Consider the following 121,896-nt stretch of genomic DNA (forward strand, 5'->3'; position numbering starts at 1 on the left):
ATGACTGGCGGGGAAGCTGAGCCAGGCAGGGCTTTCCACGGCAGTCTTGGCTCTCCTTGTCCTAGAGCACCTCCTCCCCAAGAGCCCGAAGCTCACCTTGTTTATTCCTATACCTGGAAGACGACCGGACACATCACAGTCGCCGCTTGGATTTGTGAAAATCCCCGTGGAGTGATCAGTGAGGAGCGGATGTGAACAGAACACGTGCCCTGCCCTGAAGAGGCCCCAGGGTGCACACACACCACCCATTACTACACTGGGCGGGGTGCTCTGCCCTAGCGAGGGGCTACTGGAGGCGACGGGAGGGGGCCGGGGAGGAATCAGGAGAGGATGGATGGAGGGGGTTGCAGAAAGCAGCAAGAAGGAAGGGCCTTCTGGATAAAGGGAACAGCAGGTGTAAAGGCTCCGAGGTGAAAGGTTTGGTGTGAGGGAGGGGAGGCCTAGGGAGGCTGAGGGATGGCTCCTGGCCCAGGCCATCGGGAGGCCTGAAGGACAAAAGCCCGCGGGATGCCTTTAAGGAGAGGAGTGACCCTTAGACCTTTATCCAGGAAGATGGCACTGTGCAAGGTGGATAGTGGTCGGGGACCGGGGGGAGGGAGAGTGGCAGTGACCCCAAGGGAAGCTGGGGAAGCCCCGCGTTACGTCTCTGGAGAGCAGCCCAGGGACCCAGCTGGGCAGTGGTGGTCAGATGGGGACAGAGTGCACATGGGAGAGACAGAAGGAGTCAACCATAGGCTCTGTGTCTGGCTGGGGGAGGGGGGGAAAGCTAATCCTGCGTCAGATTTTCCTGAAAAAAGCCACCAGCAGGAGTGAATGTTGCCACCTGGGCCCTGCCTGGCTGGCCCACCCGGCAGACTGAGAGGGGCCTCGGGGGACACGCTTGGGTTCTGGCACGCCACGGACCCACAGCCACTCAACAGTGGCTTATGGAGATCCCACCAGTGCCTCCTAGCGGCAGGGATACGGGGACTTCCGTTCTGGTGGAGGGTGACGGGCGATACACCGATGAACATATATACGTGAAAGAGAGAGTGAAAAGTGCTCCATGGAATAATGACCTTGAGTAGGGGTCACACAGTGACAGGGTTGGGTGGCCAGGGAGGCGCCTCTGAGGATATTTGGGAGCCAGAAAGCAGGGATGGGGGGTGCATTCCAGGAAGAAGCCACAGCCCAAAGCAGGGGGCGCTGAGGAGGGAGCCGCCCTGTGTTTCAGGAATGTCCAGAGCCTAAATCCAGGTAAAAGACACACACACAGAAGGAGTGAACTGAGTGTCCCAAGAAAGCATGACTGTGTGTGTGTGTGTGTGCGCCCTGTGGTCAGAAATGGGGGAAGAAATGGGACGAATCAGGAAGAAATGGGAGGAATCAGGGCCTGACCCTGCCATTTTCCCACGGCATTCCCATACCCCTCATGGTCTACACCAGACTCTTCCCTTCCCTCATCAAAATCTATCTCCCCGTCCACCAGATAGTGACAACTTCCCCTCTGACACACCGGAGATCAAACATTAAAACCCATGCTCCTCCCTCCATCTGGAGCTCTATCTCCCTCCTCCCTTAATAAACTACCTTCTGTTCATCCTTGGGATTGCCGCTCAAGTATCACCTCCTCGCAGAAGCCCTCCTTGATTCCCAGGACTGGATCAGGCTGCTTTGCATACCTAGTCTTCACCACCTCTCACTCTGACCACAGTGCACTGACAATTAATCGTCTGATCAGCTACGTGATTTCTGTCCCCGACAGAGTATGAGCGCCAAGAGCACAAGGACTGCGTTTGTCTGGTCCACGACGGTATCTCCAGGGTCCCAAACAGTGACTGATACTCAGTTGATGCTCCGTGGATACCTGAGGGTCTGGTTCAGGAGCAGCGCTCAAAGAGCTGGCTGCACCCATAAGGAGGAGAGCCCCAGGGCCTTTGCAGGAGCTGGAAGTGGCTTCAAGGATCTTCTGATCCTCGTGGAGCCTGCATGGGGCCGAGAAGTGACTGGAGGGCAGTGAACAGCCACAGAAGAGCTGGGTCTGGGCTCCGGACTTGGGCTCAGGACATAAGCAGCCACCAAAGGGGGCCGTGCAATGTTAAGTCACCAGGCCCCACCTTGGGAAATGTGGGCCAGGGGGGATGACGTTGCTGGCACCACCAAGGACCCGGAAGGATGCCAGGGCCATGTCTGGCCCCTAGGCCTTCCTGCCAACAAGATTCACATCGTGGGACTTTCTCATTTCTCCACATGGTAAGGCATTCGCTGCTGGGCAGCCTAACGTGTTCATCCCAGGAGGAGGTTCTGTCTTTCCCTTTGGACAAATTTATTTTATTAAGCAACTTCCTGCTTTCAGGGAGTATAGAATACCCACACCTGGTATTCACAGAAGGCCTTCAACGTATGCTTTTGGCATTATTCGTTTTGATTTTGAGACTGAGCGAGGACTCTGGAGCCAGGCTGCCTGGGTTTGGATCCTACCTCGGCCACATGACCTTGGCCGAAGTACCTGACCTCCGTGTATTTCAGGTTCCTCATCGGTAAAACGGGAACAATAGTTTATGTCAGTCACAGAAAGCCACATATTGTATGATTCCATTTTAAAAAGTTGATTTATTTTGAGAGAGAGTGAGCACACACGGCAGAGGGGCAGAGAGAGACAGAAGAAGAGAGAAAATCCCAAGCAGGCTCCGTGCTGCCAGTGCAGAGCCTGATGTGGAGCTTGATCCCATGAGCCATGAGATCACGACCCGAGCAGAAACCAAGAGTTGGACGCTTAACCCACGGAGCCACCCAGGCGCCCCTGGATGATTCCATTCAAAGGAAATATCCAGATTAGGTAAATCCATAGAGACAAAAAGGAGATTAGTGGTTACCAGGGGCTGGAGGAGGGGAGAAATGGGAAGTGACTGCTAATGGGTACAGAGTTCAGGGATGGTAAAATCTTCTAAAATTTGATAAAGTTTAAAGAGTTATTACTTATAAAGTGTTTAGAGCAGTGCCTGACACATAGAGAATGATTTTTTTTTTTAATTTAACTCACTGTTAAAGAAAACTCACTTCCAAACAAAGGCATAAATACTGATGAGCTTGGAAAAATGTTTGTAATGTGATTTTAAAGTGGTATCATGTTCCTGAATCTCCCTGTCAGTTGTGTGCTTTTTATAAATGTCGTCACGATCTAGTGGATGGCATTGTTATCTCGTATTACAAATTTTGTATATGAAAAGGGTTAATTTGTTAGACTTAAACTATAGCATATGTTTGAGCTCTTCCTCAGCATTTCTTATTTCGATCGATCGATCGATCAATCAATTCATTTTTACAATATTGGGTGCAGCTCCTAAAATGGGAGGTGGCTTGGGACGCCGAAAGGCAAACACAGGTGTGAGCTGTCTTTGACTCACCCAACTTTGGACAGAGGATCTAGAAGGCAATGCAAGGTGAGGACTTCACACAGTCAGGGATGAGGTATGCGGGCTGTGTTGAAGGCAGAGAACTAGGGAGAGCCCCACCTATAATCTGCATGGTCTCCTTATTTGCCTAAGGCTGGATGAAAGCAGGTCAATCACATAAAGGATTCAAGCCAGCAAGGGGGTAATCATAAAGACTCTGTAGAGAGGACCCTATGGCAAGACCATTAGCATGCGTGACAAGTGGCCCTCCAGGAGGAAAACAGCCCTGATTAGTATCATTTGCCCATTTCCGTGGTGTAAATACTTACGCCATGGTTTATTTCAAGCTACAGACGTGATACCCTTGAAATTGGAGTTGGGAAGAAGTGTTCAACACTGCACTGCCATATAGTGTTTCCATTCTACAGCTACAACATATGGAACCAAGCTCAAAGCATAGACAACAGTAAAAGGTAGTAAAATAACGAGAATTGACCGTAGCCATTCCCCATTTCTTCCTGCCACTCCCTGGCCCTAGGCAATCACGAACCTACTTTCTGTTTCTATGGATTTGCTTATTCTGGATATTTGATGAAAATGGGAATATGCAATGTATGATCTTTTATGACTGGCTTCTTTCACTTAGCACTAGGTTTTCAAGGTTCATCCACGTTGTGGCTATATCAGTACCTCACTCCTTTATTGCTGAATAATATTCCATTACAAGGATATACCATATTCTGTTAATCCACCCGTCAGTTGATGGGCATTTGGGTTGTTTCCACTGTTTAGCTGTTGTGAATAGTGCTGCTGTGAACATTGATTAATGAGGATGTTTGTGGACACGTGTCTTCAATTATATTAGATCTCTATCCAGGAGTGTAATTACTGGATCAGATGATAACTCCATGTTTAACATTTTGAGGAACTGTCAGAGTATTTTCCAGAGCAGCTGCACCATTTTATATTCCCATCAGCGATGCAGGGCTTTCCAATTTCTATACATTCTCACCAACACTTAGGGTTATCCGTCTTTTTGATTAGAGCCATCTAATGAGTGAAGTGGTGTTAATTTGCATTTCCCTGATGCCAGATGATTTTGAGCATCTTCCCATTTGTTTATTGTACACCCTGTATATCTTGGGAGCAATGTCTCATATCCTTTGCCTGCTTTTTTTTTTCTTTAATTTTTTTTTTTAACGTTTATTTATTTTTGAGACAGAGAGAGACAGAGCATGAATGGGGGAGGGTCACAGAGAGAGGGAGACACAGAATCTGAAACGGGCTCCAGGCTCTGAGCGGTCAGCACAGAGCCCGACACGGGGCTTGAACTCACAGACCGCGAGATCATGACCTGAGCTGAAGTCGGACGCTTAACCAACCGAGCCACCCAGGCGCCCCTGCCTGCTTTTTTTTTTAAATGTTTATTTATTTTTGAGAGAGAGAGACAGAGCATGAGCAGGCGAGGGACAGACAGAGAGGGAGACACAGAATGCGAAGCAGGTTCCAGGCTCTGAGCTGTCAGTACAGAGCCCAACGCAGGGTTTGAACCCACAAGCAGCGAGATTATGACCTGAGCCGAAGTCGGTTGCTCAACCGACTGAGCCACCCAGGCACCCTGCCTTTATCCACTTCTAACTGGATTTATTTCTCTTCTTATCATTGAATTGTAAGGGTTCTTTATATATTCCAAAGACAAGTACTTTATCAGATACATGCTTCACAAATATTTTCTCCTATTCTATGAGTTGTCTTTTCACTTTCTCAGTGGTGTTCTTTGAAGCACAAAAGTTTTTAATTTTGATGAAGCCCAGCTTATCATTTTGGTGTTACTGTTACTTGTGCTTTTGGTGTCCGTGGGTACAAAACCATCGCCAAGATCATGAAGATATATGCCTATATTTTCTTCTGAGAGTTTTATAGTTTTACCTCTTAGAAGCAGGTCTTCTATTTGCTTCGAGCTAATTTCTGTATATGGCACAAGGAAGGGGCTCATACTTTTGCTTTCCACGTGGAATGTTTCAGCACTGCCTGGTGAGAAACCAGTATTCCCCACTGAGTTGTATTGGCGTCCTTCCTGAGTAGCAATCGACTACAAATATTTAGGTTTACTTACAGACTCTCAGTTCTATTATTTGCTCTGTATGTCTGTTCTTATGCCAACATCACATTACTTTGATTACTCGACCTTTGTAATCAGGAAGGATGAGTCCTCCAACTTTGCTGTTTTTTTTCAAGATTGTTTTAACTATTCTGGGTCCCTTGAATTTCAATATGAATATTAGGATAAGCTTTTCAATTTCTGCAAAGAAGCCAGCTGGAACTGGAGGGGGATTGCACTGAATCTGTAGATCAACTGGGGAGTGTTGCCTTCTTAACAAATATTTTTTTAAAGATTTTATTTTTTATTTTGAGAGAGAGAGAGAGAGAGAGAGAGAGAGGAAGAGAGCATGAGTGGAGGAGAGGGGCAGAGGGAGAGAAAGAATCCCAAGCAGGCTCCATACTCAGCATGGAGCCTGATGCAGGGCTCAATCCCACAACCCTGGGATCATGGCCTGAGCTGAAATCAAGAGTCGAACACCGAACAGGCTGTACCACCCAGGTGTCCCGCCTTCTTAACAATATTAAATCTGGGGCACCTGGGTGGTACAGTCATTTAAGCGTGCAACTCTTTAATTTTTTTTAATGTTTCTTAACATTTTTATTCACTTTTTGAGAGACAGAGAGAGACAGAGCACAAGCGGAGGAGGGGCAGAGAGAGGGAGACAGAATCCAAAGCAGGCTCCAGCCTCTGAGCTGTCAGCACAGAGCCGGATGCGGGGCTCAAACTCACGAGCTGTGAGATCATGACCTGAGCTGAGGTCGGCCATTTAACCGACTGAGCCACCCAGGCGTCCCTAAGTGTGTGACTTTTGATTTCGAATCAGGTCATGATCTCACGGTTGGTGGGTTTGAGCCCGCATTGGGCTCCATTCTGTGTGTGGAGCCTGCTTGGGATTCTGTCTCCCTCTCTCTCTGCCCCTTCCCTGTTCACGCTCTGTCTCTCTCAAAATAAATAAATAAACATTAAAAAAAAATTAAATCTTCTGATCCATGAACATGGAATATCTTCTATTTAGTCAGGTCTTCTTTAACGTCTTTCAATCAACTTTTAATTACTTAGACACGGCTTCCTTTAGTTCCTTGAACATATTTGTGATAGCTGATTTATTTCAAAATTGATTTTAATAGGTTTTTCTTGTTTTATATGTTTTGCCTGTTAAGTCCACCTTTTCAGCCTCCTCATGGGAAGTTTTTACTTATTGTTTTTTCATCTTGGGTATGGAGCATACTTTCCTGTCCCCTTCTGTGTCTTGCCATTGTTCCTTTCTCTCTTTCTTTCTTTTTAACTGGACCTTTAAAATCACGTAGTATGGCGACTCTGGAAACCCGTTTTTCCTAATACCTCCCTTCCCCAGAATTTGTTTTGTTGTTGCTGTTTGTTTTTGTTTCAACAACTGCTGCTGCCACCATCTGTTTGTTTAGTGACTTTCCTGGACTAATTCTGTAGTCTGTATTTTTTGTGTGTGGCCACTGAAGTCTCTGTTCAGCTAGCTTCATGGTCAGCTAATGATTACCCGAAGATTTCCTTAGATGCCTTGAATGAATATGTCTCCTCAATTATGCTAAGAGTCTCTGTGTGTGTATTAAGCCATGACTTCAATGCTCTCCAGCTTGAAATTCCACCCCAGCCTCCACTTCCTGCTTGCACAGAGCCTCAAGATCAGCCAGGGAGAGATTCAGGCCTTCTCATGTCTTTCCTGGGTGTGTCCATAGCCTTTGCATATGCATATAGCTTTCTAGATTTCCAGGAATATATCAGAGCTTTTAGAAGCCCCCAGTGATACCTAGTTCTCTAAATTTTCTTTTCAAGTTTTTGATCAGCCAACAGGTATCATCGGCTCAGGAAGCTCGATGCTCAACAGTTACTATTGATTATTTTCAACAAACTGGGGAAAGGGGTGTTTGCACTAAGGGAGCCCTGAGTCATAGCAAATAAAGACCATTCTTGAGAATGGTGCCTTTCTAGGGAGCTGTCTGATGGGTCCGACATTGTCAGTTCTCTGGAGATGCAGTTTTTGGGGGACCTTCACACCTGTTCCCTCCTGCAGCTTTTAGGCTGCTCATTTTCATAGCTACTCTGGTTGTGAGGCCACTGGTTTTTAAGGCTCTCATGGAGGTTGGGGAACGGGTAGAGAAGAATGGGAATACAGCAAGTGAAAAATGCCACAAAGCTCAAAGTTTTTACTGAGATTCGGCTGTTTTTCTTTAATAACTACTCCTTGTGTCGTTGCAAGCCTTCGGCTAATTTCTAGAGTTCTGCAGAAGTCAATTTTGACCATTTTTGTCAGTGTTCTCATTGCTTTTCATTCTGGAATGCTTCTCCTCATCACCTTTGTTTTATTTATTTATTTTGTGAGAGAGATAACGTGTGTGCATGCACCTGAGTGAGGGGCAGAGAAAGAGAGAGAGAGAGAGAGAGAGAGAGAGAGAGAGAAAGAATCCCAAGCAGGCTCTGTGCTGTCAGCATGGAGCCCAATGCAGGGTTCGATCCCCTGAACCGTGAGATCATGACCTGAGCCAAAATTGAGAGTCGAATGCTTAACCGACCGAGCCATCCAGGCGCCACTATAATTTAATTTGTAACAATGGCTGTGTCTAACAACTGGCATGCAAAATTCCTGAAGAGTTCACAATACCACTGGCAGAACCCTCATGGATGCACCCATGTGATCCAGCTCAGCCCTGCAAACACCTAGGGTATCTGCTGGATGCCAGACCCTCAGGGATGTGTGCTCATTTAGTACTAAACTAACTCCGTATCTCTCAGCACCTAGCCCTCAGTCACTGCTGGCAGGACAACAATGCCAGTAGGGTTGTCCAATTGATGTCTTGGCATGGAAGAAAAACTGGAAAAGGCTGAGCACAGGTGAGAACAGCTATAGGAACACACCCCAAGATATTGCTTCTAAACTTTAGGGATCTAATCCCAAATTGCGCCAAAGGCTCTTTTCTGATTGCCAGGTGAAACGAAACAAAGCAAACCGGTCGGTGTTCAATTGTTTTATAAGTTCTCGACCGAATCTTCAAGAGAAGCACTGGGCAAAGGTATGAGTGGTGAGGTGGGTGGTAAAGGTTTCCATTAGACACACTCTGAGGAATGTGTACCTTAACTCCTGCTCTGTGAAGTGAGAAAAAGAAGTCTTTAAAAAATTTCGGGGCTTGGGGCGCCTGGGTGGCTCAGTCGGTTAAGCATCGGACTTAGGCTCAGGTCACGATCTCGCAGTTCGTGAATTTGAGCCCCACGTCTGAGCTGTCAGCACAGAGCCGGGCGCCTGCTTTGGATTCTGTGTCTCCCTCTCTCTCTGCCCCTCCTCTGCTCGTGCTCTCGCTCACTTTCTTTCAAAGAATAAATAAACATTAATTTTTTTTTTTTTTAAGATTTGGGGGGCTTGCTCAAATAATAATGAAACCCGCTTTGGGATTGTGGTCTGACATGTTGCTGTTGGGGTGCACTTTAATTAAAGATTGACAACCACAAGGTTTATGAGGCAGGGCCTCGCTTGGGCCAGCCCTGCTGCCGATAAGCATGGTGACTCCCCTCCATACAGAGCATGAGCATTCCCTGGCTTCCTCAAACTCAAAGTCTGGAGCTTCCTGAGGGAAGTAGAAAGACCACAGAGTGATTGCATCCCTTTCCCAGACAGAGACCTGTCTGCCTCCCCTTTCCCAAACAGAGATCAGCAGACAGGCAGGGACGCTTAACTCAGTATTTCACATTCCAGCTCTGTGTTTACTTAGGTGTTTATTGGCTTGCTTTAATCATTGAACAAACATTCCCTGGGGCATCGCCTGTAGGTCCAATGCTGGGCTAGCACCGCAAGAGCTGACATTTAGGATGGACATTTGAGGAGTTTGGAGAACTGGGCTCCCCTGCTGGCAGTCCACAGAGCTCCATCTGATAAGATTCAAATAAGTCCCTCTCATGCACAAACTGGTGCGAGTGCCAGAAAGGCCTGGCCTTTTCCCAACCTTTAGGTCTCTCACTACTATGTTACTTCTGCCTGGAAGGTGCTTTCTTTACCCTTTCTGCAGGACTATGGTCTCTCCTCCCCTGTTGGCTGGACCTTGTCTCTTGGTGGGAAGAGGCCGGCACCTGGGAGTGCCCAGCACCAGGACAGGGCGCCGTTCCACAGGAAACAACTACTCAGGGCCAGGCCCTGTGCCAGCCCCTGGGGGGACTCCCATTGACACAGGCGCAGTGCCTGTCCTCAGGGAGCTTACAGTCACAGGAACAATAAAATATGGCAGCTGGGATAGCAGTCTGTCCAGGGCCAGGGCGAGGCACTAGGAGATGCTAGTCATTTCTCCCGGGGCTGGGAGGGGTTTTCTTAGATGACGTCATCCTTTAGGTGACTCTTGATAGATGACAGAGAGTGTGCCAGGTGGCCCAGAGAGGACAGGAAGGGCAGTCTTGGTAAAGGGAACATCTTGAGCTCAGGAGCTGAGTCAGTGAGTGTGAGGGGAGAGCCATCCTATTCTTGTTGGACTGAAATAAAAGCCCAAGTATTCTTGATGGCTGCTAAGATGTATAGGTCAACCTAAGGAGAGAAGAGCCTAAAACGGCTATGCCAAGTAAAAAAGGCAGAAGACAAAACAGGCCTAGTTTTGCTCGTTTTAAAATACTGAAAAAAAATCAGATGGATTCTGAATGCTTTTTATTGTCTTCTTTATACTTCCCTGTATTTTAGAATTTAAAATAATTGTCGGCATTACCTGCTGCCCACGCACTCCTCGGTCTGCAGGGGGCGCACCGGCGGCCACCCTCCCTCTTTCAGGGTGGTGGGCGGGGCCTCTGGGGCCGGTGTGGAACGGACGATTGGCTGGCTGGGCTGTTTGTCACGGCATCCCGCCCCCACCCTACGTCACATGACGCAGCCCATCATGGCGGCAGGAGCGCGGCTGCCCTGGCCCGCGGCTCCGCAGGGCTGCTGCCGTTGCTGCTGTTGAGAGGCGGCGGCGGCGGCGGCACAGACGGGCGGGCGGGAAGGATGGTGTTTCTGTGGCCGGGGCGGCGGGTGCGGACTAGGAGCCGGGCTGAGGTTTGGCCGAAGCGACGTGTGCTCAGGAGCAGCTGGCGCGGGTGCCGCTGAGGCAGGCAGGACCGACTGACGGACGGACCGACGGAAGGAGACCCGAGAGCCGGCCCCGGGGGTCGTGCAGTGGGCGAGATGCCGGGGCCGCCGGCGTTGCTGCTACTGCCGCTGCTCCTGGCCGCCGGCAGTGCCGGGGCCGCGCCACTTCCGCAAACAGGTGCAGGTGAGCGGGGCCGCTGCGGGGACGCGGCTGCGGGAACCCAGGCTGCGGGGCCGCTGCGACGGCGGTGGCAGGGGAGGAGGCGGCGGGCCCCGTCCGGCGACGCCGAGGAATCGGAGGGCCTGCCAGGGCGGGAGGCCCCGGGGAAGCAAGCGATTAGGGAGGTTTCTGCCGCAGGGGCGTGGGGTGGGGGAGCGGGCAGCCTCTCCAGGGCCGAAGCGGGGGCGAAGCGATGCGGTTGGGCCCGGGGAGGGCGGCGAGCCGGGCGGCAGCGATCGACCCCTCCCGGCGTAGGCTGCGGTACCTGCTCTGAACCTGTTGCCCGGAGGTCCTCAGCCTACATCCCTTTCTGGCAGTTCTGCTTCCCTTTCAGATGTCACCTGCCTTCTGTGCGTTTCTCACATCTTATATTAAGAACCGTTTCTTAGCCCTAATTTTACTTGAATGCAAATGGCTTAATGAACTGTGCGGAGTTTCATTCGCTCCCTGCAACTTGTTCTGAAGTTGTAAATTGATTTTAGACGCTGTGCTTTTTTTCGGATTGAATCTCAAGGAATGGAAAGGAAACAACTCTGTAAATATTTCTATTTTAGGAAGCCAGTGATTAGAGTAGCAGTCTTTGAATAACTATTGACAGAATGGCCCAAGGGTGATTGAAGTTTCTATTTTAGCTACGTCAGTGTGTGGTTTTCTTTTCTTTTTCTTTTTTTCCTCCCCATTTTCTCGACATCCTCTTCAGTTGTGGTTTATTTTCCCAGATAAAACTTTACCCGAGGAAAGCATCCCAAGTTGAGTCATTTTTTTTTTTTAAAGAAAAAAAAAAAAATCTGGGTTAAGATCTAGTGCTTGTCTTTGAAGTAAGGAGAGACTGAAATTTCATAGATTCATGAAATTTTGGAATTGAAAGAGTCCTTAAAGAAAATTTAACCTGATATCTTTGTTTCGCAGTTGAAGATACTGAGGCCCTGGGGGGGTCAAATGACCTACCCAAGGTGACACAGCTAAATTGTAGGCGGAGCCACATCTGAAACCCATGTCTGAGATTTCCCTAGTTATGTGATTTTTCCACTTCCCCACCTTAGGTCTTGTAAGTGTTTCGGAATACTCTTGAGGTTAAGAGTTATTTTAATACGATGTTAACCGGCTACACAATGTGGAAGTTCCCTTGCCCAGTAAAGACAAACGCATCCACTATGCAAGTTATAAATAATGTTTCCAGAGCTACACCAAGTTCTGTCATTGAGTGCCCTTTAGTTGGGTATTAACTGTTATCACTGTACCACGTAATGTATCGCTAAATTTTTGCCACTGCCTTAGATCAAATATTTGTTAGGTGAATTCTGTTTTCTGATCTGATAGACAAGAAAAGTGGATGTTATGAGAAGTGTATGCAGCCCAGGTATGAGTCACAGAAAGTGACAAAGTTGTAAAAGACAATACAGAAGAACGTGGATGGTGATATTGAAACTGATGGTGAAATTGAAAATTAGCACCAGAGTAGGATAGTGTGTAAAGAGTATTTATGTGAAAGGGATTCAAGAAGTTTCCAGATGACTTTGCACTTAAGTTTTTATATATTTTGAAAAACAGACTCTATGTGGGAACCTATAGGAATGTATCTCCTTATAAACCTCTTTAAAAAAAAATTTTTTTTTAAGTTTATTTATTGAGAGAGAAAGACAGAGCATAAGCATGGGAGGGGCAAAGAGAGAGGGAGACACAGAATCCGAAGCAAGCTCCAGGCTCCGAGCTGTCAGCACAGAGCCCGATGCAGGACTCAAACCCACAAACCACCAGATCATGACCTGAGCTGATGTCGATGCTTAACCAACTGAGCCACCCAGGTGCCCCTCCTTATAAACCTCTTAACATGATTTTTATTCCGTTCTTTCACTTTCACCTCCATTTTTACGGAGGTACAGATCAGAATATTGGAGGTTTTGGGGGGAGCATTGTAAAACAAGACAATCAGGAAAAGTAATCCATAAATAGAAATACCAAATTTTGGCATGAATAAAGCATAAAGAAATATGTGGTGACTTATAGCAGCTTTTGCAGATTTCCCCTTCGTATTCTGTTGCTCAGAAGGAATACAATTAGACATGTGGCATATGAGTGACAGGTCCCTGGGGTTAAATTCTGTGGAAGAGGTGCTCAGTCACACATAGATTTGTGGGTTTGTGTTTCCATCCAAAAGAGATTATTAATCCTGGTAATGGAGATGGATTCTTGATGAAGATGTATGTGACCAAGAAGAATAAAGAAACCTTTGAGCTGATCCTGATAAGTGAGCTCACTGGTTAAGAGAGAGGAACCCGTCTTGAACATATATGTGAGCTGAAAGGGCAGTTAAATGTTGGAAGCGTTGTAACCCTCAAGCCTCTGATTCTGTGGGGACTGCGCTCCACACAGAAGTAGGGCTGGCCCTTTTCAAATTCAGGATACATGCCTCGCATGTAGTCTTTTGCCTCCTCGGCTTTGTTCTTTCCACTTAAATTCCAAACTGCTTGATAGTGCCTTGGAGAAAGCGTGGCTTATCAAAAATAGGTTGGAAAAAATACTTGAATGTTTTCCTTTGCCAGCCCATTTGCATGGGGGGAAAGAAATGAGGCAGTTAACTAAAATTCAGCCAGAATTCATCCAAAATTCATTTCTAGGTTTCGGAAGTTGAAAAGGGTATTTACCCATTCAGTCATAATTAAGCTTTGTAAATACGTGGATTGCCTTTGCCTATCAGGCAAGAAGACTCGCTCTTTCTTTTTTTAAATATATTTAAAAACATTTTTTAATTATTTTTTTTTATTTTTGAGAGGCAGAGAGAGAGAGAGACAGAGCACAGGTGGGGGAGGGGCAGAGAGAGAGGGAGACACAGAATCTGAAGCAGGCTCCAGGCTCTGAGCCGTCCACACAGAGCCCAACGCGGGACCCGAACTCACGAACCATGTGATCATGACCTGAGCCGAAGTTGGACACTCAACCGACTGAGCCACCCAGGCACCCCTCTTTCTTTCTTTCTTTCTTTCTTTCTTTCTTTCTTTCTTTCTCTCTCTCTCTCTCTTTCTTTAAGTTGGTTAATGTACAGTGTTATATTAGTTTCAGGTGTACAAGGAAAGCATTTCTTGGTTGAACTTTATTTTGGGCCTGTCTTTATTGCTCTGGGAGTCGCTCCTGCCCTCTTTGGGAGCCTTTTCCTGAGAATGTGTATTTCTGCAAGGGCCCTTGCTGGCTGTGTAGACGGAGATCGTGTCTGTCCTCACTGGAAAGCTTACATAAAGGGAGAAAGTCCACTGTTTTCACACACCGTTGAACGACCAGACTAAGGTTACAGTTGAGAAATTCTTTTCTCCATTCCTAGTGATGAGGTCATTCTTGTCTTAGAAAACACTTATGTACCTTTTGTGAGATTCTCAGTCACATCATAGAAAGAGATAGTGTATTTGTATACATTCCCCTAAGTCCCCTGTTTGTTATTAATACCAGGATAGTGGTTACACCAGGAAGCCCACTTCTGTTGTCCTGTGGCATATTAGGTCACAGAGTACAGAGGAAGCTGTTAGCAGTTCCAGATAAAGGAGCTCACACAAGTCTGTGAAGCCAGTGGGACTCAGCTACTTATTAAACAGCAGCTAGTGAAACCGGGGCTCTCATTTTAGATTAAACAAACAGCCTTGGATCTTGAGAAAGATTCTGCAGTAAAGGAAGTGCTTTCTAAAGTGAATTCTAAGTGTGAGTTTTTGTGTTTATTTCGATGGCATCTGAGAAATAAAAATTATTTTCAACAGGCTTTTCGTGCTGATCATCTCAGGATTTATGGCTGTGAGGCTCAAGATTTCATTTAGGTTGGGAGTGTTGGTATTTGCTCTCAGTTGGTGGTATTTTTGGGGTAACTAAGTATGTTCATTTGCACAGTAATAGGAAGTCTGTCCAACAGTTTTGTAGCTGATGAGCATTGAAGTTATCAAATCTCTACAGTTTTGCTGATATCAATGTGCTGACTGTTCATGCAATTGTCTTGAAATTTAGAGAGTCCTTGGGTCTGCTGTGTCAGATAACAGCTGTACGTGTAATAAAAAAGATTTGTAACATAAATGAAATGTAATGTAAGGGGTGGCCAGGGTTCTGAAGCAAACAAGTGAGTCCTCAAAAAAGTCCTTATAGATGGACGTATAAAAAGAATCCAACCTTTCAGTCCTGTTGAGAGTGTAAGTCGTGAACCAGTCCGGAGGAGCGGGTGTTGTGGACAGAACTTGGACTTTGGAGGTAGTCTGGGTGGGAGGCCTTCCTTTGCCGCTTCAATAGCTTTGAGACCTTGGGCCAGTTACTTGACCTCTCCGAGCTTCTCAAAACTCAACTCAAAAAAAAATGCTGAGGGGCACCTGGGTGCCTCAGTTGGTTGAGCGTCCGACTCTTGATTTTGGCTCAGGTCATGATTGATCCCAGAGTCATGGGATTGAGCCCTGCATCAGGCTTTGCACTGAGTGTGGAGCCTGCTTGAGATTTTTTTCTCTCTCTTTCCATTTCCCTCTGCCCCTTTCCCCAACTCACGCGTGCGCGGTCTCTCTAAAATAAAATTAAGGGGTGCCTGGGCGGCTCAGTTGGTTAAGCACCTGACTCCTGATTTCGGCTCAGGTCATGGTCTCATGGTTTGTGAGATTGAGCCCTGCGTTGGGCTCTGTGCTGACAGTGCGGAGCCTGCTTGGGATTCTCTCTCTCTCTCTCTCTCTCTCTCTCTCTCTCTCTCCCTCTCTCCCTACCCCCCCCCCCCAAATAAATAAATGAACATTTTTTAAAAATTAAAAAATAAAGGGATGATGATATTTACCTAAAGGGTTTGGGGAGGGTGAGGTCGCATCATGCTGGTGTGCCATGTCGGCCACGTTAGGCGTCTTCATTGCTTCAGATTTCCTTGTAAGATTGGTGGGTTACCGTGGCATCAGCTAATGGTGAGTGGTATGGTTCCAAGAAGGAACTCACCGTGGTAGCTGCTTATGGCATGCCTAGAGTTTACTGAATTTAAAAACCTTTGTTACTTAAAATAATTTGCTGTGTGGTGGGTGAGGAAGAGATCCTTTACAGAGAAGTCTGACTTATTTAAGATGATCTGGATTAGCCCACTTTTATGTAATAAACCCGTTTTTAAATGTCAAGATAATTAAAGCTCTTGCACGTGAACAGTTTCTGGTTTTAATGTACTTAAAGGAACTGCAGGCAGTGGAGGTTGAGTTGATCCCAAACAAAATGTATACTCCCACAAAGCGTCCCTGAAGACAGCCCGTTAAGCTGGGCTGTGGTAGAACCACCACAGGGCTGAGACCTTCCCTTAGAAAATGTCATTTGGAGAGATGAGTGTGACTGAGTTGCTTCCTCTCTGTCTTTTAAAATCATGTATTTTTGTAGTCTTTTTTTTTTTTTAAGCTTATTTATTTCAAGAGAGAGAGAAAACAAGGAAGAGAGAGAGAGAGAGAGAGAGAATCCCAAGCAGGCTCTGCACAGTCAGCATGATTCGAGGCTTGAACACACAAACCGGGAGGTCACGACCTGAGCTGAAGTCAGGTGCTTACCTGACTGAGCCATCCAGGCACCCTGTATTTTTGTAGCCTTCTAGCTGTGTTTTACTCTTCTTAAAAAAGTTTATTTTATTTCTTTAAAGTTTATTAAAGGAATCCGCACCTAACATGGGGCTCAAGCCCATGACCCTGAGACTCAGAGCTTCACACTCCCTCAACTGAGCCAGCCAAGGTGCCCCTTAAAAGGTTTATTTATTACTCAGGGACGAGGAAGGAAAGATTAGAGGAAAAGTTGTACAATCACTCCTGGTCTAAAACAGATTGCTACATCTAGGGTCTTTTTTAGATTAGATTCTCAACTTTTCTGTAAATCTTCATATGAAGACGCTGTAAGAGAAAGCTGAGGAAATATGGTAAAATCAGTGTGTCACAGCAAAATATTGGAGTGAAGTATTTTTAAATTGTTAGCAAGTGACTAATTTGGAACCATGCCTCGGCATTACAGTTATTTGCCACAAAGAACAGGCCTATCAGAAAAATAACCTCAGTATTTTTTTAAAAAGGTGTTTTTTCCCCCAATGGTTAGTATAAGGCAGAGATTCCAAATTTCATTTGACTTTATTGTGATTCAAATGGGCGAAATTAGAATTGTTAACACCAAATACGCCAGGTGCCCAAAACCACAACATGGGGAGTGCCTCACCTCTCAAGGTCTTCCTGGGCTCATCCTCATCCAGACCAGTGCTCTGCAGCCCCCCCCCCCCCCCCCCCCCCCCGACTGCAAAAGAGTGACTTTGTACACTTCCACCCTCCTGGGGCTTGGGGCATGGTGTTGACACCTTTTGCTTTTGACAATTTGGCGGATTTTGCATTTTACTGTGTAGTATATGTTTGTGGAAAAGGCTTAAATTACCATCGATTTCAGGTACGCTGAAACCCTGTGCTGTGGTGTGGCTAGGGTAGCCCCTGGCCTGCAGCATCTGACCCCAGTTTGGGAAGCATCGGTCAGCAAAGGTCATGCGCCTGGCGGGGCATCGGCGGTCCCTGCCTGCCCCCACGCTCTGGCTTTCATGGCACTTTAAGAGCTAAGTTAGTCTGCTTTCGTTTGCAGGTTATTCTGTGCGAATTCCTCTCTCCCAGCTCACCATATATATTCTGTCTGCGGTAGTCTGGCTCTTCCTAGCACCTCTGTGTGCTGTCGTCTTTTTCTTTCAGTTCTTCTCACCTCTTTGCAGCCCCAGTGCCCTACCAAGACCTCGCCCAGACCCCAGAGCTTTCTTCCACCAGTGACCTCCCACTAGAAGTGTTTACTTGTGGGACATGATGTTCCATGGGGTGCGGGACGGAAACTTTGGAGCTTCAGCCTTTAGTTTTCGTTTCATCCTTTAAAAATGTTGGCATACGTGACTTTTAAAGGTACAGAATATATTGGCACACTAACACGTTTTATGGTTTGTGAATCAATGCACATGAAGTGGAAGGAATGTGAAGAAACTTCACCGACGGGCTCTGTGACCGGAAGAGGTTTGGGTTGCCTGTCCCAGTCTCCCGTTTGCATTTAGCAGCTGCCACCTGTTTCTTCAAGTCCCGTCTCTTTACCAGGACTGCGAGGACTGTGTCCTGCATCCTCGGTGTTTCCAGTATCTGCATGATCACAGGCTGTGGACGCTCAAAGGTTGCGTGTGAGGTTGGTGAAGACGGTGCTGGGGAACGAAGCTTGCAGCCCAGTACTCCAGAGAGTGTGGCAGCCAGAAGGAGAGGATGTCAGCCTAGAGCCTCTCACGCTCCCGCAAACTTTGCTTTTCATCCAGCCACAGCCCACAGCCCGTTGCCTGCAACAAGGCCATTTATAGTGGCCTTATTTTTAATAATAAACCTTATCTTTTAGAACAATTTTATTTTTTTAGTATATTTTAAGACGTTTTTTATTTATTTTTGAGAGAGCGCAAGTGGGGGAGGCACAGAGAGAGAGGGACAAAGGGTCCCAGGGGGCTCTGTGCTGACAGCAGCAAGCCTGATGTGGGGCTCGAACTCCCGAGCCACGGGATCACGATCTCAGCCGAAGTTGGATGCTCAACACACTGAGCCACCCAGGCACCCCTAGAACAATTTTAGAGTTACAGAAAAGTTGCAAAGATAGTACAAAGAGTTCCCGCATAGGCAGGGTTTTCCCTCTTGGTCACGTCTTACATCAGTGTGATACACTTGTCACAGCTAAGGAGCCACTACTAATAATTCATTAGTATCAACTGAAGTCCATACTTTGTTCATGTTTCTGTAGTGTTTCCCTGATGTCCCTTTTCGGTGCGGGATACCACATTCCATTTAATGTCCTGTCTCCTCGGGCTTCATTGGTATGTTCTCCTGTTTCAGTGATCTTGACAGTTCTTGAGGAGTTTGATGTTTTTCTCGTTGGTTAGACCGGGGTCAGCTGTTTTTGGGAGGAAGACCACAGAGATAAAGTGCCATTCTAATCATGTCCTGTCAAGGGTACATGCTTTCAACATGACCGGTCACTTCACCACCTGGCTGTGATCACCTGTTGTCAACTTTCTCCACTTTGAAGTTCCTTTTTCTTCCAGTCTCCACGTGAGCAGGGGAGGGGCGGGGGCGGGGGGAGAGAGAATCCCAAATAGGCTCCGCGCTATCAGCATAGAGCCTGATGTGGGGCTCAGTCCCATGAACCTCGAGATCACAACCCGAGCCAAAATCAAGAGTTGGACGCTCAACCCGCCGAGCCAATCACTTATTTGATAGAAATCTGTTGGCTTGGGTGACTAGTGAGACTCAAGGAAGGAAGAACAATTTAAATTTTAAAAATTAATGTCAACACCTGAATTCTAAAGAGACTTCTGCTCCTGACCACAGCACATGAATATTGTTCTGAAGAAGCTTCCTGTGAAAAGTAGGTATGCGATAACCACAAAGGAATTTAAACACTGCAGGGCAGAACACAGTCACAGCTCTAAATGGCTTTTTTTTTTTTTTTTTTAATTTCAGTCCCTCTCTGGAAGTCAGTATAAATAATAGCCTCTTTACGTTTTATAAATATCTCGTATAAATAACGAGTAAAAACTGCGAGCTGGAAGCCTGACAGTCAGATGCCAGTGTTGTGAGCCGAGAGCCTCGTGGTGTAGACATGCCAGCCCTGGACTGCCCAGGGTTCTTCCCGCCCGAGCTCAGATTAGCAAGGAAATGAAGCGAGAGCAGGCGTAACGCAGGGACATTCCTGATTCCCCAGGTGAGACGTGCGCACGGCAGTGTGAGAGCCCCGGATTCATGACCTATTCAGTAACTCACAGGGCCGTTTCTTTCCAGGATAATATCATGTCATTAACGTCTTGCTTTCAAAAAGTTTATTTTTCTGAGCTGGCTTATTTTAGAATAGCCTGGGATTTGTAGCCTATTTCATATCTTCCCACAAGTACTTTTTTTTAAGCCCGTTGATATATTTTTGTATATTTGCTGTGGATGTATTGGCATGTACAGAATAGTCTTATGATGAGCTAAAGAAAGTACACTGTTTAATCTCTGAAACTGCTACATTGTAATGATTGTATAATGGGTGCAGTTTGATTAAGAACATCCTAGGCTCACATACTAGTACAGATAATTCAGGACTTGTTTTTGGCACGTGTGTGCCTTGGATGGGAGAAGAGAATTTAGTTACAGACATCTACGACAGTGATTTTTTTTTTTAAGTTTATTTATTTTGAGAGAGAGCAGGGTAGGGGCAGAGGGAGAGAGAGAATCCCAAGCAGGCTCCACGCTCAGCCTGGAGCCCAACATGGGGCTCGATCTCATGAACTGTGAGATAGTGACCTGAGCTGAAATCAAGAGCCGGATGCTTAACCGACTGAGCCGCCCAGGTGCCCCCGCCGTAGTGAGTTTTGGGAGGGAAGCTGCTGGTATCCCATAGTGAAAACACTATTATTTAATTTTTTAAAGGCTCATGGTTTTTTTTTCCTTTCTGAGGCCCATGTTTAAAGTCCATCCCGAAAACGGCCTTTTCTCTTGCTTGCTCTAGTGCATGGGAGACTTGGGTTTGACATGATATCATTGCAACCTTTAATTATAGGAAGTAAATCTCTAAGGCATCTTGGACTTAGAAGGTAGAGGAGGATGAGTTGTGCAATCATTTTGCACATTTACAATTGCTACTTTAACCAGTGAGCAATTGTAAAATTTTGTAATTTCAGCTTTTTATTGCAAAACCAGTCTTGTGGTCTATTGGTTGCCTCTCAGATAAGCCACTAAGTTTGAAGTATTTTTCATGTTGCAGTTTCTTCCCCAAATCCCCGGTAAATTCAGCCTGTGTTCCTTTCACAAGGAAAAAAAAAAATGCCTCTTCCTGGTTCCACCTGGCAGTGTGCCTGTGTAGGATGGTTCTGTGTCAGCAGCAACGGTTACTTTCCAAGGATGCAGCCTGCCCGTCACAGCGCAGAACCCCACTTGACTCTGACTTCAGACTATTATTAAAACGCAACACCAGGACACTGATTGCTGGTGAGACACTGAAAAACAACAAACTTAACCAAAATAGTCCCCCGGGACTGCTGCATCAGAAGCCTGCTGCCTGGGTACGGTCCCGAAACCTGTAATTGAACTTCATTTTCTTTAAGAAAAGTACAGTTAACTTTAATAAAAGATCTGATTTCCAGTATTATCCATACAGGCACTTGGTAGACTCATACAATTTTAGAATGATGAATCCTTGTACAGAGAGTTTTAAAGCTGACCGGCCACTTTACAGGTGAAGGCGCTGAGGCTCAGGGCCATTCCGTGTGGTGAGTTCAGTCCCAGCAGTCACTCAGTGGCAGACCTATCCTGATGAGGGACCCTACCCGCCAGACCACCCTGTTCACCAAGTGCTCTGCTTTGTACCCTTGGAACACTGCTTTGTGTGGTGTGCACGCAGAGACTATTTCCGATCGTTTCTCCTCTGGATATCCGTTTCTGTTCGCTGTCTGAAAATGCGGAGATGAAACTTAACCATAGTTGTCATATAGAAGATCCTTGAACTACTAAAGATAATTCCTTATTGAAAATTAGGAAACTGAAGTTCTGACTTGTATATAATGAGGCTCAGTGTCCACATTCATATTTAACTTTTTAAAAAACAATTTGTAAGAATAACAATTTAGTTTCCACCTATGAAATGAAGTTGTACTGTTTAATTAAAGGTGATAAAAATATTTTTGGCTTAAAAAGATTTTTGTTTTAAAAAAATTTTTTAACGTTTATTTATTTTTGAGACAGAGAATGAATGGGGAGGGTCAGAGAGAGCGGGAGACACAGAATCCAAACCAGGCTCCAGGCTCTGAGCTGTCAGCACAGACCCCGATGTGGGGCTCGAACTCACGGACCATGAGATCATGACCTGAGCCAAAGTCGGACGCTTAACCGACTGAGCCACTCGGGTGCCCCTAAGTTTATTTAAATTCATTCTCCCTCTGTCCCTCTCTCCCACTTGTGGTCTCTAAATACATACATACATACATACATACAGAAGGAAAAAGAGAAAGTAAGAGAAAGAAAGACACATTGCCTAAGTAAGAATACATTTCAATCATATTAGCAAGAATTTCAGTGAGACTGTAGGAAGCTAGAAAGTTTCTGAGACCATAGACTCTATATCAAAGTCCTATAGGAAAACTTAAAGAAGAAGGTAGATGTGTTTTTCTAGGGTATTTAGGGCCTGCCCTACCTGGGAAGTGAGGAACACACATTGAGGTTCTCTCCCGTCCGTGGATCCTATCGTGCAGAAATTGTATTGGCTGAGTGCCGTGAATCCAGTACTGCCATTGACTACCTGTGCGTTTCTACAGATTTCAGAGGGAAGGCCTATGGAAAGACACAATGTTCTTTCCCCTGGATATTAGTGGTACACTGAAGTGACCACTTATGGGGGAAGAAGCCCTGGGAGGCTGGCCTTGAGTTTCTACTTGTGGAACCAGATGCTGCCTGTTCCTGGGCTGCCTTCCTGGACTGCAGAAAGATCCTGATTCAGTGCTGTTACAGACATCTGAGCACTGTGGATTGCTCCACGACCAAACTGTGCCATCAACTTAATTAAGATTGTAGTTCATAAAATATCATCCCTGCCATTTTTTCCCTGGGCATAGGAGCACTGTAGTCTGACAGAGTTCTGTAAACCTGACATTGCTTTGGCCGGGCTGTTACCATGTCAGATTAGCTCTTCTGTGGTAGTCTCCGTCCTAGTTAGTGTTTTTAAAATTGGAATGGAATTGGGGCGCCTGGGTGGCTCAGTCGGTTGGGCGACCGACTTCGGCTCAGGTCACGATCTCGCAGTCCATGAGTTCGAGCCCCGCGTCGGGCTCTTTGCTGACAGCTCAGAGCCTGAAGCCTGTTTCAGATTCTGTGTCTCCCTCTCTCTCTGACCTTCCCCCATTCATGCTCTGTCTCTCTCTGTCTCTAAAATGAATAAACGTTAAAAAAAAAATTAAAAAAAATTGGAATGGAATGAATCTTTGATAACCATCTGATGGAATAGGCAAAGAGAAACAGCAACGTCACATAAAATGATCGTGTTCACAGGTATTCAGTCAGCACTCAAATTATGTAACCTTTCTGCAAGTACGAGAGAACGGTTGGGTTGGCTGACCTTGAAAATCATCTTCGAACAAAAAGAACACTTCACTGTCTGTGATTAGGACACAGCACGATATGTTTTTCTAGGCTGTTGATATTCTGGCTTCGGGGTCTTTGTGGAATCTCTGATTCATCAACTAGATCAATGCACTCTTTACTGTTGTGTGTGGTTGAGTGTATTTAGCGCTATGCTTTGTGTTCTCCTAATATTAGATTACATTAGGGAGGTTCTAGATTATTTAATGTTATTATAAAGAGATGTAGTGTTATACTAGGAGGCAAGGAAAACATTTAGTGACTCAAGATTCTGTGCAAGGAAACCTTTATGATAGATGGGTTTGTCATTTTGAGTTGTTAAGTAGAAATACGTGATCTGCGGTGATCGTCTGAATTTCTTCCCCCAAGTAGTATGATGATGGTTCATTTTCCTAAGTCTCCAGGATGTGAAGCTACTTGTCAGAATACTGGAAAAGGTCCAATTATTGGTCCTACCCTTACAGAAAAAAGGGGAAAAAAAAAAAAAGCCAAAACTATGTGTTTAGAAGTGGACTTTGTGTCAGGACCAGTTTGGAAGATGGCTGGTCCTTAGCTTCCCTGAGTTGTACTGAGCTCCCTTTGTCTAGTCAGCCCAGTGGCCAGCGAGCGGTTTTACTTGTTAAGTAGCCGCTAAAATCTCTCATGTGAATTTCCAGAGGCCAGAGGGTAGAGAAAAGAGAAAACGACAGAGTGACACACACGTGCGGTGCTTGCTTCCCCGGTCCTGGGACCCAGGGAGGAAGGCAGCATGTGCTGCCCAAGATGGGTCCCCTGCCAGTGGGGATGCTGTTCCTAAATTAGTAAACGTACAGCGTTATGGGCCACGTTGAGTCCTGGTTCCAACCCAGCCCACCTCCAGTCCCTCGGAAGGTGATGGTGTTTGGAGGTAAAGTCTTTAAACAAGTGAATAGGTTAAAACGAGGCCATTAGCTCCTTAGTTGCTAATCCAGGACAACTGGTGTCCTCATAAGAGGAGGAAATTCGAACACAGGCAGAGGTACCGAGGGTGCACAAACAGAAAGACCACGTGAAGGCACAGAGAAGACAGCTGTCATCTGCAGGCCAAGGAGAAGGGCCTCAGAAGAGACCAACCCTGCCACATCTTGATCTTGGACTTGCAGCCTCCAGAGCCGTGAGACCGTGGATTTCTGTTTAAACCGCCGGGTGTGCAGTGGCTTGTAATGGTGGCCTGGGCACATTAATACACAGTGTTGAGACTAAAGCAAATTTTTTTAAAATTTTTTAAAAATGTTTTTATTTATTTTTGAAGGGGGGAGGGAGAGAGAGAGAGAGAGAGAGAGAGAGCGAGCGAGCATGAGCGGGGGAGGGGCAGAGAGAGAGGGAGACACAGAATCCAAAGCAGGCTCCAGGCTCCGAGCTGTCAGCACAGAGCCCAACACGGGGCTCGAACTCAGGGACTGTGAGATCGTGACCTGAGCCAAAGTCCGACGCTCAACCGACTGAGCCACCCAGGCGCCCCCAAAGCAAATTTAGTGTCCTATCTTAGAAGGCATCTGTCAGGATTCCTTTTTTTTTTTTTTTTTTTTTTTTTTCCTTTTCCTCCTTCTCTCACCAGTTTGGGAGTGGAGCCCTGCTCATGTGCTGGTCTCCCCCCACCCCCACCCCCCGCCCAGGCCAGCACCTCCTGGTGGGGGCTCCTGTGGAGGGAGGAGAGGGCACCTTTCAAGTCCTGTCTTGCTGGCAGAGTGACTCTGCTCGGACAGCTTCCAGCAAAATGAAGTGTGTGGAGGGCACAGGTGTGAATAAATACTCGTTATCACAGGAGAACATAAGTAGGGGGAGATCCACTTTTTGAGAAAACTTACTCCTTAAAGAAAATAGTGATACTCCTAAACATGAGTTGCAAAACGGGTAAATAAAGCATGTGGGAGTTGTCTGTGACCTGGGCAGTAAGTGGTAAACTATTAATAGTGGGAAGGGTCAGAACCACCCCGACACGGTGCCGGTGTCGGTTGGACTGTGACTGGTAATGGGAGGAAAATCTTTGCCAGATAAGAGCATAAAATTGTCGAAGGAATGCTGCTTTTATAATCTTCCTTGTTTGACCCTGAAAGCATGTTTCTTCTGGTAACCAGTAGACGAATTGTGGATTTCTCTCTCCGTCTTCCCTCCTTTTCTCCGGCCCCTCAGTTGCCATCTTTCTGACTCCACCCCCTCCCCCTTCTGAGTGAGTGCCAGGCTCTCTGTCCTGGGCCCTGGAGTCATTGCCGGAGTGTCCAGTCCTGGTCACTGACCCCGTTGAGCTTGCAGTCTCGCGGGGAGGACGTTTGGGCATTTAAAATACACGGTGTGATAAACCCTGCGGTGGACCGAACAGCGTGCTGGGGGCTCCAGAGGCGGGCACTCTAACCTGTGGGGCCTTGGGGCGGTTTCCAAGTTGAGAGCTGAGTGGTGACGATGAACCAGTGGAGGGAGGCCGTCCGTGCTGTCAGTGCGGGAGCTTCCCGGTCCGGGAGGATGTGAATTTGCAGACTCCAAAGGGGCAGAGGGCCTGCCTGGAAGGACTGTGAGAGGCTCATGGCAGATGAAACGAGATGCAGGGAGGGAGTTCGAGGTGATGAGAGCCCGGTGTGGAGGGCAGGTGGTCGCCGACCATGAGTGATATTGGGGCCTCTTAAGGAGTTTGGACGGCAGGCTAAAGAAAACTGGGAAAACCCAGTACAAAATTCAAGAATGTAAAGGGATGTAAGGGCGCCTCCTCATCCCCCAGCCACCCGGTTTCCTTCCCTGTTGGTGACCACTGTTCCCCCGGGGTAGCATTGTGTACACGCTGTTCTGAGCTGTTGGTTTTTGTTTTTTTCTTGTTTTCATTCAAACGTGCATCATAGAATTGGTTTTGAATTGTATTCCCCCCTCCCCACCCCGACTCAAATTCATATGTTGACATCCTAACCCCCCGTTACCTCAGTGTGACCCTGTTTGGGGATCGGGCTTTTACAGAGGTAATCGAGTTAAAATTAGGTTATTAGGCCCTAATCCCACACGACCGCGTCTTTATAAAGAAGGGAAATTTGGACACGGGGACGGATCCAGAGGGAAGACCATGGGAGGAGATGCAGGGGGAAGACGGCCGTCTCCCAGAAGGCAGGAGAGTGGCCGGAGCGCATCCTTCCACACAGCCCACAGGAGGGACCAGACCTGCTGGCACCTTGATGTTGCACTTGTAGCCTCCAGGATTGGTTAAGCCCCCTAGTTTTGATACTTTGTTACAGCAGCTCTAGCAAGCTGATACACGGGAGTACAGATTGCAAGCTGTTGTATCTAGTTCGCCCCTCTGCTTAAACTTCATATTTTAGTGGATGTGAAGAAATTGCTTAACAAATGGAAGACTTCAGACATACAGATCTGTGCAAGACTAGACAGACATTGCCATACTGACTTCCCCAGGGCTTTCACTCAGGCTCCTGGCTGTCTTTTCCATGCTAGCCCCATTGCTTTCAGTCCCCTCGTACTGTTCCTGTTTGGAAGCAAGCTCCGGACATCTTTAACTAGGTCACTATCTGTAAAAGGTAAGGACTCCTTTTAAAAACATAATCACATTATTATTATCACTCCTAGGAGAAATGAGTCATACTTCCTTAATATGGTCAATTACCAGTGTTCACATTTCCAGTTGTCTCAAGTGTCATGATTTTTTTGAGTGTGAATCATGATTCAGATGACACCCATACAGTGCAGTTGGTTGCTACGTCTTTTCAAATCTCTTTCGGTCTCTTCGCCGTCTCCCTCAACACAGTTCTTCCTCTTTAGCGTTTCTTGTACCCTTGCTTCGCTGATTAAATTCTGGTGGTGGTATTGTGTGTATGTTCCATGATTCTCTTTATTTCCTATAAATTGGTATTTAGGTCTAGAGGGTTGGTCGGATATAGGCTGGTATTTTCCCATCAGAAGGCACATAATATCTGGTTGTTGTCTCTCTTTGCATTTAGCTATTGGTCTAAAATGTCACATTCATGAAATATTCTTTTTTTTTTTTTTCTTTAACAACTATTTAAAAATGTAAACACCATTCTTACATAGCTTCAGAATGGGGAGTGGTGGTGGCCAAAGGAACCAGTCCTGGGATTAGAGGGTTTGAATTTACCTCTGGATAAGCAAACTAGTAAATAACGAGGAAATTTCTCTGTAAAAGTGTGTCAGCTAGTGCCTGAAGAAGGAATAACAAAATTAAAATATCAGCATTTTCAGTCCCTAATGGATTTGCACATATCATCACTTGTTTTTATCTGTGGACCTTAAACATTTTTTTATTTAATCCAAAAATGGATTCACAAGTAACTCTTCCATTAATTACATGTGTGTTCAAGTTCTGATCGAGGTTCTGGGCAGGGATTTATAATAGTTGAATTAATAATCAGGTAGTCCTCCTGACTTACCTCGGAGTCATTGCCGAGAAATTGCATTCTCCAAATTACCTGTCTATAAAACAGATAATGTGTACCCACTTCTTAGAGTTTCTCAGGTTTTCTGCTTTATTAAATCAAGTACCAGATATCTATTAAAATGGTCTAAAAACTGTACAAGGATAACTCACAGAACGTGCTTTAGAGATGCCAATTATTTTTTTAATCAGTGTCTTGGGGAAGCATACTACTCCAAACCTCTAATTATCCTTGTTCTCGGTTCGTGATTGGGAAAGCAGCCTAAAAGTGGGGAGACGCTCCTGTGGTTATCGATTTGCTGTAGTAGGATATTGGTTTGCTTTATGCATTTCTGAACGCTGCAGGCCCAGACTGTTGAAGGAAAGCCATCTCTCTTCGTAGTTTCCTACTACAGCAGTTGCAATCAGGAACCTTCCGGGGCTCAGTTTGTAGTTTGAACCGCTGGGGCTCGGGGATTTTAGTTGTAGTTCCCCACAAGCAGAATTTACTTCCTCTCCGTGGTTTGTGCAAACCCACCTCACCTTCCAGCCTGTCACAGGTTGGTTTGATTTCTTCATTTTATGGAAGTGTTTCCTTCGTTGGTATGTAGAGGTGTTTTGTTTTGTTTTGTTTTTTGTTTTTCTTTTCTTTTTTTTTTTTTTTAGCACGATTCTTTGGACTAATTAAAAATTCAGTAAATAAAGTACTTTTTAAAAGTGGTACAGCTGCAAACATTTCCTCTTGAGCATTAGTTTGTAGAGGCCTTTCCGTGGCTCTGGTGGACACTGTGGTTGAATAAACCTCATGTAAATGGAAGAAATCTGAGTACTGGGGAGCAGACACCCCTGCAGTGTCTTAGCAGAAATAAGTACGTTATCGTTATCGAGGTAGGGCAAAACTCATACCTATTTATTTTTAGCAGGAGTCTGGCTTTTCATGCCTACCTGGTGACTCACAGAAGACAGTTTTGTGAATCAGATAATTGAGCTGGCCTTCAGGCAGTTCTGATCAAATTGTACAATAAATAGATAGTATGTGATCATAAAAAATTGTGGGTGAAAAAAGAGGAAAAAACTAATATCCACTTGGGGAGTTTGGAGGAGAGTCCCAGAAGTATGAACTTTTAATCAGCAACGATGGACTTTGGTTCACAGTACTTAGGTTAGGCTGTTTTCAAGAATTAAAAGTCAGCCTCCTTGAGGCAAAACAATGTGGTAGCCAGGGAAGCAAGGGGGACTTATTCTCACCACCCCTGAACCCAGAGTCTGGCCCTGCCGCTTTCCCACTTAGTGTTTTGGCCTTGTCATTGTCCTCATGTACGATGTGGAACAGATCGAATTCCCTCAGAGATGTTGTGACGATTGAGTGGAATTGTGTTATATTTCATCAAATCTCAGATAACGTTGGATTATGACACACCCTTATTTTTATGCCATTAAGAAACAAATGCCAGTGTAAACCAGCTTGCTTTCCTGTGCAAGATGCCCCATGTTAAGATGTGGTTGGACAAAAACTGCATGTTAAAAAAAATCAATAAGATGCAGTGTATATGAAAGTGCTTTGCTGTATAAGCCTCAGGAGTCATATTTAATCGTTATTATATGAGTCAGGGGAGTGCAACAAGGTTGTAAGAATGAATACCAGTGGGAAGCCGAGGCCCGGCGGGATGAGAGAGCAGGTAGCTGCCAGGAGAGAGAGAGAGAGGAAGTCCCCTCCTTCCAGGTCGCCGTTCACAGAGAGCTGGCTCTCGGGGTCCACCCCGCACTTGGCTGTCCACACGCGCACAGGTGTCTGGTTAGGGAGTTCTTGCCCTCTGTGACACTGGACTTCGAGAGGAATCTCCGAGTTACTTTCTGTGTCTGAAGTGTGGATTTTCCTCTTTTAGATTTTTATTGGTTTAGAACTTGCAGATCCTTAGCAACCTTTGGTTAACTGTTATTTTTAAGTGCAGACTTGAGCAAGGCTTCAGCCAGCCTGAGCCCCACGTGGAACAATGTGGGTTTCAGCCTTGTCCCTTCACAGAGGGACCTCTTGTTATTGGCAAGGCATTGGGTTCTGTGTGCAGTTGATTTCAGACTCCTCTGCTCTTCGCCGAGGTCATTTTTATATTCAAGAACGTGTTTTGCTCACATAGGAGTTTGGGTTAGTTTTTGTTTTCTTCAGGTGCTCTAGGTTCACTTCAGGAAAATGGTGACATTGTTCCTTAACTTGTGTCCCTGCTTTCCCCTCGGTGCACTGGGACATTGAACTTATGTGTCGTATGTCAGTTATATCTCCAAAAAGTAGGCGGAGCGGGGGTAGTTTATTTCTTATTCAAACGCCACTGGGCAAAAGAAGAGCTTCAGAATAGCTCTGGTTGAATAGGATGTTTTCCAGATAATTCTTGGCTGAAAGTAAAGTTGCATTTTGTTTTGTTTTGAAAAACACTCCTTTAAACACGTAAAAGTCATTCTACGCTGGAATTCCCCCCCCCCCCCATGCAAAAAACAGGCCCCAGGCTGTAGTTTGCAGACCTCTGCTCTAGTAGAAAGCTCTTATTATGACCAAGGCTCCTTGGAGAAGTGGCTGATTCTAAAGCTGGAGAGTAGGGAAAATAGAAGAAAAGCCTGGAGCTTTCCATGAGGAGGTGTTGGAGAAAAGATGGGGCATGTCCAAAAGACCCAGTATTCAACTTGAAAAAGCTGCCAGGGGCCAAAGCTGCAATGTTTCAAGCCATAAAATAATGTTAATGATGGATTATAACCCAAAGAATAGAAAATAAATATCTGTGAGTCCGTAACTAAATAAAGGACCAGACAAATAATTAAGGGAGAAGAGACAGATCTTCCTTATGGAAGAATCCCACGTAGTAAATGTAGAAGGAATGAGGGCCATAGACAATCACCCATTAGAACATTGTAGCGGTGATTGCTGCAGGTTAAGACGCAATGGCAAATGTGAAAATGAGTGTGTAAAACTTCAGGGAGACACAGGATATTTGCACGGCCTCAAAGTGTCTCCCAAATATTAATTACCTTGGTAGTGGTGACATATGTCTGTAGATTCTATAGTGTTCCTCCCTTCAAGGAGCACAGCTTAAATCCTCTTCTCTGTGAGTGCGCCGTGGACTTTGTGGCCCACTTTTAAGGAATATGTAAAGGGGGAAAGTGGTAACTTCTCAGTGGTGACACCTGGCAGAAGCCACCTGGGCCAAGTGGCTTGATGAGGGTTCATGTCACTGGGAGGAAGTTGTGCCAGTGCTGTGTGCTCGTGACGTGATGTGACAAGAAGGGCGGTTTGCCCTGTGATATTCTAGATTCTTCCCACGTATCCGTGACCTCAGTCTAGTCAGTCCGGCGGAAGGGATCAGGCCACCCAGACTGAGGAACATTGTACAAAATGCTGACCGACGCTCTTCCCTGGTGTCCAGGCTGTGACCCCCGGGGGAAGACTGAGGAACCACGGAGGGGGTGAGATGAGTAAGCACAACCCTGGGAGCCTGGGCTGGAGCCTGGAAAAAAAGAGGAAACGGCAGAAGCTGTGAAATGCTCCGTGAAACCCGGATGAAGCTGAAAGTTCAGTTAGTAGTATGGCCCCAGGTTACCGGCTTCGCTTTGGTGACTGCTGTGGGGCACAAGGTGTTGATGTCCGTGGAAGCTGGGTGAAGGGTGTGTGGTGGGGCTCAGAGGGTCTCTGCAGCTCTTCTGTAAATCTAAGGTTATTTCCATATTCAGTTGTTTTTTTTTTTGTTTTTTAAAACCCTGACTCCTTATCCTGGATTGATCATCTGCCTTATCTTGAGCATCTAGGCATTATTTTATTAACTCTTGGTCCCATTTATATTGGGTGGAAGATACGTAAAGTTGATTTGCAAAGTAAAGTTGCAAAGTAAAGTTTGCAAAGTACAGTTGATCTTGGAATGTCCGTCTTGTTAATATTAGTTATTTCTCTTTCCAGGGGAGGCACCTGCTGCAGAAGTTTCCTCCTCTTTTGTGATCCTGTCTGTGTGCAGTTTAATGATATTAATAGTGTTAGTTGCAAACTGTGTATCCTGCTGTAAGGACCCGGAAATAGACTTCAAGGTGAGCACAGATGGTGGGGACATTTAAAAATCATCCTCTGATGCGTTGATCATTGGAGTCCCTTGGGCGCAGGGGCTGGCCAATTTTTTCTGTAAGGGCTGTGTAGTAAATATATCCTGCCATTGTAAATAGTAAATACTGTGGACCATACGGCCTCTGTCAAGGCTCCTCAGCTCTCAGCTCTGCCATTGTAGCGCTACATTGATACAGATATGAAAGGTGAAACCAAATGGTTGTGGCTGTGTGCCAGTAAAACTTTATTTACAAAAGTAAGTGGTTTGGATTTGGTCCAGCAGCTGTAGTTTGCTGACCCTGCTTTAGAGCATCATTGACAATAACCACTTGCCTGTTTAATTTTCGCTAGGTGAGGAATAAAGTATGATTGAATTCACTAGCTATAAAGCCTATAAGGAAGAGCAGGCTGATTTTTTTTTCCCCCTGAACTTTAGCATGCTGGTGAGTTTGTGGTGGTTAAAATTATTGAGGCCAAAGGACGCCCCAGTGTGTTTTGTGTATGAGAAACCGCATCTTTCATTTTACCTGAACCCTCGAGTTCTTTGAGGGGAAGAAAGAAGAATCCTACCTATTAGAAATTCTGGTGGGGGGTGTGTGTGTGTGGCGGGGGGTGGGGAGACACTATAGAAGGGCTGGTGTAGTAGCTGCAGATGGGTAGAATCTGCCAGAAACCAGCTGGGATATCCTGCTCTGGAACTTACCACATGCCTGCTGGTGTACATTAGGGCCTGGGGAATACTTGATAAAGAGGAAGACTTGAGAAACAAAAGGAATGCATGAGAGAAAATGATCTTTCTGTGGAGCCCTGCTGGTTGTCCTGGAGCTGTCCCCAGGGGCCCTGAGGGCCACTGGTTCAAATTGGGGGGGGCGGGGCTGTCTTCTAGCTAAAACCTTCCTGCTAGTGGACACATCAGCCTTATTTCTAGAGCCTCACCTCTGTTTCTGTGTTTTCTTTACCTTGAGTCTGGTGGCAGCCCCAAGAGAGGAGGAGACGTGTTATCCTTTTGGCTTGATGCTAACATTACACACCAGGAAGGCTGCAGGAAAAGACTAGCACGGGCCATTTTTCTTAGAAGATTCTACCCCAAACGTGTGGGCTTAAGTAATCCACAGCTTTAGCCCCCAGGTCCTGGAATCACTATAGACACCTCCGTGGGAACTTGCCGACTACCACATGGTTGGGGGCGGGGGTGCACAGTGGTGGGCAGAGAACCTGTCCCTTGACCATCATTCTTGCCGAGGGACTGTGTACAGACGCCTTGTCTTTTGGGGACAAAGATAAAGTCTGATCAGTGTTGCTGAAACTAAAATCCAGTTACTCTCAAGTGTCACAATGCCTCATTCTTGCCTTAGATTTTTCTGACCCAGCTGGGTCTCACTGTTGACCCAGGGAGTTCATTATGATGTAGATTCTGCAAAGCAGTGTTTTTATCCGCTTCCCCAGGTGGTTCTGGTACAGGCGGCCCTGGGACCACAGTGTGTACAGGATCCTCTCCAGCTGTGTAAGCCGACTGAAGACAAGTGTCCACGCCTTTAGATTTAGAACTGCAGCGTTAGAGACCTTCGACCCTTGGAAGTCACGCTACAGGCCAGGAGGCTACTGCCTGATAAAGGAAGCGACTTCCTGAGTGCATCTGGGCAGCTGCTGGCATAACTAGAAAAGCGACCCAGTCTTCTCACCAGCCCCATTTTTATTATTATGCTGTTTTACCTCTCTGCGTCTCTAGAATCGTCGGCTACCTAACGGTCCATCATGCTGCTGCCAGACTTTTGAGTGGCATTGTTTTTAAGTAGATGCGATGGATAAAAAGTCTTTTTTAACGAGAGAAGCTTTAGGAATGTCCAGAGGGGAAATTGAGCAAAGCTCTTCCATTGAGAGGTGCCTCAGAGATTGAAGTTTCAGCACCTCGCTGGTCCTACGCCCTCCCGTTAAAAACAGCGGTAATGTCCTAATGCATTTGACAGCACAGGTGACATATGTGAGAATAGTGTCCTCCCACACGCGTGTGAGATCATACATGTCCCATCAGACAGATCGACCCTTGTAACTTCCCGGGGCTTAGTGGGGGTAGCAAGGGGAGGTGGCAGAAAAGGAGAAGGAAAAGAAGGATATTCTCTAGAGGAAAGGACAACGGTCTTGTTCACAGATTATTCTCAGCTTCTGTTAACGGTGCTTGGTGGGGTGATATTCATTAATTATCTGAGTGAGTGAGTGACCTTGATTGTCATCTGTATGAACGTGGAATTAACATGGACACCAGGGTGGACTGAGCTCACTGGAATGATGAGAGCCAAGAGTCAGGACAGCTCTCTGCTGACTGAGTCACTGAAAAGATTTTCACACCTGTATGGGCGCAGCCTCGGTTTTAAAGTTGCCATCTTCAGAAAACCAGACGTTCTTAGTGTGTTGAAGGTACTTATGTGCTACACAGTGTCATACTGACCGTCGTTCACGTCCTGATGGTTTTTCTACACAGCTTAGTAATGTTCCCATCGTTACTCTTTGCAGAGAAACAGGACTTCCTCAAAAATACCGTTTTTGGGTCTTTAACTGTCCCTATTTTGATTGAAATCATAGCAGAATACAATTCTAATGCAATTAGAAATGAGCATGTAGTTTTATAATAAAATGAATCTGTTTTGATTCCGTGTGCAAAGGGATCTGTGAAAATGAATAATAAAGAAAAAAGAATAGCCTAAGCTCTGGTAACTTAAAAGCAAAATTTCAAACCAGAAGAGTGTTTCCACTTGAAGTTCCGTGGTCATTTTAGACAATTTTGCATTTAACTTCAAGCTTTCAGTTGGAAAAGTTTAATACAAAGTATGTATAACTTATTAAACCTTATTTATTCTGCCGTTTGGTGTTGGAGAGCACAATTACATATGCTTTTTACTCAAGTAGGTGCAAATTGGGGGAAAAAACCCAAGGCGGCATGTTTCAAACGAGTGAGTGAGTCAATGTTCTCATGTCCGATGTCAGCATATGTATTCTTAATATTTGTTCTCATGTTGGTTTATATAAGATATAACGTTGATCGTCTCTTATTTTAGGAGTTTGAAGATAACTTTGATGATGAGATAGATTTCACACCACCAGCAGAAGACACTCCGTCTGTCCAGTCCCCAGCAGAAGTTTTCACACTTTCAGTACCAAATATCTCACTACCAGCTCCGTCGCGGCTCCAGCCTTCCGTAGGTAAGGCCTTGCATCCGGCGTCATGTTTTCAAAATACTTGGGTCGCCTGTCTCGTCTGCTTGCTTATTTCTTTTTCTGCTCTCTGGGGAAGCTGAATTGTATGTAGTGGTCGGGCCCACTGCATGCCTGCGCAAGCTGAGTCCTTTCCTTTTGGACCCTAGATCTGGTGTAAGAATAAACTGGTCGCCTCCGATCATTGAAGTGGAACTCTCACGCGGAGCTCCTGGCCTTCCCTTGGGTAGAGAGGCTTGTCTGCTAGTTCTTGACGCAGCTTGCCTTGCTGAGTAGAATGCTGCCGTCTTTCCGGGGATGTCCTGTGTTTGGGGAGGAGGGGGTTATTTGGATATGTTAATTGGATTGATTTTTCATCCTAAGATAGAGGTTTGGTTAGCGATCGATTGACTTCTTGTTGTAGAACAGAAATACTAGCAATTCAAGAGTCGGGGATTTCTTTTTTTTTTTTTTTTTTTTAACATATATTTATTTTTGAGACAGAGAGAGACAGAGCATGAACGGGGGAGGGTCAGAGAGAGGGAGACACGGAATCCGAAACAGGCTCCAGGCTCTGAGCTGTCAGCACAGAGCCCGACGCGGGGCTCGAACCCACGGACCGTGAGGTCATAACCTGAGCCGAAGTCGGCCGCTTAACCGACTGAGCCACCCAGGCGCCCCAAGAGTCGGGGATTTCTGAGACCACTTGGGAGAGGCTCTTCTCTCTGTGAGGGGCCATTCCTGCCCCTCGTGGTGCTGTGCCCAGTGGTGTGGGCATGGGGCCGTGCGCACCCCGCAGTGGATTGTGCTGCTGGAGGCATGCGTGACTGAAGGGGAGAGTCAGGTGAAACATGACACAGCCGGTGCATTTCATATGAAACATTTGTAAAGTTGGTAAATTTTAGTATTGGTGGTTTTTGCAACACTGAAAAGGTAACACGTAGTATCTACCTTTAATTTTTGTAAATAATAATACCCTTGCTTTGACCAAAATAGTGAAATTTAAAAGTAAAATAGTAAAATTTAAAAGGATTGGGATATCCTGGGGATAACCTAAGTAACCTAAGTGCACGTATCCGTAGATGGAAAGATTTTCTCCTATCTTTGCTTACTCGATAATAGGCTTTCCTTTACACGTAAGGGAAGCCCTGAGAGAATTCCCTAGGGCCTTTACCATCCTGGAGTCTTAACACCCATGAATCGATTTCAAGTAATAGAATCTTAGATCAGTGTACATAGAAAGGGGATTCTTCGGACACTTGGAACCAGGCGATGGGGAATGGTAGGGGTGAGGCTGACCGTGGAGACAACTGGCGCTGGGAACTTGGACGCCATCGCGCTTCTCGTCCATCTTTCACTTCTCTCCTCTGTGTGTGTCGGCTTAGATCCCACACACCGGCTTCTTTCGCCAGCTCGGAGCGTGGCTGCTGCCACTGCCGGGTTTGTGTCCTTGTAGCTTTACTACCAGAAGAAAGGAGCTTCCCTCTCCTCGGAAAACCGTCCGGAGAGGCATCCCGGTTGGCTTCCCCCAAGTCTGATGATGTTGACCCCTCACTGTGGGCAAGAAGGCGCGGCAGAGAAGAGCCTCACGACTTCTGTCCGAGGCATAGTGGGGATGGACCAGAGCCCTGTAGTGAACACAGCAGAAGTGGTAGTGGCCTGTACAGCCATCCTCATTATGTTCATACACCTTTCTATGTTTCTGAAGCCCTCTATTCTAAATTCCTTCTTTTTTTTTTTTTAAGTTTATTTATTTTGAGAGAGTGAGAGAGACTGTGCAAACGGGGGAGGGGCAGAGAGAGGCGGAGACCTAGAATCCCAAGCAGGCTCCACACTGTCAGCAGGAGCCTGATGTGGGGCTCGAACTCATGAACCGCGAGATCATGACCTGAGCCGAAATTAAGAGTTGAATGTTTTAATTGACTGAGTCGCCCAGGCGCCCCTAGATTCCTTCTTAATAGGAAGAAATTACTTTTGATTTCTCTGCATAGAGACTATTCTGCATAGAATAGTCACAGAATATTTTTATGATCTTGGGATATAAGAGGCCTAGCCAAGCTTGGCACCAAATGCAGAAACCATAAAGGAAAATATTGACAAATTTGATTCATAAAATGGAATATTCTGTATGGTAGAAGACACCATAAACAAATTTGACAAAGTAGCCAGAATATTTGTAAGCTACAAAAAATGTCTAAAAAAACCCTGTTATATATTAATATATATTAAGATTACAAACAAATGTATAAGACGACGACTAACAGTTCAATAGGCAAAAATAAGTCAAGGATGTAAAAGAAGTTCATGAAAAGAAATTTAAGTGGCCAATAAAAAAGGAACTTCACTATTAATTAAAGAAATACAAACTTAAAGTAGGATGATAACAGATTGGGGCGCCTGGGTGGCGGTGGCTCAGTTGGTTAAGCGTCCGACTCTGGCTCAGGTCATGATCTCTCATTTCGTGGGTTCCAGCCCTGCGTCAGGCTCTGTGCCGACAGCTTGGAGCCTGGAGCCTGCTTCGGATTCTGTGTCTCCCTGTCTTTCTGCCCCTCCCCTGCTCCTGTTCGTGTGTTCTTGCTCTCTCTCTCTCTCTCTCTCTCTCTCTCAAATAAATAAACATTAAAAAAAAAAAAGATAACAGTTCAACAAAGAGAAGAAAGGACACTAGGTGGTGACAGGGGAGGGATATGTGTGGGAAACAGGCACTTGGACACTCACTGTTAGCTGGACTGTAAATTGATAGAGACATTCTTTCCTTAGGGTAGTCTGACAGTACGTATCCAAGTGTAGAATGTGTTTACACTTGATCCCGCAGTTCCGCTCTTAGTAGCTTTTTGAGGTCAGTAGGCAAGTAAGTATCTGCAAAGGAGTTTATCGCAGCATTGTTTGGCAGTGTAAGAGTGGAAACGTTAAATGTTGGTATGGAACTCAGTAAATGATGGTAAGTCCATATGATGGAGTATTGTGTAGTCCTATAAAAGGATGAAAGGTACTGGTGATGCATTAAGTGAAAAAAGTACACCGCATATTCAAAAGCAAGTCTATTAGAAACTCTACCCTTTTTCCTTTTAAGATTTATTTTATTTTCTGAATAGATAATACAGTGATACATTTTGTTCAAAAACCAAAGTGTAAAAAGGTATATATAGTGAAAAGCCTCTAATCTTTGAACCTGACCTCAGCTTCTACCCCCAGCTTCTGTACATAACCATTCTTCTTGGTTTCTTATACCTCTTTCCGGACTTTCTTGATGTAAATATTCCCATTCCTGCTGCCCCTCCCCCCCCCCCCACTTTTTTTTTTTACTCATAGGTGACATCATAAAATATGCTTCTTGCTTTTTTTCCCACTTAGATAAACCTTAGAGATATTTCCATTTGCATAAAAAGAGCTTATTTATTCCTGCTTACAGGTTTATACTATTGAGGGGTGCCTGGGAGGCTCAGTCCGTTAAGTGCCTGACTTCAGTTCAGGTCATTGATCTCACGGTTTGTGAGTTCGAGCCCCACAGCAGGTTCTTTGCTGTCAGCACAGAGCCCCCTTCGGATTCTCTCTCCTCCTCTCTCTCTGCCCTTCCCCTGCTCGTTCTCTGTCTCTCAAAATAAATAAACTTAAAAAAAAGTCTGTACTATTGAAATTGTATGGACCAAACACAGTTTATTTAACCAGTCTCCTAGTGATGGATATTTCGGTTGTTTCTAATCTTATGCCATTAAAAACAAAGGTTTCACCTATGTTGGTCTGCACACTGATGTTGGGCTAGTGTATTTGTAGAATAAATTTTCAAAAGTGGCCGAAGAGTGCATGTGTTTGTAATTTTGAGGGCTGTTGCCAGCTCCCCCTCCACAAGGAGTTGTGCTCATTTATGTTCCTGCTTGTGGGTTTCACTTGGTCTATGCTGTTGCTGAAGCTCAGGTGGTATCAGTTCAAGTTAGATTGTTGTAAATTTAGGGTGAGAACTGTAATCTCCATGGTAACCACTAAGAAAATAGCTAGTAAATATGGAAACAGAAAATGAAAAAATCAAAATGTATACCAAAAATTAAATATACACAGAAAAGAATTTTTTGATGTTTCCTGATTTTAATATAGCCAAATTTAACAGCCTTTTAAGCTGGAAATTTTGCAGTCTCTTTCTTTTTTTAACTTCTAAATTTTTTTTTTTTTGAGTTAGAGCTTTTTATGTCTTAAGAAATCTTTTTCCATGCTGTGGTCAAAACGATACTTAACTACTTTTTTTTCTACAATGTTTTAAGGTTTTGCTTTGACAGTTAATTTAAATCCATAGCCCATCCTGAATTGATTTTTGGGTATGGTGTTAGGGAATCCATGAGGTGGTTTGTTTGTTTGTTTGTTTGTTTTTACAGATTACTGTGTTTTTCTCAGCTTCATTCACTGAGTGGCTCTCCTGTTCCTCCCTGCTTTTTAGTTCCATATGTGTATGGGTCTATTGTGGACTTTCTGTTCTATTTCACTAATCTGTCAACTCCTTGTTCTAGTACCACACTGTTGTAATTATAATAGCTTCGTAATAAATGATGTGATTTGCACATTTCGCTCCCTGTAGGTTTTTCACTCTTTCAATAGTGTCCTTTGATAGACAGAAAGTTTCAATTTTGATGAAGTCCAGTTGATCTTTTTTTTTCTTTTGTTGCTTGTGCTTTTAGTGTCATCCTTAAGAAATCTTTGTCAAACTCACGATCATGAAGATTTACACCAGTGTTATCGTCTATGACTTCTATAGTTTTAGCTTTGAAATTTGCATTAATATTTGCATATGGTGTGAGGTGAGTGAGGGTCCAGGTTCATTCTTTTGCAGGCGGACAGCTAGCTGCCCCAGCAGTAATTCTTGAAGAGACTTTTCTTCCCCCATTGAATTGTCTTGGGACCTTGTTGAAAGTCAGTTTATCACATTTGTGTGGGTTTATCTGGGGACTCTTGATTAATCCCATCGGTCTGTGGTCTAGTCTAGCCTTATGCTGGTACCACACTGTTTTGATTATTGTAGCTTTGCGGTAAGTTTTGGAATTGAGAAGTTTGTGAGTCTTCCAACTTTATTTTTGTTTTTCGGGATTGTTTTGGCTATTCAGAGTCCCTTGCAATTCCATATGAATTTTAGGATCAGTTTTTCCATTTCTGCAAAACAGACCATTGGGATTTGTATGTGCATGTGCGTACCATTTCGATGCCCTTCTCATTCCCTTTTGTTTATATTTTGTAGATATTGGGGATTACAGTTATCTTAAATGTATAACAATTGTATTTCATCTGATACCAACTTAACTTTGATACCATTTAAAAACTCTGCAACGCAGTCCCGTCATTTTATGTTATCACAAATTACATCTGCATACATTGTGTGTCCGCTAACATAGATTTATAATTTTTTATGTGTTCATCTTTTAAATCATGTAGGAAATACAAAGAGGCTATGTACACGAAAAATACAACAATGCTGGCTTTTATATTTACCAGCGATTTTTATTTGTTCTTATGTCTTCCAGTTACACTTTAGCGTCTTTCTGTTTTCGCCTGAAGGACTCCCTCTAACCTTCTTGTTAGGTATAGTGGCAGCAGTCTCCCTAAACTTGTGTTTATCTGGAGATGTCTCAATTTCTCCTTCATTTTGAAAGACCACTTTTCCAGGTGTAGAACTCTTGGTTAATGGTTTTTCTCCTTTGGCTCTTTATATGCGTCATCCCGCTGCCTTCTGGCCTCCATGGTTTCTGATGAGAAATCAGTTGTTCATCTTATTGAAGATCATTTGTATGTGATGAGTTGGTCCCTTTTGCTGCTTTCAAGGTTCTCCATCTTTGCATTTCACAGTTTGATTATGATGCATCTCAGTGTGGGTTTCCTTGAGTTTGTCTTAGTTGGACTTTGTTGAACTTGTTGGATGTGTAGATTCATGCCTTTTATCAGATTGGGACATTTTTAACCACCGCATCTTCAAATATCCTTTCTGACCCCTTTCCCCTCTTTTCCCGGGACTCTCGTTATGTGTGTGGATTGGTCCACTTGGTGGTGTCGCATAAGTCCCTTAGCCTTTGTTCATCGATATTTTTTTTCATTCTTTTTTCTTTCCACCTCTCAGCCTGGATAGTTTTATTTGAACTCTCTCTAAGTTCACTGATTCTTCTGTCTGCTAACATCTGTCGTGGAACCCCTCTAGTGAATTTTTTTGTTTCAGTTATTACACTTTTCAGCTCCAGATTTATATTTGGCTCCTTTTACTAATTTGTATCTCTGTTGATCTTTACTTACCAGAACATCATTCTCCTGGTTTCCTTTAGTTCTTTGTCCATGATTTCCTTTAGCTCTTTGAGCATGTTTAAGACAACTGATTTAAAGTCTTGTCTAGTAAGGCCACCATCTGTTTTCTCAGGGGCACTTTCTTTTACATTTCTTTGTACATGTGGGTGGGCTATACTTTGTTTCTTTGCATGTTTTGTACTTTTCTTGTTGAAAATTGGACATGTTGAATGATATGAATGTGCACAGAAGAAGAAAGAAAAGAAAGGAAAAAAGTATTCTGTGGGTCTTTGCCGATTAGCTCTGTGTACACTCAGAGCCAGGTACACTCCTTACCCAGGCCGCTTATAGCTCTGCTGGAGTCCTCACCTCCTGCCTTTGCGGGGCAGAGAGCCTAGCCAGAGGTGAAAGTTATATTCTTGTCCAGTCTTTTGTGGGCGTGCCCTTCCCTGAACGTGAAGGTGGCTCTCAAGCTTTCTTCATATGTTGCAATAGCTTTTCAAAGACCTCCCCCTCTCACCCCCCGCAAATCTCACTCCCCAGCTTTTCTGCTAAAGCTTTCAGTGTGTCTGTTGTTTGCCTCAGTTGTTATTATTATTATTATTATTTTTTGCCCCAGGTGGAAGTGTCTTGTCCATTTGGCTTTCACTGTTTTTGAGGAACTCTCCATCCTGATAGAGTTCTGAGTTTGTGAAACCAAGGGAAGCCGCTTGAGGCAGTCCTTGAGGGAAACCTCTGGTGAAAAGAAACACAGTGCCTGGGGAATGATAAGGTCCACTGTGCTCTCACTGGAACATGTGTTGTCATTAAGACCGCTGTTGGGTGGGGTTCTGATAAATTAAAAGACACAAAGAGGGGCACCTGGGTGGCTCAGTCGGTTAAGCGTCCGACTTTGGCTCAGGTCATGATCTCGCGGTCCGTGAGTTCGAGCCCCGCGTCGGGCTCTGTGCTGACAGCTCAGAGCCTGGAGCCTGTTTCAGATTCTGTGTCTCCCTCTCTCTGACCCTCCCCCGTTCATGCTCTGTCTCTCTCTGTCTCAAAAATAAATAAACGTTAAAAAAAATTTAAAAAAAAAAATCTAAAAAAAAAAAAAAAAGACACAAAGAAATTCTACCCTGTTTCAGTGGCCTTTCTCCTGGTTTGATTTGGCTGCTATAAATCTTTGTCTTCCAGAATTCTGATAAAGTTGACATTTATGGGTTTTTTTCTTCTATTTAATTTTTTAATTTACATCCAAGTTAGTTAGCATATAGTGCAACAGTGATTTCAGGAGTAGATTCCTTAGTGCCCCTTACCCATTTAGCCCATCCCCCCTCCCGCAACCCCTCCAGTAACTCTCAGTTTATTCTCCATATTTATGAGTTTCTTCTGTTTTGTCCCCCTCCCTGTTTTTATATTATTTTTGTTTCCCTTCCCTTATGTTCATCCGTTTTGTCTCTTAAAGTCCTCATATGAGTGAAGTCATGTGATTTTTGTCTTTCTCTGACTGATTTCACTTAGCATAATACCCTCTAGTTCCATGCACGGACACTGACGGTTTTTGACAAGATACTCACTTCTACCCTGGAACTAAGGACTAAGTTAAAGCCAGTGGAATGGTGATCAGTAGTTAGAGGAGAGTAGGTTAGATCAGAAAACGCAGTGTCTGGGTGTGTGGGTGGCTCCATCGGTTAAGCATCCACTCTTGATTTCAGCTGAGGTCACGAACTTGTGGTTCGTGAGTTCAAGCCCCACGTTGGGCTCTGCACTGACAGTGTGGAGCCTGCTTGGGATTCTCCCTCTCTCTGCCCCTCCTCTGCTCACGTGGATGTTCTCTCTCTCTCTTTCTTTCAAACAAGCAAAAAAACAGTGCAAAGCATTTAAGAATCAGTAGGAAACTCATTCAAAAAAATATTGTCAGTCTTAAAACTTGAAACCATTTTGGCAGTATTGGTTTGAAAGTGATTATATATATATATACATATATATATATATGTGTATATATATATGTATATATATATGTATATATATATGTATATATGTATGTATGAATTTATATCTACCTTTATTTTCTACCTTTGTGCTGACAAGCTGTAACTTTATGTTCATGTTTATACTTTAGATTTTGTATTTAATATTTATTGTATGTCAATTAAATGTCCCTATTTAGTTTTTATGTTCTTTTTCCTACAGAAGGTTTGAAGTCCCAAGTTGCCCGCCACAGTCTGAACTATATACAGGAAATTGGAAATGGCTGGTTTGGAAAGGTAAGATGTTCACATTTACTTTTTTTCCTTCCTAGTGCTAGTGTTTAGAATTTGAAGCTAATTAAGAATTGTTCTGTGTGACATTCCACATTCTCTTTGGATGCTGTGGTACGGATTGATTCTCCTCATTATGCCTGAACCCCTCCTCCCCCCCCCCCCCCCCCGAAAGAGGGGTTTCGGCGTTTCCAGGTGGATACGTTTTTCCAAGAAGGCCTTTTATTTATATAGCAGATGCTTTTCTCATTGTTGGTGCAAGAACAGTAAACAGGGAAAAGAGACTGGAATTTTGGAAGCTTTTTATCCTCCTCAAGTTAAATTATTATTTTATTTATTTATTATTTATTTTTATATTTTTATTATTTTTTTCATTCTTCTCCCCTTCTCCCTCCCTCCCTCCCTCCCTTGTGATACTGAAACCACTTTAGAATTCTTGATGCATCGTAGTATTGTAATGAAAACCACGACAAAGAACTGTTCTCTCTTTCTCCTGGCCTGTCAAGGGACGAATGGTAACAGTGCTTTGTTGATCCTTTTACCACGGGGTATTCAGAAGGAATAATTTTATTACAACAGCTAGTTCCGTGATGTAGCTAGCAGTCATTCTGGGTAAAAGGTTCCTAACTGAGCAGCGATTGCATCGTAAGCAGGGTGGTCAAGACAAGATGTATGTGCTCAGTGGTCAGCCATGTTACGCACCTTGCTTTCCATTCAGAGTTGTTTGTCAGCCCTGTATCTCTGATGTCATGCAGACTTTATTAGTCACTGAATCTTCTAAGCCATATAGCAAAACCTATTACCTATCACATTGTTCTCAATGTGGAGGGTACAGCATGGGGAACGATGGGTGAAGTCCTGACCTGCATGGAGTCTATGAATGTAGCAGCAAACGAGAGAACCCTGCCCGACAAAGGCTAAATCTCTAGCTACAGAGAGAGTGTGTGTGTGGGAAGATCAGACAGTAAACATTCAGGAGGAGGAGACGGGCCCAGAGGGGTGTGGGGGAGCCAGGTGATGGGAGACAGCATACGCATCCAGAGACTTTTACTCAGAGTGAGGTGGGAGAGGACTCGGGCGTCTGAGACCCGAGGGATGCAGTCTGGCTTCCCTTCACAAGGACCAGGCGGGCAATTATGTTGTGGAAGGCCAAGGGGAAAGCAGGAAGATTGCTTAGAAGGCTACTGCAGTCATACGGGCGAGGTGCAGGCAGGCTTGCATGATAGCACGGAGTGGTGACAAGTGGTGCGAGTCGAGATGGCGTTTGCGATAAGAGCGTGCGGGACTGGGGACGGATCAGATGTGGAGTCCGGAAGAGGGGGGTCAAGGATGGCTGCTGTGGCCCGGTTGGTGGGAAGCAGAGAATTGCTGTCAAGCGAAACGGAAAGATTAAGGAGAAGCAGGCGTGGAGGAGGAGGAGGTCGGGAGTTCGCTTTTGGGTAGGTTAGGTGTGCAATGGCTCGTGGGCATCCAGATGGAGAGAGGAGTAGGCAGTTGGAAATACACACCTAGAGTTCAAGGGCGAGGGTCTAGGCCAAAGATAGACATTTGGGAGAACTCAGTGTATAGCTGGAATTCAAAGGTAAGAGGCCAGATGGAATCACCGAGACCCTGAACGTGGAGGGGAAGGGGAGGCAGGGGGACTGAGCCCCGAGGGTCTGGTTGGGAGGGGTCAGCGCAGTCAGGGAGAGCTGGTGACGGAGACTGAGGTAATTGGCCACTGAGAAGGAGGGGGCGCAGGATAGCAGGGTGTTCTAAGGGTCGGCGAAGAAGGAGACCCAAGAAGATAAATGGTAGTGACTGCTGCTGGCAGACTAAGACAAGACTGGGAAAAGTGGGACTCGGCCACATGAGGTCCGTGGTATTGTCAAAAGAGGCTGTTCGGGGGTCACGTCCTCACATGTAGGTGCAAGGGAGAAGGTGGAGACGGCTCGTGTAGACGACCCCGTTGAGGAGTTTTACCGTAAAGGGAGCAGAGACGTGGAGTACGAGCCGTTTGGGGCCGTCCCAGGGCCAAGGGAAGGTTGTTTTGGTTTGCTTTGCTTTTTATAGGCTGTGTAGCTATTTTAGCCACTTTATGCAGTAGGGGAGGAAGTGATAATGCAGGAGACAGCGAGGGGGGATGCTGTCAGAGTTCTCTTGAAACGGGAATAAAAGCAGCGTGTGGGTACAGGTGCTGGTATAAAATGGGGAAGTCCACTTCTGGTTACTTTATTCAATGAACAGAGGCCAGTTTGAAAGGGAGGAGTCAAAAGACACGTTGGGGGTTTGAACAGGAGGAGAGGGTGTGAAAGAGTCCTCCCGGGAAATCCATCCGGTAGGGAACGCAGCGGGAGGATGGGAATGCTGAGGACCCTCACAGATTTGAAACGAGGCCAGTCGCCGTGGTCGTGTGCGTGTGTTTTGTCTACGTTCGATGTTACTGTAGGCAGGTAGTTGAGTGTTAGCAGCACTGGGGTTTGGCTGAGCTCCTAGGCCTCAGCAAGAGTGGTGAAGGGGGTGGCGGTAGTGGAGGATCATGGGCCCTAAGCTGCCAGGGAGGGGAGGGGGCCCTGTGGTAGGGCAGTGGTAGAGGGCTGCTATCGTGAATGGATCTGGAGGCCAGGTTGTGCCCTTCTTGGGTTAGACGGTTGAAGTGAGCTGGAAATCAGAGGACTGGTAGAGAAGGAGAAGTTAAAATTCAAGGTTAGGGAGGCATCTGGGTGGCTTAGTCAATTGTGTCTGCCTTCAGCTCAGGTCATGATCTCACGGGTCATGAGTTCAAGCCCCATGTTGGGCTCTGTGCTTACAGCATGGAGCCTGCTTTGGATCCTATGTCCCTCTCCCTCTCTGCCCCTCCCCCACTTGTGTTCGTTCTCTCGCTGTCCCTCTCTCTTTCTCTTTCTCTTTCTCTGTCTCTCTCTCTCTCAAAAATAAAAACATTTAAAATTCAGGGTTTGGGACATGATCCAGTTATTAGCTAGGTCTAGACCTGTGGGAGTTTTTTGCCAAGATTGGGTCATAGAAAAGAGTATTGGAAGTGAGGTAGAAAACCTAAGAGGTCAAGATGTTGACTGAATTGTCCCTGCTGACATTGAAGACCAAGGATGATGGCAGCGGTGGTAGAGAGAGTGAGATTATCCTGATCTTTTCTGGAATTGATATCTGATCAGTGTTAGGCTTATGGTAGATGTACAGGCTAGTTATTTGAAACCAGGAATATGACTTGGTTAATTATCAGAATTTCTTATCTGTTTCTTTTTCTGCCCTTACATTCTTTAATAAACACAATACATGCTGTTCACGGTCTTATTCTCAATTTCCAGGGCATTAAAGTTAATCTACTCGATAAAATATTGAAAACTATTTCAAAAAGAAGGCTTTTAGTTTTGGCCATTCTTGAATTAAATGAAAACTTTCACTTCATTGTCATTTTCATCTTAAATATTGTATCTTCGGAACACCTCTGTATTGCCCAATGTTGTATTTGGTATTTTGCTCGTCGTGTGCTCGTTTGCTCGTTTTCATTCATTTTGTATTCTGTTGATTTCGGTGGCATATTTTTTCCTTGTGTTTTAACTGAGGTTTCGGTATAAGATAAAGGTCTGGAATAATTGCGATGCCATAGATTTTTAAAGTCACAATGCTGTGATAATATGTACGCTGCTGTTTGTCCCTTTACTTTCTCTTACGTGAAGGAGACAAAATAACAAAACCCAGCTGAAGTGTTTTGAGAAACATTTGAGTTCTGTTTGAACTGAACTTGTGAATAACTCTTCTGTGATGTCACCGGTAATATTTGTGAAAGTATAGTACATTTTTAAAATAAATAGAAAAGAAACACGGATACATAGATGAATGCTGTCCATATCCAGTAAACAGTTTAAAACAAGGAAAACATTTTCATTTCACAAGCTTTTTCTGAGGTAGTATTTTCATAATAGAGGACCTTCTGATTGTTCCTTCATTTATTTTCCTGGATTCCATTTCCTGATGAGTGAGACCTGCTTCTTTACCATTTCGATGGAAGTGAGATGAAAACCTGTTCTTTGTTTTAGGTCCTCCTTGGAGAGATTTACACAGGCACTAGTGTAGCGAGAGTAATAGTGAAGGAGTTAAAAGCGAGCGCGAGCCCAAAGGAACAAGATACTTTTTTGAAAAATGGCGAACCTTACTAGTAAGTACCTTAAGATGTGTTTTGTAAACATAGTCCGGGGTCTGTTGAGGACCAGGTGTTTAAAATGACTTTGCAATGTATCGTATTTAAATTGTGATGAATGTTAAAACTTAGATTACTGTCTGAACGGGTGTACTCGTGTGCTCCCTGATGAATGACACGTGACTTTTCTTTTCCCCAGTGTTCTTCAGCATCCAAATATTCTTCAGTGTGTTGGACAATGTGTAGAAGCAATTCCCTATCTCCTGGTGTTTGAGTTCTGTGACCTGGTAAGTTTTTAGTGGAAATTCAAGGTCAAGCGTTCAAAACGTGACACCCAAGTGTTTTTGACAGATAGAAATGCCGGATGAGGGACTGCTTTCACTTCTGTCCCCCGTTTTAAAAACTTTACAATGTGCTAAGTCATTACCTTTTGAAAACAGTCCTGACGGACACTTACGTCAGTGTTGTTTTTACACTCCATCCCTATGCTGAGCTGTTCACGTGCATTTCATCTAATCATATTTGTCCACACTTTCTATATGATTAAAGTAAGGCTCACGGAGATTGAGAAAATGTTATTCATCAAGGATATGCCCGAGCCAGAGTTTGGATCTCCAGCATCCCCTTCCCTAGAGCTCGAGGTCTTTCTTGACCTCAGCTAGGCAGTTTGAAACACTTTTCCCCAATGAGGTAATCATCGTACCTGTCGAGTACCCGTGACCTGTCAGGCTTTTAAAATAGTGAATGTACGTGCCGTTTAGATTTTTAAATAATTAGATGATTTTTTTAACCCAAAATTAATAGCCTCACTTCTTCGCATGACAGTATTACTGAGATTTATAAGTTGGAAAAACTGTGTTTGTGCAGTTTGTGCATAAAAGCTGCACAAACACGGTTTTTATGAATACTAATTTTTATGTGAAAAGTTCCTGTAAACATGTTTTTTTAAAAAACTGGGTTTTGATTGATTTCTTCGCATCGTCTCAGTTTTCAGAACGTGAAAACATTAAGATCGTGCACGGAAAGGTGGGAGTACATCGAGATAAACCCCCAGTTCGTTCAGACAGTATTTTCAGCCGGCAAAATCAAAACGGGCAGTAACCATTGTGGATTTTTGTTCTAATTCCAAAGTGTGATGTGAATATTCCTCTTGTTGGCAGTGGTAGTTAATTACAAAGAAAAATTAATAAACTTGATATATTAGCTTTCATTGGATTATATCAGAGTAGCCCCCAATCTCAGCGACTGCTGAGAGCAGAATGGTTCTCACTGATCTTGTACGTCAGCTCTGTTCCAGGCTGTGTTCAGCTTCACTCTAGGATCAGTGTATTTTATATTCTCTGTAGGCGCTGGGAGGGGGAGGATGTATATTCTGGTACATTCTGTGCAAGTGTATCTGTATAGGTCTTCTGGGTCAAGCATATGAGGTGGTTCAAATCTCCTGCATCCTTCTGATTTGGGAGGGCATTGATAGAGGAGTCTGAGTCTGTTTTCTATCAGTTATTAAGAGGCACAGTAGAATCTGCTCTGATTACAGATTTTCCTTATAATTCTAGTTGTATTTGCTTTGAATGTTGTGTCAAGGATACAAATTTAGAATTGATGCAATGTCTTGTAATTTTAAGCTTTCATTATTATGAAGGGACTCTTCATAAGATTAAAAGCATTACTGAGGATTAAGTCTGTGCTTTACTGATATTAATATAGTTATCCCAGCCTTTTTTGGTTAGAATTTGCCTGGTGTGTCTAAGTCCTTTGGTTTACATCACCTGAAAATAGCTTATCGTTAAAATTTTGTTAATCTGTCAGTCTTGATCACTTACCATGGAACGTGTGGTCCGTTTATGTTTATTTCATTTATGACATGGTTGGAATTTTTATGTACCTATTTTGTATTATTTTTCCTACCTTCTTGTTTCAATTTTTCTGTTTCGCTTTTCTGCTAGCCTTCTTTTGGATTCTTGGTGGGTTTTTTTTGGGGGGGGTGGGGGTGGTGGTTGGTTCAGTTTTTCGCACCTACTAGTTTGGATTTTAGATACCGTTCTTAGTTTTTGGTACGATGACACTGGAAGTTACAATATGCGTATGTAATTTGACTTAGTCTAAAATTAATATTTTAACCCTCCCCCAAAGAAGCTGGGACCTCATAGAGCTTTCCCTCCATGTGAGGAAAACTGAAATCCCATTTGCTTTTTTGTCCCAAGCCCACATTTTCTCCGAACATCAAGGGTGCTTCTTTGTTGAACACCTGCTATTGGAAGACGAATTCCCACATGGATCCATGGATCCGGAGGGAGAGTTCGGTCACTGTCCTCTAGGCCTCCTTGGTAGTGAGAGCAGACATGTGATCGTGGTTATTTAGCCCGATAAACCTTTGAATGGAGGCATGAGAACTAAGAAGACAACGTACTCGATGACATTCCTGATTATTTTATTGCATTTACGTTTTGTTTTATCTCATTGTTATCAGTCATAATGTTTATGACCCTCGGTTATTACAATATGAGAACGGCTCCTTTTAGTCTGGCTCAGGCTAACTGATGTGACGGGTGATTCTTGTGCGGACAGCGAAGCCCTATGGTCTAGTGTCTCTGTGTGAGGAGACAAGTCTGCAGTCAGAGTTGTAGTTTTCTGAGACACTCTATGGTGGTTCTTTTGGGTCCCTAAGCTCTTGATATTTTTTCTGAATAACAATCAAAACACTCTTCCTGATCAAACACAACAAAAATGTGGCAGGGAGCGTATCTACTTGAAATACCACAGTTCTCGTAATTACAAAACTATCTCAGGGCGCCTGGGTGGCTCAGTCGATTAAGCGTCTGTCCCTTGGTTTTTGGCTCAGGTCATGATCTCGCAGATTGTGGGTTCGAGCCCCCCATCAGGCTCTGTGCTGACAGTGTGGAGCCTGCTTGGGGTTTTCTCTCTCTCCCTCTCTGCCCTGTCTATTCCTGGAAGTTTTATTAGACATTATTGTTTTTCCTGGAATGGTAAAAGCTTCTGGATGCTCACCTTATGTTGTCTTCTAAATGGTTCAGGCGATGGGTTTAGTTTTAGTGCTATTCTAATTCATTTTTTCACAAAGCTGCTTGTTCTTTTTGGGAGTAGTAGTTTAACCTACTTTATAAAGAAACTGAAACATTACAAAGCACACAAACAGCTCCTTTACAATTACTATAAAAAAGTCAGAATTGACAAGATTCAAGAGTATTCTTTGTATCTTTGTCATTATACATTTTTTAAAATGTTTATTTTTGAGAGAGAGAGAGCGCGAGCGAGCATGAGCAGGGGAGGGAAAGAGAGAGAGAGGAGACACAGAATCTGAAGCAGGCTCCAGGCTCCAGGCTGTCAGCACAGAGCCTGACGCGGGGCTCAAACCCATGAACTGTGAGATCATGGCCTGAGCCGAAGTTGGACGCTTAATCGACTGAGCCACCCAGGTGCCCCTTATGTAAATATAATAAATACATGCTTTTTGTTAACATTCTTTTTATATGGTTTTTACCCAGGACATTTATGTCTCACATTTAAATGCATATTCTCCAAGTACTTATTAGACTGAGTATGCGGAGAATATTAACTTACCCAAAGTTGTACTGGTTTCCGTATTTTGGGGTGAGGATTATGCATATAGCCCTCCAGAATTAACAAATAAAACTTTTTTTTTTTTAATTTTGTACACCCATTCAACAAATACGACTCCGTGAAACATTTTATGTGAACCTCCTAAGTCGTCATGGGAGAACGTTCACTCCTGTAGCTAGAAGTTTGGAAAGAGCTCCTCACCCCCACCAACAGCTTTTATTGGCGGTGCAGAGCTAATAGCTATTTTTAATTTAAGTGCACTGCCCAGCGGCACGTTGATCAACAACAAAACCTTAAAAGCAATCATTGTTTCTCAAAAAATTACAAGAGTTACCACACGACCCAGGAATTTCACTTGTAGGGACATATATCCAAAATCATGGAAAGCAGCATCTCAAAGAGATGTTCACATGCCCCTGTTTATAGCGGCATGATTCGCAGTAGCCAAAAGGTAGAAGCAGTTCAAGAGTCCATTGGGTGGATGAATAAGTAAACAAAATCGAGTCTATACCGTGGAGTATTACTGAGTCTTAAAAAGGAAGGAAATGCTAACACCTCCAACGTGGATGAACCTTGAGGGCATGATCAGTGAGATAAGCCAAACCGCTGGAAGAGGATCCCGCGTGGCTCCACCTATGAAGCATCTACAGCAGTCAGACTCACAGGGACCGAGAGTGGGATGGTGGTTGCCGGGGACCGAGTTGGGAGAGGTGGGGAGTGTGCCTAATGGGGACACAGTCTCAGTTTGGGAAGATGAAGAGTTGTGGAGAAGGACGGTGGTGACGGTGGCACCGCAGCGTGAATGCTCTTAATGCCCCTGAACTGTGCACTTACCAGTGGTTAAGATGGTAGTGTTACGTTACCGGTTTTTACCACACACGTGCAAATCGATGATTACTTACTGTTATTTAAGGTGCCATCCCAGCTGGTCCCTGTGCTAGCAGGATGCTAGGAAGTGCTCCGAGTGCCCAGTCTCCTGTCCAGGTAGAGGCTGTTGACCCAGGGAACCCTCCACCTTGCCTAGCAGTGAGGGTCACGTTTGTGTCATTGGACAGTTCCGCGCTCATCACCTCTGGGCCCTGCTAAGCTTCAGAGGGAGCGGGGTCACCAGCTCTGAAGTCCGCTTGCCCAGGCTCGGTGTGTGCAGTGGCTCCGTGGCAGGAATGGTCAGGTAGCATCATCCCGGTGAACCAGAGAGGGCACCCACCTGCGGGGATGTCCCCCCGACACACCAAAGCCTCGCTTCAGTACCGAGCCCTGCTCCTGGCCTGGATGCCCCACAGCCCTCCCAGAAATAGGCCATCCAGAGCAGAGGGGCGTCACCTGAAGCAAAACCGCCCACTGGCAAGGATCCAGAGGACAGAGGGTAATAGCTTGGGCTTGGTCATAAGCAGCTGCGGCCACAGTGAAAGGAGCCACTATCTTCACATGTTCTTAGTAGGTCAAGAGCTATTGAATGAACATTGGCCTTTCAGTCGTCATTGGGCGGTGATCATACGCAACGATAACGTCTTTTAAATAGAAAGGAGAGACTATTTTTGCACTTAAGTCATTCTGGTGATGTGGAATTACCGGTCTGTTGTTGAAAAAGCACTTTATCTTAGGCTTTTTATGAAAGAAAACGAAGAGAGAGCGAATCTGGTAGCTGGACTGTAGCCACCAGTTTGGAACGCTCATGGTGCCGTGCTCAGGGAAGGAGCGATGATTGCGGGGTGCTGCCTCCGGCTTTCTGCCATGGAAGGTGCACACCGCTCGCTCGTGACTGTCCAGGCAAGGAGATTGCTTTTGGGTAGGGACCACTCATTCAACAGAAGCGTACCAGGCACCAGCTGGGTACGAGGAGCTGTGCCCGGTGCCCTGGGGAACACAGGCGGCTCACCCGGGTCCCTGTGTTTCCTACCTGGAGAGCCAGGCTGGCCCGCCTTCAGATGCTCATCCTGCCACTCGTGTGTCACTCTGGAAAGTTACCTGACCTCTTTAAGTCCCAGTTTAGGCCTCTCTAAAATGGGGATAATGCCACCTACCCTGTAGACTACCCTGACCATTAATAAGCTGGTAAAGTAAGTTTTGGAGCACATGGTAAGTACTCAAAACATAGGAGCTATTTCTATTCATATTTAGTTACTTAAATTGATCGCAGTTAGTGATTGAGTAAAGGTCTGAGTAGTGTGTATTGAAGTATGGCAGTTCTGGGCACCTGGCTGGCTCAGTCGGGAGAGCATGCAACTCCTGATCTCAGGGCCATGAGTTCAAACCCCACATTGGGTGTAGAGATTACTTTTACAAAAAAAAAAAAAAAAAAAAAAAGGGAGAAGTATAGCAGTTCTAACTGGGATCATTGGAGAAGGCTAACTTTGGAGAAGGAGTTTGCTCAGCACGCAAGAGCAGTTGGATAGACCTCCTAGGGGGAACAGCCCCTCAGCCAGTGTCCCCCTGGGGAGCCGGGGTGGGGGGGGGTTGGGGCGGGAATGTACGTCCTGGTGAGAGAGGCAGGCTGACGTCTGCTGGAAAAGATGAGCTGAAAGGGTGAAAAGCAGAGACAGGCCACTCTGGAGCCCAGACCGAGGGCCGAGGTGGCAGTGAGAGGAGTGCAGGTTACACATTGCTCTGTCTTAATCTTTCTGAAGATTCATCCGTTTCGTTGACTCTTGTCACCTGACTCCGAAGCAAGAGACAGTATTTTCTTTGCGAGGGAGCGTTCTTTTTGGCTTTCTGATCGCCGATAAAGCAGAGGACGAGTTTCTGAAAGGAATTAGCAGTAGCCACATGAGAATGGGAAAGAAGTCCGTTTGGGGTTCTCGATGTGCTGCATGTTCCTCTGTGGGGCTTGCTTTAGTCCGCCTCTTGTCAGGAGTCAGGGCCGCTTAGAATCATGGGCTCTTAGAGCCGAAGGAACCTTGGCCATGCCCACCAAGAGGCCTAAGGAAGGGATAGCTCTAGCCGGTCTGTGCCGGACCTTGTGCTGGGCACGGGGTATCCGTTACTCACTTCGTGGGTGTTGAGAGCCCTTGTGAGGTGGGGTGGCAGGAGCTCCATTTTACAGATAGGGAAACTGAGGCTGAGGGAGATGAAGGTGCTCATTGAAGCGCCAAACCCAGGCTTCAGCACCAGGCTTTCTGTTCTTCTTTCTTTGTCTGGTTAATTGGCTTGCCTCAGGTCACATGATCACCAGTGGCAAAGTAGGGATTTTAATTTATGGCTTAACGTTATTCTGTGTGTTTCTATACCACGTGGTTTAACGGTTGTACATGTTTTTTCCACCAGAGGGAAACCTGCACTTTAGAACTGTCCTTTCGTACAGAAGATGCCTAGTTAATGGGCATGTCTTAGTTACAAATGTGTTCATCAAGTAAGCCCATGCACGGGGAGCCTTCTAGGTTCTGGGCAAAGATGAATGGCATGTCCCTGCCCCCACAGAGCTCACGAAGAAGAGAGGGTGTGGGGTAACAGTGGAACAGAGGTGCGTGTGACAGGGTCCCTGGCCAGAGGCAGCAGAGAGGACGACGATGCAGCATGATCAGGCTTGACAGTGAGGGTGTCCCTGGGCCCTGCCGGTGGCCTCTCCCTTCCTCACGCCTGGCTGCCGCCCTGGGCTTTGGTGAAAGTAGGCCTTGCCCGGGACTTGGCGATGGGTTGGACGTCTAGAGACAGAGCGGACTCGAGGACGAGGCCTTCGGTTTTGGTCTCACCCACCGGGAGGATGGTGATGCCATTTCCCGAGACGGAGCAGGTTGTCCGAGGTCTGCATCAGACCAGCTCGACGGAAGGCATCCAGGAGAGGGTGTCAAGTCAGCAGTTGGGAAGATGAGTCTGGAGCTCGGGAGGAAAGCCTCAGGAGGGCTTTGAGCCTGAGAAGTGCATTAGAGATGATTTTTAAAGCCTTGGGGTGGGTAGAGTCGCCCGAGAATGAGTGTCCGCAGTGGCAGGATGGATGGAGCCCTGCGCGGTGCCAACACTTGCTGATGAGCGAGAGGGGGAGGGGCCACACAGGGGCCTGGAAAAGGCATGCCAGTGAGCTAGGAGGAGACCGGGAGGCGGGGGGGGGGGGGGGGGGGGATGACTCTACCCTGGCAGTGCTGGTGGAGGGGGGGCAGCAGCGGCGGAGCGTGGGGGAGGCGTGGGGACAGGGTCATGAGGGAGTGGGATCCCGGGAGGTGGGCCAGCCAGTGCAGACCAGGCTTCAGAGTGCACGTGCGAAGGGGGAAGGGGAGAAGGGGGAATGGGACGGCCGGGGCAGGAGGAGTGTGGAGGCAGAGGGAGGCTTGTTTGGTTCCTGGTTGGACTGACCTGAGGGGTGTCTGAGCGCGTGAGCACAGGGATGAGTAATCCGTAACAACGGCGCTTGGTGCGTCGGGGGATGGACGCTGGCAGGTGAGGGCTCGGGGCCGAGGAAGCAGCCTCCGGCGGGCGGGGACACGGCGCCAGACGGGTACTGGGGCGTTGGCTTCGTGTGGACATTTCCTTCCGTCAGCGGGGGCTGTTTATGTGGCTGTTTATGCCGGTCTTGCACCCGTTCATTCCAGTTTCGTTTAAAAATCATAAATTCTCCCCCAAAGTCCTCCTGTTAAAAGTATAAGAGACTGTAATTTTGCACTCCTAGAACTCCTCGCTGGTTGCGTTTTCGCATTGTGATGAAATGAATTCATCGTTCGCGGTGCCCCGAAGAAAGCTGCGTGGCCCTCCTGGTGGCCCGGGCTGGAATTTAAGAGGACACTAGTGCGCCTCTGTCTGAAGGTCTGCGGGCCGCTCGGGGCGGTGCGTGAAGTCCTTCCCGGCCCCCGGCTCCGCGCAGTCCTGAGTGCGGCGCTTTGCTGCCACCTAGTGTCATACGTCCTTCTTTTCCAGGCTTTCTGGGAGGGTTTGGGGGAGGATCTGAGAAATTTTTAAGACTTGGATAAAGGGAACGATTTTAATTCAGAATATATTGCTGTTCTTGGTGGGTTTTTCTTTAAATAAGGGACCGAAGTAATAATCCCTGTCTGCTCACCAAGTACCACGCAAACATAAATAAAGTAAACCTGGCGTCTCAATACGGTTTTGTCTGTTTTGGATAGAATGAATCCGGTTTTGGTATTTATTTAATAGAAACATTTTTACTGTAATTAAAGATTTTACGCTGATTTTTCTTCTAAATGGTGGCACCAGGAGAGCCGACGGTCTTTCTAGAACATAGAACCAACCCTGGGTCCTGCACAAACCACCACGAGTCCCATCGGGCTCCTCCGTAATCATTGGTGTCAGCTCCTCACCCAGCTTAGAGGTGTGTTTGCCAGCGTTTTGCTAACTGCTGACTTTGTCCCCCGCGCTGGGGGTTGGGGTCGGGAGAGGCCAAGCTGGAAACATTAGGGGCGGTAACATTCTTAAGCAAAATCCCCTTGTGCTTGTTATGCATCTTCTGGTGAGATTTGGGGAGTGAATTACTGTGGAGAGAAGACACCTTGAGCACAGTGGATGGTGATGAATATCCAGCTGCCGCTTGAACAACATGGGTTTGAGCCGGGCAGGTCCCACACGTAGAGTTTTCCCGACAAATACAGGCCAGTGCTGTAAATATATTTTCTCTTCCTTATCATTTTCTCTACACTTTCTTTTTTCTGGCCTACTTTATTATAAGAATATAGTCTATAATATATGCCACATAAAAATATGTGTTAAGCAACTCTTCGTTATCAGTAAGGCTTCTGGTCAACCACAGGTTGCTAGTGGTTGAGTTTTTGGAGAGTCTGAAGTTCTGTGTGGATTTTCCACCGCTCGGGGGTCGGTGCCCCAACCCCGTCATTGTTCAGGGCTGAACTGCACTTTAGATAACCTTGAAAAATAACTCCACCCACTCTGCCATTCTCCCTTCATGGCCAAAGTCACTTGCAAAGTGTTCACTGTTTGCCAGCAGCTTCTGTTTGTTTTGAGAATTGGCCAGATACAGCACAGCATAATGCTACTTTTGTGTGAGGGTGATTTTTTCTTAGATGGATATTGCAGGAAAGGGGTTGGACAAATGGATTTAAGTTGCCATTTCACTGGTAATGTAAATAAAAAGCTGTTCATTTTCATATTTAGTTTCCATGTGGGCCACCTTATGGAAATCTCATTAGCCTGTAGGCCTGGAGCTTTTTGCTGGTCTTAGTCTGGATTAATGTATTTGTCATGAGACTCCGTCTTTATTCCCACCCACTCCAGCACTGGGTAGAGCCTAGCCTGGGGGAAGGTGGGGTGGGGGTGGGAAGGGGCATGTATTTTTATTTTTGAGAGAGAGCATGCACAAATGGAGGAGGGACAGAGAGAGAGGGAGACAGAATCCGAAGCAGGCTCCATGCTGTCAGTGCAAAGCCCGACGCAGGCCTCGAACCCACAAATCACGAGATCATGACCTCAGCCGAAGTCGAATCCTTAACCGATGTAGTCTCCCAGGCTCTCTGGGACATGTATTATTCAAAGGCAAGAAGGGTCTCTTTCTCTCCTGGAGCGGCTTGTGATTCCAGCATCACGTCTGGGAGGAAATAAGAGGTAGGACATACGGGTCCCGAGGGCATGAAACTGCTTCCCTGGCAGAGCAGTCCCATTAAGTCTGGGGGGATCCGACAAATGCATGTGGCTGACATGAAGTTATTTTACATTCATTCTTACAAAGTAAATTGATTTGATCTGCAACCCTAAGTGGATTTTCTCGACAGGTTGGTAAAACTAAACAGTAGAGATACGGCCCCACTGTTTATTGGCTGTGGCCTCGTCGAGATTTCTTAACCTCCTTGAGCCTCAGTTCCACAGCCAGGAAATGCTTCAAATTGCAGGAATTATTCGAGGCAGCAGGTGTAGACACTCCTCGCACGGTGCTTGGCACACTGCTCAGAAGTTCCGGTGGCAGTAATTATTAATTTCAACATTATCATTCACATAAAAACCACTGAGACTGGGAATGAAAGCCTTTAGATGTTGCAGCAGGCCTAGAATTTACATTGCGGTGTGCAGTTAAAGGTAGGCAAACGTTTGTCATGGAATATTGTGTTCTAAGGTTTTATTCTGGGTAGAATTGGATAAATTTGCTCTTTCCTGACAGTTGCAAGAAATGCGTTCTATTCTTTAGTTGGTTACCTTCCTCAGGAGTCGTCATTTGACCCAGGTATAATGACAATCGAAAGCTATTGGCTTGCTTTCTGAATTTTGTTAACTGTTTATATAAAGCTTTAGTTTGGAATTAAGTCTCCGATCAATAAATATTTACTCGTGGTGATAAGGAGAATGTGGAAGATTTTATTTCCTTAAACGTGTATTCCCCAAAACATACAGTCCTAAATTTAAGTCCTGAAAGAGGGATGCCTGCCTGGGGGGCTCAGTCTGTTAAGTGTCTGACTTTGGCTCAGGTCACGATCTGGCAGTTTGTGAGTTCGAGCCCCACGTCGGGCTCTGTGCTGACACCTCAGAGCCTGGAGCCTGTTTCAGATTCTCTGTGCATCTCTCTTTCTGCCCCTCCCTTGGCCATACTCTTGTCTCTCTGAAAAATAAACATTAAAAAAATTTTTTAATAACAAAGTCCTGAAAAAGAGGCAGAGTAACACGGGGCAGTCCGGCAGGGATACCTGGAGGGCCCGGCGTTGCGGTGGATGTGCCTCAGGAGGCGTCCGGTGTGAGTTTGTTCATTTTCCTGTCCGCGCTGCCAGACTCTGAATAGGCTTAGTAACTTTATGCATTTTTCTGGAGGGCCCGGAATGTTCTTTCTCCGAGCAGTCTTGGGGCCACACCGGGCCCTGGGGGAGCTGGCAGAGACTCGGCCAGCACTCAGAATGCTTCCCCTCCCTCCCCTGGCCGGTCTTCTTTCGTTCTCTCCCTCTCCGTCGCTCACGAGTGCTCTGGCAGTAGCCTTCGTGACCTAATGTCTGGCCGTGTGCGTCCTAGAATCCTTACAGGCAGTGCACATGGCACCATTTATTCAACTCTCCGTATCCTCTCAGTTACCTGGAAATTTCTGTACCTCTGCACTTAGTTTAGATGGTGCATCACTGAGAAATTATCTAAGTTTCACTGTTTGGTTTTACGTGTGTTCATCTAAACTGATAGTTTATTTAAAGATAAACTAACGTTTGGTTAGAACGATCCTAAAAGATGATAGTGTTTTCTATACTTTTAAAGCATTTGGGTGGAATTACTCTTTGTAACTTGGAACTTGCTCTTTATTAAGGTCAAATCTTAGTTCTAATAAATAATAGTTGACACGGGCAGAGGCACGTGTGTGGTCGCCAGCGTGTTCGCCTCGTCCCCTCTGGAAACTGACCTGCGCTGCCTTTTGCAGGGTGACCTAAAAGCTTACCTGCGCAACGAGCAAGAGCACGTGAGGGGGGACTCGCAGACCATGCTGCTGCAGCGGATGGCCTGCGAGATCGCGGCGGGCCTGGCCGCCATGCACAAGCTGCACTTCCTGCACAGGTGGGTCCGTCCGTCGGCGCCCCGCTCACCGCCCGGGCTGCGCCGTCCGCGTGACGGGTCCGGAGAGTACTTGGAGGGTGTGTAAGCAGAAGCTGTCCGGGACGCCCCGGGTCAGAGCGAGGGTAGAGCTGGGCTTCGGTCAGACCGGAACCGGGCAATAGGATGTCTGCATACAGCCTGAGGTCCGGAGACCATTTCCAGAATTTCAGAGAATGTAAAAAATTGCACATCGCTCAGCCGGGGGCAGACGGCATCCGTCTCCCCGCTGACGTCTCTCTGTGCTCCCCTGTCACGTCAGCTTCGGGCTGTGGTCCTGATTGTGCGATTTCAGGGTGGGTCCCGCTGCCCATCCCTGGGAGGGGAGGGGAGGGTCTGCTAGGCCAGCATCATCTGTTTGTGGAGGGTCACAACAGGGGTGCCAGTGCTCTGAGAGGCCTGCCCTCCCACCTCAGCGCCCCGCCCCCGGGCTGGGTTATAGGTGGTCAGGGGGTGTGCGTGAGCAGCAGTCAGTATAACGTATCTGTGCCGAAACCTTCCTGGTCCCACTTGAATAGCCGCAGCTCTTTGGAGCACGTTGTGTTTGGCTCAGACCATTGATGTAATTTTTGTAATTAATTTTTTGTAAAAAAGGGCTTTGAGTCCTATCGGAGATGATGGTTCTGTGAACCCAAAAGGAGATTGCTGCTTATTCTTCTCTAGCCTTCTGAGCTCTGATTTATGTTTAAAATATGTTTGAGGGGCACCTGAGTGACCCAGTTGGTTGAATGTCCAGCTCTTTTTTTGTTTTTTTAACTTTTTAAAAAAATGTTTACTTATTTTTGAAAGAGAGACTGAGCACAACAGGGGAGGGGCAAAAAGAAAGACACAGAATCCGAAGCAGGCTCCAGGCTCTGAGCTGTCAGCACAGAGCCCCATGTGGGGCTCAAGCTCATGAACGGTGAGATCATGACCTGAGCCGAAGTTGGTCGCGTAACCGACTGAGCCACCCAGGCACCCCTGGTGTCCGACTCTTTTTTTTTTTTTTTTTTTTTTTAATTTTTTTTTTAACGTTTATTTATTTTTGAGACAGAGAGAGACAGAGCATGAATGGGGGAGGGTCAGAGAGAGGGAGACACAGAATCTGAAACAGGCTCCGGGCTCTGAGCTGTCAGCACAGGGGCCCGATGCGGGGCTCGAACTCACGGACCGCGAGATCGTGACCTGAGCCGAAGTCGGCGCTCAACCGACTGAGCCACCCAGGCGCCCCTGGTGTCCGACTCTTGATTGCGGCTCAGGTCAGTCATGATCTCGAGGTTTGTGAGTTCAAGCCCCACATTGGGCTCCACGCTGATAGTGTGGAGCCTGCTTGGGATTCTCTGTCCCTCTCTCTTTCTCTCTCTGCCTTTCCCTGGCTCTCTCTCAAAATAAATAAACTTCGAATATATAAATAAAAAATAAAAATATGTTTGAAATTATTTCTCAAGTCTCCAGGGAAACCAGCTTCTCTTTAGTTTTTTTTTTTTTTTTTACATTTTATTTATTTTTGAGAGAGACAGAGACAGAGCACAAATGGGGGAGAGGCAGAGAGAGAGAGGGAGACATAGAATCCGAAGCAGGCTCTAGTCTCTGAGCTCTCAGCACAGAGCCTGATGTGGGACTCGAACTCACAAACCGTGAGATCATGACCTGAGCCAACGTCGGACGCTTAACCAACTGAGCCACCCAGTCACCACTCTTCAGTTGACTTTAATTAGATAATTTAACACTTAACAATCCAAAGCCCTGAAAAGGCACACCTGTGTGTTTTGACTTTAAGGGCTATGAAGCATTCTATTTTTTAAGAGGTAGGTTTCATAGGAATATATTTATAGTATGATGCCATTTTTTTTAAATAAGAAAACACCTGCTTGTATGTTTAGAGCTGTGTATGCGTGCGTGCATGAGAACAGACATGGAAAAGTACCCTGTCACATTCTCAACATTATTCAGGGTAGGAAAGAAAGAAAATTATTAACATTTTTCTCCTACATCTATATCTTATTTGGCATGCATAGTGAGTGAATCATTCTGATAAAGGGCTTTATAAAAGACCCCAGAGATTATGGGTTTCTTCAAGCCCAAGGCAGAATCCCTTATACAAAACTTCGAAATGTAAATGGTCTGTTTGCTTCATGACAGAGAAATCTTATATTTCATATCTTTAATATCTTATAGCAGGTTAATACCCAGCATATTTGTATTGTTAATCTTTTGTAAGTCACAGCAGATTAATCCCTAAAAGCTGGTTTAGGAATTTTTAGATCTTGGAAGATGGAGCGTTTGGAGAGAGTATCATGTCAGAGTCAGCAGCACAAAGGTCTCAGAGGCAGCTAGAAATGGCATTAAAGTCCAAGTACGTTCCTACTGCTGTATATTAAAAATTGGCAAAGACCTCAAAAAATTGGCAACCCATGAGTTGAGGTTTTTTTTTTTTTTAATGTTTATTTATTTTGAGAGACAGAACATGCACACGTATGAGAAGGGGAAGGCAAAGAGAAGGAGAGAGAATCCCAAGCAGGCTCCACACTCTGCATGGAGTTCAACTTGGGCCTCATCTCACAACTGTGAGCTCGTGACCTGAGCCGAAATCCAGAGTTGGATGCTTAACCCACTGGGCCACCCAGGTGCCCCTTCCTGTGAGTCCCTATAGGTTGAAGTCCTACTTGATTTAGGCTTTTGTGAACTTCAGAACAAATACAGGTGACAAATTAAATCACATTTATGTTTGGATGTCATCCAGGCACAAAAACTCAAGGTGAAGAATATTTAAATTGTTAGCACCCCTCTCTCTCTCTCTCTCTCTCTCTCTCTCTCTCTCTCTCTCTTTAAGTAGCCATATTTTAATTAATTAATTTATTATTATCATGTTTTTGGTGGTAGCAAACTGTATAGCATATTTTTAAATTGGAATTCAGAATATTCATTGGCTGACTTAAAGTCAGGTTTCTGTGTTGGTTGAAAATAGAATAGCCCACATGTCCAACTAAAAGCTGTCAGCTATGTTTGGAAAGTGATCTAGTAAAGCACCCGCAATTAAATTTTATTTTTGCTTATTGTTTAAGAGGAGACTTATGCCTGGGTCTTAGGTAGCCTCCATCTCCGAAGCTTACATGTGACATCCGTGAAGGCCATGTCAACAGCAGAAGCTGCCGGCGGGTTACGTTCCACACCATTCCGCCACTCTGGCCGAGAGCCTGGGACTTCCCGTCCCCTGCCCGTCAGGCTTCCTGAGCCGCTCCAGTGAGATGCCACAGGTCACCACCATGAGCTAAGTGCACAGAGGTTCTAGCGAGTAGCCCGGGCCTCATGGTGCCTCAGGTAGCTGAGGGATGGAGTACCCGGATCGTTCGTGAGCCTCCTTAGGATTTTCCTGGTTTATTTATATTTTTTGGAGTTTATTTATTTATTTATTTTGAGAGAGAGAGAGAGAGAGAGAGCGAGAATCTCAAACAGGGATAGTGCTGATAGTGCAATGGGGTTCAAACTCCCGAACTGTGAGATCACGACCTGAGCCTAAACCAAGAGTCGGACGCTTAACTGACTGAGCCCCCCAGACACCCCAGGATTTTCCCTGTTTTAAAGTTACGGTTACCTTCTGCTGAGAAACACTGAGGTTCTCCGGCTCTCAGAGTGTGGGTATCCAGGGTTGCGGGAGCATGATAGATAAACACTAGGGTTAGGTTCTGTTTTACATTAGTTTTTCTTAAATTGTACTGTGGGTGTTCGCACTGGTAAAGATTAGAAAGTCTGGTTACTAATCGGCTTGTGCCGCACGGCTGGCATGAGTAGATCTTTCAGCTGGTGTGTTATTAGGAGATTTCATTAATTTGTGTGCATGTAAATCTTCAAATTTTATCTTTTCAAATTCCTTCTAATGTTTCGTATTCTAAAGATCAGTCTTTAAGGAAAAAAAATTTTGTATGGCAATAAATACGATTGCCGTTAATTCTTTTGATTATTTTATTTTACTTTTGAAGATCTAATTGGCTTTATTAAATTATTCATGAATTGGGCAGCCCCCATCCAGCAAGTCAAGGGCGGGGGGGGGGGGGGGGCTCTCCCTAATTGATAATCTTATATCAAAGCCCCCTGTAGCATCTGGCCCTTAGTGGTGTTAAATGAAAAGAAGACACAATTGTACTGTCACTTTGCTCTTATGATGCAAATCTAAGGATTTTCCTTATGCAGGCTGTGGAATCTGGCTTGAGCTACAACTCTGCAGGCACTTGGCCAGTATATGCGACATGAGAGAATGAGGGCCCCAGGCACAGGGCCTCACCTCTTCTAGCCTCGTGTTCTTCACTCATAACATCCTGGTCATAGAGCAGAGCTGGGGTTCCAAACCAGAGCTGGGGGCTCCGAGGCCCACACTCCGAGCCAGTAAACTACCCTAAGCACTCACTAGGCACCCTTTTTTACTGGTGGCATGATACTGTATCTCGAGAAACAGCAAGATACTAGTTTCTTTAAAAAACCAAATCAATGAGAATTTATTGTAGCTTGCTTATAGATATATATACTAAAGTATACCTGGAAGTGAGGCCAGAAAACCCATCCCATTTTTACCAGTGCCACAAAATTATTTGTTATAATTCATTATAAGTTACTTGGGAATAATTTATGTGAGGAAGACACAGGACTGCGTGGAGACAGCTGTGCAGTCTTACTGAAGGACGTAAAATACGCGAGCAGATGGAGAGATGTGCCCCGTTTTATGGTGGGAAGGCAGGCAGCGCAAAGATGTCCGTTAACTCAAAATTGAGAAGTAAGCTTCACAAACAATTCCAGTAAGAATCCTCACACGATTTCGGAGGGGGAGTGAAATTATCTTCAGCTTTATATGGAAAAATAAATGTCTAGAAGAGCCAGTGAAGTATGAAAAAGAGGCGAATTGGGGCAGCAAGGGAGGCTTGCTTTACGAGGTATCAGAACTCAGAGTCAGCCACTGAGGTAGAGATCAGGACGGTTTTGATGGAGAAACAGGTAAGTGGACAGTAGCCAGTATGAGGAGCAAGTTAGTGTATGGCAAAGTGATGTTCCTGTCACTGGGGAAAAGGTGGCTTCCCTGTCCAATGTGGGCATAGCTCGTTACCCATCGGTGAAAATACTGGACCTCTGCACCACCCTGTATATAAAAATAAAGACGTAAGAAATAAAGGTGATTCCGGCAAAATTGCAGAAGGCTGTGTGTATGTGTTACCGAGGGATGAGCAAGAACTCCTGTCTGGGAAGGTCTTCCTTTCCTGAGGTAGGAAGCCCGGGAGTTGTAAAATAAAGGGTAGATACTACATCAGAGGCTGACTGTTCTCTGCAAATGAAATACTTTGTGTGGCAACAGACACCGTGACAAAGTCCGTGGACGACACCCCTGCGAAGATGTAGCTGCCAACGCAAGGAGCGGCCCCGGGGGGGCGAACGTTCACGATACACAGCGGGCCTCAGAATTGGCGAGAGAACATCGACCCCTAGAAAGACGGGCAGAGACAGGGCCGGGCCAGCGGACAGGAGGATGATCACATTCAGTAGCTAGGGACACGCAGGTCAAAGTCACAGAACCTCAGGACTAAAGGAGCCCCCTGCGTCTGTTGCTGGTAGGGATGTGGGGGAGTTTCCTGAATTTCGTGTAAATCATTACAAATTTTGAAGAGCTTTCAGGGCGGGAGCTGTATAATTAGAAATCCACGTTCCCTTTACCCCCTGCTAGACTCACTTCCCTAGGACATGGAAGCCCTGGAACTTAAGGACATGGATGAGAACGATCTGTTACTGCACCGTGTCGTCTGAAGGGGCGGCAAAACAAGACAAAAAAAAACCACAACAAAGCAACCTTCGTTGTGGGGAGCGAGAACCCATCTCAGTCCGTCCGGCACTGTGGAAGTACCACGCGGCTACCGGAGGGACAGCTGCTGTGATGGTGACTCCGAGGGCTTTCCGCATTGTGTGATGTTGTTGAGTAAAAAATGAAAAAAAGTGAGGATGTAGAGAGGCCGGCGTAACGTCGCATAGAGCAAATGCCTTCTTGTGTGTATACTATGTGTATGGGAAAAGTACAAAGAGATTATAGCTACCAGTCTGTTGAAACGTGTTACCTGGAGGGTGGAGCTGGGGGAGGAACATATTTTAACGTTTATTTATTTTTAAGAGCGCGGGAGAGGGGCAGAGAGAGAAAGAGAGAGGGAGACAGAGAATCTGAAACAGGCTCCAGGCTCTGAGCTGTCAGCACAGAGCCTGATGCAGGGCTTGAACTCACAAACGGTGAGATCAGACCTGAGGCGAAGTTGGACGTTTAACCGACACCCAAGTGCCCCCCCAAAAAATTTTTTTTTAATTAAAAAAAGAAAATTAAAAAACTGTGCTTCAGGAAGCCTTAGAAAAAGCCTAGTATTCCAATAACCCAGTTAATACAAAATGCAGGTATGCTGTGCAGAGAGGATTAGGGAGGACAGAGCTGAAGGTGGGGGCCGGCCACGCCAGGGAAGGGATGCGCACCGCAGGAGGAGCGTGTGCGAGAAGCAGAGGGAAGGTGAAAGTGGGTGTCTTCGAGGGGAGGGCCGCTTTGCCTTGGGACCCTAGGTGTCAGTTTAAAATCATCGGTGCTGGGGCGCCTGGGTGGCGCAGTCGGTTAAGCGTCCGACTTCAGCCAGGTCACGATCTCACGGTCCGTGAGTTCGAGCCCCGCATCAGGCTCTGGGATGATGGCTCAGAGCCTGGAGCCTGTTTCAGATTCTGTGTCTCCCTCTCTCTCTGCCCCTCCCCCGTTCATGCTCTGTCTCTCTCTGTCCCAAAAATAAAATAAACGTTGAAAAAAAAAAAAAAAAAAATTAAAAAAAAAAAAAAATCATCGGTGCTAAGTAATGTATTGGATGTTGCATTTTTCTAGATGGTTCTGGGGCTTTTGGGAAAGTCAGTGTTCTGGGACCCATGGTGTAGCGCTGTGTTCTTAAGCCCGCTGGTTTGTCACTTGCTGAAACGTGCACACCTGAAACACGCCGGCCTTCTCTGACCCTGATCTGATGTGGCCTTTTAGCCCCGGCTTGGATTCTGGGAGTTGTGTGATGGGGAGTACCGGCCCCACCACAGGCCTACTGCGTTTTCACTCACCTTCTTCGTGATCCCGACACACGCCGAGTGTGATGCGGTTGTGTCCGGAAGGCAGTTCGTTGGCAGCTTGGCCCTGTCCTTGTTTGGACGTCTTCAGGACGGGCCCAGAGGATCCCCTGCCTTATGGCAGAGTCACCTCCTTCTTAAGGACTTTGAGGGGCGTCACGCTGACCATCTAGCTGGCTCTGGGGAGTGTCCTCTGTCAGCCCCTCGTTCTCTTCCAGGGCGCCGCAGCTCAGGAGGTGGCCGCAGACAAGACTCAGAGGGGCCCTCGCGTGCTCTCTCCACTTAACCCTCCTCTCCTTACACCTTGCCCTACAGTTCAGCCTCCCTGGCAGCCTCTGCTTCCACCGTCCAAGGAGGCTGTTGCTCTCTGGGCTCTGCATCTGTGCCATGGTTTGGAAAGGACCCTCAACGGAAAGCTGGAGCGCATGTGTAGGTCACCTCTGGTATTTGGTTTCTCTTCAGGGTCGGAGCCCTGGGCTGTCCGCTGTGCGGGACCTGAAAACCACTTCCTTATGTATTTTGTCCAGTCTGGTCATTGTTTCCGGTGAGGAGATGAGCCATAACCAGGGGTGGAGACCCCTAGCAGCCTGACCATCCACCTCAGTGTCAGCTGTGGCCCAGCCCTGGGGAGAACGGAGAACTGAAGGCTTGGTATGATCCCCGGGCCTCAAAGCCCAGGCCCTTGGTGGTGGACAGCGTCCTGGCCAAACCTTTTCCTCAGGGCCCACCCAGCGTTTCACGGTGCAGGTGTTCTGTGTACACGCAGAGCCTGGCGGGTGCCTGGCATGCAGCGGGCACTCACTAAATGCAGCGTGGTTCAGCTAGCAAGGACTCACCTAGTAAATAGGAGCAAAAGCGGTCAAGACCGTGTCCTGGGTGCCGTTTCAGAACCCGTTTGCTTTCGTCTTGTGCTCGCACCTTTCTGAGCCACATCCTGCAGTTTGTTCAGAACCATGGAATGATTATTTTAACACTCACGGCTGCCAGAGGCAGAGCGCTGCGAGCAAAGCAGGGGTTTGGGGCTCAAGTTGTTAATTCAGCGCTCGTCAGAAGATACGCCCCGACCTTTAATCCTTCCGACCCTGTCTCTTCTGTGAAGGGATAATCTTTTTCCTGAAGTGCTTTGTCAAGATGACTTAAGATAATGTACGTCACGCCCTGGAAGAATATTCAGTGCGAAGTTTCAGTAATTTTGCTTCCCGTCTGTTACTCTTTTTGTCAGGAGTTGGGCCGTCTCAGGAAAGTGTAGGTAACATAAATAGAGCCATTTTGAAAATGGCTCCGGCCCCGCCGAGCTGTTTCCAGTCGAGCAGTCCTTCTGGAGATGGGTTAACACTAGCTCTGGTGTGAGCTGAGAGCAAGCAGCGATGCTTCCTGGTGAATCCGGGCGGGGAACTCCTCAGATCTGTGGGTTCCCGCCTCCCGTGTCGGCCTGCTCCACTCACACAGCGGAGGCGACGGCCGTGGGGACCGAGCCAGACAGAGCCTGTTGGGGCCGGATCGTCTGGCACCCTCACCACTAGACCTGTTTTTCAACTTGAAGGAGAATATGCTGCGTATGTTTGTATTCCCCGACCCAAAGCAGCCATTGACGTCAAGAATTACCTGTGCCGTTAAGTTACACCTTTGTGTTTTTCTGGTCTTTTGCTTTGCGTACTGTCGGGCTTCAGAGAAGGTTTGTACCAATTTTGCGTCAAATTAGAGACCTTTCGTATATAGCTTTATTTTACCCCTGCGAAAGCTTGTGAGTGTGCGTCCCTGTTTGTTCCTGCGGAAACCGAGGCTCTGATGTGTTAAGTGACCTGCCCCGGGTCGCCTTTGTCTGCCGCTTTTCCCCTGGGCCGTGTGTGGCTCTGGGTCTGTGTGGGGTGGAGGCAGGGGGCAGGTGTGCAAGCCCCCCCAGCCGCACCCCCGTTTTTGGCCTCATCGCTTGGGTTTCCAGGCGACGAGGAGCGTTTCCCTGAGAACACCGGCCGGGTCGTATTCGAGTGTTAGGATGCCTTTGACAGTGAGAGCCGTGGCCTTTCGCTTGTAACTTTTCGTCTTTCCCGTAGCCCTCGCGTCCGATGTGTGTCAGGACCTGCACTGAGCGGGCGTGAGGAGCGGGGAAGCGGAGCGGCCCAGGAGCCGCTCGGGTGGACGGCCCGGATGGACGGCCCTCGGGGAAGGCGCCAAGGCCTCTGCAGGTGCCCCCGCCAGCGTCAGGCGGCACGCGCGGGGCCCCGGTGGAATGAGGCACCCAGCTTTTAACTCCGGCCCGAGGAGGGGGACGTGGGGAAGGTTAAGAAGGATCTGTCAACGGAGACTGCGGAAATGCCCGTCAGGGGTGCTCGACACCGAACCTCTGCTGGCGGAACCCGCGGCCCTGTCCTGTTGCGGCTGCCGGTCCCACGCACGGTGCCACCTGCCTGGAAGTGTGTCCGCTTCCCTGCTCTCGAATGGTGTATTGATTCTTCCTCCCTCCTGCCTCCTTCGTTCCAAACAAGGAGACTAGTTTTCTTCTTAAGATTGGAAGTTTTGGGGCACCTGGGTGGCTCAGTCGGTTGGATGCCCAACTTCAGCTCAGGTCATGATCTCTCGAGCTTTGTGAGTTCAAGCCCCGTGTCAGGTTCTCTGCTGTCAGCTCATAGCCCACTTCAGACCCTCGGTCTCCCTCTCTCTGTGCCCCTCCCTCTCTCTCTCTCTCTCTCTCTCTCTCTCTCTCTCTCAAAAACAAATGAACATTGAAAAACAAGATGGGAAGTTTCTTGGAGCACCTGGGTAGCCCAGTCGATTAAATGTCCACCTTTTGATTTTGGCTCAGGTCATGATCTCACAGTTCATGGGATCGAGCCCTGCGTCAGACTCTGTGCTGACAACATGGAGCCCACTTGGGATTCTCTATCTCCTCTCTCTCTCTGCCCCTCACCCACGCATGTGCGCGCGCTCTCTCACCTTCAAAATAAATAAATACTAAAAAAAAAAAAAAAAAAGATTGGGAGTTTCTCTGTTGCTCCCAGACACCACAGGCCTGAAAGCTTCTGAATGGACACTGAAAATTACCACTAGCAAACACAGCGTAGAGAAGAGTTGAACACAACCCGTTGGAAGTCTCAGTTCGCACCTGTTCATCGAGGACCAGCCGTACGCATGAAACAGCCCTCTGCTTGCTGGCCTGACGTGTTGTCGCTGGCAGTTACTGGTGGGGACGGCCTCTCGCTGACTCTGCCACCCTAGTGGAGTTCCTTTGCTCCTAGGCCCGCTTCCTCATCTGTAAATAAGGAGCATGATAGCATCCGCCTCAGAGGTTCGTCGTGAAGAGTATATGTGTTAATACGTGGCTGGAGCTCAGAGAAGTGCCCGTGTAGAGTGAGTGCTTTGCAAATAACAGCCACTGAGGTGTGCCTGAATCCGTGCTGCCGTCACCAGCCTCATTAGCGTCCTGTTCCCCACGTGGAAGCTTTGAAGAGTGAAATCTTTGAAGATAAGAATGTAATCACTATAGGATTGTCTTCTACGATCAGAGGAAGACAGACATGTGGAGTTTTGGACCGCAGAAAGCCAGTTTTTGATAACTTTGTGATTTGACACTAAATTCAGTATGCTTTTCTGTCTTGACTTAGTGGACTTTTTAATTCCTATGCCGAATGATGATTAAAAAGATAAAAAGATTAAAAGATGATAAAGGGCTTATACCAAAATCCGAAGTGTTGACTCTGTTGTCTGTATGGAGAGTTCCTTCCGAAAAAGCAGTTTTTACTTTTCAGTGGGTATGTTTTTGAGAATTAACATGTTCTTAAATAAACGATACAAATGAACTGTTTTAAGCAAGTCCTGAAAATGTGTTCTTTACCTACCTGTGGAGACGTGAGGTTTGCGAGAAGTAATTTGGAAAGGGCCTCCTTAGAATGCTCACATGTCTTTGAGAAGGAAAAGTTAAAAAACAAACATTTTTAATAATGTAGATTAATTTTAGGTGCTTGAGGCTGTAACTTTATTCATCTATACTCCTAATAAACAGACTACCTCTAGACTGTTACTCAAGTAATACAAGTTACTGTAAAAAACTCTTCAGACAATTTAGTATTTTAGAATTCTTGGTCACTCTTAAAACACTGGGAAATGAGCCATTGATCTGGTATTGACACGGCACAAGGTAAAGATGTGGTCAGCGTTTAACCTTAGCAGTTGTTTGTAAAACAATCTGATCGTCACCAGGGACTTAAGTAACAAAGAACGTGACATATAATCCCTTTCCCGTTAAAAAAGAATCTAAAACGTTATGGAGCCAGGGAGCCCAGCACACCACTCTGCTTTGTAGCAAATCTGAGGTCACATTGTGCTGTTTGCGGGTTCCCGTTGTCCTCATGCTCACATCCCTCTTTCTGTTTTCAGTGATTTAGCCCTGCGGAATTGTTTCCTTACCTCGGATCTAAATGTGAAAGTGGGAGATTATGGGATAGGACTCAGCAGGTACAAGGTAAGCCAAGGTTTAAAGATTCTCTCCTGAAGCTGATTTGATTTCATAGTCCCGAGGTGGTCATATCACAAATGCCACCCTGTTCGTCAAAGGAGGGTAAGATCTTGGCTACGTTGCCTTTCTGGAGAGCGGTTTGTTCATTTTAACGGTAGTGTTGGCTTCTGACGAGCAGTTTGTCGAGATGAGTGGCTCTGTGCTGAGGTTTTGTGACCGCTTTCCAAAGGCTTTGTGTAAAAAGACTTTTACACTGTGTAATTGATGTAATTTGATGGTGCATAATAAATTTTAGCATGAACCAATGGGCAATAATTCATGACCACCTGTATCAAAAAATAATACCGTGCATGTCATATCAGTATTTCTCCAGTAGAGTTTTGGCCCAAATTGAGTAAGCTTAGAAGTTTCGATTTTTAATCTCTGCCATAACTGTATCCCCAAAGAAGATAAGAGGTAGTTGAGGTTTTCACTTGTTTTTGTGTAGCCCAACTGCATGAGGTAGTGTGACGTGGGGCAAAGAATGTGACTGTCCTGGCTCCACGCCAGCAGCAGTGACACGAGGGTCGTGGCTGTTCTTTCTTACGGGGTTCTTGTGAGGGCCCCGGGGTCATATTTTCATAGTATTTTGTAACTGAAGTACATTATGCAAATATAAGTTGGTTATTTGTCTACACGGTACCTCTAGTGTCTTGAGCCCTTGCTGTCTACCAGGCACCATGAAGTAATTGCGGGCATTATCTCATTTAATCCTCACCATAGAGGGAGGTGGGAATTGTATGATCCCCACTTAACAGATAAAGAAAAAGGCTTATTAGCGTATTTGTTGGCTGCCCAGGGTCAGATAGATAGCCAGCAGGTGAACGGTTGAGCCTGGACTTACAACCCAGTCTGTGTCATTCTCGAGTCTGTGCTTTTATTCGGTAACGTAGGCACTGCTGCCCTACTTGGGGCATAAGGCCCAGCATGTTTTAAAAGATGTTTTGCTCAGAGTCTGTGTTCTGTGCATCCGACGTGGCGTACCTTCCTTTTCCAGGAAGGAAGGTTCATGGCTGGGCGAGCGTTCATGGCTCAGAAAGCAGCTCATGGAGCCCAGGAGGCTTCAGAGAAAAACCTCACCCACCTCCTGCCCAGAAAATCTCTCTTGACGCCCACTTCTTTGTCTCATGTGTCTTTTGGGTTGAGTATTTGTTTTCTGAGAATGACCTGGTATTAAATCATTGACTTCGCTAAAAAACATAATAGAATTAAAAATCCTGTATGTTTTCTAATAAAACAGGAGGATTATATTGAAACAGATGATAAAAAAATTTTCCCTCTGCGATGGACTGCTCCAGAACTAGTAACCAGCTTTCAAGACAGACTACTAACTGCAGATCAAACGAAGTATAGTAATATCTGGTATGTACTGATTTGCCATTCTGTTCGACTTTTGTGTAGCCAAGACTTAACTTCTTTCTCCTTGAGTGCTTAAGGAGAAATAGTTGAATAAGATGTAGGAACACAGGAGTGCCTGATGGTGTGAAAAAGACAGTTTATAGACGTCCTAGCAATTATCACAACTGTGATATCATTAACTTTTCTCTTACCCGTTCAACAGTAATAAGGTCCATAAATGTAGGAACCAGGTCTGTTTTCTGTGTCGACTGTAGGGCCTACAGTATAATAGAGGTTTTAAATATTGACTGCAGTGAACGAAAAAACAGAAGTTTGGACCATTATGTAATACTGTGATTTGTAGGAGATCAGTTTAATGGAAGTTGATAAAGAAATGCGTTTACGTCCTTGACTAACAATTTCTGTTACAGCTTTCTTAATTTGTGTATACATTTTTTTTGTACTGTTATCCTGCCTTTTCTATTTTCTTTTCCTCTTCCTGCCTTCATCTGGATTGATTTTTTTTAACTTCTTTTTCCTGTTAGTTTGGGAGCTGTATACTCTAGTCCTGTACTTTTATTAAAAGTTACCCTAGAAGTTATAACGTGTATTCCACTTACTGTAGTCTAATGTATCAGTTCATGTCTTGGCCCTCTCTCTCTGAACGTTGCAAGGCCCTCAGGATACTTTAACATACTTTAACTTGGTTTAATTATACACCTCCCCCCCACACGCGTGTATGCACACGCACGCACACAATACGTAATTGCTGGGGGTTTTTTTTTTCTTTTACCCTCACAACACGTTGTTCTTATTATTTTTTTGGTTTTTTGGTTTTTGGTTTTGGGGTTTTTTTGTTTTGTTTTGTTTTTTAGCAGTTTTTTGTTTAGGTTGATCCATGTAATCAAACCCCTTTGCTCTAAGTTCTCTTTTCTTTTCTTTTTTTCTTTTAAATCTCAGACATTCCATCTGGGATCATTCGCCCTTTGTCTGAAGTACGTCCTTCAGAATTTCCCGTAGTGAGGGCCTGCTTGCTGGTAACAGACCCTCGGGTTTTTGTGCGTCTGAACATACCTTTATTTTGTCCTCGTTTTTGAAATATATTTTTACTTGATGACAGTTACTTTCTCTCAGCATATTGAAGAGATCATTCTACTGTCTTCTGGCTTCCATTGTTGCTATTGAGAAGTCAGCTGTAAGTCTCCCTAAGCCCTTTGAAGGTAATGTGACTTTTGCTCTCTGGCTACTGTTAAACTCTTCTCTCTGTCTTCTGTTTTTGTAGTTTCACTCTGATGTGTATGGGTGTGGATTTCTTATGTTTTTCTGCTTGGGATTTATTTGGCTTTTTCAAATCTGTAGTTTGATGGTGTTCTCAGCCCTTACCCTTCAAGTACTGCCTCTGCTCCATTTCTGTCCTTTGGGAAGTCTAATTAGACGTGTGTTTTTTGCCTTCCTGCTCGGCCTTCTGTCTCTTAATCTCTTCCTTTTTACACTCTGTCTCTCTGACTCTCTGTGCCACACTCTAGATAATTTTCGAGACCTGTGCTCCAGCCACTAATTCTCTCTCTCTCTAAAACTCTCTCTTCAAGTGTGTCTGTTCTTCTGTTAAATCTGTCTACTAAGTTCTATGGTTCAGCTATTGACTTTTCAGTTGGAGGAAGTCGACTGGATTTTTTTAAAACCTGTCCCAGTGTTCTTAACAATTGGGTTGTGATCTGTGTCAGGTGATTCCAGTATCTGAAGTCTTTGTGGATTTGATCTTGCTGGTTCTTGATGCTGCCTCATTGCCTTGGGGTGAGGATCTCAGAAACCGAGAATTGAGCAGCATTCCTCCCGAGAGGATCTACGCTTGCTTATGTGTGTCGGATACCAGGGTTGTCCTGCCGTGTAAGGGGACTGTGCTTTACATATTCAGCTTGAGGTTTTTTTGACCACTCAGGTGATGTGAATTTGGGCTGCAGATCCAATCAAGGGGCAGCTCTGTGGTTACAGCTTGTTAGGGGCCAACCCCCCCTTACACACACACACACAGTCCCTTTCTCTCTCTCTCTCTCTCTCTCTCTCTCTCTCTCTCTCTCTCTCTCTCACTCTCACTCACACACACACACACACACACACACACACACACGCAAACACTTACTCAGAGCCCCTCAGTGCCAAGTCAGCTTGCCTTTCAGGCTCCTGGAGGGGGTGCGGGCAGGCTTATTTTTATGGTGAGGAGGTCTGTCTGTGATTCCCCTTACTTAGGACAGACCCAGGGCTTTGGCCTGTTCACCACCCCCACCATCCCCTTTGAGCCTTGTAAACCAAGACCACAAAAGCCCAAGTTCTGTGATTCAGCAAATGCACCAGCTCAAAGGTGGTTCTATTGTTTTTGAAATGTTTGTTTATTTTTGAGAGAGACAGAGACAGAGACAGAGCAAGGGAGGAACAGAGAGAGAGGGAGACACAGAATCCGAAGCAGGCTCCAGGCTCCGAGCTGTCAGCACTGAGTCCAATGCAGGGCTCAAACTCATGAACCGTGAGATCATGACCTGAGCCGAAGTCAGACACTTAACAGACTGAGCCACCCAAGTGCCCCTCTATTTTTTTTTTTTCGAGTTTATTTATTTATTTTGGTGGGGGGAGGGACAGCGAGAGGGGGAGAGAATACCAACTGCTGACAGCTTGGAGCCTGGCGTGTGGGGCTCAATCCCACAAACCATGAGATCATGACCTGAGCCAAAATCAAGGGTCAGGCGCTCAACTGACTGATCCACCCAGCGGCCCCTCAGAGGTGGTTTTAGTATTCTCCTTAGCTCTTCAAGTTCTAGGGTTTTTCCTGGTAATTCCATGCTATCTTATCTCATCTGTGATGCCTTTAAAAAGATAATTTTAATGTTTTGTCCAAATTTTTACTATTCCTAGCAGGGTGTTTAACCTGAGAGCTTAGCCTGTGCTCCTGGACACAGAGCCCACCCCTGGTTTCTGACACCGTGACAAGTCTAGCGGTAGGGCGGGCAGCATTGCCGACATCAGCCTGCGGCAGGGGCCGCGCTGCCCTGTGCCGGGGGGGACGGGAGGGACCTCTCTCAGAGAGTTTTGCTGGAAGAGCGGGTAAGACCCCTCCTTTCTCCCCAGAAGGAGGAGGCCAGTGGTACTCGAGGAGGCAAGGGCCAGTTCAAGGTAAAGAATTCCGCAGCTGGGGGTGAGGGGCCGTGACTGACGGCGGCTGTCCTGCAGGAGACTGCACAGCGTAGCACAGAGAGCCCCGGGGCAGGGACGGACCTTGATGAGGGGACACGGCTCTTCTCTGTGGCCTGTGTGAGGAGATGAGAAAGGGAGACCGGAGACGTTAGAGGTGGGGGGTGGGGAGTCGAGAAAGCCCACGCGTCATGCTTCCTGAACAGGGTGAGCCGGGGGCCGGCGAGGGCTTTGGTTTGGGAACGGGCCTTCTCGAGAGAGGGAGTTTTAGAGCAGGCATTTGGAGAGTTGCGACGGGTAGGGTCATGTGCCCAAGCTCACACCAGGTGTGGCAGCGAATTTCTTATTTTCCTCACTTAAATTGTAGACTCCCTAAAGTCATCGATAGCGTCTTAAACTTGTTTTGTATCCAGAACGACCCTCTGCCTCTGGCAGGTCTGTGCCGGTGAGAAGGTGTGTTCTCCTTCTTGAATTGAGTTGGGAGATTTGGGTCTATTTTGTTTCCTCTGACAGAAGTGATCTCTCAGCTTAGATTCTGAATGTGCTTTCTTTCACTGATTTGTGAAGTTAACGTAAATTAACTCATAAGTTACGTTGTACTGTAGAGTATCAGATAATATACGTATTTATTTAATGCGGTTTATTATTCAAACAAACACCTGGAGGCCTCGATCCCAGGTCATGTAAACCATCCACACCCAGACCTGGCTGGATGTCAGAATCACTAGGGAACTTTTTTTTTTTTTTAAGTTTATTTTTTTATTTTGAGAGAAAGAGAAATCGTGAGTGGGGGAAAGGACAGAGAGAGAGGGAGAGAGAGAGAAAGAGAGAGGATCCCAAGCAGGCTCTGCACTGTCAGCGCCGAGCCCGATGTGGGGCTCGAACTGACGAACCACGAGATCGTGACCTGAGCCGAAGTCAGACACTTAACTGCTTAACCGACCGAGCCACCCAGGCGCCCCTTTAAATGCAGTTTCCTAGGCCACACCTACATTATCACGTGAGAGTCCTTGGGGTGGGGGGTTCCCAGATGACACAGATAGTCAGCCAGGCTTGGGAGCCATTGCAGTGGCCAGGAGATGCCGTACGACCCAGGTGGAGACGCAGAGACTGCTTAGAGGAGGTGGAGAGTAAGTGTCCCTCTGGCTGAGCCGCAGAGGCTGTGACCGTGGCGACAGAGGACTTGGTGTGAGGGAGGGGGATGGGTCCCAGGAGGGGGCATTCCCTTCTGCCTGTGGTAACAGCCGTGGGCCTGGAGGCACGGAGAGGCTCCGGCAGGTGGCCCACGGGTAGCTGGCGGGATGACGGGAAGAAGCCCCTCCGAAACAGCAACCAAACCCACCTGTTTACGACTGTCGCGAGCGGGATTTCTTTGTCTGCCTCAGGATGTTCCTCTCGTATCTCACCGTTTTACTGAACTCTTACATCGTACTAAAGATGTGCCAAAAAATTTCTTGAGTTTCAAAGTGGACAGTTACACTAGCTCTTATCTATAATTACGCCCGTTCCTTGTTTAAGTTTTTCTTTCTGCGTTGGCCAAAGCTTCTAGAGTACTCTGTAGCAAATGTGAGGAGGCATACTTGACCTCATTGTATTGAAGGTGCCTTTTTTTAAAAATCGCGTTAAAGGGCTATCTTTAATAACCTTTTCAGTACACACCTTATTCTTAAAGTCACTAATAAAAATGTGGGTGTTAAAAATTTGACATCTAAAGGGAGGAGGAAATGACTGTTTCCTTTTTTCCACAGGTCCCTAGGTGTGACACTTTGGGAGCTCTTTGATAATGCTGCTCAGCCTTATTCCAACCTCTCCAACTTAGATGTTCTCAATCAGGTCATTCGAGAGAGAGACACAAAACTCCCTAAGCCCCAGCTGGAGCAGCCTTATTCTGACAGATGGTGGGTAACTCTACTTTACTTTTTTGTTGTCTTCAGAAGATAAGGAAATCCTCTGTCTGTGGGTGTTAGTTGTATACTCCCCATTTTGATTGATTGATTGATTGATTGATTGATTATCTTAGAGGGGGTGGGGAGCACCAGTGGAGGAAGGGGCCCAGGGGAGGGGAGGGACAGAGAATATGAATCTTAAGCAGGCTCTCATCAAGGAGCCTGACACAGGGCCAGATCCCACGACCTTGGGATTGTGACCTGAGCCAAAAGAAGAGTCGGACTCTTCAACCTACCGACCCACCCAGGCGCCCCAGTATATTTATTCCCTGTTTTTAAACGATAAATGTTGTGAAAAGCCAAGATTTGTGTATCATTCACAACTGATTTTAATTTTTTTTTTTTAATGTTTATTTATTTTTGAGAGAGACAGAGATAGAATGTGAGTGGGTTGGGGCAGAGAGAGAGGGAGGCACGGAATCCGAAGCAGGCTCCAGGCTCCGAGCTGTCAGCACAGAGCCCGACGTGGGGCTTGAACTCACGAGCTGTGAGATCGTGACCTGAGCCAAAGTCGGACGCTCAACCGACTGAGCCACCCAGGCGCCCCACAACTGATTTTAGAATTAACATATATTTTAAAAATGTAATGTTAGTTTTGGAAAAAGTGTACAACAGGTGGGAGCTTATGTGTTCTGTGCAATAAGAAAAAATGTGAAGTCTGAACCAATTAGAAAAGTCAACATTAGGGAGTTTCCTATTGTGGAATTGTTTTAAAATGAAGCTATTTTGCAGGCGCCTGGGTGGCTCAGTCAGTTGGTTGAGCGTCCAACTTCAGCTCAGGTCATGATCTCACACGTGAGTTTGAGCCCCACGTCAGGCTCTGTGCTGCCAGCTTAGAGCCTGGAGCCTGGTTTGGATTCTGTGTCTCCCTCTCTCTCTGCCTCTCCCCCGTTCATGCTCTGTCTCTCTCAAAAATAAATAAACTTAAAAAAAAAAAAATGAGGCTATTTTTGTAAGTGATACCTAATATGTGAGAAAAGAGCACAGGAAGGATAATATTTAAATTGGCGGCAGAAGCTAATTTGCATAGTGCATATTGACATTTGCAAAACAAATTTACTTCTTACGAGTCTTCAGACCAGTTCTTACTCCGCTTCCATTCAGGATCACGTTCACCTCTTTCTAAGCCTCTGTCTACACCACTGCCTGCCCAGCAGGCACTGCCCGTGAAGCGAGGCAACCCCATGCACTGAGGCAGTGCTCAGCTCCCACACCGCTCCAACTGTCTCACCCGGAATAACTTGACACATACTGCCTACAGTTAACACTTTGAAGTTGCCTTTGTCTTCCCTTTTGTTCGTGGCTATGTCGTGGGAGGTTGGCTCTATTCAGCCAACCCTTCGAAGACCCAGCTCCCGCTTGCTCTCTTCTTTGGACTTCATTTTCTACTGTTTCCCTCTGCTTTCAGCCCCTTTTATGATCTAAGGAGACCATGTGCTACGTAAGATTGTAGTGTTACTTTTCATTGCGGGGAGGAGTTAGAGATTAGTCACTACTGCATTTGTCTCTGAGAATTCTTGCAAAATAAAACGAGTAAATCTAAAAAACGTAAGACAAGTGCATTCTTTACTACATAGACCACCTGTGGCGATTTTTTAAAGAGGAGATCATGTTAAAACTGTTTCTAAATTCAGGGGATAAGTCACTGGGTAGACACCAGAAGGAAAATGACAAACACTGATACTGGGACATGTCCCAGGAACACACAAAATTAGTAGGCCCAACGTTTATGTTTCTTCATTTCCTCTTGCGCCACAATGTATTCCACCGTGAACCGAGATCCTTCATGTGGCTGACAGTGATTATAGCATAGAAACTTTTGAGGTGCGAGTTGGCTTGGGAGTCCTCGTGAAGTCCTTTCTTGTTTTAAAGCAGTTTTACCATCATTCCATTAATCACCTCTGAATCGTTGCCCAGGTATGAAGTTTTGCAGTTCTGCTGGCTGTCCCCGGACAAGAGACCAGCGGCCGAGGACGTGCACAGGTTGCTCACCTACCTGCGGATGCAAAGCCAAAGGGACTCAGAAGTCGACTTTGAGCAGCAGTGGAATGCTCTTAAACCGAATACAAACAGCAGAGACACTTCAAGTAATGCCGCATTCCCAATCCTCGACCACTTCGCCAGGGACCGGCTGGGTCGTGAGGTGGAGGAAGTCCTCACCGTGACCGAGACCAGCCAGGGCCTGAGCTTTGAGTATGTCTGGGAGGCAGCCAAGCACGACCACTTTGACGAGCGCAGTCGGGGCCCCCTGGACGAAGCCTTGTCCTACACGAGCATCTTCTTTCCGGTTGAAGTTTTTGAGAGTTCACTTTCAGACCCCGGGCCGGGGAAACAAGATGACAGTGGCCAGGATGTGCCCCGTGGGGCCCCCGGAGTGGTCCCTGTGTTTGATGCCCACAACCTTTCTGTCGGAAGCGACTATTACATCCAGTTGGAAGAAAAAGGCGGCAGCAACTTGGAGCTTGATTACCCACCCGCACTGCTCACAACTGAAATGGATAACCCGGAAAGGATACACGAGGAGGCGCCCCAATTCCTGACACTCCGGAACCTTGAATTAGAGGAGTCCAGTACAGATGAGGATTTCTTCCAAAGCGGTGCAGACCCCAAAGATTCCAGCGTACCCGAGGACGTACAGGTCCCCAGGGGCCCTGAGAGCCCTTTCAACAGTATATTTAGTGATCTTGACAAATCAGAGGATCTGCCCAGTCACCAAAAGATATTTGACTTGATGGAACTAAATGGAGTTCAAACCGACTTGAAGCCGACCGCTTTCGGTTCAAGCCCGGACGACTCCAGAGAGTCTGTTGTAACGTGCCACTTTGAGAAAGATAAGCCCCGTAAGCTTTTTGACGGCGAGCCTCTTTGCTTATCAGAAACCCTCATGCACCAAGATAATTTTGATCCACTGAACGTTCAAGAGCTGTCAGCAAATTTTTTGTTTCTTCAAGAGAAAAACCTACTAAAAGACTCACTGTCTGACAAAGAACATCTAAATGATCTTCAAACAGAACTTAAAAACGCTGGCTTCACCGAAACGATATTAGAAACTCCACATAGGAACTCTTTAGGTACCGAAGTGAAGTTTGCCGAGAACAAACCAGGCTTTCCTTCGCTGCAGGAAAGCCTCAGCGCCAAGGGTCAGGATGCAGGTGTCGTGTTCAAGGACAGCACTTTGAACACCTCGTCACAGTCTTCCCCAGAAGCGCGGGTAGCTCCTACCTCGCTGGAGACAGAAGGAACATCTCCCCGCTTACCTCCAGATACGTCCCCGAAGCAGGGAGAACCCACATGCTCGGATGTCCGTAGCCACGAAGACCGTCTCTGCCAAGCAACGAATCCGGACCCTGTGACCATCACGGTAGAAACTCCCGCAGCGGCTGCCAGAGCACACGGTGTTGGTGACCCGTCCCGGGACCTGACCCGCCAAAGCGAAGAGGCCTTGACACTGACCAGAAGCGACCCGGTTCTTACTGATGACATTTTTGCCAATGAGGTGAGTATAGGAAGCAGTGTTCCAGCATTGAGGCGGAACTTCCCGAATCAGCCGCTCTCAGAAGACCGACACGCTGACCGTGTGCTGGAGAAGAGCTCGGAAGGTGCGGACGCTCCGAGTGAGCTGCATTGTAAAGCGGCTGCCAAGGAGGGGGGCCTGGTGTCCGCCCTGTCCTCAGACTCGACCAGTCAAGACAGCCTCTTAGAAGACAGCTTGTCAACACCCATTCCGACTTCGGAACAGTCTGTGGAGACCCCGGACTCTCTGGATTCGGTGGATGTCCGTGACGTTTTATTGGGATCCTTAGGCTCTCACACTCCTCAGAAACTCGTGCCCCCCGATAAGCCTGCAGACAGTGGCTACGAGACGGAGAACTTGGAGTCCCCTGAATGGACCCTGCACCCCGCCCCCGACGGCGCCTCGGCCGCGGAGGCGGCCGCGGTGGGCGACGGCAGCCGTGGCACCCTGCCCCCCAACCCGGTCATCGTCATCTCAGACGCAGCCGACGGCCACAGGGGTACGGAAGTGGCCTCGCAGACTTCCGCGCCTGGCTCTCAGAGCTCGTACCGAGACTCCGCCTACTTCTCAGATAATGACTCTGAGCCCGACAAGAAGTGCGAGGGCGTCCCGGGACCCTCGGCCTCGGCCTTGGTGGTGGTAACGGACCAGCCGCTGCCTGAGCCGGTCGTGCCGGAGCAGAGTCCTGGCGCCAAGGACAGTTGCCTGGAAACCAGCCACGGCGAGCCAGACCGAAGCTGTCTCCCTGCTTCGCACGGTTCCGGTCACCCGGCGTCCAGAGACACTTCGGAACCGGCACCACCTGACGTTTCCAAACAGACGCCGCCGCCCGAAGACGAGGCCGGCAGTCCCTTGAGTTTGGGGAACTCCGAGCTGAGCAGCAGCGATGACTTCGAGGCACCAGAGGAGCGCCCCTGCACGCTCGCTTCCACCGGAACCAACACCAACGAGCTCCTTGCCTTTGCGAGTTCCGCCCTGTGCCCCGGCAGCACGGCGGACGTGACGGCGGAGAAGTCGTCGTGCGGCCACGCCGAGGGCCCCAAGCTGAAGGAGCCGGACGTCGAAGGGAAGTACCTGGGGAAACTTGGAGTGTCGGGCATGCTGGACCTCTCCGAGGACGGCATGGATGCCGACGAGGAGGACGAAAACAGCGACGACTCGGACGAAGACCTGCGGGCGTTTCACCTGCACAGCCTGAGCTCCGAGTCGGAGGACGAGACCGAGCACCCGGTGCCCGTGATCCTCAGCAACGAGGACGGGAGGCATCTGCGCAGCCTGTTGAAACCTGCGGCCGCTGTCGCCATCGACCAGCTGCCGGACGACTGGAAGAAAGAAAAGAAGGCGGTGACGTTTTTTGATGATGTCACGGTCTATCTGTTTGACCAGGTATCTGTTAACCTCCACACGTTGTCGTCTCGGGGAATTCCAGAACGTGTTAGGAAATCGAGTGCGCTTTGTCTTCCTGATGGCCGCTTTGAGGCCGCAGAGTGTGTTAGGATTCCCCAAAGATGGGAATTTGGGGTTGGTTACGGTTCCCAAGAATATGCAGAGATGTAGTTGGGACAGGGAAGTCCTGTCGAGTTAAGGGAAGGAGACCCGGATGCCCTTTCCGGGTCTGCCGGCAGAGGCGTGCTGAAGTCGGCTGCGCTTTACACACCGCGTTTCCATAACCCAGCAGCTGGCAGTGGTGGTCAGCACGCAGGTGCAAGCCAGAACAGCGTGTGGCTCACAGGTAGCCCCGGAGTTGCCGGCCACCGGCGGTCCCTGTGGATCGGGACCAGGGGGCGGCGGCGGCAGAGGCAGAACCGTGGCCCTCCAGGCCTCCCGTGCCTGCTGGGCCCTGCTCCACAAGCTCCCACTTCAGCCTCTTTAAAAATGAAGGGCTGAAGATTTTCTTGTGTCTGTCACTGATTTCTAGTCTGATTCTGTTACGGTCAGAGAGCGTGTCTGATACGGTTTCAGTTCCTTTAAACTTAAAAAGGTTTGTTTCGGAGCCAGGCTACGGTCTGTCTTGGTGAACGTTCCACGTGTACTTGAAAGAACGTGCCTGAATGTCCGTCGGATCTGGACGGTGGGCGGTGTTCAGTTCTTCTGCACTGGTGCTGAGGTGCTGATTTTTCTGCCTGCTGGTGGTTCCGTCCGCGGCCGGATGGGAGAGAGAGAGGTGTTGAAGTCTCCGACTGCAATTCTGGATTTGTCTCTCTCGGTTTGTTAGTCTGTGCTTCCTCTGTTTTGCGGCTCTGTTGTTAGCCGCATGCACGTTTAAGACCATTAGATCTTGTTGTTGAGATGACCTTTTACCGCGACAGAATGTCCTTCGTTATTCCCTTGTCTGATATTCATGTAACCGCTCCAGCTTTCTTTTGATCGGCATTTGCATGAGATCTCTTTCTTCAACCTTCTACTCTCAGTCTACGTGTATCATTATGTTTGACGTTAGTTTCTCGTGAGTAGCAAATCAGTTTTTAAATCTCTTCTGAAAAATCCTGTCTTCTAATTGATGGTGGTTTTAGGCCACTTACATTTAATAAAATTAGTCTTGTTTGGATTTTGGCATACCATTTTCTTCGTTTCTGTTTGTTTTTACTTGGTCGTTCTTCCCATCTTTGTGGTAATTTAGGCCTTTTTTAATATTACCTTTTAATTTATCATTGCATTTTTTTACTACGTATCTTAGGTTTTGTCATGGTTTGGGGGACTAAAATATACATACTTGTCACGATCTACTTAGAATCAGTACTGTACCATTTCCAGTGGAAAAGCAGAAACCTTATTACTGCTGTCTGGTATATTATTCCACGCACTTACTCTGAAAGCCCCGTCAGACGGTGCTCTGCGTGATCAGTGTTTCCAGCAATCAAACATGTTTTAAGAAACTCAGGAGGGGCGCCTGGGTGGCTCGGTCGGTTAAGCGTCCGACCTCGGCTCAGGTCATGATCTCATGGTCCGTGAGTTCAAGCCCCGGGTCGGGCTCTGTGCTGACAGCTCAGAGCCTGGAGCCTGTTTCCGATTCTGTGTCTCCCTCTCTCTCTCTGCCCCTCCCCTGTTCATGCTCTGTCTGTCTCTGTCTCAAAAATAAATAAATGTTAAAAAAAAAAAAAAAAAAGAAACTCAGGAGGTGACAAATTGGGTTCTGTTTATCCACGCGGGCTCTACTGTTTCTCTCTTTTCATTTTTGATGTTCCAGGATCCTTCTGGTATCAGTTCCCTTCCGTTTGAAGAAGTTTGGCTTTTTTTTTTTTTTTTTTTTTTTTTAATCAAATCTACTGACAACAAATTACCTTAGTTTCCCTCACTCCTTAAAGATATTTTCTCTGAATCCGCAGTTCAGAGTTGACAGCTCTCTTCTCTCAGTATTATTATGTCTGTTTGCTGTCAGGACTTTTTTCTTTGCAAAATTTATTTTTCCTCTTAGCAGTTGGATCGTGAGCGTGGATTTCTTTGCGTTTACCCCGTTTCAAATTTGCTGAGCATCTTGAATCTGTAGTTTTAGGTCTTTCACCAAATTCAAGAAGTTTTCAGCCATTATGTCCCCAAATGCTTTCTTTCGCCGCACTCCGGGTCCCCTCCTCTGGTGCTCCGGGATCAGACTGTTGTGTGTCTGTGGCCCGTTGGCTTTTTCTCACGTGTCTGTTTTCATCCTTGTTCAGACTGAATCATTTCTGTTGATCTCCTTCAAATTCAGTCATTCTTTGTCATCTTGTTACTGAGTCTGTCCAGTGGATTTTTTTAAGTTCTAGCTACTGTATTTTTCTGTTTTGAAATTTGCACTTCGTTATTATTTTTATCATCTGTTCTTTTGCCAAGACTATTCTGGGTTGACATTCATTTCAAGAACGTTTGCTGTTGCTCGTAGGAACGTTTTCACAATAGTCTTTAAGGTAATCCCAGCATCTGTGTCATCGTGGCATTGGCAGCCGTGAACTGAGGTTTTCCTGATTCTTTGTATGCAGAGTGATTTTTTGACTGATTCTTTAGTGTGTTTATGATTCTGTCCTGGTTTAGATTCTAAGGAAAATGCTGGTATTTTTGTCCTAGAAGGCATCGACCCACTGGGGTTCAGGTCTCAAGTTCCAGCCACCCTTCTGTGGGCTGGGGGTCCCCGTTCAAAGCTTTTGCTATACTGTTCAAACCTGTCCTGTGTACGTTCCCCCCACTGGCCAGGGTGGGTCTTGGCCAGTGGTCTGGCCTGCGGTTCAGTTCTCAAAGCTTCGATGCTGTTGACATTCAGGGCTGCCACGCGCGGCTCGGAGGTAAGGCAGGTTCTCACGGACTTGATAGGGTTGCTTTTCTGAGCTCCTCCCTGTCCGTGGTGTCCCTGGTACTTTCCGATGTCTTGAACCCCCCTTTTCGGTTGCTACAGCTGAACATCTGGGGCTTTCGTTAGCGCACGACGCTGCACACTAGATGTGGCCCTGTGGACAGAGGGGAAGACGAGCAGCAGGGCTTCTGTCTCAGGATCCCAGCTCCCCCAGGGGGAGAGTGAGTCCCCCCGCCCCCTCAGAATTCTAGGTGCCTGCCACCCCAGGATTGCTTGGGGCTGGGGAGCAAGAGATGGAGGGGGGCCGTCTGGAAGCCCCCTGCCCAGCGTCAGAAGACCTCCCTCCTGCTTCAGAGCCAGAGCCAAGGGGCTTCTGGAGCTCTCTGTGTCCACTCCGGTACGTGCCGTTGAGGAGTTCTTCCCCGGCCTGCCTGCCACTGCTTGCTTTCCGGAGGCCTCCGGCAGCCGCTTCACGCTTGCCGCCCGGGTCCCGGAGCTGCTTCGGTGGGTGAACCGGGGCTGTGTTCCGTCGCACCTTCCCCGGGCCCGAGCCCACCCTGTTTGAGGAGGAGCGTTTCGCGGCCGATCAGTGAGGCTCCCGCGAGCCGGCTTCTGCTGACGGGAATTTCTCTTTGGCTTTCAGGAGACCCCGACCAAAGAGCTGGGGCACTGCGGAGGAGATGCCCACGGCCCCGAGTTGAGCGGCCGCGGCCCGGCACCGCCTTCGGGTTCTCCCTACCTGAGCAGGTGCATAAATTCCGAAAGCTCGACCGATGAAGAAGGTATTTCCCTTCGTTCGCGGGTTTAAAAAGAAACTAAAAGGTAGTGGGCTGTGAGTGAGGGACGCTTTTGTGGAGGGTGACGTCAGCCACTGCTGTAAAGGACATTGTCAGGACCCCGGGGAGCAGCTCTGCCCCCTGTCGGGCCGCGTCGGTGTTGCTTGGTCTGCGGCACACTTGTGTGCCTGCCCTCGGCCCTCTGCTCTTTCTAACAGAATCAGAGAAGGAAAACTGGGGTGTATTTTTTTCCCTTTTAGGTGGAGGCTTTGAATGGGATGATGACTTCTCCCCGGACCCTTTTATGGCGAAGACAACAAGTAACCTTCTCAGTTCCAAGCCTTCCCTTCAGACGTCCAAGTACTTCTCGCCGCCTCCGCCGCCCCGGAGCACAGAGCAGAGCTGGCCTCACACGCCGCCGTATTCCCGGTTCTCCATCTCGCCTGCCAACATCGCCAGCTTTTCTCTCACTCACCTTACTGACTCGGACATGGAGCAAGGAGGTGAGAGGAGGGCTGTGTGTCCAACAGGGCTGGGCGGGCGTCGGCCTGCGGGACCTTCCCCGTGGGACTTGCATGCTTGCTAATTTGGGGCTTTCCTGGTGTTTGCAGAGTAGATTAAAAAAAAAAAAAAATCCCTCCGAAAGCTCTCACAGTTCGAGAGCGCGCTCTCGGGGCCACAGCCCCCACCCGCAGGCCTCTGTCACTCCGCAAGCTGAGTGCCACTGGAGGTGTCCCCTCGCTGCCCCGGTTGGGCCGGGTGGCCCAGGGTGACGGCCTGGCTGCAGGTCCCCAAACTTGCCCAGGGTGTCTGCCACCTTCTTTTCTTCTCTTTTTCCCTTTTGGCCACAACCCCGCCTTCCCCCCTCCTCCCCCAGAGGGAAGCCATTCTTCAGAAAGCTTACCATGTTCAGAACACTTGGCCCAAGATTTTGGGATTGAGCCCAGATGTGCTCTGGTTCTCCCCCGGGAGTATTGACTTTACCATTAAGCCTCCGTCTTGTGCGATAGCAGGGGCCTGGGTGGGGGGTCACGGGCAGGGCCCATTTGTGTTATCTGGACATACGGATCCTTTTTTCCCCATAACTAGATTGGGAGATGAATGTCAACAGGTGCATTTTTTTCGATTTGAAGTTCGAAGTTCGGGTAACAGGCACGAACCATGAAGAGCTTGTGTTTGCGTTTGGGCTCTGTTTAATTGTGCCGGTTAGATCACGCCCATTCCCTAGCGATCTGTCAGAGATCAGAGCGATTTTCTCCCGCCCTGAGCGTTGACACCAAGCTGCGTGTGAGCGGAGCAGGTGTGTGTGTGAGAGTGTGCGAGGGTCTGGCAGGTGCCACTGTCACAAGAAGAAAACACGCGGCTGGACAGGTGGTGGGTGGCCGCGCTCCCGGCTTCAGTTCCTGTTTCTGTAGCACAGGTCGGATGCCGTCCGGACTGTTTGCATCCAGGACGATCACGGCATAAACCCACCTTTGCTCGTTCTCTCCTAAACAGGAAGCAGCGAAGATGGAGAAAAGGATTAGGTGGATCCCGACGCGCTCTCGGGTCCCAGGCTGCTCCCCCCGCCGGGCAGCATTCCTGCACCGCAGCCCAGCAGTGACCTCCCCTTGACGGCATCCGGCCCAGGAGAGAGACTGGGGAGGCCCAGAGGGAGCCGCGCTGGCCCCGTGCCCACAGCGGGAAGCCTGGCCTGGGAGGGGGGGCCCTGCGGCCGCTCTCACCCACCAGAAGCGCTCGCGCCCCGGTCATCCTCGGGGAGCGCCGACCCTGCTCCGGTGTGTGGGAACTGTAGGTTCTGGGCCGTTTCTGGTTTCCCTGCGGGGGGGGGGTGGGGTGGGGGGGGTGGGGGGATGTTCTCCACGTCCACACCTGCACACCCCTTCTGTGCACGAGGGCCCGGAGGAGCACGATGGGAACGGGCACCAGTGAGCCATATTTATTATTTTTAAAGAAATCACTAATTGCTTTCTGTAATTGCACTGTGGATAAATGTTCTAAGAGTACCTGATATTGTACAGAATCTTAAATTATTCAAGGAAAATAAGGCAGGTCAAGCTGGTGCTATCCACTAGTTTGATTTTTTTCTCTGTTTTATAGTTTGTTTGCTCTGCATGGTACTTGTAAAGCTTAAATATTTTGAGTGTTCTGCTGTCTAGAATTGTTGGAATTGTACATATGGTACTTTTTTGTAAATGATAAATGACTCCGAATGTTAGTGTTTTTTTTGTTCTTATAGGAAATATTTTTGATGAGTCCAAAAAGACTGCTTTGTTTTGTTGACCGAATGAAACACACGTTTGTCTCTTTCTATAACGCAGGTTCCTTGTAGCAAGTGAGGCTTCCCTGAGGAGGTGAGGGGTTTGCAGCCCTCCTCGTGGTTCTCCCACCGCCCCCCACCCCCGGCTCCCCAATTTTGTAAACCCTTTCGGTAACACTCGACAGGCGGTTCACCCCAGGGCTCAGCTGCGGGTTAAGGGCTGGGTCTCCTGCCCCCGTCCCTGGGGAGCCGAGTGCCCGCCCCCCGTGTGCGCTCTGCTGTGGCCCCTGCGCCGCCCCTCAAAGCCGGTTCTTCTCCTTATTGTGTGGAACCGCGGGCTGCTGCTGTGGCTTCCGTGTCCTCGTAGACGGTCCAGAGCTCTGAGCAAGAGCTGTCCCCGCAGGGCTCTCGTTGCCGAGGACAGTTTGAGTTCATTGCATTTGTACACGTCAGGTGGTGAGCTTCTAAGTAACCCATAGAGTTGGGTTTCCCCTCAAGAACCACCCCGCTTAGGGCCAGGCTCGGCCGGTCTCCGTCACCAAGGAGGTAACGCTACATCCTGCAGCAGGGAGGAGGGACGAGGGACAGTGGTGGAGCCCGCGCAGCCAGCCCGTCCTCCCGGTTGGGACCCTGGGCGGCCCCGGATGGTCGTCACACCCAGGCGTGGCCCTGGGACTCCTCTGCACTGACCCTTCCCTTCCGCGTTAAGCACCTCGTTCTCGCCCTCGCCTGGGAAGGGACCGAGTGTATCCAGCGCAGCCCCCCAGCGTTGGCAGGAATCGGGTGTTCGGGATAAAAAGCTGGCCTCACTCTGCGGTCCGTGAGTCCCGCTTTGACACCAGGAAGTTTCCAGGGGCTAGAGGGCCGCGTGCTGAGGGAGGCTTGGCGTGCTCGCCACGAAACCGTGTGTATCGGGGGTGTGACTTCGGGGCTGTGGTCCCCACACGCTGGCCCGTCACCCCGAACGTTTTCCGGTGCTGATTCGCTTGCCTGACTCCAGCGTGACACAGGTCCACTGGGCTGTGTGACAGAAGTCCCAGCAGCTCTGGTCCCGCCGTGAGATGCAGTTGTGGGTACTGGCTGGAATTTACGAAGTAAATTATGACCTTGATTATCAATTCTGGCTCACTCCGCTAACTTTGCATTCCTAGCAATAACTTTCCCGAGCAAGAACTCAGAATGGAGAGAGAGCCCCCTTTACCCTCCGGGCGGTGTGAGCAGGGAGTGCGGCCAGGAGAGCTGGGCCTGTGATACGCAGACGGGAAACCATCACAGGGCATTAGAAGGTGATTTTGCCAAATTGTCATAACTCTGAATTTCTTGCTATGGAGACTTCCTGAGATTCCTGAGTTTTTACATCTAACTACCAGTCTTTGTGGAGAGAGAAATGAGAGGTGATGATTATACAAGTTTTTTCAAACTCTAAGGAGTTCAGATTTAATGACCGAAATCAAGCAGATCCATAGAATATATAGTCTTCTTATACAATCAGCCCAGGATAAATTTATAGATATTTGGGGGCTGTATCTTTTTCACTATGATTAAGGAGATTTTAACAACCTAATTCCCGTTTTAATTTAATTTAGGTCTATATTGCTGTCATGATTAATTGCCAAAAGAAAGCATTTTATACACTGAGTTGGGGGGGGGTGGGTCTGAGTAGTAAATCTTACTGTGGTGGTTGGTGCATGGCGGGGAAGATTTTATATTTATAATACACATGTGAGTTAACATGTTCTTTTGAAATCTCAAGCAATACACAGGAAACTAATGATGTAGATTAAAATTTTCAGCCCATCTTTGAAGCATCAGCATGTGCTTTGTTGTTCAATTCCCGTTTTTGTTTCTGTTTTTGTTTTTTTGTGTTTTTAACTATGTTGGTTACCAGTAGTGAGTGGGTTCTCAGACCAAACTGGTCCTGAGAAGTTATGCAATGAAATAAATCAGTGGAATCCTCTAGATAATATGTTTGAGGTTTATAATGCCTGGTCCACAATGGCATTTCCTGGCCTCTTTTGGAGTCTATCAGGTTTTGGTTAGTGTTACTCTGGTGGAGTTTACATATTTTAAATCCCAGAATAAAAAGAATCTCACCTTCATTTCCTTCCTAGCTAAATGTTCATTTGTGTTAATCCAATGATCCCATCATAAGCCAGAAAAAGAAATGTAAAAAAAAAAAGTGCTCCCCAAATCCTTCCGGAACTTGGACTGTGTGTGTGGGTAAGAAGCCATTTCTCTTCACCGTGAAGGAGCTCCACGAAGCTGAATTGAAAACAGCATCCGTTCTATTTTTAAATGTACAGGTGATTGTTTCTATAGAAATGGGTTTTATCTTAGAAAAGTCTTTGTCTTGCTGCCGTAAAAACACCTTTCAGAACCTCTCCCTTATATTAGTTTTTCTGTAGGGTACTTGGAGGGCTAGTGACTTAACTGCATGTCCGTCCAGAGGGCCCGAGGCCCGAGGGAGGCAGCCCCCGGCTTTGCCCTACCCAGCCCTCCATCATCTGAAAACTCCGGGAGCGAACCCAAGTGTCGGGCTCCAAATGTTGGGCTCCAGTGACGGGGGCTTCAGAATAGTAGCCTTATGAGAAGGAGCCTTAAAATAAGATTGGGCAACGCAGTTACTTCACATTTCAGTCTCCTGCACAACATTCCTAATAGTAACGGGGTTGGCTCAAGTGTTGGCTGTTAAAGAAACTTCTCTCCGGTACCTAAGTTCTGAAACGTGTGGACAGTATTGAATTACCAACAACCTGTTACCGGAACGGCTTGAAAACATGTTTGAGTTGCTCAGGCTCACGCAGGCGCTCGCAGACCTTCCTGAGGGGCCGGTGTGTGTACCCACTGTTGAATTCCGGCCGCAGATGAGGACCCCCCTGGGGCAGTCCACCCACGCGGCTTCCCTGTCGGGCTTTAACACAGTTGTAAGAGGTTCACGGCAATATAACCGCTAATGAACTTTCAGTTTAAATTGTGTACATTTTTAAATTGTAAGATTTTTACTGTATATTGATGCATAGTGTGATTCAATAAATTGCTTGTAATTTAAAAACTATTTAATATTCAAAATAAATATAGTTATATATTTATAAACTCTGTTGCTGCGTTTGTTTCGTGTTTTTATCCGCTCTGCAAGGCCCAGGGTGTGTGACCGGGCACCGCCCGCCCTGCCGCAGGCCCTGGGACACGCAGTGCCCCGGTCTCTAGAGATAGTGTGCCCTTTTGCGTGAGAACATGAAGTGCTCACTGGAAAACTGAACTTTGATGTAGTGACTGTGCTGCCTCAAGGTGTATCTGTAATTCCAAGCCTTTGTCCTTCTTGACGAATTTCAGGAGCCTTTTAATTTCTGAGATACAGCCTCTAATGAGCTGTAAAAGCCAAGAGGCTAATCAGTTCAACGCCAGCCTTTCTATGCCCCGTGGTGGACCTCGGCCTCCTCCAACACCCCGTCCTCGCTCCGCCCCCCTCGCCAGCTGCCCAGAGCGGAGGGACAGCCTCCTACCAAGCAGGCCTGGCCCCAACCCCAGTCACACCAACTCCCTTGAGACCCCCAGGGAGTAGATGGACACCTACGAGCACCCCTCTGGGCACCTCCGACAAGTGCGAGATGGGCGCCCACCGACCCCTAACCCCCGAACCTGCTGGTCACGAGGGGTGGGAACCCAGGCCCAGGCGCCGCCTCCCTGCACTCCAGGTGCGCCTCATCAGCCCAGAAGAACCCCTGAAGCCAGAGGCTGATTTTAACACCTTTTAGTGCTCCTGTAAAAGGGGAGGAAACTGAGGCAGGCAGGCGTTTTAGTAGAGCAGGTGGGTGGAACCAGGGTTTAAGCCCAAGCTGACCACCTCTCGCCCCCTGGAGACCTCGTAAAACCGATGACCGACCAGGGTATTTCCCCGTGACCTGCAAGCAGCTGTGGGGTCGGAGCAGGTCCTCCGCGGGGCAGGGCTCCGCCCACCCCCGGGCCCCGGAACCTGCGACGTGGGGGCCTGAGCCCTGCGGAGTGGTGGGGGAGCTCACGAAGCCCCCGGGTGCTGCAGGGGCCGCTGAAACACGGGCCACTACCTGTCTGAGAAATCAGTATTATTGCATAACGGCTTTTCCGCCAGTTCTTCTGGCTTTGGCTTCTGTTCTGAGCCTTCGCCCCAAGGCCAGGTGCGGCGGCCAGGCGCCGTCCCGAGAATTCCCCTCAGCGCCGGCGTGCTCGCAGAGGCCTCAGTCTCCCCCTCCGCCGAATGGGCTCTGGGCCCGGGCTCCCAGCTGCTGCCGGGAGGCCGCAGCGGCGGGGGGGGGGAGTGGGGGCGGCGTCCGGCCCCCGCACCCCCCGCCCCCCAGCCCGCAGGTGCGCCGACGCCCCCTGCCGCCGGCAGAGACCCGCGCACCCCGGCCCCGCCCCGGCCCCGCCCCGCGGGCTCATTTACATGCGGCCGCGGCCCCGCCCGGGGCGGCTAAAGCGACGTGTCCTTGTCCCCCGTGGGCAGCCCTAGCGCGTGCAGCCGCGGATCTCCAGGTAACTAGGGGTGGGGGATCCCGGCGGGACTGAGGGGAGAGGACCCAGGGGCGGGACCGGGTGGGGGTGGGGGCGGGAATCCTGGGTTGGGGGTGGGGGCCATCCACGCGGTGGGACTGGGGGCTGTGGCAGGCTCTGACCACTGTCGACCTCTGACCGCAGACAGCTGCCTCATGTCCACAGCGGTTCTGGCCCCAGTGTCTTCCCTGCATGTGTGACATCCGGCGGTCAGTGTGGTGGCTGGAGTGGGTGCCTGTCCATGAGGGCAGATGCAGCAGCCACAGGCAGACGACCAGCTAGAGTCCTGCCACATCTCCTGATCCACCTGCTCTGAGAAAAGTGTTAAAGGCCACCCAAACTCTGGAGGCATTCAGGGGGCAGTGAGGCTCCGGGGGCCAGAGAAAGGTCCAGGGATCAGTGCATGTGGAGTTGGGGGGGCGGGGGCGGGACACCAGATAAAGTCTGAGGGGTCGCCATGAGGTCAAACGGGAATGGGGGAGGGGTCGGCTCAGGGCTCCATGGGTGAATGGGAAGAACCCTGGGGTCACGGTGCCCCAAGTGGTCAGCTGCCATTGGGCAGTGAGGGGGCTGCCCGGGACGGCTGCCCTGAGTGTGCACTGGGCGTCCTAAGCGCCCACCAGCCTGCCGTGTGACCACAGGGTGGCCTGTGTTCTGGATTTCAGCTCCAAGGGCCTGCCTTAGAACCGCCCCCCGCCCCCCCCCCCCGCCCCGGGACAAGCAGCGTGGAGCCATGAAGACCAAGAACCGGCCCCCCAGGCGCCGGGTGCCAGCGCAGGACCCAGAGGCCGCCGCAGGGGAACGGACCCCTGACGGGCCCCAGCAGGGTTCGGGGCTGGAGCTGGCCAAGGGTCTGCGGAGCAGGACGGTGCGGGCACAGGGGGCGCGGGCCGAGGGTGGGCGCAGGCGGCCGGGGGCCTCGGGGCCTGGTGGCCGGCGGGAGAACAGCGTCCAGCGGCGGCTGGAGAGCAATGAGCGAGAGCGGCAGCGTATGCACAAGCTGAACAACGCCTTCCAGGCGCTGCGAGAGGTCATCCCGCACGTTCGAGCCGACAAGAAGCTCTCCAAGATCGAGACGCTCACTCTGGCCAAGAACTACATCAAGTCGCTGACCTCCACCATCCTGACCATGTCCAGCGGCCGCCTCCCGGGCCTGGACGGCCCGGGCCCCAAGCTCTACCAGCATTATCAGCAGCAGCAGCAGCAGGCGGCGGCTGGGGGTGCACTGGGCGCCACCGAGCCCCAGCCCGAAGGCCACCTGCAGAGGTACTCCACGCAGATCCACAGCTTCCGGGAGGGCTCCTAGCGCCTGGCCTGGGGTCCGCGGCCTGGCCCGGCCCTGCTGCCTCTGCGCCGAGAGCCCCAGATTGGCGGGGACACCCCACGTGGACGTGGCCCCAGCGGCTCCATTTTCCCTGAACGCTCAGCTGCCTCCCTGGGGGCATGGCCTGGTCCCCAGGGGACAAGACCAGTTGAGTGGCCTGCTTGAGGCCCTGGCTCTGGGCAGCAGGAGGCCCGAACCTTGACCTGAGTCCCAGGACCTGCTTTTTAATTGACCAGGCTGCAGTTGACAGCCCTTTGTAACTAAATTCTCTCCGGTCCCAACTCCTTCCTGAGGCAAAGGTGGGGGGGAGGGAGGGAGATTCCAGGAAAAGGTCCATGTGGGTAAGTTTCCACAGTTCCTGCTGAGGCCCCAGGCCCAGGAACAGTCCTCCTCCGACCTGCAATGTGGCCTCTTCGTTCAGGGTAAACTGAGGCACAGAGCAAGCAAAGGCCACGGCCACGGAGTGTGGCTAAGCCGAGATGATTGAAGCATGTAGTTCAGCGTGTGTCAGGTAGAAACTCTCAAAACCCCACAAATCCTAATCCGATTACCTCAAATTAATTCTAAAGGGACCTTGGCAGGAAGAAGGACTGGGATCTTTTCCTTCCTCCTCCTGGGTGGGGCTCCTGACTGTGGAGGGTCAGGCCCCAGGGACTGCAGCCCAGCTCTCAGGGGCTTACAGACAGGTCTGGGAGAACGGCCGGGCTCTCCCTCCCTCGGCGTTTGCTGCTCGTGGTCGCATTTGTCACTGCTGTGGTCGTGTCACTGGCAGAGGGCGGTTGACAAAAACTGCAGGGTGTTCTCGGGTCCTGGCTGGAGTTGGGGGCCTGCAGGGCTCTCTGGGGGAGGGATCCTGGGGTGGCAGGAGCTCCCCTCCCCCGCCTAGTGCTGCTCCTTAAAGGCGGGCCTGGGCAGTTTGGCAGGTCCCCCCCCCCACTCCCCACAGTCCCGGGCCAAGCTTCCTTCTGTGGCACTTCTGGCCTGACAGGCTTTGGCGTCTCTCCTCCCTCATCCCTGTGCCCACGGCCAATATGGGGAGGGGACGAGCAACCTTGGCTGCCACAGGCAGGAACCCCAGTGACAAAGGCTGTGGTGAGGGTAGAGCTGGTCTGACATAGGAGGCCAGACCTCACAGCCAGAGCTGTCCCGGAGGCCCTCAGGGGGCCGAGCTGCATGGGGGCAGGACCACCTCACCCCTCCCCACCCCACCCCAGCCCTGGGGGTCCTGGCCCCAGCCGCTTAATCCCCTCCCTGGCTTGGTGTCAGCATCAAGGACAGCAGGCAGCAGCCCTCAGAACAGCCATTTGGGGCTTTGGTCCTGACTTTCCAGATCAGGCCCCATGCCAGGCCCCCTGGGAGGCCTGGTCCAATGCCAGCCCCACCGCCCCAGCCATCCCGCAGCACCGTCAGGTGAGGACCCCCGGTACTCCTGGCCTGCCCCTGAGAGGTGGCTGCTCTGGAAGGTCAGTGGTCAGGACACCCCACCGACTGGAGCCGAGGTTGAGGACCACTTCGAGATCGGGACGGACGGGTCCCACACTCCCTGTGGGTGGTCTGCAAACCTTGTGGTTCTTATTCCGGCAGAGCCGAGGCCAGAGCAGGGGCTCCATGCACCCCTGAACTTGCTGAATGAACCAACAGACTGAGCCGAAAGCACAGGGAGGGGTGCCCCGTGGACACTCCGGGGGACTATGCCCGATGACCAAGGGTGGTGGAGGGGCTCTGTGTGGGTCACCCCCTAGCAGATGACAGCCTTCAGGGCTCCATCTGTCCCAAACTGGCACCTGCATCCCCTCTGCTTCCCAGGGGGTGACCTGGGCCCAGATGTCTAGTCCTTCTTCCCCTGTGGCCACGTCACAAAGGACCCTTAAAGGTTCCAGTTGCATTTTTGGGGTGTTAAATATGGCAGGCAGGTGGAGGAAGGTTCTGGTGATAGGCTAGTGAGGCCTGCTGCTGAGTCTGCTCCCTTGACCTTGTCTGGGACCCCAAGCCCAGTGAGACCCTTCTGCCCGGGGAGGGCGCCCAAAGCCAGCAACCCACTGGCCCCGAGCCCTGCCAGCTGGCCTGCACCCAAGCCTCGCATCCGCCTGCAGAACAGACCTGCATGAGCTCTGGAGGCTGAGATCTCCGCAGACTGGAGCTGAGAAACCAGAACTGTGACTTCTCTGTGTGGGAAACCCTGCCTGGAACTGAGTGGCCAGTGCCCCCGCTGTGATTGTGGTGAAAATGTTCCTTAAATGACCCAAATTTGCTTTGATTTCTCCTAATGGTCCCCTTCAAAGTACTAATGAAACCAATGTTGTGTCCTAAAACAAAAAACAAAAGAAAGATTTCACCCCCGTGACTGCTAACTTTTGCCCCAGGCCGGATGGGGGAGAGGGGACTGCATTTTGATCACAACGTAGCAATAAAAAAATAGCATGCGTTTACACTCTGGTGTGAGTTTTTATTGAATAAAGAGCATCCAAGGAATCAGGATGGTTCGGTGGGACGAGCAGGTAGACAGTGGGCACTCAGCAGGACGCAGTCGCCCTGGGGCAAGGGCAAGGTGAAAGCAGCTGCAGACAGCGGAGGGCAGGTCAGCAGATCGCTGCTTGCTGCTGTAGAAGAAATCCACCAGGCCCATCCGCAACCAGATGGTGACGTGTAAACAGACAGGACCACGTCCCCCAGCCCACGCTCACACCTCCTGGTCCCACATGCAGAATTCACCGCAACGCAGAGACCATCAGCTCCCTCCAGGGCCCCTGGGGGAGGGGACCTCAGCCGAGACCTCCTCCAAGTCAGCCTTTGGGTGACAACGCCCTGCGTGGCCAAATGGGATGCGACGCACAGCTGGCCCCTCCTGATGGAATCCCAGGGAAGGCTGGCGTCGGTTCTGTTCCCACACCAGCAGAGGTGGGCTTGGGCTTCTAACGGCCTCCAGGCAAGCAGCAGAAAAGCTGGTTTTTATTCAAGGAGCTTTCCTACTGGCCTGGCCGGGAAGACTCTTGCCCTGGGGTGCGGGTTCAGGGCTGCGGCCTGCACACCCCATGTCCCTGCGGCCCCTGATCACACAGTGTGATCAGACACAAAGGGGGCCGCCCCCAAAGCCAGCGGGGGAAAGGCTGGCTGAGGGCAGATGCCCACAGTTCTCTGCACGTGGACAGCTTCCCCCGTGCATGCCAAGGCGCCTGTGCCCACCCAGGAAAAAGATGCCCCTCCCCAGCCTTCACTCGCAAGCTGTCAACTCTTGCTGAACTTTTGAACTGAAACCATGAGTCCGGCTCTGAGAAAAGATGACAGAATGGGGCAAAGTAGCCGCAAGACCCATAAGCCATTTTCTTGGGGCGAGGGGCAGTGCCCCTGTGCTGTCTGGGGACACCCAGGGCCTCATGGGTTCAGCTTCCCTGGAAGGCTCCAGGCTCTAGGTTCCCTTTCTGGAAAGACAGGAGGCAGAGGGGAGAGGGACAGGCCTGAGAGGCAGGGATGAAGGGGCCCCCACCCCACTCCATGGCCCTCCTCGCAGACAGGGACACCGAGGGAGCGTCCATAAAGCTTCACATTTCTGGGCTGGTTCAGCCAGCGCCTCCGAGGTGGCTGTGACCTCGGGCCAGCTTCCCTCAAGGATCCACATCCAAGAGCGGCTCAGACGGGAAGGCTCACTTATCATCCTTGATCCTTCACACCTGCATGAAGCCTCCTTCCAGGTGAGAGGAGACAACCTCAGCAGCGGACCAGGCCGGGGGCCTCCTGCGGGACGCCGGCCACCCCCGAGGGTGCGCCGGGGAGGCCCCGCTCCCCACTGCATTCGGCAGCTCTCTCCTGGGACCTGCCCCTGAGGGCTCTGGTGGCATTGGCCCGGACGGAGATGTGATCCCAGCCCCCCTGGAAGGAGAGAGCCTCGTCACCCATGCTGCCGGGGGCCCAGGGGAGAGCCCAGGAGATCAAGGACCCCGGAGGGGCTGTGTCTGGGGCCTCCCACCAGCCCCGGCGCCGGGTTCCAGCGCACACAGTGTGACCACGCAGCCCCAGGCCAGCCTTGCTCACCCCAATGCCGTAGTCCCAGCCTTGCCCCTTGGGCTCTCGAGGCTGCACCCCTGTGCGATGACATACGGTCCCCCGGCTCAGGCTATGGCTCCCCTGGACCTTGTTGGCGATAACCCAGACCTGGAACGCAGACCCGTTGAAGCCCGGCCCCCAGCTCCAGTGGGACTGTGGGGATGGCAACAGGGAGAGCAGAGCAAGGACCCGGAGCACCCCAAGTCCGCCCTGGGCCTCGCCACCCCCACCCCAGGCACCCAGACCTGGTCCAGGGGCCCCACGGACACTTGGCGCACGTTGTTGGACACATGCTCCCAGCTGGAGCCCTGCGGGTAGCTGGGCGTCACCCCCTGGCGATACCACAGGTTTCCTGGGGAGAGAAGGGCCCAGAACGTCGGAACGGGGCCGGAGACGGAGGGGGCCGGACCACACTTCCGGGCGCTTCTGCGTCCCCAGAGAGAAAGCAGCTCAGGCCGGAGCCGGCTCTGCCCTCTCCACGCTGCCCTCCACCTGAGCCGCACGATCGTCCTGCTGTGCCGGGCTGGCACCATCGCGCTGTCTCTACGCATGAGAAACTGAGGACAAGGAATTCTTTAAACAAATACAGAGAACAGGGCCTGGGCACAAAGCCCTGGTTCCAGTCCTGACTCTGCCCTCTCTTCACCTTGCTTTGCGACAACAGCCGCAGAGCAGAAAAAGGAACTGGCGAGATCCCTGCCCGAGGTGGCACAGGTAGGTGACCTCCGCCGGCCCCGAGCTGCCCGTGGGACTCCCGCGTGGCAGGCCCGAGTGGTACCCTCTAGGAGACGCTCCCAGCAGCCACGCGGCATTGCCTGGCCTCGGCCCCGCGCCCTCTGCTAAGGCCCAGGCAGCCCTGACCAGCCTGCATGGCTCGCGAGCCGGACTCATTCGGAGGCTGATCTCAGGCTGATGGCCCCTCGTGGTGGCTTAGCGAGGTCTTATGTCAGGGACCCGGGGCTGGTGAGGGTCTCATCCCACCGCGGTAGCTCAGGGAACCCCTAATCTCCCCTGGTGGTCCCTGAGGATCAGAAACAACTTGCCGTTTTCATCCAAGGCATACACTGACGTCTGCCCCACGGACACCTGCTTCAGTCTCTGCTTGGGGGGGGACGGGATGTGGTACCAGCAGTCACCTGCAGCGAGTGCGAGGTCGGACTCAGGATGTAGCTGGGAGACTCCGATCCTGCCCACGAGCTCGTAGACCGTGTGACCCCACCCCCTGCGGCTCACAGGGTCAAGGCAGGTGTGGCTGGCCTCCATCCCCAGGCCAGCCAGGTCACACACGTGTGATGGGCCTGGCGTGAGCTGAGGGCCAATAGAGCGAGCCCCCAGCATCCCACTCCACCCAGGGCCCTCGGAGCCTGTGGCGGCTTCCAGACCGTGGGGTCCAAGGGGCCCATCTCAGAGTAGGGACACCAAGGAGCCCAGCCTGGCATGTGGTGGCCAGCCCATCCCGGGGCCACCACGCACAACCACCACACATGCCCCCTGTCCTCGTGTGGACGGCAGCAACGTGCAGGCCGCCACCCCTCTGTAGGACCGCCTCAGGGCCAGCCTCCTCCATGCCAGACACTGTCTAGACAGCCAGCCAAGAGCAAGCCAGCCTGGCCTGCGCTCCCAGAGGGTCCCCTGAGTAGTTCCCTGTGCAGGGGGATGCAGGGCTATCCTGAAGGGCAGGATGCGTAAAGGGCCCACAACCAGCAATGGCCGGGGAAGGGGGCTGAGGCTGGTGAAGGGCAGCTGTGAGGGACTGTCCCACCCCCTGGGCGAGAGTCCCCATCTGTCCTGGGAGGAGGGGGCATGGCCTCTGGTCACAGTCCTGGCTTGGCCCCCGTGCCTGGTCCCCAGGCAGCAGTCAGTTGAACTGAACGTTAGGGGACCCATCTTCCTTCCCCCAGAATCGCAAGCACGTGCGGTCTCACCCCGACCAAACCCTGGCCGCCTCTCGTCCCCACGCACAACCGGTGGGGATCATTCTAGGGGGACAGCACTCACCGGCCGGCTGGGCAGGGGACACGGAGCCCCGGTAGAAGGTGGAGCCATCCCTGGCCACGGCCCACACCTGGTGGCAGGCCCCGATGGAGACAGAAGTGAAAGGCTGGTCAGTGCCCACGTGCAGCCAGGAGGAGCCCTGGAGATGGGAGCCAGAGGGGACACTGAGGGCTGCCCGGGCCTAACCTCTGCCCCTCCCCCTGCCCAAGGTCCCAGGTGAACTGGCAGCTCCTCAGGCCAACCTCAGCCTCAGCTCCCACTGCCCAGGGAACCTAGTGACCCCTAGGGCCACATCCTGGGGCCGCCGGTCCCCGGGACTGTCCTGGGCAGGCCCCTGGAGGCCTGAGCCCAGCCGGACTTTGGTCCAGAGTTCTATTTTGCGAAGAATCTGCCAGAACCTCCAGAAGGGCCCAAGGGCTGGCAGGTGAGGCAGGGTGCTCACCGCGGGGTTGAGCTCAGACACACCCAGACGACACAGCACATCCCCCTTGTCACTGATGGCCCAGAGGGCGATGCTGTGCCCACTTCTGTTGGCGCCTGGGCTCTCCGGGATGATGGACACATCCGCAAGGGCAAGAGGGGCCACCTCCAGCCAAGGCCCACTGGTCACCAGCTTGCACTTTCTGCAGTGGGAGACGTCAGAGCCCCGGGTCTGATGCTGCAGGAAGCTCCCCTTCTGCCCACCCGGCCTCTCGGGCCCCTGAGGGGAGGGCCGCGACCACCCCCAGGGCCCCCCACATGGGCACCCCTTTCCGCTGGGCAGGAATGAGGGGCCTGGAGAGGCCCCGCCCCACCCTGCCCTGCCCCCAGCCAGGCCTCCCATCCCAGACCTGCCTGTCCTGCTGGGAGCAGAATCTGCCAGTGACATTTCTCTTGTTTGTTCTTGAAAACAAACTCTTCAGAAACCAGAGAGCAGTTGGGAGCCCAAGGGCATTTCCTGGGCTGACATTTACTTTGATTCTGTTTCCCTCCCACCCTCTCTCTCCCTGGCGGCGGCTTTTCTTCCAAGGGGACTGGTGAGGGGAGGACCTGTAGGCAGGGACGAGGCCACGCCTCCCAGTTACCACTTTACCTAGCCCAGCACCTTCTCCTCACAAAATCCTTCATGGTTTTGTACCCGTGGTACGAGCTGGAAGAGGAAGAAGCCCAAATCAAGACCACGTTGTGCAAGTTTCCAGAAAGTGACAATACCGCGCACACACACGTTCTTTTTCCGCCTGTTAAAGGGCGGAGCCTGTGAGCCACGGCGTGAGCTCAGCAGGCAGCAGGTATCACAGGACACGAGGCTGATCCGTCAGGCGCCTCCAGCTCGGCTGGGGTCTCCGGGGTTCAGGTCTCCCTGGGGTCAAGGTCCACGGGCCAGGATGTGGCAGCTGCCGGACCAGGGGGCTCTGAGTCCTCCTCACCACTGGGCCCACCAGAGCCCTTCTGGGGAACAGACGAGCTGAGGCCAAGAGGAGGGTCAGTTCAGGAGGCTCAGATGTGGCTGGAGGGGATGCCTGCGCGTTCGCCTGCCCCTGATGCCTGCCTGGTCGGCCCCGAGCCTGGTCCCGCTCAGAAGCCCTGGCTTGGGCTCCCACCGCTCCGCCTTCCACTTGGATGTGACTTGTGCACCGCAAAGGGCCTGCCGCCCACCAGTGCCACGTACCCACCGGCCACCAGGCCCCCCCCCACGCCCCCACTTTGCAGACTTGTCATCCACATCTCCCTTTGCCTCTCAGGACCGCACTGGCCTCACTCCACCCTTTGTTCAAGCTGCCCCTTCACCCGATACCTTCCTCCTGCCGCCCCCACCCATCACCGGGTCCCTGGCTGGCCCTCCCGGAACAGACGAGCTGGGGGCTTAGGGAGCCAGGACGGCCCTCCCTGAGTCTATCTGCTGAACCAAGTGACCGGCCCCAAACCCTGCTGGCAGCTGAGGGGGGCATCCAGGGGTCTGCTCCTCGGCCACGCCCTGGGGCTTGTGGGGGGCCGGAGTGACCCAGGACAGCAGGGCAGGGGTGCTGCGTGGCAGAGAGACGCTTACGCAGGGAAGTCACTGGCATACTGCCAGCCCTCCTGGTCGGTGCCCCCAGGAACGCTGAAGTCCACAGCCCAGTCAGAAACCTGTGGGGAGAGGCGGGTCAGCACAGGCGGCCCCCGGCCCCGGCCCCGGCCCCGGCCCCGGCCCGGAGCTCACCCAGCTCCACTGCAGGGACGGGGGCTTCGTGCTGGCCTTGGTGCGTTCCTGCAGCCCCGAGGCGTCGCTCCACATGTACCGGTCGGTGGGCAGACCCCTGTGTGGACAACAGGCGTGGTGGGGTCACATGAAGAGGAGAGAACGGCCAGCACCAGCTGGTGGCAGACAAGACGGGAGCTCCTGGGACATCTGCGTCGGAAGGGGTGAGGGGCAAAAACAGGGCTGCCCCAGGGCAGGATCTGCCCGAGGGCTGCGGTGCACTGTGGTCTGGGAGCCCACGTCTTCCCCCAAGAGATGTCACAGCCCCAGTACCTGTGAGCGAGAGGTGATCAAGTTGGCATGAGGTCACTAGGATGGGCCCTAAACCAACATGACAGTGTCCTTACTGAGTTCAAACTTCCCGAATTGGGAAGGCGATGTGAACACAGCAGGGACATTACCACAAACCAAGGGATGCCCGTGGCTCCAGGCTGGGAGGCTGGGAGCAGATCTTCCCTTGAGGCCCCCGGGATTAAGTGGCCCTGCCCGCACCTTGATTCCAGACCGCCCCGCCAGCCTCCAGAACTGGGGGGGGAGTCAACGTCCACTGTTTAAACTGCCCAGCGTGTCGTGCTTGGTGACGGCAGCTGAGCCGACCCGGACAGAGTGACAAGGGCACACGGTGGTGTCAGGCACCTGGCCGTGAGGCTCAGGGGGCGGGAGCCGTGGCCCTCAGTGCGCATGGTGCCGCCCCGTCCCGCTTCCTAAGGACCGAGGAGGAAGGGGGGACGCTACCCACAGCCCATGCGGAGGTTTCCAGGACGTATTTGGACCACGGGTATCAACTGCCTTAGAAAGAGCTCACGCCCCGGTTTGCTGGGGTGGACAGAGAAACTCCCAAGTATTTACACACAAGGAAATCCCTCGAGCCGCTTGTACAACACCGTGAGGTCACGCACCATCTACCTGTCCGAGGCTGAGCGGAGGGTAGATGTTGAGCTGGGTCACCCTTGGGTATCGATCGGTGGGGCCATCACCGTCTTTACGTTCCCGCCGAGACTGTGGCTGAGGCTTACCTGCTGGAGTAGCCGGTGACGGGGTTCCAGCGCTGGTTCTCGTAGATGTAGACGCATTTCACGTCTGACTGTGTGTAGATGTTGCTGGTGCTGCTGGCCAGGCCTGGGGGGAGAGGAGGCTGACGGATGGGGACTCAGGCTTCTGTCAGAAGCACTGAAAGGGGCAGAGGAAGGGCGGGGAGGGCCAGCAGAGAGGGGCTCACCGGGCTGCGGAGCGGATGTCCCAGGGGCTGGCCTGGGTTTCTCTCCCCATGATTATTCTGGGCTGTACACCCTCCAGGAGAACAACGTGAGGCGCACTCAACCTCCCGCCCATGCCACCTTCTAGCTCTGGTCTTGGTCCCCCCCTTCTCTCCCTGTCTTCCCACTTAACCAGGCACCAGGCAGGTGGGGGGCCCCACCAGCTCCTTCTTTACTAATACTAAGACTCACATAACGTCTGTGAACCCCAATTTCCTCATTTGTAAAAATGGGGACAAACGTTAATTTCTGCCTCACAAATCAGGGTGCTGTTAAGCCTGGGAATGTGAAACTCCTGTGGTCTCAGTGGACCACAGCTGCTTCTACGGGACTGGCCACCCCTCACTGCAGGGCATGTGGGCTGTGGCATGGAATTTTCCACCTGAGGGTTTGCTTCCCGCCTCATCTCCGAGAACCAGACACAAGGCCCTTGCTTCCCAGAACTGGGGTGGGGGCGGGCAATAGGGGTTCAGCAAGCTCTCATGCCCTAAGGCACGACCCACCCATTCAGGGGCTAGAATTCTGAGACTCAGGCCCCAGGGCTGCCCCCAATGTACCCTGAGGCCTCGTCTGTGAAATGAGGGGTGAAGGTAGCTGCCTTTCTAGAACCTTCAAGGACCCCGGCTCAGCTGTGGGTGCAGGACCGAGGCAAGGTCTGGTCTTCAGCTCTCACACCTCATGGGTTGGCCACGGGACCATCCTTTGTGGAAGCTGGTGGCCGTGGTGAAGGTCACCCGTCAGCCAGCTGCCAGCGGAGAGTCAACACCGGGACAGTGGCTCCGGTGTGGGGTGGGGAAGCCAGATGGGCGGGGAGGGGACGGGCCGGGAAGGCCCGGGGAGCTGGCCGCCCTCACCTTGGAAGCAGCCGCCGCCGCCCGTGTAGACCCAGGCCGTGTGGTCGTAGCCGATGCCCCACACCACACCCTGGCCGTTGGCTTCCACCACCCGCAGGTGACCTCCCATCTGACGCCAGAACCTGGGAGCGAGGGGAGAGGGCAGGGAGAAGCGTGTCCCGGTGGCCTTGGCAGCCTCCTCCCCCTGCAGCCCTGTTTGCTCGGTCACCTGCCTTGAATATCCCGTTTTTTATTCATCTTCAATCCCCAAGTGGTGGACTTCCTGAGGGATGATGGCACCTGCCTGGTTTCCATTCGGTAGTGATCAGAGGTAACTCAGCCCCAGAGTCAGCAGGGCGGGGACCAAGCCAGCAGCCCTCACGTGACATGCCCCCTGGGGGCCTGGGATGGACATCTCATGGCAGAAAGCAGGGTCATCTCATCAGGATGAGCCACGACACGGGCCAGCACACTGAGGTGACAGTGCAGCCTCCCCGGTGGGCAAAGTACAGGCTGCTACCTGGGTCACCCTCCTGTGGGCCCAGGTCCTGCTACTGTCACTGGAGGCAGTGTGACTTGTTCCTCCGGGTGCAACACACAGGGCCTCCAAGAACGGAGGACCAAAGGTGGACAGACTCATCCACTCTCCCCTCCCGAGCGGGGCCTCCTGGCCTCACCTACCTTGGGCTCGGGGCCACCTAGAGGGGGCCCTAGGTCAGTGCGGGGAGCTAGGTACCCCCTGCTTCCCCACCTCAAATTCCGGGTGCCCCAGAACGGTGCCACCACCGCCCCCCCGTGGACGACCTGGTTCCGTCTCCTGGTTTTGAATGCCACCTACAGAGCCACCTCGTTCCCGGCCCCAACACCTGCCTGAGCCCTGCCAAGTTTCCAGTCCCCCTCGGGGTCCTTGAACAGCCCCAGGAAGACTCGAGACCTGGGAGCCAGACTGCGGTTCCCGCCCCGGTGGGCGGTGGGCAGTGGGCGGTGGGAGGCGAGGCCAGGGCGCGGCTGACTGACTCACATCTGGTCACAGGGCAGCACGTGCTCGGGGGCCTCCAGGTTCGGGATGGGCTCGCTCACGAAGATGTCCCCCTTGCAGGTGATGGACCAGATGGCCTGTGGGGAGGGGCGGCCGTGGACCCTCCGGCTCTCACAGCAGGACAGGTTAAGCAGGGCAAGCTGGTGTGGGGAGACGGTGGGTCACTGTCAGGAGGGGGGCGGCCGGCAGGCCGAGGCCAGGCTTCCCCGAGACCGCTGCCCGCTGAGCCTGGACCGTCGTCCGTGTAACCACTCACCCAGTCGTTCATGTCCTGCTCGGTGGCGGCGGCCAGACGCACAGGCCACCTCTGCCGGGTCCTCTCGGGGGTGTAAAGGGCGAAGGAGTGCTTGGTCTCGTTGAGCACGGGGACCAGCACGGTCACCTCATTGAGGAACACGTGGATGTACTGTTCACAGAGGGTGGAGGGCGGGGCTGTCACCAGGGCATGGTGGCCCCGTGGGGCTGGGGGCACAGCGGACCTTCGGGCGGAGCCCCTGCCGCGGCGGACGGACCGGGGTGGTCTGGGTCACGGGTCACCCCTGATTCCACAGAGCCGGTCCCAGAGGCCCCCGGGGCCTGTGGGGTTTTAGCGGTGGGCTCTGGGACCAAGCAAGTTCTGCACAGAGGCCTAGTTCACGAGCAACCACATTAGTTACATTCTCCATGTCCACAGGACCACCCTCGACCCTGGCTGACTGGGTTCAAACCCCAGTCCTCGGAGGGCTGAGCGGCTCCACCTCTGAGGCTGATTTCTCCTCTGAAATGCCAGGGGCTGCCGGCGGCTCAGTGAGGCTGCAGCAGGGGGGGCCTCCACACTCCACACCTGCCCCCCACCGCAGGGGCTGCTGTCACCACGGGCTGGACACGCCCCCCCCCCCCCCCCGCCGAGCACCTGGGGGGCCTGGGTCCCGGTCCCCGGTGTGCCCTTCTCACGGGACCCCCCACGCACCTTCTTCTCCTCGTGGACCACATAGTAGATGAAAAGGATGCTGTCCCGAGCCCCGTCGAGCCCCGTGAACTGCTCCAGGGCCACGCGGACGTCCACCCACTTGTGAGGCTTCCAGTCACACCACCACTGCAGGGCCCCCGTCTTCACCCACACCGACTGTGGCACGGGCCCCCAGCGCACGGGACAGAGTTACAAGCGGGCCCCGCGTGCACCCAGCTCCCCGACCTCCCGCAGTGATGGAGATGGTGCTCTCGTACACCCGACAGGTGCCGAGCCCACAAGCCAGGGTCGTCTATGCACAACCTCCTCGTTCTCAAACAGCCCGTGGCGGAGGCGGGGCGGGGGGGGGGGGGGGCGGTGGCAGCGGGCACTGTTACCCCACGCTCTAGACGGGGAAGCCGAGGCTCGGGAAGGTGCTGCGCCTGACCCAGTGTCACAGACAAAGCTTGTCGACTGCCCACCTGCTCACCTGCTCCACCGCCTGCTCGTAGTGCCGGAAGTTCTCCAGCTCCCGCTTGGTCCTTTCCGTGAGCTGCTGGAAGATCTGCTTCCGCCAGGCGGCGGTCTGGGCCGGCGTGATGGACAGGGACAGCGTCTGCATCGAGGGGGACAGGCCTGCAGGCCAGCGGAGCCTCAGAGCCAGGGCTTCTGTTTTTGTTTTTAACCAGCCTTTTCTGGCTGGAGAGCTATGAGCTCTGTAAAATGCCCCACAAGGGCGTGTGGGGGGGCTCGGTCGCTTGGGCGTCCCACCCTTGATTTCGGCTCAGGTCATGATCCCAGGGTTGTGGGACCGAGCCCCGCCTGTAAAAGGCCATCACTGCCAGGGCAGGGAGAGGGGAAGGGGCGCCCTGCCCCGCTGGTCTCCGAAAGCTGCTGACAGGCCGGCTGGACCAGAGGGGGCGTCCAGGCAGGACATCGGGTCGGCTCCCCCAGCACGGAGCACCCTCTGGGGCGCTCGGCCCCCGGACACCTGTGCTCACCCGACTGGACGGTGAACCACTTGAGCACGGTGTGGGCCTCCACGGCGCAGTCTCCTCCTGACACCCAGGCCCAGAGGGGGTGGTCATCGGCCCCGTAGGGCTCCTCCAAGCCCAGCGGGAGGAGCCCCAGCGAGGAGAGGCCAGTGGTCTCTGGAAAGCCAGCAGCCGAGCGGCTGGGTGCTCTCCTGGGCTCCTTCAGGTCAATATTGGTCCAGGGCAGTTCGGCCAGGGTGGAGGCCGGGCCAGGGCAAGGCTCAAGCCCCGGGGTCTGAATGGCAGGGCCAGCGACCTCCTCCTCGCCGGGCTCTGTGGTCCTGCCGGTGCCTGAGCCCGGGGCCAAGCTGTCCCCGGGCTTCCCGGGACTGTCTCCAGACTCTGCAGGGCCAGGCCGGTCTGGACCTGGTCTCTCGGCTTCTGAGGAGGCGTCCGTGTCGCTCGGTGCACAGGACTCACCACTGCCCCTCACCTCGTCGCCGAAGAAGCAGCCGGCACTGGGAACAAAACGGGCAGACCCGTGACCCCTTCGAGGGAGGAACACGCGCTGCCGTGGGCAGGCCTGGCTCGTCCGCCATGACCCCGGGCGAGCCACAGCCACGCCGCCACGCGCCACACACGAACAGCTACCTCCCACGGAACTGGAGCAGCCAGGTCACATCCCAGGTCGATCATATCATGGGCAGTCCTATTATTTTCTCACTGTGGCAAAGGACCTGTGACGGAATACTGACCGTCTCAAACAATGCGGCATGCAATACACGCGCAATGTCGTGCGACCACGACTACCTAGTGCCAGAACTCTGTCGTCACCCCCACACGGAAAGCCTGTACCCATTAAGGAGCCGCACTCCATACTCCTCTTTCCCTGCCCAAACCTCCAGGTTTAGGTAGAAACGGTATCATACAACACGCGATCTTTTGCGACTGGCCTCTCTCGCTTAGTACGATGATGTCACCGCTCACCCGCGTCGCGGCACAAATCAGTACCGCATCCCTTTTACTGCTGAAAAATATCCTGCTGTAGGGATAGGCTACATCTTATTCCTTTATTCGTGGATGGACTTTGGAGTTGTTTTCACCTTTCTGCTGTCGCGAATAATGCTTCTATAAACATCCACATCTGAATTTTTGTTTTGAACCGTTTCCAGTTCTTCTGGGTGTATGTCGAGGAGGGCGAGTGCTGGGCCACACGGGAATTCTAGCTTTAACTTCTTGAGCAACTGCCAGACTATTTTCCAAAGCAGCCACACCATTCTCTCCACATCTTGTCAACACCTGTTACCCCTTTCTTTTTTGACTGTAGCCCTCCTGGTGGGTGGGAAGGGGCATCTCACTTTGGGTTCTGATTTGCATTTCCCTGGTGACAAATGACGTCGGGATCTTTTTCCGTGTGCTTTGGAGAAACATCTATTCGAGTCCCTTGCCCTTTTTAAACTGAGTCGTCTTGTTGTTAGTTCTAAGAGTTCTTTATATATTCTAGATGCTAGGTTCTTGTCAAATGTATGATTTGCAAATATTTCCTCCCACTCTGTGGATGGTCTCTTCCCTTTCCTGGTAGTATCCTTTGATGCACAAAGGGTTTTCATTTTGATGAAATTCTGGTTGATCTATTTTTTTTTTTTTTTTCCGTTGGGTTCTGTGGTTTCTGGTCACATTAAAGAAGCCATTGCCAGACCCTAGGTTGGGCGTCTGTAGTTTTGAAAGCTTCTCAGCTGATTCCAATATTTAAGAGCTGCCAGCTGAGAGCCTAAACCCTCAGGTAAATGAGGAAGGCGCAGCCCGGCCGGTCTCTCAGCCCTCTCAGCGGAGTGAGGACGGCCATGCTGGGGGAGCAAAGGGGTGTGGAGCAGGGTCTGGGCAGGACCCACGCTGCAGACAGGAATGTGGCCAGCTGTGGAGCACTGTACCAAGGGTTACCGTGCCATAGGACCAGGCAGGTAAGCACTGCGGGCAATCGTGTTACGGAGCCAAGGCGTCCCCAGCTGAGCTGCTAAGTCATCTGCCGGCACTGAACGCCAGAGGCCAGAGCTGGGACTCATCCCCTCTCTACCCCCGTGGCCCTCCAAATTGTAGCAGCGGCAAGCCTGGGACCTCGCGTCTAACGCAAAGTCTACTGAAACAGAAGCCCGGGGGCTGGGGCCTGGCCATCTGGGTGGGAACAAGCCCTCTAGGCATTTCTGGTGCCCACCCAAGTTTGAGAGCCCACCGACGGCCCTTCCCGACCCGACCTCTCCATGCCCTGCTGCCCTTGGGATCACCTGAGGAGACTTGATGAGCTACCAGAGTGTGACCGGTCACACTCTCGGCTGGCGACGATGGCCTTCCATGTTTTCCCACTGAGCTCGCTCTGGGTGACACCCTGACGGAAGTATATGGCCCGGTCCTCACAGCCAATGCCCCACACCTGGCAGAGAGAGGCACTGCTGGGTGGGAAGCCAGCACAGACCCTTTCTGGGGTGTGAGGGGAGGGCAAGGAGTAGGGGACAGCACCCTAAGTCTGGAGGACACGTCTGCAAATGCAGGCAGGAGCCCCCAGGCCTCATGCGCGGTCGGGTGCGCATGTGCACATGAGTGTTAGGGCCCGGAGGACGATGGGGTGGATGTGGGGTGTGTGCACAAGTCAGACACAGGGAGCAGAGGCCAGAGAGGACCGGGGAGGGCACGGCACCAAGCTCAGGAGAAGCAGGGACCCTGTCCTGGCTCCCCAACCTCAGGCAGACCCTGGGCTTTGGGGCGACAGAGTCCAGGTGAGGTGCTGATGCCACTGGGTGCTGTGCCGGCACACAGCGTCCACCCGGGCCCCCGGCTTCTGAGTAGCCCCTGGTGGGAGGACAGCTGTTCCCCAAGTGCGCCTAGAGAAGGGTCTGGGTCTTTTTAAAGATGCAAAATAGGGGCGCCCGGCTGACTCAGCGGGTCAAGTGTCTGACTCCTGACTTCCGCTCACGTCACGATCTCATGGTTTCGTGAATTCGAGTCCCGCGTCGGGCTCCGTGTGGACAGTGTGGAACCTGCTTGCAATTCTCTCTCTGCCCCTCCCCCGCTCGGGCTGTCTCTCTCAAAATAAATAAAGAAACTGAAAAAAAATTAAAGATGCAAAACAACCTCCTTGACTCTGACCTCCTTTTCAATGAGAAAGGAAGCTGGGCAGGCATCCTCCTGCTCTCCACCTGCGGGCGCGAAGGAGGGCGTGCCGAGCGGCTGGGGGGCCCGGGGAGCAGCCCGTTTTGGGCCCTGGCCTGCAGGGGTGCCTACGGGAGTGTCTACGGGGCTGCACCCGCCCAGGGTGGTCCCAGTGGCCTTGCTGGGAGGGCTGCGGTGTCTCCAGGCTGGCCTCCGTCCTCAGCCCCCGCGTGCACTAGCTGGAGCCCATCTGGCCCCTGGCCGCTGTGTGCCCAGCTGACTGGGGTCGGGGGGAGGACGGCGAGGGGGCCCAGGGGAGGCCAGCACCCCTGCCCTGGGCAGAGCTTCTAGGGCGGTGCGTTGGGACACAGGGAGTCTGAAAAGCAGCCAAGCCTCCTTCTCTACCAGGAAACACACTCTGCAGGGACGTTTAGGAGATGCTGCACCCATCAACTTGGGAAGATCACTTTTACTCTTCACTTACTGAGTGGATTTTGCCCAAATACTTCTCGGCAAAACCCCTCAAGTCTCCAGGATGTGCTCCCCACGACTGCTCTGCGGAGGGACCTGGGATGAGCAGGGGCTCTGGGACCCTGGGCAGAGCTAGCCACCCCCCGGGGTGCCCCTGCAGGCGGGAAGCCTAAGGAGGTGCTGGCACCCCTCCCCCCACCCGTGCAGGCATCACGAGCAGGCCTGGCTGGAAGGGGCGGCAGGAAGCATCAGGAGCCTCTGCTCTGAGACAGACCCCTGCTGTGTATGAACTGCTGACCCTGGCCGTTGGGACCCACAGCTCAGCGTCACACGCACACCTGGTCATTCAGCCCCACGTTCACCATCGTCATTTCTCCGACCATCTCGATCCAGCTGGTGCCACAGGGGTTGTGCGAGTTGATGCCTCTTCGGAACCACACCTGGGAAGGTCAGAACCAAACACACCTCCTTGGAGGGCCGCTGAACGAGATTAATTTTTAAAGGTTCTGGAAGGACCAATGAGTAATTTGGTCCTCTGGTCTCTGGCTCATGGCCACAAATGAGCACAGCACATCACTGAGAGAGATGTCATCTGTGTCCCTCTTCCCCATACCTCCCACTGCACCTCCTTCTGAGCGTGGCACTGTCCCACAGGGCTGAGGGTCACCTGCCCCCAGCCACACCTGTCCTAGCGGCTTCCTTTCTATTCTCTGGCAGAGGGCATTGCCCCTCCGGGAGACAAGGCTGCCTGAATCTTTCAAGAACCTTCTCTCTACCAGCTCAGCACCCCGTGGCACCAGGCAGGAACAGCAGGTGCCCGCTGTTTCACTGTGCACAGAGCTGGGGGGTGGGACTTCTCCTGGGCGGTGTCTGGTGGGGGATGGCACGCACCACATCTCGAATGCAGACACCGACCCGTGAGCCTGACTAGAGACATCTCACCCCCACGGACCGTGGTGTAATCCTCATGCCCGATTCTTGGAAAATACCATTTTGTCTGGTCAAGTTTGCCCCTATGTAATGAACCACAAAATTCCTGAGGTGGGATGGGGGGAGGTGACCGGTTAAATGAGAAACCCTAAAATCGCTTTTATAAAAAATTCTAGGATGTCTAAAACATCTCCTTGACCCAAAGAAAGTCTGCACAAATATTTGTCTGAAGACTGAGCAAATCGCGGATATAAATAAAATTTCCTGCTCATTGAATTCATCGTTCTCAGAGGGGCTTAGTAAGTTGCGGTCTCTGGGAAGTGGATGCTTTGGGCGATCTGTACTTTCTCAGGCTGGGGGATGGCCCAAGGCTCAGGGACCTTCTGCATGGACACAGACTCAGACATGTGGGGGTTCTGCCCCCTTAGACAATGCTACCGATGCCTGGGAGGTGGGGTCGGAAACACCACGGAAGCAACCTGAAATCTCATTTCACTGGACTTGTCTCTGATGATGTAAAAACGAGCACTGGATGGGATCAAACGGATTCAAATGGCAGAGGGTTCCAGAAAATTGGCACTGGACTGTGTGAAACGTCACAGCGTACTGAAGGATAAATACAGTTGTTCTGCAGCCGGTACGGGGGCATGGGTGTATCGTGGAGCTCACCACGGCCTTCAACCCCAGAAAATGCATGCTGCTTGGTTGGATTTGTTCTAAAGGGTTTAGACCACACTAGCGAGAGTCACCACACAGCCCTCAACATTAGGTGAGCCCTCGATTCGATTCCCATATGGGCCAGTGATGCCTTTAAAAATAAAGGAAGAAAGAAAATAAAGAAATTAAACAGAGCCCTCGGCCCCAGCCCCCAGCAACCCTGTCTTACTTTCCGGTCCTTGGTGATGGCCCAGACCACGCTGACTCCCACGGAGACGTGCATGATCCCATTTTCAGATGTGGGAGGCTCCACTATGGACCAGGAACTTCCTACCCGGCCCCAGAAGAAAGAGCAGGCGGCCCTCATCAGCAAGAGCGCTGGGGAGAAGAGTGGGCGTCCCCCTGCCTCTCCCTGTATGGGGTGTAGGGCTGCCCACCTTTGGGATTGTTCCTGTTGATTCCTTCCCGGACCAAGGCCTGCCCCTCCCAGAGCGTGACCCACAGGAGGTCGTGGGGCCCACAGCTGATCTGTACCGCCTCCCCTGGGGTGTCCATGAGGGACCACGATGAGCCTTCAGGGTTGGGGTGGCTGACATCCTCTCTGTACCACACCTGGGTGGCGGAAAAACCCACGGCAGGGTCAGGCGGGGCCCGGCCAGGGCTCCAGGTCAGGCTAACAGCCCAAGCCTGACTATGCTTGCACGAGTAGGTGCGCAGGCCAGGCGTGGAGTCTCTGGGAGCCAGGGGGCCCTGACTGTCCAGACTCGCTCTCCCTGGCCCCACTGCCATCGGAATCCTCATGCCAGATTAGATGGCCCCCAACCGCTGCTAAAAAAAATGCCACCCGGGGTTTCAGCCATCCTGGCTTTGGAACGTCTACTTTCAAGAACCCCTTCCCCATTCACCTAGGGTCCCAGGGAGACCTCTGGCCCCATCCAGCCCCAGGGGTCTTGTGCCCCCTAGTGGCGATGCACTCTCAGTACACTGAATCTAGGGGAAAAGGGGGGGGGGGGTCCCTGGTGGTGAACCGGGAAAACCCCTAAATCCCTTTCATAGGAATGTGTAAAATATCCACTTGTTTTTTCCTTTAACCTGGAGACAACGAGTGTAACAAAATATTTAAGACTGAGCCACCTGTTCATATTGTCCAAACCGTTTGGCTCACTTCATCTGAAGGGGCTTCACGTTGCCAAGTGGTCCAGGGGGGTGGGGACCCCTCCCAGGCCATCTCCACACTGGGGACCACGGCCTCCCAACCCTTACACCTCTCCCTCACAGCCCACCCCTCGGCAGCCTCCATTCTGCTACCTGCTGGTTTGGGGGCCCCTCAGTCTCTCTAGCTCCTCCTGGAGCCCAGGGTCCTAGTCAGACCTTTATGGCCCTCAGGAGTGCAGCAGGGCTGTGGCTGACCGCCAGCACAGAGCGACCACAAGCGCTGCTCTCACGCCCCTGTTCTCCCCTCTCTCTGCATCCAGGTGCTCATGGACCCTCAACGGGGGCTCTGTCCCAGCCAGCTCCCTACCACCTTTCAGCACGGCTCAGAAAACAAACAACTGTGGGTTGAGCTATGCCCAGGCCAAACAAGAGTCCAGGGGTAAGTAAGCCTGATAAAAACCTACTGTGATTATTCCAAGGCCAACCAGAAAATCGTGGTGAACTTGTGGTAAAGGGTACGGACTGGACAAAGTCTGCTCTAAAACCACAGCTAAAGTGCTGAGTCACCTGCATGAAGGACCACCTATGTCACTACTGCCAGCGGGAGCTGGCCTTACTCCTCGGTTCATAAACTTCCTGAGCGAAGAATCTCCTCTTCTCTCTAAACATCCAGCCACCCAGCCTCTGACCTCCCCACCTACCCGTCTACCTACTCACCCATCTATCCACCCACCCACGCACGCACCTACCCATCATCCATCCACCTACCCACTCAGCCATCCATACAGCCATCTACTCTCCACACACCCATTTATCCACCTGTCCATTCACCTCTCCACATAACCACCTGACCCCCATTCACGATACTATTGGAGACTGCTGTGCGGGAACCACCCGAAGGGAGTTGGCAGGGAACTCAGAATCTGAGGAGACAACATTGAGGACGTCTGAGCTCAGGGTGGGCACTGATCAATGCTCTGGGGGCACAGAGAAGGGATAGGCCAGGGCCAGGCACGGGGTGGGAGGTCAGAAGCTTGGAGGAGGAGGAGGAGGAGGAGGACCAAGTGGGTCCACAGAACCGCAGGATTCACAGGAGGGGTTACTGTGGGGACCCTACTAACATGGCTCCTTGCCTGCTCAGGGCGGTCCCAGCTGTAGGGACAGGCGGCGAGGAGCGGAGAAGGGCTCAGGGGCAGCCCCCGCCCCTAGCTTCCACCTTTGGCCCGGAAGGCCAGTTTGTCTCCTGCCTGCTCCTTCCGGTGGCTGACCTCCCCCAGCCACCTCCCATCCTAGGACACAGGGGGACACGGGCCTTACCTTTCCCTGCAGAGACACGGCCCATACGGACAGGCGGCCCACAGGCTCGTCTGTGATTTCCCACCCCCCCACAGAGAGGTCATTGAAGGGGTCGGGCAGTTGCTCGGGGTCATCCTTCGAAGGGATCTGAAACGAGCAGGCATGTGGCAGAGGCGGTCACGACCCGTGGGCACCCGGGCCAGGAGATGGCAGTGTTCCCCTCCTGGTGGACACCCGAGTGCTCGGCCCCCCTCCAACACTCCCCGCTACCTTCCCCCAGCACGCTGCCCTCTGTTCTCCAGCTCAGCCCGCCCACAACTGCCTGACTCCACAGAGAAGCCAGCAAGCCAGCATCAGGACAGCGAGCTCCCGGCCCTGGGTCCCCTCTGCCCAGGCCTCCCTCTGTCAGCCACTAGGCCTGGGGCTGCTACCCCCGAGGGCCCACTGCTGCTCCAGTGTGGAAGGCAGACGTACAAGCAAGGTCTCGGCTCTGGGCTTTGCAGTGACCTGACTGCCGTGACCCTGTACCCCCACCTGGAAGGGGGCTGATCGCAGAACCTGGCCCTGGGTGTGAGCCGTTACCCTGTTCTCTGGGCGGCTGCTCCCAGCACAAGGGGCTGGCAGGCTGGGCTAGCGGCCCCACCTCAAAGCAGGATCCCTCCAGAAAGGTCTGGCAAGGGCCCAAGGCCCTCCTCTCATTCAAGGCCACATAGGACCCCAATCCAGGCCTCACATCCCTGAACTGGGAGATTTCTGGGGTCACGGGAACAACCCAAGAGCCAGAGTGGCTCCTGTGGGGGTTGGGGGAGGAAGAAGGGCACAGACTGTGCCTCAGTCTGGGGCAGGAGAGCCTGGAGACCAGGGTCAGGTCGAGTTCTGTGCTGTCCCGGGCCACAGTCTAGTCCGGCTTCCTCTGTGGCCAACTCCCAGCCAAGAGCGCACTCAGCACCACAGTGTTCTTGGGACAGGAGGTGAGTCAAAGGCCAGGTCCCAGGGTGGCATGGTACGCCCTGCCCAGAGGAGGGGAGGGCGGGGATGAGGGTCCCATGGGACCCTCCCAACCGTGGGACTGCTGTACAACCCTGCCCCCTGCCCCGGCCACACTCAGGCATCGACCTTGGCCCAGGCGTCCCGGGACTCGTATCTCCTGTACCGGATCCACCTGCGCCGCCGCACGCAAGAATTCCACTTCTTGTCTCTCGTGTAGGTGGCGGGGAAGTCGATGGCGTACGTCCACCCCTGAAATACCAAGCAGGGGGTGGCTCTGTCAGCCTCCTGGGGAAGGAAGGAAACAGCTGGGGATGGGGCTGGGGGGAGCGGGGTAGAAGAGAGGGAAGGGGACAGTGGTAGGGCCCCGAGTGCCCAGCCCCTCGTATCCCGAGCAGGAACATGCAGGGCACCAGCTGAGGGTGGACGCTGGGGCACCGGGGACAGCACCGGGGGGCACGGGGTCCTTCCCCACAGGGGAGCCGCGGCAGGAATGGAATGCACCTACCCCTTTCTCGGTGGGTTCCCCTCCAAAATTCTCGTCCACGTACCAGTCCGACTCCCACACCCAGTGCGGCGAGGGCAGCGCCACCCCGTCCAGCGGCCGGTGCTGGAGCCCACTCACGTCACTCCACTGCCAGCGGTCGCTGGGCAGGAGCTTCTCACAGAAGCCGCCCACGGGGTTCCAGCGCTGAGGGCCGGGAAGCAGACACAAGGCCTTAGGCCTGCTGCCGGCCTGGGGTGGCGGGGACCTCTCCGTGACGAGCGGGACCCTGCCAGGAGGGCCCCCCTGCAGAGATCTCCAGGATGGGAAGTGAGCAGGGGGTCTGCCCGGAACTCAGGGATCAGAGCCTCCCACGGCTCATCACCAAGCGCCAGCACGTCAGCAGCTCCCCAAAGGGCAAACAACCTGCCGTGGGACACAGGGCCCCGAGGGGCAGCCGGTAGGGGTCATGGCCCTGTCCCAGGCTCCAGGAAACTACCCGGAGCCCACCTTGGGCAGACCTGGCCAGCCTGCCTTGATAAGGACACAACAGGGGGTCTGGCCCCAAAGGCCCTGGACGCCGGACAGCTCAGCTGTTAAGCAGAATGAAGGAAACGAATGTGGGGCTTGGCCACGAGCGTGGGGCAGGGCGATCTCCCTCCCGGCAGACCAAGCACCTGAGCCGCCCAGACCCACGCGACTCCACCTGGTTCTCATAGGCCTCCTCCCGGCGGCGGATGGGGACGTCGCTGGCGCACACGTACACGTAGACCTGGTTGTCACAGGCGATGCCCCAGCAGCACTGCGTGGCCGCGCCGACGCGCTTGAACTCCAGCTGGCTGTCCTTGCAGGGCTCCCAGTACTGCCCGGCCGTGGAGAGTGTGTGCACCTTCCCGAAGAGATCCACTGCCCATAGCGCCGAGTCGGGCATGGCAGCGGCAACCGAGGGAGAACTGGTGGCAGGAGGCCAAGCTCAGTGTGGGCGGCCAGTCCCGGCGTCCAGTCTGGGGCCCTTCTTTTTTTTTTTTTTTAATGTTTATTTATTTAGAGAGAGAAAGAGGGAGAGAGAGAATCTTGAGCAGGCTCCGTGCTGTCAGCACAGAGCCCAACACAGGGCTCGAACTCACGAACTGTGAGAGCATGACCTGAGCTGAAATCAAGGGCCTGAAGCTTTAACCGACTGAGCCACCCAGGTGCCCCCAGGGCCCATATTTGTTCTTTGTTCTCTCTTTTCCCTCCAATTATGGGGATTATTTTCAAACATACAAAAATTATACAGAGGAAAAAAAACGTAACATTCAAGTTATCTATCTCCCCAAATTTAACGAGTATTATCACTTGATCATATTTCCTCCACACCTTTCTTGTCTCTAAAAGAATAAGTGAAGGGGCGCCTGGGTTGCCCAGTCGGTTAAGCGTCGGACTTTGGCTCAGGTCATAATCTCACGGCTCATGGGTTCAAGCACCGCATCGGGCTCTGTGCTGACAGCTCAGAGCCTGGAGCCTGCTTCGGATTCTGTGTCTCCCTCTCTCTCTGCCCCTCCCGGCTTGTGCTCTCTTTCTCTCAAAAATAAATAAACATTTAATAATAATAATAATAAAAAAGAATAAGTGAAAAGTTACAGATTTAGTTCAGTCTTACGCCCATGGCTGCCTCCCCAGGAAGCCTCTGCCCCACGGTGGGCAGGGCCCCTCGTTTATGTGGGTCCCACAGTGACAATCCTATATGGGGGTGGTGAAAGCATCCCCACAGCCACAGTCCTGCGGGAGGCCTACGGCTGTGTGGTGGGGAGGTGAGGGTCCTGTCTACGACCCCCTGTGTGACCACCCTCTCCTGGCCGAGCCCTCTCCATCTGCCATCCTCCACTCCTGCCGCCTTTTTCTGTCCTCTTTCTGCTCAGTAGGCGGTGGGCAAGGTGACTGGTAAGCTCTGTGGCCACCCCCACACCTCCAGGGCGGACCGTGCTGGTGCTCCCTGGGGCCTGACTCCCGGAGCCTGGCTTCCGGTAGGGAAAGCCTCCGACCAGGGCAGGGCCACGAGGTCTGGGATGACAGCAGGCCTGGGGAGTGGCAGCGGGAAGCTCGGCCTGACATCACCCCAAGGCCAGGAAGGAGGCAAGAGCTGCTAGGAGACAGCATCCCACCCTCACGGGAGGCTGCTAGGCCGGGCTGTTCCGCTCCTGCCAGCACACCAGAGGCTGTGGGCGCTTCAGACAGCACAACTCAATGACACAGATGCAAAGCGTCTGAGAACAAGAGCCATCTGCTACAGGCAAATAGGCTCTTTTGGAACAAAGTGTGTCTTACGAACACCAAGAAGAAAGTGCAGGCTGAGAAGGAAGAAACCAAGGGATGAGGAAGAAGGGAAGCAGAAGGAACAAGAGGGGCGCCCGGGTGGCTCAGTCGGTTAAGCATCCTACTTCGGCTCAGATCATGATCCTGCGGTTTGAGAGTTCAAGCCCCGCGTCGGGTTGTGTGCTGACAGCTTGGAGCCTGGAGCCTGCTTCGGATTCTGGGCCTCCCTCTTTCTCTCTCTGCCCCTCCCCAGCTCTCTCTCAAAAATAAATAAATATTAAAAAAATAAAAAAATAAAAAAGAGGGAACAGGAGCCAAGCTTTATGAAACATCCCAGAATCCCGACCTTTCTGCCCTGGCACCAAGGCTCAGCCAAACGTATGGGCAGTCATGACACCAGCCTTCTGGAGCCATTTGAAAACTGGTATCTGTGTCCAGGTGGAAGAGCTGCAAGGCACCCCCTCTTGACCCCTGCCTGGCCCAGCCTGAGGGTCCACTACCTGCCTCTGGCATCTACACTGTGACTAAAAGTGCCCAGAGCCACACCCTGGACCCCGACTGTTGGAATCTGGGTCCTGGCTCCATCACTTTCTGGCACCACCCAGAGTCGACTAACCTCTCCATGCCTCAGTTTCTTAATCTTGTAAAAGGCGGAAGGGAACACCGACCTACTTACAAAGTTGTTGTGAGATTTACGTGAAATCATACAGGTGTAGAGCCTGTAATAGATCATGCTCAGTACTCAGCCAGAACTCAATGGGCATTATTGGCATTGTTTTACTACTTGGCATTTGCGATCACAAACTATGACTTATCTCCTATCTCGTAGAAAACAGACAAAATCAAAGCCCTTTCTCTTCAACCTGAGCCTTTAGTCTCTTCATTTCCTTAGCACTTAACAGCGATCTGCACATAGTGGCTGTTCAACCAAAGTTTACGTATTATCATGGCCACCTACACCCACTAGATTGCCATCTTCCTAGGCTAGGATGGAAATACTGCTTCAGGTAAGCCGAATGCCATCGAGTACTTAAGGTTTATTTTTTTTTATTTTTTTATTTTTTAAAAAATATGGAACGCTTCATGAATTTGCGTGTCATCCTTGCTCAGGGGCCATGCTAATCTTCTCTGTATCGTTCCAATTTTAGTATATGTGCTGCCAAAGCAAGCACGAGTACTTAAGGTTTAAAGTAAGGTCATAATAGGTGGCAAGGTTGGTGATAAAACTAGTAAAAGACCAGGAGAAGAAAATATGGTGGGTGGAGGGGTGCTTACTGTATAATGCGTTAAACTTGGCTGTGTGTCTGAATATCCTCATAAATTGTTGGGGGGAAAAGTAAGAATTTTGGAGGTGAAGGGAATTTGGTTCTTATGATGTCAGTTTAATATATAGCCACTCTTCAAAGCTATCTCTCAGCTGACAGTCCACATTATAAGAAACCAGTGAAGTCAGGCTACCTGTGGGTTGAGCTCAATGAATAGTGACTTTGACTTGTATTTGATACACTTCCCTTCAGAGAAATGACTAAGCAGTAATTTCCACACAGACATAATTGAACCTTCCAGGCAGCTAACAAAAGACTCTGCTGCAGAGAAAGGACAGGAATGGGAGTTATGTTTGTAGACTCCCTTCAGAGTGGACACCCAGGCACCATCATTTCCCGGCCAAAGATGACAGCGGTGAATATCCTTGGCCAGCCTCACCCCCTTTCTGCTCTTGCCAGGATGCTACCCCAACTCCTCATATACCACTTCCTGGCTGTGAGGTAACCATGTAACCAATCCAGGGACACTGGGTCACTGGGTCAGAGGACTCTTGAAAGGAAAAGTAGGTTTGAGCATTAAGTCTCTTGATTCTGGGATCCTGAGACTCCTTTGTTTTGTAGGGGTAGAGAGAACACTATCCAAGAAAGCAACTTCAGATTCACCAAGAACTTTTGCACAATGAATTCCAATTGGACCTTCAGTCATTCCACTAAGAAGACCTGCTCACCGCCCTCAGAGCCACCTGCCTTTCTGAACAGGTTTATTAATAGATCCCTTCGGAGGCCAAAAGGTCCCCGAGGGAAGGTGGGGGTGGGGGTGGGGGGTAGGGCGAGGGTATGGTAGAAGGAGGGACACAAGGGACCAAGAGAGCTCTTGAAGCATCTATGTCCCTGACTCTGCCTTAGGACTCCTTCCTGAAAGGTTTCCTGTTGGGTATTCTATTGCATCCTGTCACTCCCACCCTCTGTACAAACACAGGGAGTCTGGCTACTGAGGTTGCTTACTGCCAGCCACTTGCAGGGGCTGTTGGAAAGCGACAACAGGGTCCAAAGACGCGGGAGAAAATAGCAGGACACGCACGGTAGTTGAGTCCTTCCTGAAGCAGGGTCCACCGGTCGCACTGGCCAGGAGATGCCCTGAGCCTGCAGTTTCGGGATGAACCCCACCCCATTCCACCACCACTACCACCACCACCCCCCGCCCCCCGCGATGATCGCGGGCAGGTCAGCCTTGGTTTCATTCGGCTGTATGCACTTAGGCGACAGGTGGGCCCCCTGTCCAGCCACCAGTAGCACAGTCGGAGCGCCCGGCCCTCACCATCTGCCCTTGCTAATCCCACGACAAGCTGATTTGCTCCTACCGCTGCCTACAGGAGGGACAGACGGTCTCTTTGCAGCTCGACCCCCTAAACCCGCAGGCTCCAGGAATCACTCCAGCGCAGAGACTGGGGTGGAAGCGTCAGCGGGTGTTCCGGGGGACGGCGACGGCGACGGCGCCCGACACGGAGTGCAGGAAGGCGCACCTGCACAACCTCTCCCACCCTTCGGGTGTCAGGGGCAAACGCAGCCGCGGGGGAGGAGGCGCCGCTGCCCTCCGCCGCCTCAACCTGTCCGGAGAGGCCGGGGTGCCCATCCCACCGGCCCGACCCGCCGCCGCACTCACCTGCGCTGGCGCCCGGCGGGCGGGGTGGCGGCGATCACTCCTCCGCTGCCGGGCTAGCGGGCCGGCCCTCCCCCGGCTGCCGGGAGAGCGGGCGGGCAGGAAGCGGCAGTCAGGCCCGCGCCCATTGGCCGGCCTCGCCGTGACGCAAGGCCGGGCGCACGCGATTGGCTGCGGCGCACCGCATCACAGGCCCGCCTGGGGGTCGCGCGCCCACCCACTTCCGGGGTCGCGGTGGAGTAGGTGAGGCGGCTGTCGGGTGCGACGAGGTTTCTGCGCGCTCCTGGGAGCGAACCGCGCAGACCCGCAGACCTCAGTCGCCCCCAGGACCCCCCCCCCCCCCCCACACACACACCGCCGCT

The 121,896-nt window shown here is 50.4% G+C and overlaps 3 protein-coding genes and 1 non-coding gene across 7 annotated transcripts; 2 read left to right on the forward strand and 2 right to left on the reverse strand.

The window, feature by feature from the left end:
• Positions 1 to 10,332: 10,332 nt before the first annotated feature.
• On the forward strand, positions 10,333 to 91,153 carry LMTK2 (lemur tyrosine kinase 2). 2 transcript variants are annotated; one of them, XM_060649517.3, is made up of 14 exons: positions 10,333 to 10,733; positions 31,204 to 31,328; positions 34,395 to 34,539; positions 42,955 to 43,028; positions 47,060 to 47,178; positions 47,360 to 47,447; positions 59,027 to 59,160; positions 70,660 to 70,744; positions 72,018 to 72,139; positions 77,047 to 77,196; positions 79,162 to 82,144; positions 85,663 to 85,801; positions 86,056 to 86,298; positions 87,293 to 91,153. In XM_060649517.3, the coding sequence occupies exons 1-14, from the start codon at positions 10,646 to 10,648 to the stop codon at positions 87,319 to 87,321; spliced, it is 4,524 nt and encodes a 1,507-aa protein (XP_060505500.3). In that variant the 5' UTR covers positions 10,333 to 10,645; the 3' UTR covers positions 87,322 to 91,153. The 2 variants fall into 2 exon arrangements, with proteins under 2 accessions (XP_060505500.3, XP_060505501.3); XM_060649518.3 differs by having other exon boundaries at positions 10,333 to 10,727.
• A 1,297-nt stretch (positions 91,154 to 92,450) lies between these two features.
• BHLHA15 (basic helix-loop-helix family member a15) lies at positions 92,451 to 96,324 on the forward strand. The gene is made up of 2 exons (XM_060649532.3): positions 92,451 to 92,564; positions 93,248 to 96,324. Exon 2 carries the CDS (start codon positions 93,316 to 93,318, stop codon positions 93,886 to 93,888), a length of 573 nt encoding a protein of 190 aa, XP_060505515.1. The 5' UTR covers positions 92,451 to 92,564; positions 93,248 to 93,315; the 3' UTR covers positions 93,889 to 96,324.
• Positions 96,325 to 96,331: 7 nt separating this feature from the next.
• TECPR1 (tectonin beta-propeller repeat containing 1) lies at positions 96,332 to 121,634 on the reverse strand. 3 transcript variants are annotated; one of them, XM_060649520.3, is made up of 25 exons: positions 121,538 to 121,634; positions 117,021 to 117,267; positions 116,339 to 116,521; positions 115,960 to 116,082; positions 114,865 to 114,990; positions 112,830 to 113,004; positions 112,622 to 112,722; positions 111,144 to 111,245; positions 109,473 to 109,618; positions 107,218 to 107,708; positions 106,707 to 106,852; positions 106,238 to 106,393; positions 105,545 to 105,694; positions 105,271 to 105,428; positions 104,271 to 104,392; positions 103,177 to 103,279; positions 102,122 to 102,218; positions 101,969 to 102,048; positions 101,015 to 101,071; positions 100,385 to 100,565; positions 99,946 to 100,081; positions 98,991 to 99,083; positions 98,193 to 98,299; positions 97,936 to 98,055; positions 96,332 to 97,773 (listed from the first exon to the last, which is right to left on the reverse strand). In XM_060649520.3, the coding sequence occupies exons 2-25, from the start codon at positions 117,243 to 117,245 to the stop codon at positions 97,612 to 97,614; spliced, it is 3,540 nt and encodes a 1,179-aa protein (XP_060505503.3). In that variant the 5' UTR covers positions 117,246 to 117,267; positions 121,538 to 121,634; the 3' UTR covers positions 96,332 to 97,611. The 3 variants fall into 3 exon arrangements, with proteins under 3 accessions (XP_060505503.3, XP_060505502.3, XP_081647809.1); XM_060649519.3 differs by having other exon boundaries at positions 117,021 to 117,329; positions 121,538 to 121,605; XM_081791683.1 differs by lacking the exon at positions 121,538 to 121,634 and having other exon boundaries at positions 117,021 to 117,507.
• Positions 119,675 to 119,781, reverse strand: LOC132689812 (U6 spliceosomal RNA). Its single transcript, XR_009615161.2, has one exon. It is a non-coding gene; the product is annotated as a U6 spliceosomal RNA (small nuclear RNA).
• Positions 121,635 to 121,896: the final 262 nt, after the last annotated feature.

The sequence above is a fragment of the Panthera onca genome, chromosome E3 (genome assembly GCF_046562875.1).
Source record: "Panthera onca isolate mPanOnc1 chromosome E3, mPanOnc1 haplotype 2, whole genome shotgun sequence".
Classification (NCBI taxonomy): domain Eukaryota; kingdom Metazoa; phylum Chordata; class Mammalia; order Carnivora; family Felidae; genus Panthera; species Panthera onca.

Bases quoted from the DNA above. Each gene is read 5' to 3' on its own strand.
- LMTK2 (XM_060649517.3), top strand. From the start codon at position 10,646: ATGCCGGGGCCGCCGGCGTTGCTGCTACTGCCGCTGCTCCTGGCCGCC. The intron at 47,448-59,026 runs GTAAGTTTTTAG...TGCCTTTTGCAG, and splicing joins TGTTTGAGTTCTGTGACCTG to GGTGACCTAAAAGCTTACCT. The intron at 82,145-85,662 runs GTATCTGTTAAC...TTTGGCTTTCAG, and splicing joins CGGTCTATCTGTTTGACCAG to GAGACCCCGACCAAAGAGCT.
- BHLHA15 (XM_060649532.3), top strand. From the start codon at position 93,316: ATGAAGACCAAGAACCGGCCCCCCAGGCGCCGGGTGCCAGCGCAGGAC.
- TECPR1 (XM_060649520.3), bottom strand. From the start codon at position 117,245: ATGCCCGACTCGGCGCTATGGGCAGTGGATCTCTTCGGGAAGGTGCAC. The intron at 102,219-103,176 runs GTAAGCCTCAGC...TTGTCCACACAG, and splicing joins GTCACCGGCTACTCCAGCAG to GGGTCTGCCCACCGACCGGT. The intron at 101,072-101,968 runs GTAAGCGTCTCT...TTCCTCTTCCAG, and splicing joins TATGCCAGTGACTTCCCTGC to CTCGTACCACGGGTACAAAA.